The sequence below is a fragment of the Lissotriton vulgaris genome, chromosome 4_1, assembly GCF_964263255.1.
Source record: "Lissotriton vulgaris chromosome 4_1, aLisVul1.2, whole genome shotgun sequence".
NCBI classification, from domain to species: domain Eukaryota; kingdom Metazoa; phylum Chordata; class Amphibia; order Caudata; family Salamandridae; genus Lissotriton; species Lissotriton vulgaris.
In genome coordinates, this window is record NC_141691.1 from 1,350,993,436 (window position 1) to 1,351,137,614 (window position 144,179).

Below are 144,179 nucleotides of genomic sequence, written 5' to 3' on the forward strand. Positions count from 1 at the left end.
GCTGTGGCATTACATTGATACTTTCTGTCTCCCATTTCCCCACACCATAGTTGATAGTGCATATGCTGTGAGGTCATACATACTCACACCATATCTAACTCAAGCAACCCGCAAAGAACAGCAGTACAACGATGCCCACATAGCAACCCGCAATGTCATAGAGAGGACTTTTGGTGTCATGAAGTCTAGGTTACGCATACTGCATAAGACTGGTGGAGCATTGCAATATCGTCCTGATGTATGCTGTAAAATAGTAGCAACATGCACCATGCTGCACAAACTAGCCACTAGGAGAGGCCTAGAACTGGATTTGGAGGATGTACTACCAAACATTGACAACCAGCGTCAACAACCCCATGCAAGACTACATGGACCTGACGCAGCAGAAGGGAGGAGAAGAAGGGCAGAAATTACTCAACATTACTTTTAAAAGAGGTAAGAAGCATGTCAGTTTTGTTCAAATTCCACTCCTTTTTATTCTTTGTAAATTAAATAAGGATCATGGTACTCCGAACATATTCATGCATGTCAAGTTCAAACATAGAAATCATTTGTTTTGACTTTCTTCAGTCACAGCACAGTATTTTGAATTTTGAAATCCTTAAAAAGGCAGACAAGTATTTTTCTAAATCATTTTTTTCGTCCTCACACCCCTAAAGCTTTGCTTTTTAAATTACCCACACCCATGGATGTGCTGGTTTTATGTTCTTGATGTCTGGAGCTACGGCGTTCACCTACTTGATTAGGTTTGACTTGGCTACTGCTTTTTGCACAATCATCAGTAATCCCCCCTTGTACTGACTTTTCAATTGTTAAATCAGGTTGCAAGTCCTCCGCAGCACTTTTGAGTGACATCATTCCTTCAGAAAGCTCCACACAACATTGACTTAAGTCCTTCTGCATGCAAACAGTATGCTTCATTAGTTGAGCATTGCTGCTGGTCACACGATTTAATGCCCTGGTGTAAGCGTGCATGCTTGTCATTGATCTGATGGGCCTATTGCAATTGGCAATGTTCTGTGTCTGTATGGCTTCACACATTGTTTCCATGGCTGTTGCCATGCAGTCCAGTTTATCACATGAAGCCATATGTGCTCTTTCAATAACCTTTGTCAATTGACACAGACTGTTATTCATAGCACCGATGTCTTGACTGATATGATTCAGTTTGCCCTTCATTACCCTTATATCTTTCCCTTGCAGACGTTGTACTTTGAGCAGCTTCAATTCAACAACACTGGCATGGATGTTATCTTGTGAGGATGATCGTTGGTTTGAAGAACGTGCCCTTCGTCTATAAAATTGTTGGATTCTATTACAACGACTTTTCTGTGTATTTTGAGTGGCAGGGATTTTAGCACTCTGCTGCTCATGTACATGTACATTAGGCTCTTCCTCAGTATCTGAGTGTTCTAGTTGGCGCACTCTGTTCCTTGGTTTTCTTGTCTGCACAGTGGGTGAGGATGTCACTGAATTTTATTCTGCTGTGTTCTGCATTTCAATATTTAAATTATCTTCAAAATCAATTGTTTCAGTTTCCTTTTCTGCATCTATGAATAAAAGAGTGCATTCAGTGTTTAAATGTCTAATTTTGTAGCTTTTTGTGTTCTGAAAAAATTTACATTTGAATTATATTAAACATGCATCATGCATGGAATCCTACACTGACATTGGTGATGTGTTATTTTTTTTTTGTTAAAGATATTTTTATTGAGAAGATAGAGAGATAGAAAAAACAGAGGAGAGAAGGGATGAAAGCACATGAATTGCAAAACAAAGAAGTGCCCTCGCAGGGGCCAATGCAAAAGGCCGAGTAGCAATAACAGTAATGAAGGGCCGTACAGCTTCATCACTCAGGGCAGGAAAAAGAGTCAAAAAAATCCGCCTGGGACAATGTCAAGCCCCCCGAGAAGACCCGGAGGGGAACGCCCGCACAAGCATCAGGCAAAGCTATCCAAGTCAGAGCCTTTGTCGACCAAGTCCATGCATGCCTCCAAGTGGCCCGGCCATAAGGAAGACAACGCGGCAAAGACGCTCATAAAAAATCAAACGTCTTCATCCCCCTCCAGAAAAAAAAACAAAAAAAAACAAAACGCCCCCCCCCAGAGGCTCCAACCTCCCCGATGCTTCCCTCCCCCCGTTGGTGGCAGCCTGACAACAACCATTCACACAAGCACAGTTTACACCTGAAACAGATGTAGGGCGCGTATGGTGGGAGGGAAAACCGCTGACGGCAACCCTCGAGAGAGAAAGCGGACCAGTGGGCCCCATCTGAAAGTAAAGTTCTTAAAGTTATTTCTGAAAATGTCCGCCATACTCTCCACACTCAGCAACCTCCACAACCTAGCGAACCAGAGGGAAAGAGCTGGGGCCTCCCTCTTTTTCCATGCAGCAGCCAGAGTCAATTTGGCCGCACCCAAACAGAGCCAAAGGATGTGTTTGTCAGCCCTGGTTTGGTGCTCCAGAAGCGGGTCCCGAAGGCCAAGGAGCACGAAGCCAATGGAATCTGGAATCGGGTAGCCCAGGATCTCCCTAATATGAGACAGAATCTCCTCCCAATAGGGGCGTATGATGGGGCAATCCCACCAGATATGGCGAAAGTCCCCCAGGAGACCACAGCCCCGCCAACATCTATCAGACACGGAAGGAAAAATCTTTTTCAACCGGGTCGAATACAGATACCAATCCAGCATGGTCTTCATATGAGCTTCTCGCAGATCGATAGAGTGATTAAATTTGTGCAGATCCCGCCATAGATGAGACCACTCTTCGTCAGAGATATCCTGCCCCAGGTGCTCCTCCCACAGACCCATGTATCTAGGGCGAGGTGAAATTGCCGTGGTTAACAGTAAATCATAGAGGAATGAAATCACCCCCTTCATAGATGATGTGCGTGTGATGTAAGATTCGAAAGCCGTGGGAGGCCTCGTCGCGGCGTCCCGTACCCCAGGAGACAATGCCCAATGCAGCAGCTGGGCGTGCCGCTAGCGCTCAGTAGAAGGCACCCCATAGTCACGCATGCAATTTTGGAAGGTGAGCGGCTCATAGCCATGGAACAAATGTGTAAGTGCGTGGCAGCCCCCCGCCTTCCACCCATCAAAGGGCCCCTCAACAAGAGCCGGCGGAAACGCTGGGTTAAAGTGAATAGGTCATCACTAGAGACCGAATCCCAGACCTTCAGAGTGGTGCTCGTAGGGGTGCTAATATATGCGTTGCGGGGCCGATCCCCTTTCGCCTTCCAAACCAGGTCCCATATAGAGCGACCCGCCACGCTCCTATCCATATGCAGCCAGTGCTTCTCCGACTCCATTTGGGTCCATTCAGCCAGCACCCGGAGTTGTGCCGCTTTGTAGTAAAGAAGCATGTCTGGAAGGCCAGCCCCGCCCTTCCTCAACGGCCGGCGAAGTGTAAGAAAGGAGAGTCTAGCACGGCCCCCCTGCCAGATGTAACGCAAAATCATAGTCTTTAGGCGTCGAAAAAAAACCCCATCCAAGATAATGGGGAGGGCTTGGAACAAATAAAGCAGCTTGGAGAGCAGCGTCATCTTGACGGCATGGACGCGTCCCAGCCAGGAGATAAACACAGGCTTCCAGCGATTCAGTTCAGCCTGTATCTGAATCAGCAGGGGAGGGAAGTTAGCTGCATACAAGGTGGCGATAGAGGAGGTCAGCCGGACCCCGAGACATTGAATGGAGGAGCCAGACCAGGACAGAGACGTAAGCGGTCGAATGCGCTCCACCTCAGAGGGTGGCAGCGTGATGTTGAGAATGTATGATTTGCCGGGATTCACCCGAAACCCCGCCACCGCCTCGAACTGGGAGAGCACGTCCTGCACCCGCGGGAGGGAAATCCCGGGGTCAGCTAGCGACAATAGGACATCGTCAGCAAACAGAGATATTGTGTGCTGTTCCCCCGAAAAGGGGAGGCCCACAATATCCGGATCCTCTCGTACCCTAATGGCAAGAGGCTCAATGCTGAGCGCAAAAAGTAAGGGAGATAGGGGGCAGCCCTGCCTCGTGCCTCAGGAATGTGCAAAAAAGGGTGAGACATGACCATTCAGCATAACCCTCGAGCGCGGGCCATGATAATTGGCCCGAAGCATGTCTATAAATTTGGGAGAAAAGCCAAAAGCATGTAGAGTACCAAAGAGAAAGTCCCAGTCCACCCGATCAAACGCCTTCTCAGCGTCAAGGCCTAGCAGAACAGCTGGAATCTTAAAGCGCTCAGCTTTCTCGACCAGATGGATTAGCCGTCTAGTGTTATCATGGGTCTGGCGACCCTTTATAAAGCCCGATTGATCCGGATGGATGAGGGCAGGCATAAGGTCCTGGAGTCGGGAAGCTAAGATAGAGGAATACAGTTTGGCATCAACATTCAGTAAGGCTATGGGCCGGTACGATTCGCATTTAGAGGGGTCTTTCCCCGCCTTGGGAATGATCGAGATCATAGCCTCCGCCATAGTGCCCGAAGTATGTCCCGCCTCCCTCATGCTGTTGAAAAGAGTCACCAAGTGATCCCCCAACTCGGACGCGAACGTCTGATAGAAGGAAGCCGTATAGCCGTCCGGGCCCGGGGCCTTTTGCGGTTTAAGGGACAGAATGGCGGACAGCACCTCCTCCCTAGTAAAGGGGGCCTCCAAAAGCTCGTTCCATTCCCTGGAAAACTGTGGAAGCGACAGGGCCTCCAAGTATGCTCGCTGAGCGGCCGGCACCAGACGGTCTGCCGAGTATATTGCGGCATAGAAGTCGCCGAAGAGCTCTGCCTTAACCGCATCCCTGTGTTCCACGACCCCAGAGGGGATCCGAATGCCACCCACATATTCCCTCTCACGTTTATCACGGAGTTGTCGTGCTAGGTGCTTCCCCACTTTGTTGCCTTGAGCATAGGAGAGGCGCCGGAGGCGCAAGAGGGTATATTGAGCCCGGTTATTATAGTGCGCCCTAAGCTTCCCTCGCACCGCAGCAAGAGGGCGAAGGGTCTTTCTAGAAGGATTCTGCTTATGCGCAGTTTCCAACGTCGCCAGTTCCACCTCCAGCGCCTCCCTCTCCTCGCTCCGAAGTCTGTTCAGGGCGGAGTTCAATGCAATACACGTGCCCCGCGTCGTCGCCTTGAAGGCGTCCCATTGGGTGAAGACCGAGGTGTCACCAATCTTGTTATGCTCAAAGAACTCACCAATGGCCGCCCTAAGCTTCTTGCAGGTTTCCTCATCCCGCGTAAGGGATGCCGGGAAATACCATTTGCGGTGAGGGAACGACTCTGGGGCCCAGATCAAGCACGTCGCCAAAAGGCTATGATCAGAAACCGAAAGTGGAAAGATTTTGCTATCGCGCAAGTCGCCCCTGTAGGGATTGATGTACAAAAATGTGGTCAAGACGGGAATATGTGTGGTGAACATGTGAATAGAACGTGTAATCCCTAGTGCGGGGGTGGAGGGACCGCCAGCTATCAATAAGGCCCAGACTCAACAAAGTATCCTGCAGCTCCGGGGAAAAAAGACCCGTCTCCGTCCTCTGTTGATGTGAACAATCAAGACATTTATCCCAAACCAAATTGAAATCTCCCATAACAATCAATGCTCCCTCCCCGAAGTACCCCACCACTCTCAGAAACGCCTCAAGAAACCCATGTTGGCCCGTGTTCGGCGCATAAACAACCACCCACGTGCAAAGCTTACCCAGGAGCATCCCCTTCACCATCAACCACCTCCCCTCCTTGTCCCCCCGTATCCCCACAGGCTGAAATTGGAGTGAAGAGCAGAACAAAAGCGCAACCCCTCGGTGCTTAGTAGTGGCTGAGGATTTATAAATCAGGGGATACTGTCTGTGCTTAAGTCTAGATTCATCTTTACGGGCCAAATGAGTCTCCTGCAAACCCACCACATCCAGCTGATGATCAATAATATACTTCCACACTTTCTGGCGTTTTTGAGGAGAATTAAGGCCTTTAACGTTCCAGGAGCCTATTGTAACAGGCGACATCGTGTCCGGCACCCCCCTCCACTGCTCCAATCCATGCAGCCCACCTCCAGATACAAACCAGACACACCACAGCCATACCAGGTCCCCAGCCACCACCAGCGGGAGCCCTCCCCAGCAAACCTACCCAAATCCACAGGAGCCTCAAAAACAAAACTGAAAAAAGGAAAGGCGATAACAAGAAAGAGAACACTGAAAGTCGGACATGACCATAAGGGTCGGGGGTAGAAGACCCTGGTAATGCCCCCCCCGAATCCAGGGTCGGGGTAACCCTCCAGCGGAGAACTGTCCCACAGAGTACCTGAGATGGTAGAGCCCCCCCGGCCCCCACGGGCCGCTGTTGAGGGGGCCTAGGCCGCCCAGGAGCTGTCCACTCGGCTCGACTCAGTCACCTGGGCCACCGAGGCCAAAGCTTCTCCCCTTTCACTCTGGCTTGCCGATGGAGATGGCCCCTCTGCTACGCCATGTCGGCCCACTCTTTGCCAAGCTGGGGAGCGGGAACGGCAACGTCTTCTTGGAGAGGCGCTGGCGTCCGCCGACGCAGATGATTCCTCCATGCCGAGCAACTCCTTGGCCGCTGCTAGAGTTCACACTTGCACCAGTCTATTTTGCCACCTGAAGATAAGCCGAAAGGGGTGACCCCAGGAGTAGGACACCCCGTGCTCCCTCAGGAAGGCCATGATCGGGCGGAAGTCCCGTCGCCTCTGCAAGGTGGAAGCCGCCAGGTCCTGAAAAAGTTGAGGGCTGTGCCCACGAAAAAGCAGGTTGTTGGTATCCCTCGCCTTCCGCAAGATCATCTCCTTCAGCTGAAAGTCGTGGACACAAACCAAGATGTCGGGAGGCGGCGAGCGCGCGCCACGTGGCAGGCCCACCCGATGTACTCTGTCCATCTTGACTTCAGTGCGATCGTCCTCCGCCAAAATTTGCAAAAAGAGAGCCACCACATACTCCCGTAGGTTCCCACCGTCTCCATCCCATGGCACCGCTCGTATTCGGATATTATTACGGCGGGACCGGTTCTCCAAGTCCTCGCAATGGGTCTGGAGATCCAGATTTTGCTCGCGGAGCTGGAGCAAATCTTGCTGTAGCTGATGGATGTCCCCATTGAGGCCCAAGTCGTGGTCCTCTAAGGTCGCTACACGCTCGCCGATGCCGTCTACATCTCGGCGGACCTCACGGAGGTCGGAGGCTAGTTGTGCTTTCAGCTCCGTGATATCCTCCTTGATGGAGGAAAAAAGCTCTATCAGGAAGGCCTTTGTGACCGGGCCATCAGCGTCGTCTTTGGTCGGCGACTTGCTAGGGCCGGGGGGCGATCCAGATGCCCCCTTACCCGGTCCATCCTTCCCTGGTTTATTCAGGCGAGTCCTCGTCGACATGATGCGACACCTCGGCTCAAAGGGTGAGAGGCAAGATGGCACCACCTCCCCGACCAGTAGTCGTCTGCACTGTCCAGCAAGCCTCCAGACAGGCCGGCGCCTCTTCGTCGCCTCTGCTCGGCGACAACAGCCAGCTAGAACGCCGGGATCACAGGCAGGCTCGTCACAATCCCAGTGGGGGGGACTCGCAGAGCAAGCGCTTCACTCTGTAACTTGCTAGAGTCCCAAGTCCCCTCATGTGAAGAGTCGACGTCGCCCAGACAAAGCCCCGTAGGCTGCTCCGGTGCTCGTGCGTCACCAAACTAACACCTCGGCTAAGTCCGCCGTCCCAGGTCGTAGCTCGACGGGAGAAGGAGCAAACCAATGCAGGACACCTCAGCGAACCCAGGAGAGTCAAAGCCGAGGCCGAAATCGCCCCAATGCCGCTAGACAAAGCTATGAAGGGCTCGGGGTGCCGGAGGAGCTCGCAGGCACGTCTTACTCCGTCGCCATCTTGGCCACGCCCCCCCCGTGATGTGTTATTTTGATGTAAAAAATTATTTATCGCAGAAAGAAAATTTTCCAAATACATTAAACTACAACTCCCATGATGCATTGTTTCATTCACATAAACTGACTTTCTGACCACCCTCTTTCTATGTAGTAAATGTAAAATGTGGGGGATTGATCATGAGCATCTGTGATAAGAATAATGGGCTCCTACACTCTCAATTGTTTGTAAATAAAAAACATTAAAATGAAAACACTTACCTCGTGATGTGCCTGCATGCTCAGAGGTGTCTATTTGAATCACTCCAATGACTGCTTCTGTGACAAGGGTCCCCTCAACCATGTCCTCAAGGAGGGTATTTGGTCTATCCCTGGGGGGGCCACCACCAGTCCTTTTGGCAGTTTCAATCCTGTTAGCAATTCTTTCTTTGGCACGACTGCGTAGGTCATACCAGCGTTTCTGCAGATTGGTGATATCACGGTGGGCAACCCCCACAGCATTCACTTTGGCTTGTATTGCCAGCCAACGTTTTCTTTTCACTCCTTCAGGGACCTTAAGGGATTGCTTCCCAAAAAGCTGGTCCTGCCTCAAAGTGACCTCTTCAATCAAAATCTCCAGCTCCTGGTCACTGAACTTTATTTTCCTTTTCCTGGCGTGCAGGTCTTCAACAGCACTTTCAGAATCCATTTCTCCTTCAACAGCACACAAAAACACTCCTCCAGTTGCTGCAAGCAGAGCTCCAACTGCCAACTGCCACTCCTACTGTTTAAACTAGGCTACAGGTGTGTGTAATCAGTCTCCTGGCTTCCTGGGTGTGTCTTCATTGAAATGCATGAATATGCAAATTTGCAATTTGCAAATTCACAAAATGCGAATTCGCAAATAAGAATTCGCATAATTCTTGCGATTCGGTAAAAATTGCGATTTTTACCGAATCGCAAAATAAATGAGAAAAAAACGATGCATCTCATTTTGCGATTCTTTATTTGCGATTCCTTATTTTTCGCAAATAAAGAATCGCAAAATGTAACAATGATGCATGTGTCCGTAAGTCCATTTCTACATCAGCGTGGATGGCACTGTGCTAATCCTATACTTAAAGACTTTGATAGAAAAGCAGACATTTTAGGTAAGTAAATTTAGAGTGTCGCTGGTGTTGTGAGTGCTCAATACTGGAGCTGCATTCTACCTAAACTTGAAAACTACCCAGAGTTCTCTGCTTCTTTTTTGTATAATTTATGCATCACTCTATGCCTGAAAGGGTATTGTTTTGAATTATACTGGGTGCTCCCTTGTGTCTGGACAAAGCTATACCTCTCTGAAGAGCTCTAATGAGAGAGAAACATGAGTCAGGGGTTACATTTATTGGTTGCTGGTTGGTTTGGATGGTATTTTAGCAATCCAAAGCTGTAATACTGTGCCTGGAGTGGTAAAAGGCTTTGGTCATCTTACAGCTCGGCATGGATAGCACTGTTCTAATCCTATGCTTAAAGACTTAGTTGTAGACATGGCAAAAGACTTTGTCCCTTTCTATCTGGGCGTGGATGGCACTGTGCTAATCCTATACTTAAAGACATTGATAGAAAAGCAGACATTTCAGGTGAACAAATTTAGAGTGTCGCTGATGTTGACAGTGCTCTATACTAGAGCTGCTTTCCACCTAAACTTGAGAACTACCCAGAGTTCTCTACTTTTTTTTCGGCATTATTTATGTATCACTCTATGTCTGAAAGGGTATTGTTTTGACTTATACTGAGTGCTTTCTTGTGTCTGGACAAAGTTATACCTCTCTGAAAAGCTTTAATGAGAGCAAAACACCTATATGGGGTTGCTATTATTCATTTCAGATTGCTTGGATGGTATTTTACCAATCCAAAGCTGTAATACAGTGTCTGGAGTGGTATAAGGCTTTGGTCATTTTACACCTCAGCATGGGTAGCACTATACTAATCCAATGCATAAAGACTTTGCTGTAGGAATGACAAAAGACTTTGTCACACTCTAAATTGTGGATGGATGGCACAGTACTAATCCTATGCTTAGAGACTTTGATACAAAAGCAGACATTTGAGGTGGGCACATTGAGAGTATCACTGGTGTTGAGAGTGCTCTATACTAGAGCTGCTTTCCACCTAAACTTGAGAACTACCCAGAGTTCTCTACTTTTTTTTCGGCATTATTTATGTATCACTCTATGTCTGAAAGGGTATTGTTTTGACTTATACTGAGTGCTTTCTTGTGTCTGGACGAAGTTATACCTCTCTGAAAAGCTTTAATGAGAGCAAAACACCTATATGGGGTTGCTATTATTCATTTCAGATTGCTTGGATGGTATTTTACCAATCCAAAGCTGTAATACAGTGTCTGGAGTGGTATAAGGCTTTGGTCATTTTACACCTCAGCATGGGTAGCACTATACTAATCCAATGCATAAAGACTTTGCTGTAGGAATGACAAAAGACTTTGTCACACTCTAAATTGTGGATGGATGGCACAGTACTAATCCTATGCTTAGAGACTTTGATACAAAAGCAGACATTTGAGGTGGGCACATTGAGAGTATCACTGGTGTTGAGAGTGCTCTATACTGGAGCTGCTTTCCACCTAAACATGAGAACTACCCAGAGTTCTCTACTTCTTTTTTTTTTCACAACCGCTTTTATTGAAAGTTTAGGCAAAGCATAAGTACAGTTCTCCACAATCAGGAGGATACTGTCCACAGTAAACACATAGTAGAATGATTAGAAGGCCTAAACTTGGAATCACCCCCTCCCCCATCCCACGTCCCACCAACCCCCAAGAAACATACCCCAACTCCCTTCCCCGGCTACCCACCCCTTATCCCACCTTAACCCAGTGCACGTGTTCACAGTTCACCAAATACATGGGTAAGGCAAAGTAGGTGTCAGATATCGTCCTAGGTCCCAAGGTCCCCATCCGGAGGTGGCACATCATCTATATCAACGGGGGGTTCCAAAGTCAGCCCCCTGTAGTCCGCCCACCGCTTCCAGATCTTATAGTGTTTCCGGGGGCACCCCCTGGCCTCAAACACAGGTAATTCCAGCCCCATAAGAAAATCTAATCCCGCCTTCCAGGCACTAAGTGGGGGGGCACGGTCGCTCTTCCAGGCTCTCGCTAGATCCCGTTTAGCTACAACCAACCCCAGTAGCAGGAGGTGGCGTTTGTAGATGTTGCCACCCACATTCTCCAGGACATGGAGGAGGCCCAGTCTGGGCGTACGTGGGAGCTCCCACCCCAGCACCTCCGACAAACAGTTCCACACCCTATTCCAAAATTGGGTCAGACCCACACAAGACCACACCGTATGCAGTAGCGTTCCTCTTTCAGTTCCACAACGCAAACACTCCGGGGCGGCAATGAGGCCCGCCCTCCACAGTCTCTCCCTAGTGTAATATGCCCTATGTAGGTATTTAAACTGTATAAACCTGAGGTGTACAGCTATGGCAGCCCCGCGGGGGGACTCAAGGGCCTCCCTCCAGTCATCCTCATCCAACGGGCCAACATCCGTCTCCCAGGAGGCCTTCAGTGACAGGAGAGAAGAAGAGCAGTGCGTAACCAGCGTTCGATATATTTTGGAAACTTTCTTATCTCCCAGGTCCCCCATGAAGAGCTTGGCCTCCACTGGGCTGAATTCGGGAAGCTGGTCCATCCCCACCAGACTCGGCGCAAGTGCATGGCCGAACTGGAGGTATTTGAAAAATTGGGTCTTGGGCATATTGAATTAGGAGCTGAGGTCCTGAAAGGATTTGAGTGTAGTCTCCGTGAGGACATGGCTGAGTGAGGAAATCCCGATGGCGTCCCAGCCTCCAAAGCCCGATAGGGAGGCCAGCGCTGGAAGTTGTCCGTTATTCCACAGCGGAGTTTCGGCTGTCAGCCTGCCCCACCAACCCATATGGCGCAGTGCCTGTCTCCATATCGCGAAGACCACCTGGGTGACCCGCGGCAGCACCCTCCGCCGCCTGGCCGAGTACAGCAGCGTATGTAGCTTGGCATCCCCCATCAAAAAGTGTTCCAACGCATATGCCGGGTCGCTGTGGTCACCATACCACCACTCATTGAGCACCAGTAGATGAGAGGCCTGGTAGTAGGACAGGAGGTCAGAGGTAGCCAGACCTCCACAGTACGTGGATAGAAAGCAAGTCCGCAGTGCCACTCTAGAGGCACCCCCGGCCCACAGAAATCGGCCAAGTACTGAATTCACACGACGGAACCACTGCGGGTTGATCCTGTATGGGTGGTTCTGTAGTTGGTAGAGGAGCCGTGGCAGGGCGACCATCTTAAAGATGGCAGATCTGCCATAGATATTAAGGGGCATGCGTGACCAGGTCTTAACATCCGATTGGACTTTGTCCCATACCGGCAGCACGTTGCGTTCCCATGCCACAGCAGCAGAGTCCGACAGGAAGACACCCAGGTATTTTAGACCACCGACTGCTACCTGTAGAGCCGAGGCTCAGGGGTATGTCTCCGGCTCGTCGCCCAGCACCCACAGGGTCGATTTGCGCGGATTGAGGAAGAGCCCCGAAACCTCGCCAAACATTTGCATTATGTCTAGTATGCGAGGGCCAGAGCGGTGAAGGTCGGTCATAAAGAAAAGGACATCGTCCGCATACAATGCAATGCGGTCTGAGAGTTCCGCCCCCCACATAAAGCCCAGATAATGAGCACCTAGACGTACCCATACGGCCAATGGCTCCATGGCCAGTGCGAAGAGGTAGGGGGAAAGGGGGCATCCCTGGCGGGTACCCCTGGCAATTGGGAACTTCTCAGAGATCGCTCCAGAGATACGCACCGAGGCGGTGATGTCTGTGTACAGCAGCCTCACATAGGAGATGAACACCGGCCCCAGGTTGAGGAGCGGTAGGACGGCAAAGAGGTAGGTCCAACTGACCGAGTCAAACGCCCTGTCGATATCTGCGAGCAACAACGCTGCCCGATCCCCGGTCGCCCCCACGGCATCTACCGCCGCCTGTGCACGCCGAATGTTAAGTCTCGTCGCCCGGTGCGGCATAAAGCCTGCCTGATCCGGGTGGACCAGGTCTGTAATATGCGGGAGCAGGCGGTTCGCCAGTGCCTTGTCCAGGAGTTTGGCCTCGAAATTGATCAAGGATATGGGGCGATAAGACTCATGACGGTCGGGAGGCCTACCTGGTTTCTGGAATACCACAATTTCGGCTTGACGCCAGTCCGACGGCAGGCTACCGCGTTCCCGCGCCAATTCCAATGCCCGCCTATATTGCGGCCCAAGCTGCAAGTGGAATTTCTTGTAAAACTCACTGGGGAACCCACTCGGTTCCGGCGCTTTGCCCACATTGAGCTGGCCCAGTGCATCACCCAGCTCCTCCGCCGTCAAGGGGAGGTCTAAGGCCTCTGTGGTAAATATAATTTACCGTATACCTTTTTTTTACCGTATAATTACTGACAAGAAGAGAATAGCTCAATCAAATGAGAGGCAGAGTCCGGGGTGTCTGAGTCATAAGGGCTTTAATTCAGGATGGCTCGAGCCATGGAAATCAATTCCATCAATACAAGGGTTCGGGGGTATATGCAATGATGGCAAAAAGATGTCAACGATTTATTAACAGTACATGACATATATAGTATAACGGTGCAATAGCAATGAATACAGTAGGCGTGACAAGTGAATGTGCGTAGCAAAAAGGCGTGTACAAAGGCGTGCACAGGGGTGTGTGTTGGAAACGTCACAGAAAAGTGTCATAAGTGGGTGGATACATAGGAGATTCTGCAGAGTCAGCTAAGACCTATAACCTGGGTGCGCGCGCAGCTGGTATGACGTGTGATTGACGTGTGTCTGGAGAAAGAGACAGACGTCTGGCATGTCAGACCGACCTGTTCCTATAACATGTCGGATATCTGGTATTTGGGGTAGGTGTAATCTGAAGTAAAAGGTCTCTCGGGCAGAGGCTATTCTATACTGAATGCATATGTGTCTAAGTGCAATGCGTGGGCCATGGGCCTACCATGGTAACGGGAGCTATGAATTACATGAGGGAGACAGGGAGGCTTGGCCCTTTGCTCTGCAGCCGGGGTGCTGTTTACCTATTTCACTAGACAGGAATGTGTTTTCGAGGAGGCTGAGCCGGCTACACTGATAACTTGAAGGCAAAATACTGTTTGGCAGGCAGGCCAGGCCGAGCCAGGCACCGCTTCGCTTGGCAGGAAGTAAGGCAGAGGTCAGGGATGCATCTTCACGCTGCAGCTTTCGGAGACAGAGACAAAAAGTGGTTCGAGGGCAGGAATCAGGGCCTAGCTCTGCAGAGCCACGAAAAACGTGAAAGTGCACCATGTAAAGACGTTGGCAAGGCATAGTTAGGAACGGAATTATCAATCCATTCATGGTGGATCTGATAGAGGACATGCTAACGTTGGACGCAAATGTATTTGCGTCTTCAGATTCGGTTGCGGAGGGAAGTTACATGCACTTTAAACTCGTACATGGAGACGATGGGGTACACGTTAGGGGACATACTTGACCATAAAAATTTCAATTACCTCATTCCCTCCTTGTCCCCTACGGACCCATTAGGATATATCTATTTTCATGAGACCATCTATCTGTTCATATAACATCATCTGTTCTTCTTTCTTTAGTCGGGAATGGGAACGTGAACTAGAGCGGGGAATACAAGCTGTGGCACACAAGCCGCAAATCGCTGGCCCACATTGAAGACATAAACAACAACTGAATATTATGGCCAATATAATCCCTAGGAAGGACAATAGCTTCCATCCCCAGGCTGTTATTACACTCCAGAGCCAACCGGACCAAGTCCAGGAGCCTGGATTCTGATGAATCTGATGGGCAATTTCGTGAAGTCTGGTGATGGCCTTATAGACTGATGGCGCGTTATTAGGAATAAACACGCAACAACTGGATCCGATGACTCTACAGGCTCCGCCCCTATCGGCCAGGATGACGTCAAGGACAAGGCGGTTCTGAAGAACAACAAGTCTCATAGCAGACTGCTCCTCTGTTAAGTTGCCCAAAGCTGAAGTAGTCTCATTCACTACTGCTTCGAGAATTCTGGTCAATTTGCGTATCAGTTTACTATTGGAGACAGTGCCTAAATAAGGAAAGAATCCCTTATTGAAGTCTGTATATTGTTCCCATGCGGTTTCAGTCTGATCAACTATGGGGAGATCTCTCTTGTGTCTAACAAGATTGAGGCGGGAATTCCTGTGATAGTCAGATGGGGCTAGGAAAACTGGTGGCAATAGGAATGCAATGAAACAAGTACCATCCCAGTCTAGAGGTAAACGTACATAAGCTGTATGGCCACAAATGAAATCGGAATGTCGGGAAGCTTTGAATGTAGACTTGCCTTCATCACTGAATTCGACCACAGTAGTACAATCACTATGGCCTAGATGTACTGAACCATTCTTTCTGACGCATAATACACCTTTTGCTGGTAAAACTGATATAGACGGCAAGTCTGGACTAGTTTCTGACTGAACATTTAGTATCATGAGGTTAAGTGTAAAGTTGCCTAATCCATACACTTCATTTTCTAGATCGGTCCCTGTCATTTGTGGAAGACCTTCTTCATCTGGGAAACATGCTTTGTTCATGACTGTGTTCAGGTTCCCCCATATCCATTTGCCTTGGGAAACTCTGGATTCAGTGTCTAAAGAAGATATTAAACTAAACCATGCACCACAGGAACCATTATGTGTAAATGGGTAAGGAAAGAGGGGCAGAGCTCCCTTGTAGTTCTGATAGGGAGGGAGTCGGCCACATATCCAACAATTTGTAGCATTGTTGATCTGGTGAGAATGGTGTAACATATGAATGAATGTATTGTTGCGCAGCGCAAGTCGATAAGACAATTCGTGTGGGGGTAGTTCACTAAACGTGTGCTCTGCAGTGTCATTAGAAAAAGAATGTGCAATCGGAAAATACATGTATAACATCCAACTGATGCAAATTAACGTAAGACTCAGAAAAAACATAATAATCAGTGTGCAGATACATCGACTACGGAGATTTTTGCAATAATGATTTCTTTTCTGGATCTCCTGTCTATCTCTCTCTCTATTGGGGTCTAACTTGTACATGTCAAGAAACTGTCTAACCGCTTCACCCAGGAGGGGACTTAAACAATTAAACTGTCTGACTTACTAGACCTCAACTTCATACGGAACTCCTGCTGAGGAGTTTTCTCTACCAGGGGGAGTTTAGTATCAGTCTCTGGAATGTGGCAGGGCTGGGAATCAGTCTTTGGCGGAAGTCCATAAAATCGTTTCACATGACTCGAGTGGAGCCAAGTTTTTCTTCCTTCAAGTTTCACCGCAGTCCAGGTGGTTAACAAGACGATCTTCGGATCCTTCCAACGGGGCTCCAGAGGACTTGACCGGTCGAAGTTGCGCACGACGACTACATCGCCGGGGACCAGCTCATGCGGTTTCACCTCGGTGTTGTCTGGAAAAGCTGCTGCAACCTGTGAACGACATGATTGTAGTGCAGACATCAAGGAAGCAAGGTAATCTGTCAGCATAGTACTTTCAACATCAGTAATTTTTCTCGGCATAGGCGTCCCCCATATATTAGGAGGTCTACCGAAGACCACCTCATACGGGGATAGCCCTGTCCTAGAATGGGCTACCATTCTCATGTAAAAGAGGGCAACTGGCAAAGCTACTATCCAATCTACACCTGTCTCTTTACACACTTTGGCAAGACGAGTTTTCAGAGTCTGATTATGTCGCTCCACGAGACCTGCCGCCTCGGGATGTCGGACACAGTGGAATTTCCACTGATATCCCAAAAGAAGGGAAACCTGTTTCATAAGCTCGGACGAGAATGGCTGACCATTGTCCGAATATACGACACGGGGCAAACCGTACCGTGGGAAGAATTCACGAACCAACTGCTTGGCAGTGGTCGGAGCAGTGTAATCTGGGACAGGATATGCTTCTGTCCCTCGGGATAGGGCACATACAACCACAAGGACATATTTAAAACCTCTGCATCTGTCCATCTGGATATAATCCATCTGGAGGACTTCAAAAGGATGGTCGGGAGGATGAAATCCACCTTGCTCCACGGGAATACCTTTTCCTGGGTTGAACTGACAACAGATCATGCAGGTACGCACTTTCTGTTTTGCTGCTGCTCTTAAATGTTTGTTAAACCAGAGGTTCTGTAAACTGTCTAACATGGCTTTCTCACCTAAATGTGCTGGACTATGTGCAGTGTTGATAATTACTTGGACCATAGAGTCGGGGAGAAACCATGTGGTCTTTCCCCTCGTCATCCATCCCTGTTCAGTCTGGACCCCTCCTTGTTCAGCCCATTTCTTGATTTCATCTGGAGTAGCATGTGTCTGTATGTCAATGACATCTTGTGTGGGGTCCCTAACTGTCATGCAATGTGTCAGTGATGATACATCAGTCTTAGTCATATCAGTCGTATGAGTATGAGTCTGTGCTGTATGTTTCGCTGTTCGATCCGCAAAGTCATTACCCTGGGAAATTGTGTCCGTGACTTTTGTATGTGCCTTGCACTTCATGATGGCTATGGCTGTAGGCAGATGTATTACTTCTAACAGAGCTTGAATGAGGGGACCATGCTGGATTTTGGCTCCGTGAGAGGTCAGAAAACCTCTTTCTTGCCAGAGGACACCGAAGTCGTGTACGACTCCAAATGCATAACGTGAATCGGTGTATATGTTTACTTTAAGGTTCTTGGCTCGTTTACAGGCTTGGGTCAGAGCAATGAGCTCTGCTGCTTGGGCTGACAGGGTGTCAATGCGGTGTGTTTCTAAGACTTCAGTTTCAGTGGTCACTGCATATGCGGCCACTAGCTCTCCTGTACTTGTTCTCATACATGAACCATCCACATAAAGTGTCAGGTCTGGATCGGGTAATGCTACATCTGTCAAGTCTTGTCTGGGTTTCGTGATTGTATCAATGACCTCCACGCAGTCATGTGGAGCAGGATCTGTTGTGCTCGATGGTAAAAGTGTAGCAGGGTTCAGTGTATTGCAACGTCTGATTTCTATGTGTGGTTGGAATAATGTCAATTCATAACCTGTCAGTCGTGCTATGGTCAAGTGTTGAGTCTGTGTTCTGTTTAGGAGAACTTCCACAGAGTGTGGAACCTGTACTGTCAATTGGTGTCCTAATACAATGGAATCACTTTGTCTGATTGCTAGAGCTGTTGCTGCAACTGATTTTAAGCACGCAGGCAAGGCCTGGGCTACTGGATCTAATGTGCTCGAAAAATAAGCACACGGTCTGTATTTGTCTGCTTGAACCTGAGTGAGAACCGATAACGCTGTGCCATCGCGTTCTGTGACAAAAAGTGTAAAAGGTTTGCTGTAACATGGTGTCGCTAAAACAGGTGCTTGACATAAGGCTTTCATTAATTCGTCAAAAGCTTGTGTATGTTCCTGAGTCCATGGGAGGACAGCCGAAGACGCTGCCTCTTGTGTTGTCAACTGTATAAGTGGTTTAGCTAGAAATGCATATTGGGGAATCCATTGTCTGCAATAGGAAGTGAGACCAATAAAGGCTCGTACTTCCTTCTGTGTCTTGGGTTGTGGAAGATGTGCAATTAACTGGATACGATCTGGTGTCAGCTGTCTCCCCTCTTTGGACAGCAAGTGCCCAAGGTACACCACTTGCTGGGCGCAGAATTGCAGCTTCGAAGGAGACACCTTGTGTCCCTTGTCCGCCAGGAAAAACAAAACTGTCAGTGATGCTTGTTCACATTCTGGTTCACTTCGGGCGGTGATCAATAGATCATCGACAATATTGGAGTAGGGCAGTGTTAGGAGGCATGTGTATATTGTCAAGTTGTCGTTTCAATGCTTGGCTGTAGATGCTGGGGCTTTCTGTGAATCCTTGAGGGGCGCGTGCAAATTTGAAGCTACGGCCATTTAAACAGAATCCGAAAAGATACTGGCTTTCCGGATCAATGGGGACACTAAAGAAGGCGTTCTTGAGATCGATTACAGTAAAGAACGTCGCCTCTGAATCAATAGCTGTCAATAATGAAGAGATGTCTGGAACTACAGGATACTGTGGCACAATGCATTTATTCAATTCTCGTAAATCAATCACCAGTCGATAAACTGGAGGTGCATTTGGATCAGTGCGTTTAAGAATCGGAATGATAGGGGAATTACAAACATTGGAGTCGGTTTCTACAACCACTCCTTGGGCAATGAGCTCGTCAATGATTTTCAGTAAAGCCACTACAGCATCAGGTGGTAACTTGTATTGTCGGATTCGGGGCAGTACTACTCCTGGCTTGAGTGTGACATGGTATGGTGTAATGTGCATACAACCTACATCAGTGGGGCCTTGTGCCCATAAATGTGCAGGAACATTCTGTAACCTGGGATCAAAATCTCTCAACACATAATGGCCCTTGAAATCACGAAGAAACAGCCTTACTCCTTCCGGAGAGCAACAAATTACAGCTCCTAGAGCTTTCAGAGTCTTTATACCAAGCAAGTTTTCTGGACATGATTTCGTAAGCAATAAATCAGTAGTACGGGATAATGGACCAACTGCAAGGGGAACAGGTTTTGATACTTCGTTAACAATAGGCTTTCCTGAAAATCCAAGGGAAACATTCTGTGAGCCTGAGAGGGGTGCCCCTGGAACCTCGTCATGACTGATGGTAGTTCTGCTTGCCCCTGTGTCAATCAAAAACTTTCTATCCTTTCCTAACACCTGACTATGTACATAAGGACCCTCTTGATCTACAGGAACTTCAATAAGAGGCAAGCCAACCTCCCTCTCTAGGCTGTTTCATATGTACTGCTGATAATCGGGGTAATCAGATTGTGCATACTGGTACATCTGTTGTGTGACATGCTGTGTCGCGGCAATGGGTTGGGGCTGTGGTACCGCTAAGGTCTGTTGTGGAACATGCATAGGTTGTACATTCTGTGGAATGTGTTGTTGGACCTGGTCCTGTCTAGGCGGACGTGGTCTCTCTTTGGTTTTACCTGTGGCAATATTGTGCTTCAAAACTGCACACTCGTTTACATAATGGCCTGGCTGATTACAATTGTTGCATGTCCCTTTAACGGGAGCCGCCGAATTATTGGACTGTGTCGTACCCTTTTTCTGACCATCAGCTGGAACCGACTGAGCAACTAGCATTTTCATTTTCGTGTCTTTCATTCGTCTTTGTTCGTGATCATGTTCCTCCCTAATTCTGTTCTGGTGGTACTGTAACATTTGTAACATCTGGGATGGCGTATTTGCTTGCCATGTGCTCTCGACTTTCAATACACGGTTCTTAACCTGGGGCAATGAATTCTCAACCAATTTGGTTACAAATAGGTGCGGGTATGACTCGCTACTTGTTTTCAGGCCACTATTAATGATAAAACATTTCTCGAATCTAGAATAAAAATCACTAGTGTCTTCATCGTGTTTCTGTTTGCAGGCTGAGATTGCATCCCAGTCCTCCTTTTTAGTTGTCAATAATCTTGGTAAAACCTGTACTAGTAATCCTGGTAACGCTTTAGTCTTATCCCCAAGACCTAAACCTGGGGTCCGACCCTTGTCTTCGTCTTCCAATTCAGTCCAATTAATCTTTTTGTCTCCCACCTCCCATTCTTTTTCTTTGAGTTTCTCGTAAATACCGGCAGGCAATAACACTTTCAGTATTTTCATAATATCGGAATATGTGTAATCTCCCATGAGTAACATGTCTTTTATTTCACGGTGAAACCCAGCTGGATCTTTATCATGACTTGGCACTATTTTCTTCATTTCCAATAATTCCATTTTAGTTATGGGCGTATATACAAATACGCGTTCTAGTGTATCATCTGGTTTCCGGATGGGATGTACTTCTCGTAAAGGGTTCTGTCTGTCTAGGTGAAAAGGATTGCTTACTGGGGGTGGAACAGGCACAAAACGTGGGGTCAAGAACGTTCTGTATTTATGGCGTTGTTCGAGAATTACATTAATCAAATCAGTACCTAGGCCTCTCCATCTATTCAGGAGTAAGTCTTGTAATAGATTATACAACGGACCTGGATCAGATTGTTGATTCTCGTACTGTATAATAAGGTGTTGGGTCATGTATATACCAGCTAGTCGCTGTTCTTCTGGAGTAAGACTTAAAAACGTTTGCACTACTAAGTCATCTTTATATATACTGTCATCCCCGGCCCATTGGACTGCGGACCGGGCCAGTTCCTGATCACGCAAGGTAGTGAGTTCATGATAACCTACTCTCTCTTTCAGGATTCTATCAATAACTTGGAAAACATGTTCAAGGGAACATTGCTCTGGAATCGGGGAAAGGTAACGTTTCTTGTTTTCCAGGCGAATGGGTCTGTCAAAAGGCCTATCAAGAGAATACTGTTTAGGGAGTTTCGCCCTACCTACGTAAGCTATTGTGCCTGGAGGCACTTGGGTCGCTGCTGAATCTTCTGGTTCGTCCTCCTCTGAGGTGTCTTTATCGTCTGACTCGAGAGGCTTGTCAGTCTCTCGTCTGGCATGTATTGCTATTATTTCTTTATGGATCTTTCTAGTCATGGCCGCTATACATTTCTCTTTATCATGCTTACAATCTGCAATATTCTGACTCCACCTCGTCAATCCCTCCATCTCTTCTTGCGAAAAGCCTGGCTTGTCCAGTACCCTTATCAAACAATTAATCAGAAATCGCAATATCATACTTTGTATCTCAACTTTCTCGTGTGCCATGGCTTCGCGAACACATTTTGGCCTTTCTCCTGTTCTAACAAAATGATATATGTTATCTAGATGTTCTGGCATGTCTGGTAATAACAGCAGATAATCTGTAACACGGCGTAGACGTAGTGAGGCTAACATCATGGTTCCTGTCTTGCCAGGTACTGGATCGTATCTACAATCTGTCAGGTACTCTTTAAGTTTTTCGGCTGGGCTTGCTTTAGGTGTACGCGACATTGCTATTTCTCTCATTGTCACTCGGTGTAACGGTGGCGGAGTGTGATGGGAACTTCCTGAAGCACCTCCTGAGGCAGAACCGTGAGCATGACTCGATGTTAATGGGTGTGGGTGAGGTATATTTATCGGGGACGACTGCCTCTGCGTCGTATCTGTACCAAAAGGGTTATTAGGACCAAGAGTAAGGGGACCAGCAGGGGAAGTGACAACAGGTGCGGGAAGTTGATGACATGGAGGGGTCGTGCCTTGATCAGCAGGAAGATGCTGTGGCTGATCAGGTGGCTGATCATCATTAGCGGGTTGTCGAGGTACATTGGTATATGCGGGAGCTACATCGTCTAAATAGGAAGACAGGAAAATATCTGCTGCGGTCTGTTTATGACGTACTTTGGTCGGAACTAGTGGAGGGGGCAGATCATTGGGTATTTCCGGGGTTGCCTTGGGCCCTCGGCCCTCGGCCAGAACTGGATACAATCCTGTTATAAGGGCATTACTCTGTCTTTCATGTTGTTCGATTCTGACGCGCTGTCCTTCTTCTAGTAGTTCTTTTTCTTTAGCTTTTTCGGAATCCTCTCTACTCTTCTCTGCTTTTCTGAGTGCTTTCTCTGTCCGCCTATGCGATTCTTTGCGCCACAATTCAATGGCATCTTTCTGTGATTGTCTGGCTTTCTTTTTCCATAACGCCTCTTCTACTCTCATGATGCACTCGGCATCCCATGTCCCTGTAACGGGCCATCTCTGATTCTCTGCCAGGTCTTTTGTATAATCCACCCATAAGTCTAAGTACAATATGGCATCTAAGCCATGTTTATGGTACATAAAATGTCCTGGAGTGTCCCTAGGTGGGATGGGAACAGCTTCTTCGAGTATCCCTTTCCTAGTTCCTATCTGTCGTAATTTTGAGAACAAAGGCATCGCTACCTCTATTTGAACACGATGAACACAGGAAAAAAATGCAAACAATCACTCATACCACGACATTAAACACATTGAAACATTTCAAACAGATACTGACTATTAACGAATTCTAAAACGAAAACAAAACTGAACCGCTGAATAACTGAATTACTAGATGTACTGCTAAACAGCACAGATACACTGCTAAAACAGTGCAGACCGGATCTGTGTACCCAAACCCGTCTTGACCGGATACAAATCAATGCACCCGTCTTGATGCGTCCCCAGCAACGGTACTCGCCGGGAAGCACGGAACGGAAGGCCTCGGAAACTCGTCTGGACTGGACCGCTACGACGTCACTGCTGCTGTGCACTACGCATGCGCCTCGGACGCTTCGGACAGGTGGGCCTCTGGACACCTCGGACACTGTTCTCTCGGCTGGGCTCTGGTCGGGATCCTCCGCACTCCTCACCGCCTCGTCTGGATGTCGATCGCAGTCTCCGTCACCTCCGTAGGCCTGAGGGAGATACAGGAAAACCTGCAGATGCGCATAGAAGTCCGTCACGGCTGTGGCAGGGGGCAAGGCCTGCGACGCATCGCCGGCGCGTGGGGTGGGGGAGGGGTCCCTATTCGGACGCCAAATTATGTGGTAAATATAATTTACCATATACCTTTTTTTTACCGTATAATTACTGACAAGAACAGAATAGCTCAATCAAATGAGAGGCAGAGTCCGGGGTGTCTGAGTCATAAGGGCTTTAATTCAGGATGGCTCGAGCCATGGAAATCAATTCCATCAATACAAGGGTTCGGGGGTATATGCAATGATGGCAAAAAGATGTCAACGATTTATTAACAGGACATGACATATATAGTATAACGGTGCAATAGCAATGAATACAGTAGGCGTGACAAGTGAATGTGCGTAGCAAAAAGGCGTGTACAAAGGCGTGCACAGGGGTGTGTGTTGGAAACGTCACAGAAAAGTGTCATAAGTGGGTGGATACAAAGGAGATTCTGCAGAGTCAGCTAAGACCTATAACCTGGGTGCGCGCGCAGCTGGTATGACGTGTGATTGACGTGTGTCTGGAGAAAGAGACAGACGTCTGGCATGTCAGACCGACCTGTTCCTATAACATGTCTGATATCTGGTATTTGGGGTAGGTGTAATCTGAAGTAAAAGGTCTCTCGGGCAGAGGCTATTCTATACTGAATGCATATGTGTCTAAGTGCAATGCGCGGGGCCATGGGCCTACCATGGTAACGGGAGCTATGAATTACATGAGGGAGACAGGGAGGCTTGGCCCTTTGCTCTGCAGCCGGGGTGCTGTTTACCTATTTCACTAGACAGGAATGTGTTTTCGAGGAGGCTGAGCCGGCTACACTGATAACTTGAAGGCAAAATACTGTTTGGCAGGCAGGCCAGGCCGAGCCAGGCACCGCTTTGCTTGGCAGGAAGTAAGGCAGAGGTCAGGGATGCATCTTCACGCTGCAGCTTTCGGAGACAGAGACAAAAAGTGGTTCGAGGGCAGGAATCAGGGCCTAGCTCTGCAGAGCCAGGAAAAACGTGAAAGTGCACCATGTAAAGACGTTGGCAAGGCATAGTTAGGAACGGAATTATCAATCCATTCATGGTGGATCTGATAGAGGACATGTTAACGTTGGACGCAAATGTATTTGCGTCTTCAGATTCGGTTGCGGAGGGAAGTTACATGCACTTTAAACTCGTACATGGAGACGATGGGGTACACGTTAGGGGACATACTTGACCATAAAAATTTCAATTACCTCACCTCCCTCACCTCGTCCACGACTGCGCGAGGGGGAACATCTGTGAGGAACCTATCGATTGCTTCGGGTGGGAGGCATTCTCGAGAAGCGTACTGCTCCGCATAGTAGCGTGCAAAGCTCGCCGCAAGGATCGCAGGGTCTGTTACCGCGGTCCCCCTCCCCGTCAGTGAGGCCTGGTAGGGTGATCGGTTGTAGCGTTTGCTGACAGAGCCTATGAAGCGTGGTGCAGGACTTATCCCCCCATGGGTATACCCTGCTTCGTGTAGCCAGCCACGTTTGACGAGCCTCGTCCATCAACACCGAGGCGTAGGATTGCTGCGCCTGTAGAAGCAGTCGCAGCGCCATGTCATCACCCTCTCCCCGGCATCGTCTCTCCAGCACCTCCACCCGCTCCGCAGCTGTAACAATGGTCTCCCGCCGAGTACGACGGGCAGCAGCGCACCATGCAATGTCAATGCTTCTCACAGCGGGTTTCATGGCTTCCCACACCGTCACCGCGTCAACCCCTCCCGCCAGGTTCTCCTGCCAATAGTGGGCAATCGCACTGCACATATGCTGGGTGTAGGCCGCTTGCTGTAGATGCCATGAGGACATCCGCCACCAAAATGGTTGGCGTGTCTTGCGCAGGTCAGTCTGCACAGCTACAGGGGAGTGATCAGACAGCCCCCGTGGCCGAATTGCAGCCCATTTCACCCTGTCAAGGAAAGCCCCTGGCACAAATACACAATCCAATCATGAGAAGGAGCCGTGCACTGCTGACACATATGTATATTCACGCGCCTTGGCATGCAAGTGTCTCCAGGCATCCGCCCATCCCAGCCCATCAATCATCGCTTTCAGCCGCGTAGGAGAGGCCGCAGCCGCGACTCCCTGCAACCTCTGCCTGTCCAGACTCACATCCACTACATCGTTCCAGTCACCCCCAATCACTGCCAGGGAGTGGGGGATCTCGGCCCACAGGTCAAACAGTTTCTCCGCCAAGGACCATTGCAGCGGGGGGGGGGCATACACACTGCCAAACACTACTGGTTCTGCTCCAATCCTCCCCTTCACAAACACATACCGACCCTGAGGATCCAGCCAGTGACGGTCGTGGGTATATGACAGCCGTCTGTGGACAAGAATGGCCACCCCCCTCGAGCCCCTGGAAAACCCTGCATGAAATACCTGATGGAAGCCAAATCGCTGCAAGCTCAGTGCCTTAGTACCCAACATATGTGTTTCCTGGAGGAGCATCACATCAGCCGAATCCCTTTTACCCCAGCGCAACACGGCCCCGCGCTTGATCTTGTCCAACATCCCCCGGACATTCCAGCTCAAAATTCACATAGAGTCACTAGCAAGTTCCTGCCCTGAGGTGTCAACCATGGTCTCGATGAACAAGTCTCTGCGACCTCCAGGGCTCGACCCAGGTCTCCAACACCATACAAGCCAAAATAGCAGAAGTCACGTGCACCCCCTTCAGAACACCCACATCCCCCCTGCCCCCATCCACCAGCCCCGACCCCCCAACAGCCCAACTCCCAGTTCCCACCCCCCACCCCTATACCTCATGAAACATTGAAGTACCTGTCGCGGCATGGGGAGCTTCAGGCCCAAAACAGAGCGCCTAAAACCCACCATACCAATGGATCCCAACTACTCCCCCCAACTAACAGGGCTCACCCTTAGGACCACCCCCCATCCCTGGGAGGACCAGGCGGCCCACAAACAGTACCCCGAACCCCATTGTACCCAGTATCCGGTTCACAGGGAGGGCGTAGCAAACAGGTGCCAGCCCGCCGAAGGCCCCCAAGCCCCACCAAGGCCCAGGTCACACTGCACCAGTCGTCGTCCGCTCCACCACCAGAGCGAGGCCCTCCATAGAGTCCATCAATGGACCAGGGTTGATTGAAAAGGGCCAGAGTTATATGGTGATCAGTTGTCCCTGCCAGATTGATCAGGGTCAGGCTGCGTGTCCCCTGAAAGGCCGTCCAGGGACAGGGACCGCCGTCATGAACGGGACTTCTGAAGTCGTTTACCCTTGCTGGCGGGGTCACTCCTCTCCTGGGATGATCCACGCGAAGGCCCAGAGCCCAGTCCCGGTTGGGCGTTCGGTCGGATCCTGACCGTCTCATCTGTCCACCTGAAGACGTCTTCCGGGGAGTCAAAGAAGTGGGTTTTTGAGTTGAAAATAACCCGCAGACGGGCCGGATACAGCAGTGAATATTGGATTTTTAAGCCGCGCAATTTGGCCTTTGCCGCCAGGAAGGAATGTCGCTGCTGCTGGACCTGCTTGGTGTAGTCCGGGAAGATCATGATTCTGTGATTGTCGAATAGCAAAGGTCTCTTTGACCCTCGCTTCCCGGAGTAGGGTGTCTCTGTCGTGGAAGTTCAGGATTTTTGCGATGATCGGCCGAGGCCGTTCCCCCACCGGTGGTTTCTGCGTTAAGGCTCTATGTGCGCGCTCCACCACGAAGCAGCGTGACAAAGCGTCCAGGGGAAGCCAGCTCTCCAACCACCTTGTCAGGAAGGTATCCATGGGTCCCTTCTCGCAACCTTCCGAAAAGCCTACGAAGCGCAGGTTATTTCTTCGCGCTCGCCCTTCTGCATCTTCCACGCGAAGAGCCAGTCCCTTCTGGATCCTCTCCATCTCCGCAACTTTCTTTTTCAGAGCGCCAACGTCTCCCCCCACCGCCGCGACCCTGGTCTCGGTCTCCGAGATGCAGGCGACAGCGTTGCGGAGATCCTGGCGCAGCAGCATTACATCGGCACCCACAGTGCCAATTTTGGCATCCAACATGTCTCTCGACTGCGTGATGGCCGCCATCAGAGCCGCGTTGTCCGGTCCGGCGCCCCTGCTTGGTGGCGCCCGTGCCACCCCCGCCTCTGGTCATGGTCCAGGCAGTTGCGGCGGGCCGACCCGCGTCCGTGGCAGGCTTTCTTCACACTGTTCTCCAAGATTAGCTACCACTCTGGGTAAGACTGGGGTTTTAGAGTCCTGCAGGACACTTCGCCACACCTGCTCACCTCCACCGCGCCAGACACCAGCGATCAACAGCACCAGATGGTATACAGGGCCCCAGCAGCAAATGTCGCGGCTGGTTCTGCTCCCTTCCGTTACGGGGCCCTGCAGGTCCGCACTAGCCACCTCTGCTATTCTCAGTCTATAGGGCACTTCACTGCAGCGGGAAAGCAGGCACAACCGGGCCCCGAGGCCGCGGCAACCAGGCAACGCCGCTCCACCGGGTTGCACCAGCCACCAACTCTGGCCCCAGAGTCGGGGGGGCAAGAAAGGCGCCGATGCGCCGCAGTCCGCTCCGCTGGTTCGGCGGGAACAGGGGGCACAACCAGTTCACTGGACCAGCTCCCCTCGGGGCCACACCACAGGGCCCACAGCAGTCCGCAAAACGGGTGGGGCGCCCACCTCCTTTAGCCGGTAATCCAGCGCCGGCTCCACCACAGCGCCATCTCCAGCAGCCCCGGGGGACCCGACCGTCCCGGGGTCCAGGGAATCCTCCCACAGCGCCGCCCCCTCACGGCCCCCAGCAATGCACTCGGCCCCGCAAGCGGCAGGAGACTCCGCCGCCCCTCCTCCGGCAGCCAGGAACCAGCCGTCCAGGACCCAGGGGGCCCACCAGCAATCAGGCCGCCCGGCGCTCAGAGCCAGCAGGCGGGGTCAGGCAGAAATTGAGGCCCCGGCTCACCACGCGGCGAGCAGGCCCGGTGGGCGCCGCCACCAACAGCTTCTCCAACCTGCGATCGGGGGGCCCGGAAACAGCACCGGAGAGTGCCCTCTGTCCCCAGCAGTCTCCGCCGTCGCTGTAAGGATAATTACAGGTTCGGGGTAAGGATAATTCCACAGGATAAGTTGCGGGCCGGCGGGAGCTCTAAGGAGCCACGTCCGCCATCGTCGCCCTCGAAGCCACGCCCCCCCCTCTACTTCTTTTTTTGCATAATTTTTGTATCACTCTATGCCAGAAAGGGTATTGGTTTGAAGTATACTGGGTGCTTTCTTTTGTCTAAACAATACTATACCTCTCTGAAGAGCTTTAATGAGAGCAAAACATTTGTCAGGGGTTGCTTTTATATAGTTCAGGTTGGCTTGGATGGTATTTTACCAATTGAAAGCTGTAGTACAGTGCCTGGAGTGGTAAAAGGCTTCGGTCATTTTACAGCTCGGCATGACTAACACTGTTCTAATTTTATGCTCAAAGACTTTGCTGTAGGAATGGCAAAAGACTTTGTCCCTTTCTACATCAGCGTGGATGGCACTGTGCTAATCCTATGCTTAAAGACTTTGATAGAAAAGCAGACATTTTAAGTGTGCAAATTGAGAGTATCACTGGTGTTGAGAGTGCTCTATATTGGAGCTGCTTTCCACCTAAACTTGAGAACTACCCAGAGTTCTCTGCTTCTTTTTTGCATATTTTATGCATCACTCTATTCCTGAAAGGGTATTTTATTTTTACTTATCCTGGGTGCTCCCTCATGTCTGGACAAAGCTATACCTCTCTGAAGAGCTCTAATGGGAGTGAAACATGAATCAGGGGTTACTTTTATTGGTTGCTGGTTGGCGTGGATGGTATTTTAGCAATCCAAAGCTGTAATACTGTGCATGGAGTGGTAAAAGGCTTTAGTCGTCGTACAGCTTGGCATGGACAGCACTGGGCTAATCCTATGCTTAAAGACTTAGTTGTAGACATGGCAAAAGACTTTGTCCTTTTCTATCCGGGTGTGGATGGCACTATGCTAAGCCTATGCTTAAAGACATTGACAGAAAAGCAGACATTTTAGGTGAGCAAATTTAGTGTCACTGGTGTTGAGAGTGCTCTATACTGGAGTGGCTTTCCATCTAAACTTGAGAACTAGGGGGGCCTGGCCAAGATGGCGGCGGAGTAGGACGTGCTTTACAGTCCCTCCGGCGCCGCCAGATCTTTAGCCTTGTTCATCGCCCAGGTAAGTGCCCATCCGCGCCTGTAGCAGTGTGGCCCTATGACCAGGAGCTTACCTGATGCCAGTGGAGCCCTTATTGTTGGAGCCGAACAGGTGTGGAGCGGGGCAGTGTGGTGAGGCCCTGGCCGACATCGGGCCTGGCGTGCCTCGTGGCAGCAGAGAGCAGGGGCCTTGCCTGCGTTGGGACGGGGCCTACGGTGGGGTGCAGCATAGGGTCCCTAATGCAGGCGGGGATGTGAGCGGTTGAGAGCATTGCCCCAGCGGGACCTGCGAGCTGGTAGCTGGGGCCTTGCCGACTACAAGAAACCTACTGCCCAAGAAACATACTGCCCGGGAGGCGGGAGGTGAGCCCATGGTTCGGCACACGTCCCTCCCCCTCCTCATCAGACAGTTTGTACTGCATCGTTAACCGCCCGGCAGGGTGAAGATTAGCTCAGGGGGATTGGCCTACTGTCGGCCCGCGTATCAGCGAGGGAGCTTTGACTGCGGGCGGCTCTGGGGCACCCACCCAGCTGGTTGGGCCTAGCTGCACTGGGAGCCTCGTGGCCGGCCTGCCCCAGCGGCCCTGGTACTGTGGAGGTGGGCTGATGAGTGCAGGTGGTGGGCATTCACCCCGAGCGTGGTGGTGTGCCGGGGCCTATCCCTGATCGGGCCTTTCGTGCGCCAGAGAGACTGCGACCCAGAGTGGATTACATATATGCTTCTCGGCCGGGAGGCCTTATTGAGTGGTGGAATTGGGAGCGGCTGCTCTGCTGAGTGGGTCGGTGGGCTACTTGGAAGACCCGAGGTGCAACGGGGGACACAGGAGGACGCAAGGAGCACGCATTGGCCCTCTGGAGTGGCCGGCTGTGAGGCAGTGGGGCTGGGGTCTCTCTGAGGGCAGACCTCGGCGGGAGAGTGCCTTTCGCCCTATATCCGGTGGTTTCCAATTCAGTTCAGACAGCTGCAAATTTGGGTGCTGGGGCGCGGACCCCCTCAAGGTGCAAGATGGCGGTGGCCAGAACCCGAAAGGATAAGCCTTTGAAAGATGTGCCCCAGAAGGTGACGGGGCAGTCCATGTCGCCGACTGCAGTTAAATCTCCGCGAACTGAAGATAGCGAGGCACCGGCGACCAAGGCCTTCATGCTAGAGTTGTTCTCCGCCATCAAGGAGGACATTTTAGAGCTGCGCTCACAGCTTACATCCGACTTGAGGGAGATGAGGCGCGATGTGGATGCTGTGAGGGAGCGGGTGGCGACTCTTGAAGAACACGACCTGGGAACGGCGGAGGACATTCATCAGCTCCAACAGGATGTGATTCGCCTCACGGAACAGAACCTGGATCTTCAGGCGCATGCCGAGGACTTAGAGAATAGATCTCGGCGGAATAATATTTGGATTTGAGCAGTTCCGTGGAAGGGTGAGAGGACTGATCTGCGCGAGTATGTAGGAGCCCTTTTCCATCAGATCCTAGATGAGGATGACCTACAAGATATTCAACTGGACCGTGTCCACCGCATGGGTCTTCCGCTGGGAGCCAAGGCCCCTCCCCCTGACATTTTGGTGTGTGTGTACGATTTTCAGCTCAAGGAGAGGATCCTCCGGAAAGCATGTGATCTCAATACCCTCCAATTCCGCGACCACCACCCTGTGCTTTTTCAGGACTTGGCGGCCTCCACGCTTGTCAAGTGCAGGGAATTCAAGCCCATCACAACTCACCTGAGGGAGCAGGGCAATCCCTAGTCGTGGGTTCATCCGTTCTGGCTCATTTTTAAGTTCAAAGGCAAGCTGGTTCAGGTCCGCTCCCTGGAGTCGGCCTTCGAAATTTTGGGATTGGAGCAGGCCGCTCCTGCGCCTAGAAAGGACAGGGCGCCTAACAGGCAGCGAAAGCGCTCTGCGGAGTGGCAATAAGTTGGAAAGCGTGCTTCCACTACAAGACCTGACTTGTGAGCGAGCCTGCTGGAGAGGGGGGCGGCGGTTGCTTCTGTGGCCCTGGTCACCGACACGTCTGGGGTCTCTTGGGGCCTGACGGCTTGGCACTAGCTGGGCCAGTAGGTGGCGCTGGAGGCGGACGTTTCTCTGATGAACTTTCCTGGCATCCTTAAATCCTTGGTCGGTGGTGAGTCCTGTATCAGGAATTGGGAGGGTGAGATGTTGGTGCCATGTTCCCCTGCTATCGGGGCCTGTTTAACGGACTGTTGTTTTCTCTTCTCTTTTGTGAATGTTGAATCATGTGTTCTAGGAGTGGTTTTCTCACGGGCGAGGGGTGGGGGCTTGGGTTTGGGGGGTTTTGGGTTGTTTTGGGGGCTACGCATCAGCTTTCGGGGAAAATGGGCAAGGGTCCAAGGGGCAGTTGGGGCAATGTGGTATGATGGGGGCTTTGGAGTAGGGCTGTGCATTGGCTGTCTGTTCCTTTCATTGACACGATGGGCAGGGATCTGAAGGTAGGGAGCCTCAATGTTAGGGGCCTTAATAGCCCAGTGAAACGAGTTGCTATTCTTTCCCTCCTGGAGAACGCGGAAGGGGGTGTGTGCCTGCTACAGGAGACCCATCTCCTCTCTAAAGATGTCCGGCGCATGGCAGATAAGCGCTTCCCGCTCCAGCTGTGGTCTTCAGGATCGAATAAAAAGAACGGGGTGGCTATTCTTTTTAGTGCGCTTGCGCATTGTAAAATGATCTCCCAGGTGGTGGACATTAAAGGCAGATTCCTGGCTGTTCGTGTGCAATGGGGAGAGATGCATCTCACAATAGGGTCCATTTATGCTCCAAACGTACAACAGGAGTCCTTTTTGCAAGCAGCGCTCTCACAGGTGTTGGCGTGGCCGGACGCCGTGATTCTGGTGGGTGGTGATCTGAACATTGTTATGGAGGCGGGGGTTGACAGATCTGAGCAGCGGTCCCATCAGACAGGGGCGATGTCACAGGGAGGGAAGCGGTGGCTCTTAGACCTATGCACGCTTAGATCATTTCCTGGCCACGTCCCCTCTCTTGCCTCAGTTTTCAGCAGCAGTTATCGTGCTGCGTTCCTAGTCGGACCATGCGCTTATATCAGTTGTCCTTACTTCTAGCGGCGCTAGGCCCCGCCGGCTGGCTGGTGCCTTCGTGATTCATTGCTCCACTCAGACTCAGTGGTTGCGAAGATTTGTGACACCATCACTCATTATCTTGCCGAAAATGAGGTAAGGGACCCAGCCCTTGCGTCGGTTTGGGAGGTCCTGAAATTGGTGGTATGGGGCGAATTTATAGCGATTGCTGCAACATATTCCCGCCTGCGCAAAGAGAAGCGCGCTGAGTTGGAGAAGGAAGTTAGTGGTTTAGAGGCGATTCACAAGAGGACTGGGGCTCCGAGGGTCTGGAGGGAGTTAGAGACGAAGCAACGCATGCTGAAGCACCTTGGCCTCGATAGGGCTCCGCATACCTTATTACGTTTACGAACTATCTCTGTGGGGACAAGGGGGGATGGATGCTTCCGCATAGGTTGCGGGCACGCACTCAACTGACCACTATCCAGACCATTAGAGACCCTCAGGCGACAGAGCACACCACTGATGCTGCCATTGTGGACACTTTTCGCCAATTCTATCAGACTTTATACAAGAGAGAGGGGGCGACTTCTCAAGGAGTGGCAGACTATCTCGCGTCGTGCGGTGTTACGCCCCTAAATTGGGAGTCGGCGAAGGCTTTGGACTCAGCGATCCACATTGAGGAGGTCATCTCGGCTATTGCAAAACTGAAGGTAGCTAAATCCCCTGGGCCAGATGGCTTTTCCGCTATCCTTTATAAAACTTACTGATTGGAGCTGGCCCCTCTCTTGACGCGCCTTTTTAATTCCTTTCTTGATACGGGAGCGGTGGCTCCGTCCATGGCAGAGGCGGCGATTACGATCATTCTTAAACCTGGGAAGGACCCTAAAGAGTGTGGTTCGTATAGACCGATCTCGCTGCTCAACATCGATGTTATGTTGTTTGCAGGTGTGCTGGCTGCGAGGCTTAGCCCCTTGATGGACGGAATCATTGAGCCAGATTTATCCCAACTCGGCAAGGGGGGGACAATACTAAGCGGTTGTTTCACCTCATGGATTTGGTCCATCGTTCGCGGACGCAGGCTTTCTTGCTTTCAATCGACGCGAAGAAGGCCTTCGACCGCGTCGTATGGGACTACCTGTTCGCTGTGTTGAACACTTTCGGAGTGGGGCATAATTTCCTGCGGTGGGTTCAGTGCCTCTATGACGATCCTAAAGCGGTTGTCCGCGTAAATGGCTGCAGATCTGCCCTTTTCCCCATTACTAGGGGAACGCGACAGGGGTGTCCCCTCTCCCCGTTTCTTTTTGCGCTCTATATGAAGCCCTTGGCTCAGCGTGTCCGGTCTAACGTAGAAATTGCCGGGATCAAATTTGGGGCTGATACCCACAAGATCAGTCTGTATGCAGACGATTTCATCTTGTCATTAATCCAGCCTCATTCCTCTTTGCGGCGTCTCTCGACGGAACTCTTAGATTCCAGAAGGTAGCGGGTTTTAAAGTTAACTTTTCCAAATCACAAATTCTTAATCTCTCCATCCCTGAAGCAGACGTACTGGATCTGAGGCAAGACTTTGCCTTCCAATGGGTTCACACCAACATTCCATACTTGGGTATCCGATTGGCCCCATCCATTGCTAAAACAGTGTCCTTGAACTATAGAACGCTGGTTGATCATGTTACAAAATCCCTATCGGATTGGTCTTGTCTTAATTTGGCCTGGTATGGGAAGTTGGCTGCGCTAAAAATGACTGTACTTCCCCGTATATTATACCTCTTTCAACTGCTCCCTTTGAGTCCCCCGCAGGGCACCCTGCGGAAGCTGCAGGGGCTCCTCAATAGGTTCTTATGGAACAATAAAAGACTGCGGCATGCGTTGTCCGTAGCAACTACCCCGAAGGCAGCAGGGGGCTGGGCTTTCCCCTGCTGATAGCGTACCACCCCCTTTTCTGAATCGATAGAGTACTTTCAAGCATCTTGCCTTAGGTACATAGTCGAATGGAACAGGCCCATATCTAATAAGCATTGGAACTTTATGGACCAGACGGTGGCAGGTTGTAATATATGGCGGGTGTTGTGGTTACCGCGCAAGCACAGAGCTTGTGGTCTTTATTCCTCCCCAGTGACTTCCCTGACCCTAAAGGCATGAGATCAACTGGTGCAACGCAAGGGGTGGACTACGTTCCCCTCCCCAATGACCCCTATTGTTGATAACCCGGACTTTCCACCGGGCCAAGCGTCCTCAGTCTTCCATCGCTGGCGAGAGGAAGGCTGCAAGAGGGTGGGTTCCCTTTTTGACTTGGAGGGCCTGATTCCGTTCTACCGGCTACGTACAGAGTTCTTCCAGCTGCCGATGGCTGATGCTTTCTACTACTCGCAAGTGGCACATTGGGTGACCCACCCAACCAATGTTGCCTCCATGTCCTGGCCCTTGACGGCGTTTGAAAAATGGTTGGTCTGCAAAAAAGATGACCGGAAACTCATCTCGGAGTTGTACGCGATGCTCTTACATCAGCCTCGGTGGCAGAGTACGCCTGCACAAGTCCTCTGGGAAACCGAGTTGGGAGGTCCGTTGACGAGAAAGGAGTGGGAGCATACCTTCTATCGCGCACAGCACACGGCCTCTAACACTGCGGGCACTGAGTCGGCCTACAAGGTAGCGGTATATTGGTATTACACGCCAGCACTTTAGGGCGTGGGATGTCACCAAGTCGAGCCTCTGCTGGCGGTGGTGTGGCCTCTCAGGGACACTGGTGCACTTGCTATGGCACTGCCCGAAACTGGGGCGGTATTGGACCATGATTTTGGATGAGCTAGATGCTGCGTTTCAGATTACATTCCCCCGGATGCCGGAGCATACGCTGTTGGGACTTCCCCACTCTAAGTTCTTTCCCCTGCGTTCGCTGAAAGGTAGGCAGATTGCACTGGCTTAGGTTCTTCTGGCGCACTGGGGCTCCCCGACTGTGCCTGACCCCCGAGACTGGTTTCAAAGACTCTGGCACATTCTAGCTATGGAACGACTCTCACTGGGAATGGATGGGAAAGGCTCTGAATATGCTAAGCTCTGGGGCCCGTTCTTACAGCTACTATCCAAAGACCTAAGGGAAGTGACTTGTTCGAAGTACCTGCAGATCCTGCACCTCATTCCTTTGGAGCCAGGGGGGGTTAAGCCTGTGGATTGAGTTCTGCCTAGTAGAATGAGTGGATCCTGGAGAGTGAACAGTACAGATAGAAGCTGAGGCCGAGTTAGGTGGGAAGGGGAGGGGGGTTGTTTTGGTGGGAGGGGGGTTGGGGGGGTTTTGTATTGTCTTGTTCATTACCTGATAAAAGCGGAGGTCATTGCTCAGGCGGGGATGCTCCTCCAGTTTACTTTTACCTACGCGGGGTTGTCCTCCGGGATGTAGGCCCAGACGCTGTGTCATCACTATGAGATTGCGCCCTGCCGGCAAGTTGATGTAGGCAGCTGGGCTGTGTACCATGATGTGTTAACGCACAATAAAAATGGTTGACTCTAAACTTGAGAACTACCCAGAGTTCTCTACTTCTTTTTTTGCATAATGTTTGCATCACTCTATGCCTAAAAGGGAATCGTTTTGACGTATACTGGGTGCTTTTTGTGTCTGGACAATACTATACCTCTCTGAAGAGCTTTAATGAGAGCAAAATACATGTTAGGGGTTGCTTTTATTCAGTTCAGGTTGGCTTGGATGGTATTTTACCAATTGAAGCTGTAATACAGTGCCTGGAGTGGTAGAAGGGTTTGGTCATTTTACAGCTCGGCGTGGCTAACACTGTTCTAATCTTATGCTCAAAGACTTTGCTGTAGGAATGGCAAAAGACTTTGTCCCTTTCTTCATCAGCATTGATGGCACTGTGTAAATCCTATGCTTAAAGACTTTGATAGAAGAGCAGACATTTCAGGTAAGTAAATTTAGAGTGTCGCTGGTGTTGTGAGTGCTCTATAATGGAGCTGCATTCTACCTAAACTTGAAAACTACCCAGAGTTCTCTACTTCTTTTTTGCATAATTTATGCATCACTCTATGCCTGAAAGGGTATTGTTTTGAATTATACTGGGTGCCCCCTTGTGTCTGGGCAAAGCTATACCTTTCTGAAGAGCACCAATACGAGCAAAACAATTGACAGGAGTTGCTTTTAATCATTTTAGGTTGGCTTGGATGGTTTTTTATCAATTCACAGCTGTAATACCATGCCTGGAGTGGTAAAATGCTTTGGATATTTTACAGCTCAGCATGGATAGCACTCTACTAATTCTATGTTTAAAGACTTTGCTGTAGAAATAGCAAAAGACATTATCTCTTTCCAAATCAGCGTGGATTGCATTGTGCTAATCCTATGCTTAAAGACTTTGATCGAAAAGCAGACATTTGAGGTGTGCAAATTGAGAGTGTCACTGGTGCTGAGAGTGCTCTCTACTGGAGCCGCTTTCCACCTAAACTTGAGTACAACCCAGTGCTCTCTGCTTCTTTTTTGCATAATTTATGCATCACTCTATTCCTGAAAGGGTATTTTATTTTTACTTATATTGGGTGCTCCCTCGTGTCTGGACAAAGCTATACCTCTCTAAAGAGCTCTAATGAGAGAGAAACACGAGTCAGGGGTTTCTTTTACTGGTTTCTGGTTGGCTTGGATGGTATTTTAGCAATCCAAAGCTCTAATACTGTGCCTGGAGTGGTAAAAGGCTTTGGTCATCTTACAGCTCGGCATGGATAGCACTGTGCTAATCCTATGCTTAAAGACTTAGTTGTAGACATGGCAAAATACGTTGTCCCTTTCTATCTGGCCGTGGATGGCACTGTGCTAATCCTATACTTAAAGACATTGATAGAAAAGCAGACATTTGAGGTGCACAAATTGATGTTGACAGTGCTCTATACCAGAGCTGCTTTCCACCTAAACTACCCAGAGTTCTCTACTTTTTTCTGCATTATTTATGCATCACGCTATGCCTGAAAGGGTATTGTTTTGACTTATACTGAGTGCTTTCTTGTGTCTGGACAAAGCTATACCTCTCTGAAAATCTTTAATGAGAGCAAAAGACGTGGTGGCCAGCCAAGTAACATGGCGGACGTAATTCACTAGAGCTCCGTCATCGAGGCCCCAATTTATCCTACATTTCCCCGGACAGTGCGAATTAGGCTTACACATACCGGACGGAGCAGCTGCTGGATCTCCCGAGGACCCTGCCGTTGTGCCAAGAGCTGAGAAACGAGGTTGGGCGCTGAGAGCAAGCAGCTGAGCGGGAGGAACTGGCAGAAGCGGTAAAGGCGCAAAGACGGGCCGGGATTCGGAGTGGAGGAGAGCCCTGAACTCGATATCTTGTGAGCTGCAGGGAAAGCCTGTTTGCGGCTGTGGGCTACAGGGCGCGCCGGAGGGGAGCAGAGGAGACCTAAGAGAGAGCGAACGGATACTGGCACCACTGCCGCCGGCAGGTTGAAAGGAGGAACGTTGCGGCGCCCGCTCCTGGAGCCGGGAAAGGAGCCGTCATTTGGCAGCATAGCGGCCAGCCAGGGTGAGAGGCGAGAGCGAGGGCTCGGCCACTAGGCCCTCCAGCTATGGACACCGCCGGCTCCAGTAACGGCGCAACCACTGCACAGCTGGAAGCGGAGGAACCCGCCTGAACTGCTGACGCAGAGGTGCCTTTGGAGGGACGTTGCTGGTTGCGACCCTGCACTCGCACAAACAGGGATGGGCACTGGGAGCCCGGAGCCAGCCGATGCACAGCTCATGATTGCCCCATCACAGTTGTGTATCAGTGGAGGCCGCCCGCGGCCCGCATACATTTGCCAACACACGGCCCTGCATGCTAAGATGCGGACCGCACACCTGTACGGTTGTTACTAAGACAGAGTCAGTCTGAGGAATAATTGAGAGCAAGCTGCAGTCCGCAATTGCCTACCCCAACTGATTGGGCGAGTCTGACCACCCCTGGAGCCATAGTCGATGACCGAACAGGCAGAGAGATGCACTGGGGGAAGGTTTGCTGTTTTCACGGACGGACCCTGACGGGAGGGAGCCCATACGGGAGTCCGGGAGCAAGGTCGTAAGGCGGACTGCCCTAGGACACCTGGGAGGCGGCACCTGGGAGCACATCTTGGCGTGAAGGGCGCACTTCCGACTTACCCACGGTGCTGATAGATTGGCCGGTAGTAACAAGTGCCCCCCTGCTTGGACCGCCGCTTGATGGCCCGCGGCTGGACGAGTTGATGCCCACGGCGCAGCAGCTGGTAATGGGCCGGCTCAGGGACAAGGCGCAGTTGAGGCAGCAGGAGGCGAGTGGACCGACACATCGCAGGCACAGAGGCGGATAGACATGGACCCCACGGCTGCTCTAGCGGCCAAAATGGACACTGTACTAGCGGCGGTGGAGCGTATCGGGTTGACCCTAGAGCAAACCAAGGCATCTCTAGAGGGACGGATTGATAAGGTCACCTCTGACTTCACATTACTACATGCAGACCACCGCAAACTGGCAGGGTCCTTCACGGAGCAGCGCCAAGTGGTCCAGGAACTGCAACCGGTGGTGCATAGCCATGCCTCAGCCCTACAAGACCTGATCGATAGAGTCCACGCACTAGAAGCCCGCGCTGAGGACGCGGAAGGACGCTCTCGGTGCATCAATGTCCGAGTACTAGGCCTGCCAGAGGGAGAAGAAGGGACAGAGCCAGAACGATACACTGAGATATGGCTGAGGACGATCCTGCCAGATGGAGTACTATCCCCGCAGTTTGTGGTGGAAAGAGCGGACAGGGTGCCGGCGCAAGCCCAGAGACCGGGAAGCAGACCCCAACCGTTTCTCTTCAGGCTCCTCAACTACAGAGACCGGGATACGGTGCTCAGGGAAACCCAGAAGATGAGTGATTTGCAGGTGGGCAACGGTCGTGTGATGCTTTTCCCGGATTATACAGCAGCAGTACAAAAGAGGCGTGGCTCCTATATGGCAGTGAAGAAACAACTGCGAGACCTAGAACTGCCCTACTCGTTGCTGTTCCCCTCACGCCTGCCCGTGGTCTCCAAGGAGGGCACACGTTTCTTCGAGACCCCATCGGTAGTCTGGGATTGGCTGGAAGAGACCGTGCAGTGAACGGGGACGCGACCGACAGGCTGGGAAGATGGCAGATGCCAAGAGCAACGCTCCAGGAAGAGGAGGAGGAAAAAAGGGGCCAGACGAGGGGCGGGCCTGGGGCAGGCGGCGCCCAGCCCAGAGAGGATGCGACAGGAGCGGCAGGAGGCGCTGGAGGCGGTCGCGACACTGGGAGTGGTGATGGAGCAAGGAGGCTCGGAACATCGACTGCAGCATGGCACCAGAACTAGCATATCGTCATCGCCATCCAGTGTAATGTCGGAGGACGCTATACTGCCAGTAGTAACACCCCAGACAGCGGATTACATCATGTGACTGATGGCGGACCTAAGCTGAACTACTGCATGGCTGGTGTCTTGAGCGAGATACACTGTATCCTTTGTATGACTGTTGTAACACACTGGTAGGCCGCACTGTCGGCCCTGGAGTCACACCACTGCGCAAGTATAATTCTAAGAAGTTGCTAGGGCAGCGCAGGTGCACAGCCGCGCCTTCCTCTAGGGTGCAAGTTTGCATACCAAAATGGCGGGGAGATGCTCATGGGGGGCCCGCACTGGCCCGATGCGTTCCGCTGTCAGCGACAAACCAAACGCACCTCAGCAGAGCCAAGGGCCTTCAATGAGGGAGGAATCTGACACCACCACTGACTGCGTGTTCCCCCACACGCCAACACATTGCGGTCACGTTACCTTAAGCAGTAGCTTAGTTGCCTAGTCTGGACGTATTCTCCGTTGGGAGTGCGCCCAAAAAGTTCTAAAGTTAGTTCTGGTTCACATGTTTCAGATGCGGCGCTTAGTGATCCCCACCCAAGAGCCTGCCCCTCAGCCCTGCATGATGCACTCCCCGACCCCCCAGGCGGTTCCACCACAGCATTACTTATGGTATGCACTAATATCATGACCTGGAACATTCGCAGCATACACACCCCGTCGCGCCGGTACTCTGTTTTCGCATACATGCAGCGCCACCAAGTGGGGATCGCGCTCCTTCAAGAGACGCACATGTCCCTAGTGGAATTGGAAAGACTCCGCAGGCGCTGGAGGGGGCAGCTTCATGTCACGACCTATTCAGCACACGCGCGAGGCACACTGATATGGGTGAGGGCAGGTGTCCCCTTCGCATGCACTGATACGCAGGTAGACCCGGAGAGGCGGTACACTTTTGTGAGGGGGAGACTTAATGGGCAGGAGATAGTAATGGGTTCTATTTATGCCCCAATACGGAGCAGCCTGCCTTCCTGGTGTCCCTAAATCACGTCCTTCAGAAATATGCAGGCCTTCCCTGGCTGATAGGCGGCGACTACAACATGGTGCTGGACACACAGTTAGACCGGTCTTACCCGCCTCTACGTGCAGTGGCAGCGACCTAGGCGGCGCAGGCCCTCCGGGACTGGTTAACACACTGGGGCATTCATGACCTCTGGCGTGCACAGCACCCCACAGATAAAACGTACTCATACTATTCATCGGTGTATGGCCTCCATGTTCGCCTGGACAGAATAGTAGGCTCCCAGTCCCTGCTCCCACTCCTGACCAAGTCAGAATACCTAGGTAAGACACACTCAGACCACAACCCCCTGTGGTTCCAGATCAGCTGGGTGGCGGATAGACCTCCGGTGCCCACTTGGCACCTTCAGCCAGCTGCGCGGGAGGACGCCGAGTTCTGGTCATCGCTGGGCACTGCCACCCTATCCTACTTTGAGAAGAATGAGGGCACAGCAAGCAGCCATATGATGGAATGGGACGCCCATAAGGCAACCATCCGGGGGCACTGCATAGGGGCCAAGTGGAACATCCGTGCGCAGATCTCTGTGTCCCTGGCCCACTTAGAATCCGAGCTACTACAGTATGAGCAAGAGGGCGAGGGTGAGGGTATGCATACGCTCAAGCTGGGGGAGCTATGAGGTGAGCACGCGGTCCTACTCGAGAGACTACGGTGCCACAACTATGCAGCGCACACGGCCAAGATGCACGCAAAAGCGAATAGAGCTGGCCGCTTACTAGCCTGGCTGATACAGGCCACAGAACGTAATGTCCCGATTGGTGCCATCCGCTTAGGGGACGGGACTGTGGTGTATACGCATCGCAAAATCCATCAGGTGCTCACCGAGCATTATTGAGACCTGTATAGAGCTCGAGACACTGGCCAGGATTATGCGATGACTGACTTTCTGGAAGCGGTTGTGTTGCCCTCTGTCACTGACGCTCAGAAAGCAGAGTTGGACGCCCCGCTCACGCTAGAAGATGTGGGCGATTTGATTCAGGCGCTGGCGACCGGGAAAACGCCAGGGCCTGACGGCCTGCCAGCTAAATACTACAAAGCGAATAGGGAAGTCCTAGCGCCACGGCTACTCCAGGTGTATTGGGCATCGATAGATGAGGGCCGTCTTCCGTCCTCGCTACGGGATGCGTTCTTGGTGTCCCTATCTAAACCTGACAGAGACCCAATGTCCCTGAGCTCGTATCGCCCGTTGGCGATGCTCAATACAGACTAAGATACTGGCCAAGATGCTCGGGGAGCGTCTGGCGCCAATAGTCTCGCATTTAGTCCACTCGGACTAGAATGGATTTGTGCCGGCCAGGTCCACATCTCTGAACCTCAGACGGTATTTCCGAGTAGTTACGGAAGCGGCGGTGGTCTGGCCCAGAGCGGGGTGCCTGATGCTGGATCTAGAAAGGGCTTTCGATAGCCTTGAGTGGGGCTATCTCCTGGAGGTATTGGAGGCGTACGGGCTAGGAGGGGAATTCACGCAGATGGTGAGGCTTCTGTATAGGAATCCCGTGGTCCGCGTCCGGCTGGGCCCGTATGTCTCGGAGGGAGTGGCGGTAGGCAGGGGCACGCGGCAGGGGTGCCCCCTGTTGCCGCTGCTCTTCGCGCTAGCCATTGAGCCCTTGGCGACGGCCATGAGACAACTCCTGGCTGACGGAATTCCACTAGGGGACGGTGTTCATCAAGTGTCCTTATACGCTGATGATCTATTAGTCTTTGTCAGGGATGTAGACGGCATGCCGGAACAGCTTGCCCCATTGCTGAGTCGCTTTGCTGATCTCTCGGGGCGTCCGAGTCAATGCGGGCAAGTCATGCCTATATGCCTTTAACAGCGAGGTTGCCGATCCGGAGTATAGTCTACAGGGCACGATGGTGCAGTGGCGGGCGGACACGTTTAAATACCTGGGGATCCAGATTTACTGACAGCCAGCAGACCTGATGGATGGAAACCTAGGTAGAGCGGTGGCGGCGCTCAAGGCACAGATACATTTCTGGTCCACGCTTCCTCTGACGCCCACGGGTAGAGTGGCCCTGGCCAAAATGGTGATGCTTCCTCGGCTTCTATACTATTTCGCGAATCTGCCTCAGTTCGTGCCTGCATCTTTCTTCTCCAAACTCAATGGGACCCTGCGTGACTTTATCTGGGGCACATCCCAGCACCGCCTGGCGCTAGGGAAACTGTTCCTACCCACGGCCAAAAGTGGCCTAGCTGCCCCCTGCTTTGAGCATTACTATCTGGCAGCACAGCTCCAATGGATTGCCTGTTGGTTAGCAGACAGGGGGAGAGAAGACACCGCCACGAGAGTGCCGCCCTACACAATGGAAAGGATCACGCGCTGTTTCATCCGTTGGCGGCCAGGACCAGACCTGCCCCGCTTCTGTTAGGGGTGACGTACAAATGCTACCGCAGAGAACTATACCTCACAAGGAAGGTGCTCCCATACGCGCCTGCGGTGCCACTAGAGGGCTCGCCAGGGGGTCGGGTGTTCTCACACGCCAAATGCTAGAGCAGTGGCAGGAGGCGGATGCTCAGACGCTAGGTGATTTATATCAAGACGGAGTCTTGATCCCCTTTGAGACGCTGGTAGCAGAGGTTGGGCTCCCACCCGGGGATTCCTCATGCATAGGTCCCTCACGGCCCGGATGGCGATAGGATGGGGCGACATTGCGGAAGAGCCGGCACAGCACTTGACGATGCAATACCTGCATGTCATGGGCAGGGGCAGACATCTCATTAAATGGTTTACAGCGTCCCTGCGGATGCATACGGAGCTGGACCTGACCCCTCTCCGCGGAAAAAGGGAGTGCGATATGGGGCGTCCGTTGGCTGACAAAGAATGGGAGAGGATACTTAAAAGCCCGGTGCGCATCCCCAGAAATATGCCCTTTCACCAGATCCAAGTATATATTGTCCACAGGGCCTATCTCACCCCCACCTCCATCAACAAATACTTCCATAGGGCGGATGCATCTTGCCCTTGGTGTGGCGAGCTGGATGCATACCTCCTTCACCTTCTGTGGCACTGCCCAGGGCTTGGTACCTACTGGAGGGACATCGGAGCCCGGATCGCGCAATGTACTGGCCGCACAATTCCTTGTAACTGGCCTGAATTCCTTCTACACTACTTCAAGCGGTCACCTAGGGATAAGGCGTTGTCCCGCTTTCTAGACCTGGGGATGGTCATAGCGGTGCAGCGCCTCACAAAACGATGGAAGGCAAGTGACTCGCCCAGTGTGCAGGCGTGGACCTTGTCTCTCCTGTCGTGGGCCCGAGCGGAGTGGACCGCCATTAGGAGAGAGGAAACAGTGGGGCTCCGCAGAGAACCCATGGCGGAACGTTGGGAGGGCATGATTAACGCACTGCAGGCGATAGGGACTGACACAGCTGAGGGGGTGGAGGGGGACACAGCAGACAGAATAGATGGCGGCGGGGAGGGGTGCATGGCAAATGCTGCCATTAGCACATAAAATGGGGCCTGTTGTGGGATAGCTGGGAGGGTGCAATAGACTTAGTGATGCATGCACATGATGGGGGGGACGGGAGAGTCGATAAGACAGAACGAGGGGACAAGCACACATTTACCTGTTTCTCTTTCCTTTTCCTTTTCAGAACGGAGAGGGGGAGGCGGGCCTCAGGGAAGGGAATGAGGGGACGATTTGTATTGAACCCTAGTGACAATGCTGTATCTTGTTGTTATTGTTTTTTTGCAAATGTTAAGATTGCAACTGAGTTACGCATGCATGACTTGTCTCTCTAAGTACAACAGGAACGCAAAGACTCTTGCAAGCTGCGGACATGTCTGGGCGCCTGAGACTTAGTCACCCGACAGATGGGTGGCATTGTATTAGCGCCTTAGCAGCACACTGCACTGTCAGCGCACTGAAAACTGAACACTGTTGACAAAGTATCTTGATGTACATGGTGCACGTAATGAGCTGTTGCATATGACATAGAAATGCCAATAAAAAGAGTTGACAAAAAAAATGAGAGCAAAACACGTATATGGGGTTGCTTTTATTCATTTCAGATTGACTTGGATGGTATTTTACCAATCCAAAGCTGTAATACAGTGTCTGGAGTGGTAAAAGGCTTTTGTCATTTTACACCTCAGCATGGGTTGCACTATACTAATCCAATGCGTAAAGACTTTGCTGTAGGAATGACAAAAGACTTTGTCACATTCTATATCGGGATGGATGGCCAGTATTAATCCTATGCTTAGAGACTTTGATAGAAAAAGAGACATTTGAGGTGAGCAAATTTAGAGTGTCGCTGGTGTTGAGAGTGCTCTGTACTGGAGGTGCTTTCCACCTAAACTTGAGAACTACCCTGAGTTCTCTGCTTCTTTTTTTCATAATTTAAGTGTCACTCTATGCCTGAAAGGGTACGGGTTTGACTTATACTGGGAGCACCTGTGTGTCTGGTCAAACCTATACCTCTCTGAAAAGTTTTAATGAGAGCGAAACACGTGTCAGGGGTTGCTTATATTGATTTCAGTTTGGCTTGGATGGTATTTTACCAATCCAAAGCTGTAATACTGTACCAGGAGTGGTAAAAGGCTTTTGTAATTTTACAGCTTGCCATTGATAGTGTTAGAAAGGGGATCTCTGGCTGGCCAAGGCTTGCACCAAGGTCAGTCAGAGACCCCCACTCTAAGTCAGGGCAAGGGAGTTACACGCCAAGATAACCCCTGCTCACCCCCTTGGTAACGTGACACGAGCAGTAAGGCTAAACTCGGAGGCTATGTAGGTTAAGTGTTTGTGCGCGCACCCAGCAACAACACCCAAGGCCCACCACAAAGGAAACTCCACACAAGGTTATATATAAAAATAGCCTTTGTATTATAACCAAAACACATTAGATACAAACACACACTTTACAATGTGCCAACAGGCACGGGCAGAATTTACAGGGGATATGTACAAGACAGGGCCACCTGGACCACTGTCAGGAATAGGCACTTTTAGAACTTAGCACTTAGAACATAGAATATAAAATCACTGTAGCACAATTAGAAAATGTAACACACAACCAGTAATCACTGGTAACAGGTAAGTACCACCTACGCAACCCTAACCACCTTAGCTGAATATTACGCAGGAAAGCAGGACTTCACTAGCAACACCTGTACTAGCAAGAACAACCTCCTAAGTATCACCATACATTTAGGGGTATAAGCAAGAACACATTACACATGATGCATCACAAGATTCAGAGGTGTAGGGAAAAACACATGATGCATAAACATACATTCACAGGTGTAAGAACCATTGCTCAGAAATCACATTTAGGCATAAATACATAACCTGTCCCCAGGTCACCTGACCTCTCTGGGGCTTAGAACACCCTGTGTCCCAAATATCAGGGCTGGCTGCAGGCAGCCAAAGAACAAGCCTAAACGTGGCAGCTGCCCACTAAGTGCTGGGCAGCTGAGGAGACAATGGGGCCAACGCTGGAGCCTCGTGGCCCTAAACAAATACAATGTCCCCTTGAGCCTCTCAGGCTCTGAATAGAAATATGCCCCGAAGTGATGGAGCCTTGTGAGCTCTAAACCACTGAATGTCCCCTTGGGAACCTCGATGGACTATAAAACTTTGAAGTGCCCCCTAGAGCCTCCGTGGCTCTGAACAACAATGTGGGGCAAGGTGGGAGCGGCCCGCTGCCTTCTGGGGCCACTCTACCGCAAGAAAAAAATGCCCCCTGAGCCCCACTGGGCTCTGCAGAAAGGATGCCCCTAGAGCCTCTCTGGGCTCCAAACAACTGTGGCGCCTTGAGCCTCTCTGGGTTAACACCGCGGAAGGGGGGTGGGCACCGGCAATGCGCCCCAACGCCCCCCTCTCTCTGACGCACCCGGCAACCACTCACCGGATCTCTTCGGCGCTCTGCTTCTGCGAGGGCGGCGGCCTCCTCTTCACCCGGTCCTGCTTCTGGGGGCTGGGTGCTGATAGTGGTGGCGGGCGGGGCTCTCTTCCTCGGGAGAGCCCCGCAGGGGAACCAGCACGCTCCCGCTATGCTCCGGGCTTCCTCTCTCCGTGGAACCCGGAGCATGACCAGGGTCCGCCCATGTCTTCCTGGAGTTTGCCTGGCTTCCTGCCTCGGAGGGCCGCCAATTGCAGCACGGCCCTGAGCAGGGAGGCGGGCACAGCGTATCCTCGGCAATCCCCGGGCTGGCGTCAGGGATTTCTGCACACGAGGGGTCAGCTCCCTCGCAAAATAGACGAACAACGCGGGGTGGGCACCCGCTAGAACAATGGTGCAAAGGATACATGGGCACCGGTACTTAGTCAAAAATAAAGCGCTCCCTGCGCTAGAGGAAAAGGGCCCCCAGGCGCTATGAGGACAAATAAAGCGCTCCCAGCGCTAGGCAAAATAAAGCGCTCACAAGCGCTCGGCAAAAATCAAGCACTTCCAGGCGCTAGGGTCCCAAAAGTCCAGGGACCAGCACAAAGTCCTTCAGGAGGTGTGGGGGGGGCAAGGCTGGGCCCAGAGCCAGCTCACAGGGTCCTCCTAGGCAGGGAGGCAATCCCCAGTGGTGGTCCTCCTGGCGCCCAGCAGAAGCCCCTCTCAGGAAAAGGATCCAGGAAGAGAACAGATTGTAAGGGGACACAGCCCCTTTTTATACACAGTATTCCTTTGTCTGGCTTCAGGGTGAGGTTATAAACCAGTCGCAGCTGGTTTGTGAGCACTCTTGATGTGCTCAGCCCCTCACTCTATTCACTGGCAGGGCTAGGGACATTAGACGCACCACAGGGGGCGGAGCCAGCATTGTGTGGGGGAAACCGAGCCCTATTCAGGACCCAGGTGCACCCCTCCCTCACATCAGCATTCTAATCTCTCCATTCACCAAAGGGGCAGACCCATCCAGACTCTTGGAGCCAGGCTCACCAGCCAGCTCCAGCACACTCACTGCACACGCACACCCATGTCTAGAAGTGGCACTTCCACACTAGACACATTCACGCCGCACACATCATTGTGCAGCATTCAATCACACAAGTCCGTACATACCAAACTCGAGCCTGCACACCTCACCCATCAGGAACTACCAGGGACACAGACATTCCCCATGCATTCCTATGGGAGGGCAGGCCAACCGTACTCCACGCACTCAGAGTGCGCACGCACTTTCCATTGGGACACAGTGAAAGTGCGCAGAAGCCAAAAATCACTATCACCAGGTCATATACCAAAAGTAAAAAGTTCAGGGGTGAACCTGCCAGAAGGGCCAAGTCCAACACATAGCACTATGCTTAAAGACTTTGCTGTAGAAATGCCAAAAGACTTTGTCCCTTTCTATCTCGGCATGGATGCCACTTGAGCTAATCATATGCTTAAAGACTGATAGAAAAGTAGACATTTGAGGTGAACAAATTTTGAGTGTCGCTGGTGGTGAGAGTACTCTATACTGGAGCTGCTTTCCACCTAAACCTGAGAACTATTCAGAGTTCTCTGCTTCTTGTTTTGCATAATTTATGCAGCACTATATGCCTGAAAGGGGTTTCATTTTACTTATACTGGATGCTCTCTTATGTCTAGACAAAGCTATACCTCTCTGAAGAGCTCTAATGAGAGGGTAACACAGTCAGGGGTTCCATTTATTAGTTTCTTGTTAGCTTGCATGGTATTTTAGCAATCCAAAGCTGCAATACTGTGCCTGGAATGGTAAAAGGCTTTGGTCTTTTCATAGCTCGACATTGATAGCACTGTGTTAATCCTATGCTTAAAGACTTTGTTGTAGATATGGCAAAGTACTTTGTCCCTTTCTATCTGGGTGTGGATGGCACTGTGCTAATCCTATACCTAAAGACATTGAGAGAAATGCAGACATTCGAGGTGAACAAATTTAGAGTGTCGCTGATGTTGACAGTGCTCTATACTAGAGCTGCTTTCCACCTAAACTTGAGAACTACCCAGAGTTTTCTACTTTTTTCGGCATTATTTATGCATCACTCTATGCCTGAAAGGGTATTGTTTTGACTTATACTGAGTGCTTTCTTGTGTCTGGACAAAGCTATACCACTCTGAAAAGCTTTAGTGAGATCAAAACACCTATATGGGGTTGCTTTTATTCATTTCCGATTGACTTGGATGGTATTTTACCAATCCAGAACTGTAATACAGTGTCTGGAGTGGTAAAAGGCTTTGGCCATTTTACAACTCGGCATGGGTAGCACTGTACTAATCCAATGCGTAAAGCTTTGCTGTAGGAATGACAAAAGACTTTGTCACATTCTATATTGTGGATGGATGGCACAGTACTAATCCTATACTTAGAGACTTTGATAGAAAAACAGACATTTGAGGTGAGCAAATTTAGAGTGTCGCTGGTGTTGAGAGTGCTCTATACTGGAGGTGCTTTCCACCTAAACTTGAGAAATACCCAGAGTTCTCTGCTTCTATTTTTCATAATTTAAGTGTCACTCTATGCCTTAAAGGGTATTGTTTTCACTTATACTGGGTGCTCCTGTGTGTCTGGACAAACCTATACCTCTCTGAAAAGTTTTATTGAGAGCCAAACACATGTCAGGGGTTGCTATTATTGATTTCAGGTTGGCTTGGATGGTATTTTACCAATCCAAAGCTGTAATACTGTACCTGGAGTGGCAAAAGTCTTTTGTCATTTTACAGCTTGGCATGGATGGCACTATGCTTAAAGACCTTGCTGTAGAAATGCCAAAAGACTTTGTCCCTTTCTATCTCGGCATGGATGCCACTTGAGCTAATCCTATGCTTAAAGACTGATAGAAAAGTAGACATTTGAGGTGAACAAATTTAGAGTGTCGCTGGTGGTGAGAGTGCTCTATACTGGAGCTGCTTCCACCTAAACTTGAGAACTATTCAGAGTTCTCTGCTTCTTGTTTTGCATAATTTATGCAGCACTATATGCCTGAAAGTGGTTTCTTTTTACTTATACTGGGTGCTCCTTTGTCTGGACAAAGCTATACCTCTCTGAAGAGCTCTAATGAGTGGGTAACCCAGTCAGGTGTTCCATTTATTAGGTTCTAGTTAGCTTGCATGGTATTTTAGCAATCCAAAGCTGCAATACTGTGCCTGGAATTTTAAAAGGCGTTGTTCTTTTTACAGCTCGACATTGATAGCACTGTGTTAATCCTATGTGTAAAGACTTTGTTGTAGATATGGCAAAAGACGTTGTCACTTTCTATCTGGGTGTGGATGGCACTGTGCTAACCCTATGCTTAAAGACATTGACAGAAAAGCAGACATTTGAGGTGAGCAAATTTAGTGTCGCTGGTGTTGAGAGTGCTCTATACTGGAGCGGCTTTCCATCTAAACTTGAGAACTACCCAGAGTTCTCTACTTCTTTTTTTGCATAATGTTTGCATCACTCTATCCCTGAAAGAGAATTGTTTTGATGTATACTGGGTACTTTTATGTGTCTGGACAATACTATACCTCTCTGAAGAGCTTTAATGAGAACAAAACACATATATGGGGTTGCTTTTATTCTGTTCAGGTTGGCTTGGATGGTATTTTACCAATTGAAAGCTGTAATACAGTGCTTGAAGTGGTAAAAGGCTTTGGTCATTTTACAGCTCGGCATGGCTAACACTGTTCTAATCTTATGCTCAAAGACTTTGCTGTAGGAATGGCAAAAGACTTTTGCCCAGATGTAGGTAAAATAGATTTACCGATTTTTAATTACCGAATTCCACCGATTCGGTAATTAAAAATCGGTAAATCTAAGGGGTGGATATGTAGGAACATCCAGAAGTTCCTTTTACTGAATCGGTAAATATCTGTATTTACCGATTCGGTAAATACCGACCGGTAATGCCCCATTCATTCCTATGGGCTTTGAAGCCCATAGGAATGAATGGGGCATTACCGGTCGGTATTTACCGAATCGGTAAATACCGATTTTGACAAGGGTGCAGGGGGTGTCACTTTGACACCCTCTAGCACCCCCAAAAAAGATTCGGGGGCCATGTGGCAGGCATACCTGCCCTAAGGGCAGGTCTGCCTGTCATATGGTACAGGTGTGCATGCACACATGTGCATGCACACCAGAATCGGTATTTTACCATGAAGTTGGATTTCATGGTAAAATACCGATTCTGTAAGGCTTGTGGGACTCAGAAGAGTCCCACCTACATCTCATTGTTACCGAATCGGTAAAAATACCGATTCGGTATTTTACAGATTCGGTAAATTTACTGATCTGTAAATGTACCGAATCTGTAAAATATGTGGCCCTACATACCACTTTGTGAATCTCGGTCGTAACGGCCGAAAATACCGATTTTCGGCCGTTACCGACCGACCTACATCCGGCCCTTTGTCCCTTTCTACATCATTGTTGATGGCACTGAATAAATCCTATACATTTCAGGTAAGTACATTTAGATTGTCGCTGGTGTTGTGAGTGCTCTATAATGGAGCTGCATTCTACCTAAACTTGAAAACTACCCAATGTTCTCAGCTTCTTTTTTGCATAATTTATGCATCACTCTATGCCTGAAATGGTATTGTTTTGAATTATACTGGGTGCTCCCTTGTGTTTGGGCAAAGATATACCTCTCTGAAGAGCCCCAATACGAGCAAAACAATTGTCAGGAATTGTTTTTAATCATTTCAGGGCGGCTTGGATTGTATTTTTTTTTCAAAACTGTTTTTATTAAGATCGCTGAGATAAACATACACAGTGCTCCGAACCCCGGAGGTGCTGTGACAACAATCATGCTTCATATTGTGCGATGCAATTTAATTGGCATACCCTCCACCCTCGGCCCCCCCCCCAACTACCGAACCCTCCCCCCCCCCTCCTGCAACACTCTGTCTCTTCAACACTGTTTAGGGTAAGCATACAATTGTCCGTATAAATAACCTTGTCTCAACATGCCCATTACAACTGCCCATCCTAGCCCCTTGGCGGTGGTGGAGGCTCCAGCCACAATCCCCTGTAGTCTGCCCATCTTTTCCATATTTTATAGTGTTTTGTGGGGCAGCCTCTGGCCTCAAACACCGGCCGTTCCAGTCCCATGCAAAAGTCCAGTCCTTTCTTCCACCCGACCACCTTGGGAGCCCCGGGATTCTTCCAGGCCTGCACCACATCTCGTTTGGCCAGTGTTAGTCCTAGCAGCAGCAGGTGCCGCTTGTAAACGTTACCGCCCACCCCTTCTAGCACATGGAGCAAGCCCAATTTCGCCGTACGGGGGAGCTCCCATCCCAGCACCTCCGACAGACAGTCCCACACACCCGTCCAAAATCTCGCCAGGCCACTACATTCCCACACGGTATGTAAAAGGGTGCCCAATTCATAACCACATCGCAAACACGCCGGGGACTCAATCAGACCAGCCCTCCATAATCTCTCTCTGGTATAATAAGCACGGTGTAGGTATTTGAATTGTATTAGGCGTAAGCGGACAGCTATTGCTGCCCCCCTGGGGGACTCGAGAGCCTCCCGCCAGTCTTCCTCCTCCAATTCTCCCACATCCCGCACCCAGCGGTCTCTCAGGGGCTGTAGATCCGAGGAACAGTGTGTCACTAATGTTTGGTATATTTTGGATATCTTTTGGTCTTCTAGATCCCCCATAAATACCTTCGCCTCTAACGGACTGAAGTCAGGTAGCGTATCCAAGCCCACAAGCGCACGTGCCAGAGCGTGCCTAAGTTGTAAGTATCTAAAGAACTGCATGCGGGGCATGTCAAATTCTGCGCTAAGGTCTTGAAAGGATTTAAGTCTGGTGCCCTTTAGAACCTGGCCCAATGTTGAGATTCCTATCAAATCCCAGCCTCTAAATCCCGGAAGGGACATCAGGGCCGGTAGTTGCCCGTTATGCCAAAGTGGGGTCTCCCCAGTCAGCTTTCCCCACCATCCCATACGACGCAGTGATTGTCGCCATACCTGAAATACCACTTGCGTTGCCCTAGGCAATCTCTTCCGCAGCTGCGCCGAGTATAATACCGTGTGTAGGGAGTCTGGTTCCATTAGGTACCTTTCTAGGGCATATGCCGGGTCCTCTCTGCCACACTACCACCAATCATTCAGGACTACCAGGTGTGATGCTTGGTAATATGACAGAAGATCCGAGGTCGCTAGTCCCCCACAGTACGTGGACAGAAAGCAGGTCCGCAGAGCTACCCGCGCCGCGCCACCGGCCCACAAAAATCGACCAAGTGCCGAGTTGACCAGTCGGAACCATTGCGGCAGAATGGGGAATGGGTGATTATGTAGTTGGTACAGCAAACGGGGAAGGGCAACCATCTTAAAAATGGCAGATCTACCATATATATTGAGGGGCATGCGGGACCAGCACTTCATGTCCTGCTGCACTTTGTCCCATACGGGAACTACGTTGCGCTCCCAGGCGATTGTCGGCGTGGTCGGCAGGAACACTCCCAGATATTTAAGACCCCCGACCGCTCTCTGTAGTGGCGAGGCCCACGGCCCGACCTCAAAGTGGTCTCCCAAAGTCCAGAGGGTGGACTTCTGCGGTTTCAGGCAAAGTCCAGAGACTTCGCCGAAGATTTTCATGATGTCTAGGACCGGCGGCCCGGACCGATTTACATCCGTAAGGAAGAATAGGACGTCGTCCGCATATGGTGCGATTCTCTCCGATGGTCCCGCCTGCCACTCAAAGCCCCTCAGCTGTGCATCTATCCGGACCCATGCAGCCAGCGGCTCCATAGCTAGAGCGAATAGGTAAGGCGAGAGGGGGCACCCAAGCCGAGTGCCTCGTCCTATCGGGAAGGCCGCCGATACCTCCCCGGCCACCCTCACCGAGGCCGTCAGACCGGTATATAGAAGTCGGATATAGGACATAAAGTGGGGCCCAAGATTGAGGCGCGGAAGGAGGGCAAATAAGTAGGTCCAACTCAAAGAATCAAAGGCCCTGTCAATATCTGCCAGTAACAGTGCCGCTCGATCGCCGGTTTTAACCAACGCCTCTACCGCCACGTGGGCGCTTCGAATATTATGCCGCGTCGCCCGGCGGGGCATGAATCCGGCTTGATCCGGGTGGACCAAATCTGATATGTATGGGAGAAGGCAATTCGCAAGCGCCTTAGCAAGTATTTTGGCCTCGGTGTTTGGAAGAGAGATTGGCCTATAGGACTCGTGGCGGTCCAGTGGTCGACCGGGTTTACAAAACACTACTATTTCTGCATGTCTCCAGTCTGCCGGCAGAAGGCCCTCCTCCCTCGCTGCCTCCAGGGGTCCTTGTAATGCGGCCCCTATTGGAGGTGGTAGCGCTTGAAAAATTCACTAGGGAAGCCGTTGGGCCCAGGGGCCTTACCAGTATTGAGCTCCCCCAGTGCTGTGCCCAGTTCCTCGGCCGATAGTGGGGCCTCTAGGCGCTCACGCACATCATCTGGAAGCGGGCGGGGCGGAAGATCAGTTATAAATTTGTCAATGTCAAGTGTCGAGAGGGAGTCCCACGGGCGCACTGTACTGTATAGTAGCCGGCGAAGCTGTTCGCCAGCTCCCTTGGAGCTGAAATGGAGGCCCCAGTATCATCTCTGAGGCCCGGCAGTTCCTGTGTCTGGAACACCTTTTGGCAGAGTCTATGGAGCATCGTACTGGATTTGTCGACCCATTGGTAAATTCTACTTCTGGTCGCCAGCCAGATCTGTCGGGCTTCGTCCAACTGGAGGGAGGCGTACGTCTGCTGCGCCAGTAAAAGCTGCCCCACATCCTCGAGGCGACCCGCCACCCCACATTGAGTCTCCAGCTGTTCCACCTCCGCCGCCGCCCGCACCAGCTCTTCCCGTCGCCTGCGACGCACTGCCGCGCACCATGCTATATCTACCCCGCGCAACGTGGGTTTCAGAGCCTCCCAAGCTGTCCGTATGTCGGACACCAGCCTAGATTTTCATCCCAGTACTGGGTCGATGGCCACCTCCATGTGTTGCTGATACGCTTCCTGCTGCAGGTGCCAGGTGGAGAGGCGCCACCTAAATGGCCGTCTCTCTCTTTTTAGGGCAACCTCCACCACTACGGGGGAGTGGTCCGAAAGTCCTCGCGGCAGGATAGTCGCCGAGACTACTCCGGCAATGACTGCACTGGGAACAAAAATGTAGTCTAGTCTCGAGAACGATCGGTGGACCGCCGAGACGTATGTGTACTCCCGCTCATGTGTGTGCAAGTATCGCCATGTGTCCACCCAATTCAGGCCACTCACCATACCATTCAATTTAGTGGGGGTATCTACAATGGGGTCACCCCTGAATCTGAGGCGGTCGATCCGACACTGCATGACGTCATTCCAGTCCCCCCCTATTACCGCTAGGCCCTCTGGGATCTCAGCCCACACCGTGAAGAGTTTTTCAATCAGAGCCCATTGCAATGGGGGCGGAGCATATACGCTCCCAAGAATTACCGACTCTGAGCCAACCGTCCCTTGCACAAAGACATAACGGCCTTGGAGGTCTATCCAATGTTTAGTGTGTGTGTAAGCCAGTCTGCGGTGTAACAGTAGTGCCACCCCCCGAGATCCCCTCCCAAAGCCCGGGTGGTAGACCTGGTCGTAGCCATATCTCTGTAAGCTCAGGGCTTTGTTACCCATTAGGTGTGTTTCTTGTAGCATCAAGACATCCACTTTCTCCCTCTTCCCCTGTCTCAGCACTGCACCTCTTTTGATCTTGTCGAGCATACCCCGCATATTCCAACTCATCACCTTCATCAGGGCGCCAACATGCGCCCGCCCAGGGTTTTCAGCCCCCATCTAAGCGTAGGTGGATTCGTACAGCAAGTAGCGGGCACAACAGGCGTGGAAACCACAACAGCATCCTTCGAGACAATCGTAGGACAACCCCCCCCTCAGGCCCCAACCACCCCTCCTTGCGATCCCCCCTCAAGCCAACAGCAATCAACTTCCCAAAACTCACCCCCCCACCCCACCCCATACCTCAATGAACAATTAAGTATCTGTTGCGGTGTAGCGTGACTTCCTTCTGCCCCCAACATGAGACAGACCGTCCACCCCACCAATGGACCCCCATAGCTACCTTAAACCCACTAACAAACTAGACCTAACAGAGGGGCCGAGTCCGCCCTCCCTATGCCGTCCCCCCACCCAGATCCCAAAACCACAAAGTTACTTGTATAGATGAAGTCTTATGTTGCAGTCCGCCAAGGCTGTCCATATCTGGGAGGAGCGAATCATCCTCCCTTTATCCTAAGTGATCAACCATCTTTCGCTGCAATACCTAAGATGCCGGATCTTGAGAATCTGGGGCCCCAGTAGCTCCCGCTGCCTCATTCTCCGTGGAAAAGTTCTTCTTAGAACGGGACCTCCAATTGCTTCTGCTGCGTGACCGCCGTGGGGTCCGAGGGGGCCCAGTAGTGGAGGAGTCCGAATCTCGACCCGGGGGAGTGTGCACCCTAATACGGACCGTCTCGTCCGTCCAGGCAAAGACTTCCTCTGGGGTGTTAAAGAATAAGGTCTTGGACTGGAACACCACCCGCAGGCGGGCCGGGTAGAGCAGTGCATACTGAATTTTCAAGCCCCGCAATCTCGCCTTGGCCTCAGTGAAGGATTGGCGCTGCTTCTGCACCAACTTAGTGCAGTCCGGAAAAATCAGGATTTTATGATTGTCAAACAGCAGAGGTTCCTTCATACGGGCCTGCCGCAGGATCGTGTTGTGGTCGTGATAGTTGAGCAGTTTGGCACAGGTCTAGGGCGTTCCCCAACCGGCGGCTTCTGGGTCAGTGCTCGGTGTGCCCCTTCGATTATAAAGCATCGCAATAGTGACTCCTGGGGAATCCAACTTTCCAGCCAAGTGGTCAGGAAGGCCTGCATGTCACCCTTCTCACAATCCTCCGGAAATCCCACAAATCGTAGATTGTTCCTCCGGGCCCGCCCTTCTGCATCTTCTGCCCTCAGGGCAAGGCCCCTCTGGATGCCCTCCATATTGGCCACCTTCTTCTTAAGAGTCGCGACGTCATCCTCCACTCCAGTAATCCTTGTTTCGGCTTCCGTTATGCGAGCCACAGCGTTGCGTAGGTCCTGGCGCAGTAATGTAACATCTGCCCCGACCGCCCCAATTTTCGCGTCCAACATGTCCCGGGACTGTGTTATTGCCGCCATGAGGGCGGCATTATCAGGGACGGATGCAGGTGGTCCCCCGGCCGCACCGGCACCCCCTGGCGGCCCCGTAAATTTATCAATTGTGCCCTGCTTTGAGGTGTGTCCGCTGTTGCCGCCTCTCATCATAGCTGCCAGTATATATAGAAACCAGGTCCAGGTCACCACCAGAACAATTATCGGGGTGCAGGTGACCTTCCCCCAGGTCAATACGCACCTCCGCCTAAGGCGCCGCACCCCTGCGCTCCAGCTGTACCTCCACGGGGTCGCTCCTCACTCCGGAGACCAGTAGATGGGCCACTGCCAGGGCCAGGGCCACGTGAATCACTCCGCAGGGCGCACTCCAAGGGGCCCACCACTACCGACCCACGAGCCGTCACCGCTGGGCCAGGTCACAGGCTACAGACCCCCACGGGATCAATTCACGGCAATTGTTGTGGGGCCGGCCGCTGCTACCTGTGGCCACTTCTGCTCATGTGGGCCTGCCCTGTGGCTCACCAGTGTCCACAAGCCAGACGAGGAGAAGTCCCAGTGCACAGTGGGAGGGGCGTCAGATGTTTTGCCCCCAGTCCAAATATCTCGCCCCCCCCCCTCAGGCAGCACTAGGAACCACTGCCCAGGTGTAGCAGAAGGCGGGGGGGAAATGATATCGCCAGGAGGGGGGGGGGTCACTGCCGCTGCACAGATCGGCCACTGCCGCCAGTCCGCCTTGACCTCTCAGCCGCCCGCCCAGCTGCCGATCCAGCCCCTCACTCAGCCGGCGCCGCGGAGCGGGGTCCCCCGTAGCCGACCCGCCGGCCTCCTCACCAGTCTCCCTCAGGGCACCTCTGCTCCACGGCCTCCGGAGTCCCGATAGTCAGGGACCGGCCTCTGCTCCAGCGTCACGCCGGCTACACCTCACTTCCGGTCCGCTGCTGCAAATCGGGGGCCCCGGCTTCACTCGTGGCAGCAGGCCGCACAGCTCCGGGGCCCGAGTCGCCGCCCGGCAGTCCGCCACAACCCCCAGACGATCGCCGAGGCACCGCAGCGAGGTCCGACAGCCAGATTTGTCGGTTTTGGGCTTCTAGGGGTGAGGGAGACGAGGGATAAATTCAGGATAATGGATTGGCGGGACGGAGCTCACCTAAGCTGCGTCCGCCATGATCGCCGCCTTGGCCACCTTCCGGCTTGGATTGTATTTTACCAATCCAAAGCTGTAATACTGTGCCTGGAGTGGTAAAAGGCTTTGGATATTTTACAGCTCAGCATGGATAGCACTCTACTTATTCTATGTTTAAAGACTTTGCTGTAGGAATAGCAAAAGAATTTGTCTCTTTCTATATCAGCGTGGATTGCATTGTGCTAATCCTATGCTTAAAGACTTTGATAGAAAAGCAGACATTTGAGGTGTGCAAATTGAGAGTATCACTGATGCTGAGAGTGCTCAATACTGGTGCTGCTTTCCACCTAAACTTGAGAACTACCCAGTGGGACCAACTGTGATAAAAAATGCAGCGATAAGCAGCGCCAGGTCTACAAGTCCCACAAGTCAGGCGGGAAAAATCACTATAAAAGCAGCAACAAAAAACACAAACAAAATACATACAAATGCGCAGCACCATGGAGGTAGCCGAAGTAAGTACAGAGGACAACCAGAACCCCACATCCCCCACTGAGGACCAGCCTGGGCCATCATTGAGGAGACAGTGGCAGGAGTTGAGGGACCTAACACTGCACAACATGTGCTGAGCCAACAGCAACAGGGTGAGTAATGGCCAGGGACTTGGGGGACAGGGGAGATGGGCACAATGGCACACATGCACAATTAAGTATAGAACATCTGCTGACAAACCATGCCCAAGAGTCACAACACCGACCAAGAGCCCAATTTACGCAAGTCTGCAACATCTCAGCTCTGTATGAGCACAGAAGTGAAAGGCACACCACCTGAAAGGGATAAGGGCCTGCCAAATCAGAGCCGAAGGGACAACTCACCCACAATGCAGCACACACACCTAAGATGCAGAGCACCCCACCATTGACAACAATGTGGTACAAACTGCAACACTTACACAACAGAACAGAGGACACAACTGCTGCCGCTTGTGTTTAGAACAGGGCCATTCGGGTGCCCGCGCAAACACTCCAAAATATGGCTGCGATGGGCGGAGTATCGGGGCCTTTGGCTAGAACCCCGGCGACGGAGGAGTCTTCGCTACCAGAATGAGGCTCTTGGGCAGTGAGGGAGGGAGCAGGGTGGTTGTGGGAGCTTGGATTAGGACATTTGGATCTCTTCTTTAAGTGGCAGATGAGGCAGTGTGTGTTAGTGCTATCTTTAGGGGGGGAAGTGGGAGGGTGGGAGTTGGGGTACAGGTGCAATGTTGCTCAATGAGCATATGTATTGTATTAATGTTCCGGCAAAAGTTGTTTTCTGTCATGGTTCTATTTGGTTTGCTTTGGCAGAAGACTCAGGTGTGCAAAGCTCTGTGCAATATATGCGAATTGACAAATAAAAAATATGTTTTAAAAATTATTAGAACAGAGCCACTTTCGTTTGGCATAGCAGGAAACTGTGAGATGACAATGTACAACTCCAACCTCACATCCCTGATGGCGTAGAAATGCCAAGTGTCCCGCTTCAAATAGGCTTCTCCTCATAAACAATCACAATGTACATTGCCAAGCAGTCAGACAGTAAACTTGTACAATGCGTGAACATACATGTGAACATAATTTCAATCTGCATTTCCCCTTCACATTGCAGAGGGAGAATCAATACCTCCTGCAGTGCACACCCAACAACTCAGCACTGATGATGAAGAGGACCTCCCAAACATCTACTATGACGCACTCCAACAGCTCAGGGACAGCTCTGGCACCCCACCTGCAGGAGCAGGGCAGCCCAGCTGCATCCATGAGACCCCACCCCCTGCACAGACCACACAGCAGGAAGCACCCACCACCAGGGCTGTCTCCCAGGACCCCCACGACCAACACATGGCCTTCCAACACCGTGTGTTAGGGTGCCAGAAGGAGATGTCGGACCAGCTGCGGGTTGGGTACAACCGCATGTCAGCCAAACTAGATGCCATACGTGGGGACTAAGTCCCATGAGGGACCACTCACAGTCCCTAACGGACACCCACTGTCCGGTCCTTGCTCTACAACATGCCACGGCTGATATCGCTGGAGTCATCATTCTGTGTCTAGTCAGAATGGCCCCAGCAATGTCAGGAAGGGGTTGCGTCACATGCAAATGATCATGGAGAACATGGAGCCGATGCAAGCCTCACAAATGGCTGTCACGGCTGCACACCAGCGAGATGTAGCTGTGATCTTCCATGCCCTGCAGATCCTTGTCATGGCATTGCCACCACAAGGCCTGGCGTGAATGGATGCTGGTGCTACCACTACATCCACATCTCGTCCCCCTGAATTGTCAGTGCCACACAGTGCGGCAGACATTTCACCTCTGACCCCTGATGTGTCACTGCCACACAGTGATGCAGACAAAACACCACCACCCGCATGTAAGGCACCTGACACAGCAGAGGACGAAGATGATGTTGAATGTGGCTTTGTGGTAAGAAGGAAGTGGTAGCATTACTCTCCGCCATATGGCCGGGTACAGCTTGGTTCTGCCCTCTGCATCATGCCGTGGAATAACACCTCCAACTGTCCCCCTATTTACTGAGTGACACTCACCTTGGACCTCGACATGGACTACCATATTTGGTTTGGTTACCAATGACACAGCAATCACACTGCAGACTGTAGTTTTTCATTCCCTATGAACTTGTCAATCCCGAAAGGTTACCACGGGCCAACAATGTAAAGTGGGGATTGTATGGCCCTGTACTGGTCCAGCTTCAACACTCCACTGAATGTAAATAAAATATTCCAATTCACACAGATGTGTCCTGGTCATGATCAATCAAGAATGAAAGTATGGATGAATGTAGGAACAGTGATTCCACAAAAAGGTACTCCCTGGGTAATGCTATCAATGCGCAGGTATGGCAGTGACCAGAAAGTCATTGAGACACACATTGTCATTCAAATCAACACTCATCACAGTTGAATATAACTGAAGGTGCGTAGACTTTATTAGCATATGCATGTCAGTATGAGCAAGATAAGTGCCACAACATGCAGACCAATGCAGCAGTATGTCAGAATGAGGAACGTTGCCAAGCGCCGCTGTCCACCCCGGGGGAGTGCTTCACCTTTCACAGGTGTGTGTCAAGCTGCGTTGTTGTCCACTCATGTATTCGGAGTCCAGGCGAATGCAGCCATGTCCACTGTTGTCTTGGGATATGTGACCAGATCTCCAAGTTGCAACAAGGGGTTGGGACATGTACAATGTGTTCCAATCTGTTGTGGCTGCAGGTATGTAGTTACTCATCCATGAAAGTGATTGCAGCTTCATAGGCTAATATTTGCAACTTGAGGTTCTTGTCGACTTCATCAAACAGGACGGCGAGTCCATCCATTAGCAGGTCTGGAAAGATGTTCTGCGTCCACCCCCTTTCACCAACTTGCACTACAGCTCAATAGGGGAGCGGTTCTTTGTGGTCACTGCACACAAGGATTTGTGCAATCTCCCAGGTCCAGCTGCCAGCATGTATGCCAAGTATCAAGGCATCCCATAAACGGGTATCTTGGTGACACTCTTGTTTGCGTGCCAACAGGGGGCGCACACACATGTCAATATCCAGTTCATCTACCGTCCTGTTTGATAGGCAGACATCCATGCACCACACGAATATGCACGGTTGACAATGCAACACAGGCTGAACGCAGGTGACGTTGGCAAAGAGGAAGCTTAGCCGGTAACTGATTTGCATCACTGCCAATGGCAGTGCCCCCAGTAAATGCAGCATACATGCACGGTACAGTTCCATGTGACAGGGTTTGTGCATGTGTCTGGGATGCTCTGCCATTGCGTCAGTGGCTCTAGTTGAAGCGGCACTGTTCTGACCTAAGCCAGTTCTGTGGATGAAATGCCCCAGCTCGGATCAATGAGTTGTTTTAGTGTGCAACGGTTGTACGCCTGGGATGGTGTAGTAGTAAGTGTGAAGGCCATTCCATGCAAGATAACTTCGAGCAAGGACTGCTGTCTGTGGGGTGTGTTTATGTTATTCCTTCGTCGGGCTGTGCATAGTGTGGGAGTCGTCATCAGCTGCTATGATATCAGTCAGGGGGTGCCAGGGACTGAGGTCAGAGGTGCAGATGTGCTCCCGTCTGATAGTTCAAACAAAGCAGCTTACATCCCTAATGTTAGTTTGTCATCTGCTTGCATTCAGGAAATGTATAATGTGGCTTTTGGGGGTGGGGTTTGGGATGTGTGCGACTTTTGGATTCATGTTTGACATGTCTTGCATGTGGTATATGAGCGGCATCACTGTGTGTTAAGATGCCTCCCCCTGAACCCATTTACTTATGTAGCTGCGCGATTGCATCACAGCACAGTATTGTCATGCCTGTATGTGCATGTCCACAAGCTTGACAACAACACTGTAATATTGGCCGTTGAAGGTGGTGGGCCATGTGAGTGTAGGCCTATGGTAAGGATAGGGCAGACACAGATGTAGAGTACATGCCTGGCTGAACTGGCGCTGCTAATGTGGCTAGGCATTTGGCTCATGCTGAGGCAATACAGATACACACAACACTTGGCATGTATGATCCTGGACCCCGAGCGGTCTTGCGCTCCTTCATTACTCCGTTCGTGTGAGCATGCCCTCCGGGTGCATGCTACATTGCAACATTGTCGCTTACAGGGGGGGACGACTTAGCTACATGTCCAAGCTCTTACCCACTGCCTGAGGTGACATGGTTGTGTCCGCTGTCGACAGCACAATACAATGTGGTAAGGCCGGGGCCATCATTCATACATAATAACCACACAGACACACCTGGATAGGTAGTGGCACTGGCTACGGGCATGTGCGCCTGGCTCTTTTTTATTACCAGGATCACATATCCAGTGATGCCTGTGCTGGATGGGTGTGGGGTGAGTGTGAGAAAGCCCTCAGGGAGTGGTTGGTGCTGGCAACAACTTGAATAGCGATCACTATTAAAGCGGAAACAGAAAACTACAACATAACACAAACAACTGCTTAGCATCATAGAGATATTAGGAGCAAGTACAGAGGTCATCCAATATTCAATCAGAAGGGACCATGACTTGTGGTACACTGAGGGAGGGGTACCAGAGCTCAGCATGCTCATGTGAAGAAATTGTCAATGATTGTTTCCCTTCGGGATATACCTGCTTCAGCAGCAGTGGGGTGTGTTACACCTGCCTCTTCATCATCATCGTCCCAGGTCTTCCACACTGCCTGAGGTGACATTGTTGCATGCGCAGTAAGTAACTCAATCATAAATGGTCCATGGGTTGTGGTGCACAGAGTTAGTGGCACCTGTGGCGCTCAGCGGGTGCCCAGCCTGCGATGATGTGTTGTCCGTGAAGGTCAGGAATGGATTAGATGTGTGTGAGCCCTGCTGACCCCAGAGTTGCCCGAAGGCAGATTTCAGCAGGGGCCCACAGCCATGTGACGTTACCTTGTGGTGCACAGAGTTAGTGGCACCTGTGGAGCTCAGGGGGTGTGCAGCCAGCGATGATGCATCTTCCGTGAGGGTCAGGAATGGATTGGATGTGTGTGAGCCCTCCTGACCACAGTGTAGGCTGGAGGCAGAGGTCAGCAGAAGCCCACAGCCAGGTGGCATTGACTTGTGGTGGACAGAGTTAGTGGTACCTGTGGCGCTCAGGGGGTGCGCAGCCAGCGATGATGCAATATCTGGGTGGGCCGCACTGGGAGCAATGTCTTTTGCCTAATGAATTCTGCCTCAATGAGGCCACGTGGTGTTGACTTGTGGTGCACAGAGTTAGTGGCACCTGAAGTGCCTCGAGAAAGCGCAGTCTGCAATGATGTGTGGTCCGGGCAGGCCGCACAGGTAGCAATGTCTGTTGCCTACAGGACTGCGTCATCTGCAATCGTGACTCGATCTGAATTGTGAGCCCTGCTGACCGCAGTGTAGGTGGAAGGCAGTAGTCAGCACAGACATAACTCTGCGGTGCTGTGCCGCTGGGTTAACTTGGGGCCTGTGTCAAGGAGGCGGCAGGTCATGGCAACGGCCTCGTGGCAGGGTGAGGGCCGCTGCCCTGGTAGACAGGTTGGCGTTCCCGGAAGTGATCCACTCCCAGAGCCCCGGCCTATTTATTCACACTCCTACGCTGGACTGGCGTACGCCGGACCAGCACACTCCACTTACGCTTACAGGAGGGGACGACACAGCTACATGATCAAGGTCTTCCCCACTGCCTGAGGTAACATGGTTGCGTCCACTGTCCACAACACTACGAGCACCAGCAATATATGTCCACATGGACAGGTCTGTGCTCTGTATACTGAGGTCTGTCCAGCACGCCACCGCCAAACTTGGCATTGTGTGCATTATTATTCATGGGTGACTTGCCTCCTTCACACATACTTGGTTCCCACCTAGCCCCACATTCTGCTATTGTGTGGCTGAGGGGCCATTCGGTTTTTGGAACGTCCGCTGTCCTGTTCTTTGCTGCCTCAGTGGTAGTCGGGAGGAGGAGGTGTGGTCCGGGCGGGGCATGGGGGTGTGGCAGTGGGTGTTGTGGCCCTCTTGGGTCTCTGAGCTGCATGATCAGAGTCTCCATGACATGTGTTGGTCTTCAGATGTGGCTCTGGGCTGGGCTCCCTTTCATACTGCAGGTAGTCGTCCTGCTTAACACCATTCTTTAGCCCACTCTGCCACCCCAGTTCAGACATGGCTATATGCAAATCAGTCTGACTCTGTGCCTCATGGGAACAGTGCAGCCCGAACTGCCAAGCCATGTCTTCCCTGGACCGGAAACAAGCTTCCGAGAACCGGTTTCTGGCATTCCAGCCTTCTTCAGCCCAGCTTGCTTGAATCCAGTGGCAAAGTGACTGTGATGGATCAAGCCCTGATCTGTTGACTGGGTACGAGTGTTCTGCTTAATTTAGATACTCTGTCCATCACCACCCCCTTTTCTGAATCATTTTGTCCACCATAAGCGTGGAAGGGTATGCTCAGACATGAGTCCCTTGCTCACTGCACCATCAGGATTCAGCAAGCCGGGCCAAAGACGGCTGTAATGCCAGAAACCGGTCCCCGGAAGCTTGTTTCCTTTCCAGTAAAAGAATTGGCTTGGTAGTTTGGTCTGCCCTGTTCCCATGATGCACTGGGCCAGGGACAGACTAATTTGCATGTAGCCAGGTTCTGAGCTGGGATGGTGCAGTGAACTAAAAAACGGTGATGGATCAAGCCCTGATCTGTTGACTGGGTACGAGTGTTCCGTTTAATTCAGATACTCTGTCCATCACCACCCCCTTTTCTGAATCGTAACACCAGTAAAAGGCAGGTGTTAAATCCCTGCTGCTAACGCGCCTTTTCGTCTGTTTTTGGATCGCATCGCAGATCTGGCTTGTCCGTTGAGAATATCGCAAAGTGGTGTTTTAGTGGTTTTTTTGGAAGGGAACGTCTACTCTGCATATCATTAGTGTTAGTTGTCGCTCTCATCCGTGGCGATGTTTTTTACAGAAGCTATCGCTAGTTAACTGGCGATATCGGCAGTTTGCACCAGCTTGAGAATGGGGTGATAATTCTTTTACCACTTTTGCTGCTCTAAAGTGCCGATAACTTGGCGATAAGTCCTTAAGAATATGCCCCTTAAAGTGTTGCTGGTGTTGAGAGTGCTCTATAATGGAGCTGCTTTCCACCTAAACTTGAGAACTACCCAGAGTTCTCTGCTTCTTTTTTTGCATAATTTATGCATCACTTTATGCCTGAAAGGGTATTGTTTTTACTTATACTTGGTGCTCCCTTGTGTCTGGACAAATCTCTACTTCTCTGAAGTGCTCTAATGAGAGCAACACATGTGGCAGGTGTTGCTTTTATTCATTTCAGGTTGGATTGGATGGCAGTTTAGCAATCCAAAGCTGTAGTACTGTGTCTGGAGTGGTAATGGCTTTGGTCATTTTACAACTCAGCATGGACAGCACTGTGCCAATCCTATACTTAAAGACTTTGATAGAAAAGCAGACATTTGAGGTAAGCAAATTTAGAGTGTCACTGGTGTTGAGAGTGCTCTATACTGGAGCTGCTTTCCACCTAAATTTAAGAACTACCCAGAGTTCTCTGTTTCTTTTTTTACATAATTTATGCATCACTCTATGCCTGGAAGGGTATTGGTTTTTATTTATACAGGGTGCTCTCTTGTGTCTAGACAAAGCTATACCTCCCTGAAGAGCTCTAATGAGAGCAAAACTTGTGTCAGGGGTTGTTTTTCTTTATTTCAGGTTGACTTGGATGGTATTTTACAGCTCTGCATGGCTAGTACTGTGCTAATCTTATGCTTAAAGACTTTGCTGTAGAAATGGTAAAAGACTTTGGGGCATATGTACGAGGAAGTGGTGGAATGAGGCGTTAGCCGTCATGGCTTAACGCCTCACTCCGCCGATTTACAAGAGTATGGTGCAACCTTGCGTTTTCCCCTGCGCCAACGCCGGCACCCTTGCACCATAGAGCAAGTGTGTCTGCGTGCAGGGTAGGATTGTTTATGTGTAGGAAGGTGTCCCTTCCTGCACATAAACAATCCTAAAATGCCATTTTGTCACTTTTATGTGTGCTGCTTCATGGATAACCAGATAGGAGGTCCACACAGTTGCACACCTCCTACACCTTCCCCATTTCCGATACCCTTCCTCCAATGATTACTATATAGTTATTATGGGAGGAGTTGGTTGCACCATTACAAATGCTGTAGGATAACTTGTGCCAATGTTACCTGTAAAACTATTAGAATGTACAAGTACAATGCCGATGATGATAATGTATATGATGTATGTCATACCCTCCCCTTTTTTCACTCCTCCCTTTCCCCATTTCCCATTGCAGTATATCTGTACCCACTTTGTCACAACCTATGTGGATGTATGCTATATGATGTGTAATGCTCCCCATTATTATTTGAACAAAACAAGGGAACCCAGGGCGCAATATGCTAACGACCTTGGGTAGGTACTTATTTTCACAAACAGTGGTCCTTAGACAAGAGAGAGAATGTTAAGTGAATAAATATAGACTAGATAGAACTATATTTTTTTAAGGAATGTCCAGCCGGACAGTTTAATATCTTGATAAAAATGATCACAGAGAAATAAGACACAGAATGTGATGGACGTGGGACACCTGCCGATGTCCGACTAACACACTAGATGGACACAAACAGAACGGAAAAGTAGTAGGCAAAATCGGGTCATCTGAATATCATAAATCATAAACAGATAATCCACAGTATACACATGTGCATGAACAATTTATGTCAGCTATGCATTTAGTGCATTAAGGTTGACGACGTTTCGAACCATACATAATATCGGTTCATCCTCAGGACAGAAAATGATTGCATAGCTGACATAAATTGTTCATCCACTCTTCTAAGATTCCAGTGTTCCCCATTCTCCAAAACCACATACCTTTCATGAACCGATTTAACTTTGTACGGCCCTCTAAACTTAGTCAAACTACCCGAAATCCGCCCAGGTTTCACTTTGACCAAGTCATTCACCCTGATTTTTTGGGGAAAATCCAGCCCTGATTTTACAGCCTTCTTCAACCCACTCGGATACCCCAAACTCACACACTCCTTCATCCACGCAGGAATCAACTTAGTGCCAGCCGTTCGACCCCTCATCACATTGAATGGAACCATGCCTGAAGAATAGTTCTCGGTCATGCGGTAAGCCCAAATTAACTCCTGCACCATACATTTCACTGAACCACCAGTAGCCATAGCCATTTGGATGGCACCTTTGACCATGCGGTTAGCCCTCTCAACCATTCCATTACCCTGTGGGATGTAAAATGATGTTCTACAATGGACAATACCACAGGCACACAGAAACTTCCTCATTTCCTCAGAGGTTAACTGAGTTCCATTATCTGTAATGAGCTTCAAAGGAAACCCTTCTTCCCTAAAAATCTCAGTTAACAGTTGAATAGTCACCCTAGTGGTTATTTCCTTGCAAAACTTCACAACTAACCACCTAGAGTAAACATCAATCAGCACAAGGGCAAATCTCAAATCAGCATTAAGGGCATTGAAAGGACCTACAAAATCCATGCAGACAGAATGCCATGGAGCAAGCGGATCCTCAATAGATCCACAAGGTACCTGACTGCCCAATTTAAGCCTTTTCTCACTCTCTAAACAGTCGGAACACCTCTCTACCCAATCAGAAACATGTTGATCCATTGACGGCCACCAAAAATATTCCCTCAACCTTTTTTTGGTAAGTGACTGTCCCAAATGGCCCTCGTGCGCCAACTTGAACAGGGTAAACCTCAAAACTTGTGGGGGAATAAACTTGTCACCTTTCATTACCATACATTGCTCATCGTCCAAAATGGACAGGCCATCCAACACCTTCAAATACGGCCTGACAGCACACTCAAGGGTGCTCGCACGCCTGGTTCCCTTGACAATCAACTCCTTCACCTTACTCAACACTCCATCACCAGCCATGCACTCATCCCATTTCTCCTTTCCTATCGCGCCAGAACAGAACTCCACTACATCTACAACTGGCTCACACAAAGACGACTCAACACCCTCCCGATCAACATCCTGCCAGGGAAGTGGAAGTCTCGACAAACCATCTGCCAAGTTATTTCTCCAACCGGGTATATACTCCACCTTGTACAAATATTCTTGGAGTCTTGCAGCCAACCCTGCCAGCCTCGCCGAGCCTTTCCCAGCTCCTATCGGCGACAATATTCTCACTAAGGGCTTATGATCAGTCTGTAACCTGAAAAGAGATCCCCACAGATACATCCTGAAATAAGCACACCCCCATGCTGCAGCAAGTGCCTCTCTCTCTATTATAGAGTAGTTCCTCTCTGAAACAGTAAGGGACCTGGATGCAAAGGCTACTGTCTTTAAATCAGAAGAATGAACCTGGGCAAGCACAGCCCCCAAGCCAACAGCGCTTGCCTCAACAGTCAAGACAGACTCCAAGTTAGTATCAAAAGGTGTCAAAATGCCAGCCTCACATATCTCTTTCTTAATACCAACAAACGCACCTTCCTGTTCTTGTCCCCAACTAAACTTACAACCCTTCCTGAGCAATAGTCTAATTTTCTCCGTCTTATCCGCAAAATTCCGAACAAATTTCGCGTAATACTCTATGAGACCGAGAAACGACCTCAACTGGTCCCTATCGACGGGTGCAGGTGCCTTCCTTATGGATTCCAATAAATCACGCTTTGGCCTCACCCCATCCGCCGACAAGGTATAACCCAGGTACTCCACCTCTTCCACCTCAAACTTACACTTATCTTTCCTCAAAGTTAACCCTGCCAACTCCATCTTATTCAACACCGCCTTCAAGATTACATCATGCTCCTGTTTTGTTCTACCAAACAACAACACGTCATCTTGAAAATAAACAACATTTTCCACACCACTCAGCACCGAACCCATCATCCGCTGAAACACTCCTGCCGCCGACGCTAACCCAAACGGCATCCGGGTAAATTGGAAAATGCCTTCAGATGTAATAAAGGCCGTCAGGTGTTTCGACTCTTCATGGAGTCTGATCTGATGGTAGGCACTCCGCAAGTCTAACTTACTGAAGAACCTGCCACCTTTCAACAACAGCACCAACTCATTTATATTAGGCAGGGGAAACCCATCCACAATGATATTACGGTTAAGTGTGCGTAAATTAACACAGAATCTGTATTTTCCGTCAGATTTGGTCGTGATCACGACTGGCGAAATCCAACTTGAGGTTTCTATCTGCTCAATAACTCCTTGTTCCAACATTTCACTCAACATCCTTTTGACCTCATCCCTAGCTACAATGGGTACCTTCCTGATCTTATGTTGCAAAGGAACAGCATCTGGTTTTAACATGATCCTATGCACATAGCCTTTCAACACACCAATCTCTTCCTTGAACAACTCAGGCATCCCATCAACCATCGATAAGGTGGGTACCTCATCCACCACCATCACTTGAGCATCAGCCCTCGGGTTCAACACAATGTGAAGATCGTACTGATGTCCCCAACCCAATATGGCTGGGCCAGACTGTGCAACGTACACTTTACCTCTCACGGTTCTTCCTTTGAAAGAAATATTAGCAGACATAAACCCCACTATCACTATCCTTTCACTTTGGAACCCACCCGGATTAATGTCTTTCGGTTCCAACTCAACCATCGGCCAATTCACTCTAAATAAGCACACGGGGATAATAGTCCAGAATGATCCTGAATCCACCATCAACTCAACTAGCACACCATCAATCTCAAACATTGCTTTAGGTCTCACTCGCCTCCTGGGATTCACATCGGACTCTTCATCACTCACGCACAGAATTTTATTCGCACCCTCAACGCTATCAACCGTAGCGACATCAGCTTGTTCAGGTTGAACAACCGCAATCTTTCTTCTGGGCACAACCTTGCACATTCTTGAAAAGTGACCCCGCTTCCTGCATTTCAAACAATCTTTGTCTAAGGCAAAACATTTTTTATAGTCAGCTGTGTGGTACGTGCTGCCACACCTCGAACACATTCTATCTCTACTCTTATAACTATCACCATTACCATAAGTACTGTTCATCTTTTTCCCAACATACTTTTCACTCTTCTCATAAGATTTCTTGCCACCCACAGCTGCCACTTCCTCAACAACATCCACACACGACACATTCTCCTTTGAACTGTCTTTGCGTTCCATCTCCTTCATGCATGCACCAGATTCTTCAACAATCTTAGGAATGTCGATTGCATTCTGCAACGAGGGATTCTTCGCCGCCCACAACTTCTCTTGCATCTTCTTGTTCCCACACTGAACGATGAGTTGATCCCTAATCATTTCATCTCTGATGTTCCCAAAGTTGCATTTCAACGATAACTCCCGTAGACGAGTAACAAATTGGTCCACACTCTCCCCTTGACGCTGAGGCTGCGTGTTAAACTTGTGCCTTGCCATAACTATGTTAACTTCTTTAGAGTACCTTTTCTTCAGACGCGCTTTGGCCTCCAAGTACACATTTGTAATTGTTCTTCCCTCTGCGTTAGTTCCTGGGGACAGAAACTTAAATGCATGTTGTCCTTCTTTCCCCAAGGTGCTCAATAGTAGCGCCTTTTTTCTCGTTGCACTGAAGTCCTTGCCATCAATTGCCTCAATGTAGTTCTCGAATACCTCTATCTATTCCTCCCATTCTATTGGAGGGTCACCGCTCTGCTGTAAAAATAATGGTGGCATAACTACACTATTGCTTTCCATTCTCATGCTTGTACTGTGCTTCAACTGTTCCTCTTCGCTTGTACTGTGCTACAACTGTTCCCCTTGATAAACGAATATTGTCGTGACAGAGACTTATTTCTTTTTTTCTTTTGGAATAAAAAAAATTGAACTGCTGCTCCTCGAGTTACGCTGCCCCCTCTGAGCTACTGGAGTCGATAAGTACACAACATTACTCACGAGACTGTCTTCTCATCGATACTTCCCGGAGCTGTGTCTCCCTTCGTGCTCGTACCGCGTTACCTAGAAACCCTCCTTGCTGAAGGAAGCGGGAAATGGCTGCCGTCACGTAAAGAATACGTCAGGGCATAATGTGCAGCGTGATGAGTCAGAAGGATACGCAACTCGATCTGGTCAGAGGAGCAACAATGTCCGCGTTGTCAGCGTTCTTCACAGAAGCGTTCTCACAAAGAACTCCGACTCGTGCCGAGCGTTTGAGTCTTTTAAAAGTCGCACAATGGGGGTAAGCGTTATAGCTTTGGTCCAATCTCGTACCTTGCCCAGCAGTTTTCCTCCAAAGTATTTCACAAACAACAATGCTGTTCTTGTTGCACACTGTTTCTCCTTGATGCACGGATCAGTGAGAAAAATTTAAATAAACAGTACTCCTTTGCTTCTCATCAGTTCGCTCTGGCCACTCAAATAATCGATCTCGATCTCCATTAAGCGTAGACTCAGTACAATACAGTCTTGTCGTGCAGCGCCTTATTTCGCCTTATTTCGCTATTTTTGACAAATTCCTCCTTGCCAATAGCCTTCGTTTCCGGATACACGCGTGGTTCTCTCCACCAGCTGGTCAATCAGTAGCTTCTTCTCTTTGTTTTCTTCATGTTGTATGGAAGAAGTCACAACGATCATACAGGAGTATAATAAAAAGAAGGTATTTATTGTGAGCTACAAGTATCAGCTGGTGTCCCTCTCCAGGCTAGCAAGCAACTGTCATATCAGGCAAGAAGAGAGAACACCGAAGTCAGGAAGGATCCAAAAAGAATTAACAAATTAAAGGGGCAGTGAACAAGAATCAATAACCAGTGAAAACAAGATACAACAACTTTCCTTGTCTTGAAGTTGGGAGATTGGTTGCTATGTAGACCTTGGGGGACAGCTTCTGAGCGATTTGGTGTGGAACTTTCGAGTTAAAACTAAAAGAACTTGTAATGAAGAAGAAACACATTAAAGAAACAAACACAACTGGCATCATAGAAATGTTGTGACAACTAATGGATTGTGCTATGTTAACTGCCTTAACCAAAGAGCACCAATCATAATGCACTAAAGACCCCAACTGTCATAACAGGAGCTCAGACATCTGAGATTAGAGAAGACAAAGTTAAAGGAAAGGAAATATAAAATTATAATAACTTTTAGTTATTATAATTTTATGTTTCCTTCCTTTACGGGCAGGCGGTGGGCTGGGCTGCTCTGCTCACGGAGCAGGGCAGGAGAGGAGTGGTTTGCCCACGCCTACGTGTGCAATGAGTATTTGGTTGTCCCTCTTGGGCCGCCCAAACCAGTCATGTGCACTTTCCCGTTCTCCATGCAGGCGGTATTACAACCTGAATGGAGAACAAGCCCAGGCCACATTACCTGGTTGAGTGTTAAACCAGGATGCTCAATACCAATCACAAAGCTGCATTGCAGCTGTTTGATTGGTCAGAAGAGCCTGGTTGCTTACCAATCACGAACCTGCATTGCAGGGTTGTGATTGGTCAGGGGACCCTGGCTTCCTGTCCCACGAGGAGAGCAGAAGCAAGGAGCAGAGATGCAACGGTGTTGTAATTCTTTTTTTTTTATTGTTTTCCATTGAGTTACCTTGTACCTGGACCTGCCCCTACGCCCGGCCTACTATCCGCAAGTCATGCAAGCCGCCACTAATACCTATACTACAAAAATGTAATACAATACCCAAAGGCATTTCAAAGCAAGGGGCCTTATTTACAAGAAAGACAAGCAGGGCTGTGCCACAAGCCATTTGGCTGTGCCATGGTGTGTTACTTTCAAAGCACAGGGATGCGTCATATTTACAACAATATGATGGACCCCTGTGCTCTTCCCAGCGCTGGTGCACAATTGGCTGCCATGTGTCAATGCAGCGGGGATGATTGTTTTTGTCCAGGAGAGGTCTCATCCCGACTGTCACACAGTTCACTTTACCACATCCTTTAACTTCAGTCATTGAACAAAAGCAAATGTAGAAAGACAAACTGACTTTTGACCCCTGTCTCTGAAAGCAGAGACATGTGACAAGATAACAAGACTTAAGGCATCTTAAATTGCTCATTCACTTTGTGAGCAAGTAGAACTCCTGTTGGCAGCCCATCAAAAGGGGCAAGTAAGCCAAAAAAATAGCTGGTTAGGATTAAATCTGGCTCGCTATTGTGAGTGGGGGAGTGAATTATTTGAGCCCTGGGATGGTAATCTTATATTCTACACATGGTTTCTCCAGTAAGTTCAAATAGGAAAGTTATTTAGATCAGTTAATGTCTCCGCATATACAGAGTGTGTGTCTTCTTGTATATAACCAGTTGTAGTGAGCTGTATGCTTGTGTGGTGAGCTTGAGTGGTATAGCAGGTGTTGCTATATACAAAAAGAGTATGTGATGCCAGGGAAAAAATGCCCTGAGGGCACATATCATGTGGTTCATAGAACCAGTTGGTGTTTGTATAGAGATTATTTTTTATCACTACACATACATCGGCTCTCGTCCATAATAGTCACTCTAGAAACACGTAGCCCCACTGTGTTTAACTATATGGGGTGGTTTTTGAGGATGGCACAGGGGTCAAGGGATGGCATCCATGGCTCTAGCGTAGATTCAGTTGGTGCCATGGTATCTCATCGTTCAGACCTCTTATGCTTGTCTGTAGTCTATAGACCCACCTTTGCTCCTTTTCCAAGAGCTTGTTTGGTGATGTAATTACGTGGGGTCAATGTATCTTCGATTGACTATCTCAGGTCTCAGGTCTTTGTCTGTATGATTCTTCTATATGAAGTGTGTTATTAGCTTTGTCAACGACCTTCTGCAGCGAACAGTACTTCTATGCTTGCTTATTCAAATTTTTACTTTTCTAGTCGTCATTCTGATATAGCAGAGCAGAGTCCACATGGGCATGTGATTATATAGATCATGTGGGTCCTCTGCTTCAATGTAGTCAGGACTCAGGAGACCTAGTTCTAGTGCTCGTGAGTGTTCTATCAGGGGAAATAAGGAGCAATTCCCACATGGATGGTGGCCTGGTACTGGGGGAAGGTCCCATAGTGTGGATTGGTAGCATGGTATTTCTGGTCAGGTGTTGCTACGCACTAGTCTGTCTCTAATGCTCCTATTTCCTTTGAAGAAGAACATTGGTTTTGAGAAGTTTAATTGCCTGGATGTAAGAATGCGCCAATTTTTATTAACAATTTTCTTGATGTTATCTGACAGGGAAAGATAGGTGCTCACACAAATCAGGTTGCCAGTTTCCTGTTTCACGTTTGTTTCAAGGAGGCTTGCCTTGGGATATTTTGTGCTCATTTTTGGGCCTTTGTAATGTTTTTTTTAGGGGGTAGGCCTTCTCTCTTAGTTTCTTAGTAAGGGACTCAGCCTCTCACTTGAAATCCTGTAACTCTGCAGACGTACAGGTAAAGATCACTGGTAGTCAAAGAAGACAGTCAGTTCTATGGCCCAGAAGAACTGGAGTAAGTGTTAAACAACGCTGTTTGATTGGGGAACGGCAAGGTGTGTAATCTCACAATGTGTGGCAGTGTGACTGAAGGAAATGTGGAACGATTTTCGTAAATATCTCAATGACTGTCATTTTGGTTGGTTGGATGAGCAGAATGTGAGAACAGAACTGTGTGCAGAGGGGGAAACAGGTGGAAATATTACAGAACCTGTCACAGAACCACTTCATTCCTCTGTTGGTCTGAATGAGGGAGTGGATTTGGAAACTGATGTTTCTGGTGTTGTGTCTGATGAAGTTTCGAATGGAGGTGTGTTAACATCAGGTGCCAATGTGTTGAATAGCGAGATTGTGGATGGAGAACTGGTTAGGGGTCAACGAATGAGGAAACCTATTGCATATTCATAGTAAGTAAGATTATAAGAACTTTCATACTAGAGCATTATTTGGATGTAGACTGTTTCATTGACAGATGGTGCGAGTAAGTCAGACAAACAAGTGGACAAGAAACTGATGACAAAAAATTAAAGGTCAAAAAGAAAATATGGTTGACTCAAATGAAGAGAAAAAGTTACTTTGATCATGTTCACAAAACAAAAGATAAAGGGCCTCACTTACAGGAAAGTGCTGGAGTGCGGCACTGCAAGCCCTTTGGCTGCCCCACGCTGCAGCACTTTCAAAGCACAGGGTTTGGTTCATATCTACAAAGCTGTGACGGATCCCTTTCCTCTCTCCTGCGCTCGCTCACAATTTGCTGTAATGAGCCGACGTAGGCACCCTTGCACCATGGTGCAAGGATACCTGCATCACAGGGATGATTATTTATGTGCAGGAAGGTGTCCCTCCCTTCACATAAACAATTTGAAATGGCGTTTTTCAACTTCTATATGTGCTGCATTAGCACACATAGAACTTGCAAAACGTAATTTTTTTAAGGATTGTTTATGTGCAGGAAGGGGCACCTTCATGCGAATAAATATTCACCAGGGATGATTTCCTCGTTCTATGTGTGCTCCTCTGGGGAGGCGAAGCATTCAGACGCATGTCCAGGTTTATGATTTCTCGTAAATCTGGAAATGTGTCAGGTTCCATGGGTGCTGCGTGGAAACACCCACAGCAACACCTATGGAACACCCCTTACACGCAAAGTGCTGTTTGTAAAGAAGCCATATTTACAAGGACAGGAAAAGCCACTCAGGGTGGCTTTTCCTGTCCTTGTAAATATGGGGCAGCAAAATGCACCACAGTGCGTCAAAAAAAGTGACGCACCAATGGGGCAAGGCGCTCCTAAATAAGCCCCAAACTATTTTATTTAAGGACAGTCTAATTTGACTTCACCTGTTCCAGTTGTGAGAGTTGCTAAAAGTTCATTACTATTGAAAGATAAAGGGTGGTGGAACAACTGTGCAGTAATTTTACTAAAGCCAGGACAAGAAGTATGATTTGATAATTAAAAGGATCCTTACATGCTGAATATGATTTTTATGATTTTCCAGGAAATTAATACCACATTGCAGACACGCAAGAAGTTGATGAATGAAAATGTTGATTTATCTAATAATACAAGTGAACATGGTAGCACAGAGTCTCAAGCATGTAATGCTAATCTAAGTGAAATTTTTGAATGTACATATTTCACAAGTACAAACGCTAATAGTTCAAATTCAATGAGTAGAAGAAGACAAGTGGTGTGCCAAGGAAATATTCTGATATTATTCAGTATTAATAATCATATTTTTGTATTGGCAAAAGAAAGATGTTACATATTCATAGTAGGTAAGATTTTAAGAATTTTCACTATGTAATATAATCTAGAATGTTTGCAGGTTATAAGGCACGTAAAGCAGAATGTTGGAGGGTCTTTGGGATCAGGTTAACTTCCCGAGAGAGGTTTTCTCCCATCTTACCTGTGAGCGTTATTAACCCCTTGTGTGCAGCGGACGACATGGAGCCATCTTCCAACACGTTGGCGTGTCTGAAAGATGGCTCCATGCCGTCGAAGCACCCACCCATGGAGGAAGCCCTGGCGCTCCTCCCATGGGTACCAAGGATGGCAGTGGAAGTACTTTTGCAGCCACCCCTGACCCCTCACACTGTGATCTAAAGATGTCAGTACGGGGAAGTGTTTTGGCTGTTTTCTATCCCTACCCCTTGGGGCAGATCCGCCATTTTTTAGTCCGATCTGACCCCAAGGGGGGCAGAAAACTACTAAACACCAGGGAATACTTTTCTGTGTTTGTGTGAACTGGATTTTGACTGATGGTCTGCGTGTACTGGTGTTTGGCAGGCTATGTGTCTACTGGCATTTGACTGGCGATGTGTGTGGACTGGCGTTTGGCTGGCTATGTGTGTGGATGGCGTTTGAATGGTGGTGTCCGTTAACTGGTGTTTGTCTGAGGTAGGGTCACTCCCTTATAGGATGTCAATTTATTGCCTTTGGTTTGTGCCCCCCCTTGAGGGCAGATCAGACATTTGTGATGCAGATCTGCCCCAAGGGCAGAGTTCATGTTGTTTTATGATGTTAACTGTCTTATTTCTTGTCATCTTAATGTTTTATTCCTCCTTTTTATTCAAGTGCAAAGCTTTTGATTTCCTTGATGGTGACTCCTGGTTGCGGTTTCAGCACAGGTAAATCTGCTGTTTGTGTAGCTGCATGTGGTTGGTAAGAAAAAGTTTTTTGTACTGCTTACTTCAAATAAGTATCATTGCCCTGCATGAATGTGTTTTTAAAAAGTGTAATAATTGCAGCATATTAAGCTTCTGTTCTGTTGTGTATCATATTCTCTTTGGATTTCTGCAAGATGTGTATTGTTTTGTCTTGTGTGTTATTTTCTTTTGTTTATTCATTCTTGAGAGATATCGTCGGTGGTTGCTGTGTCTGTGCAGAGTAGGTGCATGTGATCCTCAGTCTAGTTGTCTCTGGCAAGTGAGTGGTATTGTTTTCAAGTATATAGGTCTTTGTGTGCTTTGTATTGATTGACTTTTCCTTCCAATTTACTATATGCCAGTAGTTTTACTTTGTTTGATAGAACCACAGCTTTTTTACTACTTATTTTACAGTGTTGGTTATTGTTGACTTATTTTTTGTGTCACTTTTATTAGCAAGGATCGCGGCTAACTGCAGGTTGAGCACTCGTTGGTTTGCTTTTCGAATCTTCCGCTGACCATGGGCCTGAGATTGACCCTGCATTTGAAGCATATAACAAAGTCCAAGATTTTGCAGTGAATCATCTGTCCAAAAGGAATCTCCTGATGATGAAGCCACTATCAGTGTTAGGAAGTACCTCTTTTAGATGAGAACACTGATATGCTGTAAAACGAATCTGGATTGCAGCCTGGGGTTGGAACGCTTCCAATTGGAAGCGCTGAACTGTGGATTGCCCCAAACATGGTGCAGCCTGTGTTGCCTGACTTTAGTGGTGTTGCAGGGTGTAGAGTAAATACTGAAAACTTTTTGCCTATAAAATATTTTCAGTTAATTGTGGAGAATGTCTTTTTGGATGAGATTGTTGACCAGATTTACTTGTATGCTGAATAGTATTTGAGTGGCAACAGTGCCGACTTAAGCCCCACTCTAGCGCTGTATGGTGACTAACACATCTGGATGTGGTTAAGAAGTTCTGGGGTTTACCTTTGTTGATGGGATTGATAAGGAAGCCGTCCCTGTCTTCATATTGGTCTACTAGTCCCTTGATGGCAACAGTTTATTTCCAGCAAGCATGAGTTGTGATCGGTATTTGCTTTGAATGCTGCATTTTGTTGATAATACTTCTGCATTGCCACGGGATCACCATGACCCTACCCTCAAGATTTGGCTTGCCTTTGATCATTTTGTGGATTGCTTTTCAGAGATCTATGTTCCAGGGAAGGAAATAGTTATGTATGTGGCCCTGTTTAAGTGCCATTTGTTTTTTAGGCAGTACATTCCTAGCTGAGGGCACATTATGGAATTAAGATGTATATGCTGTCTGAGAGCAGTACTGGATATGTCAATAATTTCATGGTGTACACTTTTGGAGTCAGTGAACAAATTGTGTGGGAACTTGCCAGAGGACTTTATAACAAAGTTCACCATTTAGACTAGGTAACTTCTACACTGGTGTGCAATTGCTCAGGGAAATTGTTCAAAGTGGACCTGTTACATGTGGCATAATCTGCTCTAACGGTAAAGAGTTTGTATGTAAGAAACACTTCAGAGGGGACAGTGCAGTGCATTGTGTAGTGATGAACCTATAGCTGTTAAACTTTTAGACAGGAGAGATGTCCACATGCTGACAATCATTCATGATAAAAGTACTTCAACTGCGACTGTTTAGGGTCACATTGTTGAAGAGAGCAAACCTGTGTGTATTTTAGACTACAATAAGCATGTGGGTGGTGTAGATGGAGTAGATCAGAAGTTGGAGCTTTATAGTGCTGTTCTTAAGTCAAACATTTGGTATAAGAGGTTGGCTATCCATTTCTTTCATTTGGTAACCTTCAATGCTTTTGCTGTATCCAAGAATTCTTCTCCAGATTCAAAGATGAATTTTGTTCAGTTACAGCAGTCTATAAGAGGCAGCCTTTTGTATTGGAGCAGGCAAGTGTTCCTAGAGTTGGAGTGGGGAAGGGCATGGTTAGATTGAAAATCACCACTTTCCTAATTACATTCCACCCAAAATCAACTTTCCCTGTAGGAGATGTAGAGTCTATGTCTAAAGAGGCGTGCAAAAGGCAAGTTGTATGTACTGCCCAGATTGTCCTTCTAATCCTGGCCTATGTTTTACATGATATCACACGCAAGTATTGGGAGCAACCGTGAGAGTAAAAGTGAACTGATCGGTCTGTATTGTTCAATTTCACGGGTGGCATTTATTTGATGTATTTAGTTAGGGGTCCTGCAGATGGCAGTTTACTTTTGCCCACACGCCACATTGCTGTCCCTGGGGGTGGGACTTTGTCCTCCAGGCTGCACCAGATGAGGGAGGGCCCACAATCTCTGAAGCACTCATTAGCGCCAGAATCATTTTGCAGAGCGTATCCTGCAGATGGTGGTTTTCTTTTGCCTGTCTGCCTGCCTTTTGCTTTTGCCTGAAGCTGGGATGGGACTTTATTCACCAGCCTGCACAGAGGAGAAGAGGGGCCACAAGCCCTGATACACTGTTAAGCATTAGAGTCATCCTGCAGGGGGGCTTGGCTACGGCGCCACGCAAGATGGCCGCCAGAGGGTGTTTCTCCGCCGCACCGGACCTGCCTTCGGAACCTTTGCTGCGGTCCAAAGGCATCTTCCTTGGTATGCCTGCTACCTGAGTTTATCGGAATGTGAGCTGCGTCTGACGCGCTCCTTTTGAGCATCCGCTGTCCAACATTGGGATTGCTATCAGCGCTGTCGCATCTCGGAGCTTACAGCGCCCGCCATTTTGAATGCTCGAATTCTCCTCACGGAGCTGCACATCTCAGAACAATTCGCTTTTACAGGTTGGCTCCCCCTGTGACTTATGTTGACTCTCTCTTGTTTTTGCACCTCCTGCCACGTAATTGGAGCATGTAATTATTAACTTTGCATCAAACTTCACTATTTTGAGGCTCTATTGTACCTGTTTTTCATAATGCATCACAGGAGACCAGCTGGTAACGTTATTTGTGGCTTATTGTGGCAATGAGGAATGTTTATCATCCGTGTCACCTTTTGACTTTAAGGTCACGATGCTTAATCTCCTCCATATGGATACATGCCTTTCTATTTAACTATTTGTACTGCTGCATACTGCGTTTTTCAACAGGAATCTTCTGGAATACATTTTTCTTTTTTTGTGTGTGTTCAAATCGTTTTTATTAAGCAAGGAAAGTAAAAAAGGAAAAATAAAATAAGGTACAAACACTAAAACATACATACATGAGTCATTCCATATTCAGGTAAGTAAAATAAAGTAATGTGGCACAATACGAAATACAAAATGCATATGTAAGACACAAAGGATCAAGTTCGAGTCCACATAGCGCGTATAAGACAGATGGCATAACTATGATTAAAGTACATATATGATCTAGCATTAAAAGCACAATGAAGTATACAATGTAGAGCGTCTGTAATCAGAGTGGCAGTTTCTAGTATAAGGATTATATCTGTTAAGCCACCTCATGGGAGTCGTTAGAGCGAGCATATGCGGGCTAAAGAAAAAGAAAATGATAACAGTAGCATAACATAACATACACTGTGTTTCATCAGGTGTAGTCTTAGTGAGTAACATATGGTAATGCAATACATACGGTGTTGCAAGGTGCCTCTACTCCAGGTGTTGATGCCATAGGTGACAGTCCGGTTTACTGTATAGAGTTACAATAGGAAGTTACAGTAGTGCCCTTGTTACGTAGATCAGTGTTGAGGAGATTGTCAGGCATACAGACAGAATAGTAAGCTATTACGGTGGTTCAAACGAGAAGGAAGAAGCGTCAAGTGCATTCCACAATTTTTTGTTGGATACACGCCATGTGGAAGAGTGTAAAGCAGGGTTATCAGACCCTCTGATGCATGACACCCATTCTTCCCACTGTTTGAATGAGACCTCTGAGGTACTTTTCCAATTGCATAGGACAACTTTGCACGCTAGTGTGAGTAGCAGGTCAAGAAGTTGGCGGTCATGGTCCCTTGCAAGTGTTGGCTCAATGGCACCTAGTAGAACATAAATAAATTCCCTCGTTAGTTTAATCTTAAATATGTGTTCAATACAGTCAAAGACGTTGGACCAATATTTTTGTAGTAAGGGGCAATGGAAGAGCATGTGTGGTAGATCCCCGTCAGCTAGGGAACAATTCCAGCATGTAGGGGTGTCTCTCAATTTCAATTTGAATAATTTTGGGAGGTCCAGAAAACTCTGTTGACCAGCATGTACTTGGTTTGTGAGAGAATCGGAGAGACTTTATGTGTAAGAGCTGAAGCATGAATTTTATCCCAGTCAAGGTCTATTCCCGTATTATTAGGTTCCTCTTCCCATTTAACTTCGTTTTTTCTATGGGCTTTGCCTAGCGTTGGTAAAAGCATTTTATAAGCTTTCGAGACAAAGTGACCTGTGTATTGTAGGCGTGGGAGTATTGATTTCAGCTAAGGGTCTGAGGGTGCAAACGAGCGGGTGGACAAGGCCGATTTTAATTTCAGAAAAGCGTAAAAGTCTATTGGTTGAAGGCTATATTTAGCTTGGATCATAGAGTACGGTAGTGGTAGTTGGCCTTCGTACAAGTCTGAGACCATGTTGATGCCGTTAGCTGACCAGTGATCCCAGAAGGGTGATTCCCCATTGATCCGGATGTTTGGGTTATACCATAGGGATGATGAGGTCGTCTTTTTTATCTACAGGCCAGTTTTATGTGTTTGGTCTAATCTAAGGAGTGCTCTCCTAGTGTTAAGCATAATGTACTTGGAATGTGTGAGGTGTGATAGGTCCATGGTGAGTATCGTCGGGAGAGGGGCATTGCCTATGATGGATTTCTCTATTTCAATCCATAGTGGTGTGTAACTTGAGTTTTCAATAAACCAGTATACCCCCTGTTTGCACAAAAAGGCAGTTTGATAGTTCTTAAAATTGGGCAGGCCTAGGCCACCTTGTAACTTAAGATAATCAAAGGGGAATGGATCACTTGTCCTGCTCAACCATTGGGTATACAGGAAACGAGGATGTCCCAGTTGAAAAAAGGCCCTCATGTACGTGATGGGTATGGTGGTGTCTGAAGCGGTATATGTTGGTTCTCCGCTTATAAATCACGTCACTGCATAATCATTGGGTCTGATTTCGTTTTATGCAGCCTCCACCAGGAGGTTATTACCCAAGGTTGACACAGTAGTGAGCCAGTGATAAAAAAAGGGGATTCGTTAAGAAGATCTCAACCTGAGTATTGTGAACTTTATTAGGACTCGGTTGTAGGTCTGGAACTCTTTAAGAGTGCTTCAACATGGACTGAGTTACGGGTACAGGATGCACTCAGAGTAGTTATAATTTTTTAAAAAGTAGGGGGGAGAGAGGGGAATCTACAAAAAGGTCGACATGTTTCTGCCTTTGTCTGCCTTGGTATAGGACTTACGGGCATTCATCAGGACCAGTGCTTGGGGAACGTGAGGGTTTAAACAAAAATTGGTGCTCAAATGTGAAACGGAAAAAGGTATTAACCTGTTTCTTCAGAATGGAGGTCTTATGGTACCTGTAAAGAGTAAGCACACGGTTTCGGCATACATACAGGGTTCGGGGGAGAGGGACATTCATACCGAGCAGAACGTTGCTGCTGATTTCTTACTTCACACACAATAATGCAAACAACTAAAAAATGGCAATTCTTTAAAACCGGTTAACACAACATGGCAATGTCAACTCTCTCTTTTTCTCTCCATGCTCATGCAGCGGATTCTTAGCGTGCTTAATCGACAGTGATTGCACGGTGTTGGTGTCAAACAAAAATACTATTCATTGACTACGGTGGTAGGTGTGGTGAGTCAAAGAGTGGTCAGTTATGCGGTACAATGTGAAATGCTCGGCAATTGTTACCTCGCGCATTTAATTAACACGCTCCTGTCGGATCGTAGAGCTCTTGGAAGGGGCTAAAGGGTAAAGAATGGAGGGTTAGCATGGGTGGGGCGATACTTGCGATTATGTGGAGGCACCTTCCCCGGTCTTGCTACCTGTTGCACCCGATCCTCGACTTGCTTCGTCAATGCGCTGTTTCGCCCTAGTTGATCCGGAAACGTAAGATACTGTTTCCGGGTCATTTTTATACTGAGTGTAGGCCCTGTCTTTCGGAACCCTATTGGTTGTTCACTGTTTCTATGGAAACCTTTGGAAGCAGTGTAGGATTCTATTTGTTCGCCAGCGCCAACCAGGGTATATTATCATTAAGGCCATCGCTGTCAGTCCTGAGTCTGTGTACCCATCGTTGCTCTTTTTCGAACAAGATTTTTTCGGCATTGTGATCTTTGTTTGGCAAGGTCTCAAGGATAACCCACTGTAAATCTTGGATGGTATGTCCTTGCTCTAGATAGTGACTTGCCATCTTCGTAGTACTCTTTTTACATTTCACATTGCTTCTGTGTTCGCACAGTCTTTGTTTTGCTTTTCTACAGGTCATGCCTATGTATTTCAGGTTGCATGGACATGTGATCATATAAATCACATGTGTGGTGTTACAATTTGTATGGCTGTTGAGAGTCCATCTGAAATTGGGTAATAATTGGAGCTCTTTTGTGGGTTTTGTCAGTCCGCAGACAGAGCACGATCCACAAGGGTAATGTCCTTGTACTTGTGGATTACCCCATAAATTGGTATGTTGTCTGGGTGGTTTTGGTGGTGGTCTCGTATGGACCAGTATGTCTTTGCGGTTGCGGCTCCTTTTATTAGCAAACCTGGGTTTCTCCCATTGGAGGTTACCCGATGTCAGTATGCGCCAGTTCTTATTCACTAATTTTTTGATGTTGTTTGTCATGGCACTGTATGTCGTGACGCATGTGAGGACATCTTGCGGTTGGTCTCTGGGAGTGTGGTCGAGAAGTGCCTCTCTGTTTTGATTTTGAGCACGTTTTTTGCATTTTGCGATTATTTTCTTCGGGTAATCGCGAGCCTCCAGTTTTGTACACAGATCATTAGCTTGTGTTCTGTACTCTTTTGTGTCGCTACAGTTACGTCGTAGCCTGAGGAACTGGCTGTAGGGTAAGTTCTCTCGTAGCGGTCGGGGGTGAAAGCTGTTGAATGATAACAAGCTGTTTTTGGCTGTGGTTTTAAAAAAGGTTCGAGTTTTTAAAGTGTTGGCTTCAGCATAAATCGTGACGTCAAGGAAGTCGATGCTCCTGTTGTTTGCACAGTAGGTGAATTTTAGACACTCATCTTTCTGGTTGAGCCAGTTGTGGAATTCTGTCAGTTGTGCTTGATCTCCCTTCCAGATGATGAAAATGTCATCAATGTATCGCTTCCAGAAGAGGATACATTGATGATAGGGGTTATTTGCTGCATCCAAGATGTGTTTGTCCTCAAAAGTACTGACATACAGTCCGGCCACGCTCGGGGCAAAGGTGCTGCCCATCGAGGTGCCATGACATTGGAGATACAGTTTGTCTTTATACTGGAAGAAGTTTTCCATCAGGGCCATCCGGCAACACTCCAGGACGAAATGTCTGGGTGTTCTGTATGTCCAGGTGGTGCTGAACAGGATGCTTTCCAAGGTTTCCATGGTCTTCTCCTGTGGAAGGCTTGTATAAAGACTTTCGACATCGAGCCCCACTAGGATCATTGTGTTGGGTGAGTACTCGATGTCTTTAATGTGGTTGAGGAGGTCTCTTGTGTCTTTTAGGTATGATGGAGTTTTTTGAACCAATGGTCTTAAGTATTGGTCTGCAAATTGGGAAAGGGGTTCAAGGATTGAACCTATTCCGGACACAATAGGTCTCCCGGGTGGTGGGAGTCGTCCTTTATGTGTCTTTGGCAAAGAGTAAAAATAGGGGGTTCGTGGTGGGTTTGTCCTCAGGTACTCCCCTTCCTTTTTGGATATCCAATTGTTGGTTTCTCCTTCCTCAATCATCATTGCGACTGTTCTTTGCAGCCTCGGTGTAGGGTCTTCTGTAAGTTTACGGTAGAATTTTTCATCAGCCAATAGGTCCATGCATTGTTGGTCATATCCTGATTTTGTTAGGAGGACCACTCCTCCGCCTTTGTCGGCCGGTTTTATGACTAGGTCACTGTCGTTTTTCAAAGCGTCCAGCGCCAGTTGTTCAGATCTGGTAATGTTTTGAAAAGGTTTCTGGGTGTCACGAGCGAGGTCATCAATGCCTTTGAATAGTGCCTGCTCGAAGGTCTGTATCTCAATAGGGACTTGGTGGTTGAATGGGCAGAAGGTAGATTTTTTCTTCAGTGTGGTGTCTCCCTCATTTGCTTGTTGTTGTTCACATTGAAAGAAAGCTTTCAGTTTTAATTTCCTACAAAACTCTGCCATCTCGCATTTTATTTTGAAAACATCCAATTTCGGTGTGGGTACATATCCCAGACCTTTGTTCAGTACATTCTCTTCATCTTGCGTGAGAATTCTATTTGTTAAGTTGACGACATTGTACAGCATAACTGACCACTCTTTGACTCACCACACCTACCACCGTAGTCAATGAATAGTATTTTTGTTTGACACCAACACCGTGCAATCACTGTCGATTAAGCACGCTAAGAATCCGCTGCATGAGCATGGAGAGAAAAAGAGAGAGTTGACATTGCCATGTTGTGTTAACCGGTTTTAAAGTATTGCCATTTTTTAGTTGTTTGCATTATTGTGTGTGAAGTAAGAAATCAGCAGCAACGTTCTGCTCGGTATGAATGTCCCTCTCCCCCGAACCCTGTATGTATGCCTAAACCTTGTGCTTACTCTTTACAGACCTCCATTCTGAAGAAACAGGTTAATACCTTTTTCCGTTTCACATTTGAGCACCAATTTTTGTTTAAACCCTCACGTTCCCCAAGCACTGGTCCTGATGAATGCCCGTAAGTCCTATACCAAGGCAGACAAAGGCAGAAACATGTCGACCTTTTTGTAGATTCCCCTCTCTCCCCCCTACTTTAAAAAAAATTATAACTACTCTGAGTGCATCCTGTACCCGTAACTCAGTCCATGTTGAAGCACTCTTAAAGAGTTCCAGACCTACAACCGAGTCCTAATAAAGTTCACAATACTCAGGTTGAGATCTTCTTAACGAATCCCCTTTTTTTATCACTGGCTCACTACTGTGTCAACCTTGGGTAATAACCTCCTGGTGGAGGCTGCATAAAACGAAATCAGACCCAATGATTATGCAGTGACGTGATTTATAAGCGGAGAACCAACATATACCGCTTCAGACACCACCATACCCATCACGTACATGAGGGCCTTTTTTCAACTGGGACATCCTCGTTTCCTGTATACCCAATGGTTGAGCAGGACAAGTGATCCATTCCCCTTTGATTATCTCATGCTATTTGGAAAGTGAATGGATCCAGAATCCACCTCCCTCACCTTTGATTAGAAGACACCTTGTAACTTAGCCAATTGTAGTTTTTTCATAGCCACCCTGGGTTTCTTCCCTTGCCATAAGAACGTACTAAATAATTTGTTTATCTTTTGTAGGAAGACTTCTGAAAAAGTCATTGGGAGCATACTTGCTAAGTAATTAATTAGGGGAGTAATCATCATTTTTAGTGTTTCCGCCCTTCCCCACCACAATAGATATTTTGGAGACCATCCATCGAGCAGTTTGTTTATTTTCTTAAGAAGTTGATCTTCATTAATTTTTAGGGTCGTGATTAGGTCTTTTTCGAAGTCTAAACCCAAGTACTTGAAACTCTTAGGTTACCAGGTTAGCCTGGAATCGCCTAGTATGTCTTTACTACCCATATTATTCAACAGCTTGACCCCAGTCTTGTCTTTATTCAAGGAGTAGCCAGACACATCGGAAAATTCCTGTATGGCGGATAGCAGGGCAGGTATCGTTTTTCAGCTCGTTCAGTGAGCACTAAGACATCATCTGCATAAGCTTTGAGTTTTATAATGCAGTCGTTAAAGGGAATCCCTGGAATGTTATCATTGTTGCGGATTTGATCAAGAAAAGGCTCAATCGCCAATAGGAACAGAGAAGGGGACAAGGGGCAACCTTGCCTAGTCCCTTGTTGTAGTTTAAATGGTGACGAAAAAAAACCCTCCCGCTCTTACCTTTCCCGTAGGGCATGTTATATATAAGGTGGTCCCAGTTAAAGCAGTATTCAAAAATGCACAATAACAATTCTCATGCGGTCAGCATATTTTGAAAAAAGACTTTTAGGACAAATTATTCTCGAGTGATGTTATTTAATATACATCCTCAAATGCAGATCAGTTGTCAGAACAATCAACAAAAACAATAATAGACATTAAATCTTATTGCCCAAAGGAGGGGCGTGGGAAAGGAGGACAGGTGAGTGGAAGGGACTGTGATCAGGATAGTGAGAGAGTCAAATAAGTAGTGAAGTAAATAAACCGTGGTCTTATATACATTTGAAAATCAGTACCACATTGACATATATACATTATCATATAAACTAAATATATACATTCGATATTCCTATCCCAGAGTAGCACAGTCACTTAATGTTCTGTTGTCAATGCGTAGGGACAAAAAAGGTGTGTCGACGTTTCGACCCCAAAAGGTGTAGGCTGAATCCTGCCCTACTGCGGGGTCTTCTTCAGGACATGTGGGGGGTGGGGGTACCGGGGTGGTGAAGGAGGGCACCTAAGGATTTAAAACAAACTGTTCAGTGGTGGAAAATCTAAGGATATTCCTAGTATGTGCAAATACCAGTCACACCATATTCCCTAAACAAACCACATCTTTTTCATGTGGCACCGTCTGTAGCACATGTTGGGCTGGAAGGCTCCTATGAAGAGGGAGAGCGCATAAACCTAAAGAAAATAGGCCGTAGGGCAGGCATATAGTGACATTACCATTTTGATGAAAAAGGGACCTAAACCAAACTTGTGCAGGACAGCCTCTAGATATGACCAGTCTACTTTATCAAATGCTTTCTCTGCATCAAGTGTTACCGCTGTAGTGGGTGTTGATAGAAATGTTGCCTTTTCAATGACATGTGCTAGTATTCTAGTATTGTCACTTGATAGCCTGTTTTTAAGGAAGCCGGCTTGTGAGGGGTGTTTTAGGGTAGGAAGGACTTTCTGTATTCGTTGAGCCAAGATTGAGGCCAGAAGCTTGCAGTCTAGGTTAATTAGCGAGATGGGTCTATAATTCTTTGGGAGCTTAGGATCTTACCCTTCTTTAGGGATAACGGCTATGACTGCTTCAGCTAGTGTTCCTGTCACCTCCCCTGTCTCGCCTATTTCATCGAACATGTTTAATATTGGTGACGTGAGTGAGTCAGAGAAACATTTATAAAACCTTGCTGTAAACCCGTCAGGTCCTGGAGCCTTCCCACATTTAAGCGATTTGATCGCACTTGGGACCTCCGACTCAGAAATCAGCTTATTTAGGGTCTCCCGCTCCACCGTGGAAAGTGCTGGTAGATCACACTTAGTGAGGTAGTGTCCCACCCTCTCCTTTTCTACATTGTTATTCTTGGCATAAAGTTTCTCATAGAATTATTTAAACAATTCCGCAATTTTGAGGGGGTCTGAATTGGGTACTCCTTTGTCGTCCATCAGGAAGTTGATTATGTTCTTTTGTATTTTAATTTTACGGTATGCTGCTAAACCCTTCCCTGCCTTGTTAGACTTGCAGATTTTAAGCCTCTTTCTTCTGTCCAACCAGACTCCTGCTCTTTCACTTATCAGTTTATTGTAAGTATACTTCTGGTTTGTTAATTTATTAAGTGTTACAGCAGATCTATCTTTTAGATACTCAGTTTGGAGTTGTGAGATGTCTTCTTCCAGTTTTAGTAGAGCAGCATTGTGATTCCTATTTGCAGCAGACGTTATTTTTATTATGAGGCCCCTAATGGTACTCTTTAGAGCCTCCCATCTAATGGAATCAGTGGTGTCACCCTTTTTATTGACTGTCAAATATTCTTTAATGGCCGTTTCTATGGAGTCCCTGTTTTTCCCATTATTAAGGATGGCGTCATTAAATTGCCACATTGATTGACGTAACATTGGTTTTACATTTGTTATAGTGAGCGAGACACATGAGTGGTCTGAGACCACCCTTGGCTCAATACTTGTGTCCTCAATCCTGGCTATAGCGTTTTTGGTAATGAATAAGTAATCGATTCTAGAGAAAGAATCATGTGGTGGGGAGTAAAAAGAATAGTCCCTACCAGCGGGGTTTTGTAGTCTCCATGTATCTATCATGTTAAATCTGGTGCAGAGTCTGGTAAAGTCTTTATGGGCTTTGCTGGGTCGGAAATTACACTTAGAATCCCTGTCTAGGGTGGGGTCTAGCGGGAGGTTGAAATCACCTGCAAGGATATGGATTGGTTTCCAGTTGCTTTGTTAATCCTGACCAGAAGGAAGATTCGTATGAGTTAGGGGCATATACGTTTGTGATGTGAAACTCTGTGTCATCTTTAATTAACTTCGCTGTAACCCATCTACCTTTTGAATCTACTGAGGAAGAAACTATATCTATGTTGGCCTTTTTTTTTTTTCACAACCAAGTTTATTTGAGCATAAGAATGACATGTATGTGGCACCTTCCCACACCAAGATCACCACATCAAGATCAATGTATTGATAACATACACAAGAGATATTAATCAAGCATTAAGGGAGCTCAGCTTTAAAGGAAAAAACCCCCCCCACCACCCAACCCAACCCCAACTATACCCCCACCCACACCCACTATCCCACCCCCCCTCCACACATGTACAGAGGCAACATATATATGGTTTGCATAAGAGAAGCAGGTACGATGCAACCCGGGTTGCGCCAGTAGGGCCAGAAACAGTGCTGCGATCACATGTCCTCCTCCGGTTCCGCCGGGGGCTCCAAGGATAAACCACGGTATTCGGCCCACCGCTTCCAGATCTTGAAGTGCTTGCGCGGGCAGCCCCGCGCCTCAAAAATCGGTTTCTCAAGACCCATAAAGTAGTCCAGCCCCGCCTTCCATGCCGACAGGGGGGGGGCCCTCACGGATTTCCAGGCCCGAGCCAAGTCTCGCTTAGCAACCACCAGGCCCAGCAGCAGCAGATGACGCTTATAAATGTTGCCCCCAACCCCTTCCATGATGTGTAGTAGGCCTAGCCGGTGGGTACGGGGGAGGTCCCAGCCCAGGACTTCAGCCAGACAATTCCAAACACCCCTCCAGAAGCCAGCCACACGTCCACATGACCATACTGTATGCAACAAGGTGCCAGGCACTTCTCCACACCGCAGGCACTCCGACGACGCCTTCCACAGTCGTTCACGCGTGTAATAGGCCCGGTGCAGATACTTGAATTGTATGAGGCGGAGCCGAATCGCGATTGCGGCGCCACGCGGGGACTCCAGAGCCTCTCTCCAGTCGTCCTCATCCAAGGTGCCCACGTCCACCTCCCAAGTTTCCCGGAGGGAGCTGAGAGTAGACGAGCAGTGAATAACAAGGGTCTGATAGATCCTAGAGACCTTTTTGTCTCCCAAGTCACCCATAAAGACCTTCGCCTCGATCGGACTAAACTCCGGGAGGGAGTCGAGGCCGGCTATGCTAGGGGCGAGGGCATGACGCAGCTGTAAGTAGCGGAAGAACTGGGTCGGATGCAACTGAAAGTCCACTTGGAGGTCTGCAAAGGATTTGAGAGTCGCGCCGGACATGACGTGGCCCAGCTGCGTTATTCCGATAGTCTCCCAACCCTCAAACCCAGCCAGGGCCGCCAGTTCCGGGAGCAGACCGTTATGCCACAACGGCGTTTCCGCCGTTAATTTGCCCCACCATCCCATGCGGCGCAAAGACTGCCGCCACACTGCAAAGACCACCCTCGTTACCGAGGGCAACCCACGGCGTATACGCGCCGAGTAGAGAATGGTGTGGAGCGTACGATCACCCATAAGATGCCTTTCCAGAGCATATGCCGGATCGTTCCTGTCCCCGTACCACCAGTCGTTAAGGACAAGTAGATGCGAAGCTTGGTAGTAGGAGAGGAGATCGGACGTGGCCAAGCCACCGCAATAGGTGGATAAGAAACATGTCTTCAGGGCCACCCTGGCTGCTCCACCCTCCCACAGGAAGCGGCCCAGCACGGAGTTCACCTGACGGAACCATTCCATGCCAATAGGGTGCGGGAAATGCTGGAGTTGGTACAACAGCCTCGGCAATGCCACCATCTTAAAGATGGCCGACCTCCCAAAAATCGTAAGCGGCATCCTGGACCACGTTTTAACATCCGTCTGGACCCGTTCCCACACCGGCAGGACACTACGAGACCAGGCCGCGGCCCGCGAAGTCGAGAGGAAAACACCCAAGTACTTCAGGCCGTCCGTCGCTACACACAGGTCAGCCGCCCAACCATCGGCAACCACCCCACCACGTAAAACCCATAGGGTCGACTTAGAAGGGTTAAGGGTAAGCCCGGAGACTTCACCAAACCCCCTCATGATCTCCAGGATTCGAGGGCCAGAGCGCCGCAGGTCCGTAAGGAACAGGAGGACATCGTCTGCGTAGAGTGCAATTTTATCCGTAAGGGTATCACTCCATACAAATCCTCGCACCTGGGCGTCTAGTCGCACCCGCGACGCGAGGGGCTCCATGGCTAGGGCAAATAGGTACGGGGACAACGGGCAACCCTGGCGGGTACCGCGGCCGATTGGGAAGCGACCTGAGACCGCGCCTGCCACTCGGACCGACGCCGTAACATTGGTATAGAGGAGACGGACATAGGACAGAAAGACTGGTCCGAGGTTTAGGCGGGCCAACAAGGCGAAGAGATACGCCCAGCTCACCGAGTCAAAGGCTCGGTCCATGTCCGCCAGGAGAAGTGCGGCCTGTTCATCTCCAGCGCTCATGGCGTCGACCGCTGCCTGCGCCCGCCGGATATTGTGCCGGGTGGCTCTGTGTGGCATGAACCCGGCCTGGTCGGGGTGGACCAGGTCGGCTATGTGGGGCAGAAGGCGGTTCGCCAGAGCTTTCGCCAAGACCTTGGCCTCGATGTTGAGGAGGGAGATAGGTCTGTACGAGGCATGACGGTCAGGCGCCCTACCAGGCTTCAAAAGGACCACGATCTCAGCGTGACGCCAGTCAGGAGGTAGTTCGCCACCAGACCGCGCTGCCTCTAGCGCATTGCGGAAGTGGGGCCCCAGCTGGACGTGGAACTTTTTGTAAAATTCGGCAGGATAGCCACTTGGGCCGGGTGCTTTCCCCGTATTCAGCTGGCCCAGGGCTTCCCCCAGCTCCTCAGACGTAAGCGGGACCTCTAAGGCCGTTCTAGTCTCCTCCGGGACTGCCTGTGGGAGTAAGTCATCTAGGTACGAGGCAATCTCGCTCTCTCCCAGTGGGTCTCGGGGAGCGTATTGTGACTCGTAGTAGCGGGCAAAGCTGGCCGCCAATTGGTCCGGATCAGTCATGACGGAGCCATCCTCTGCCGTGAGGCCGGGCAGCTCCAGGGGCTGGAAAGTCGCCTGGCATAGTCTATGTAGCATGGTGCAGGACTTATCGCCCCACTGGTACACCCTACTACGCGTGGCGAGCCACGCTAGTCGGGCCTCCTCATAAAGGACAGAGGAGTAAGTCTGCTGGGCCTGCAGAAGCCGGCGCACCACGCCCTCCTCACCCCCAAGTCTACTACGCTGCTCCAACTCCTCCACACGGGCCGCGGCTGCCACGATGGCCTCCCGGTGCTCCCGCCGAGCGGCCGCACACCAAGCTATGTCAATGCCTCGGATCGTGGGCTTCAGTGCCTCCCACACCACCACAGCGTCGGCGCCCCCCACCAGGTTCTCGCGCCAGAAATGGTCAATTGCCTCCCGAAGGTGCGCCACGTAGTCCGGCCGCTGCAGCTGCCAGGCTGACATACGCCAGCGAAAAGGTTGTCGTTTAACTGGGAGGGTCAGAGTGGCCAGGACGGGGGAGTGATCTGAGAGGCCCCTGGGGAGTATCGTGGCGTCCCGAACACGACTCAGGCAGGCCCCTGGTACAAACAAGTAGTCGAGCCTCGAGAAAGACCCATGCACCGCCGATACATATGTGAAGGCCCGTACCGCAGGATGAAAATGCCGCCACACATCTATCCAGCCCAGACTATGCACCGTCGCACTCAACCGGGTGGGGGCAGCCGCGGGGGGGGGGTCAGACACCACATGCGCTCGCCGCTGGCGGTCCAGGCCCACATCCATGACCTCATTCCAATCACCCCCCACCACAGTCAGGACCTCAGGGATCTCGTCCCACAATGCAAACAGCCGCTCAGACAGTGCCCATTGCAGGGGGGGAGGGGCGTAAACACTTCCAAAAACCACCGGCTCGGAACCCAGTAGGCCTTTTACGAAGACAAATCTGCCCTGGGGGTCAATCCATTGCTTCTCGTGGACATAGGCCACCCTACGATGAATCAGTATGGCCACTCCCCGTGAGCCCCTCGTAAAGCCAGCATGATAGACCTGGTGATAGCCGAATCTCTGGAGGCTAAGGGCCTTGGAGCCCAACATGTGTGTTTCCTGAAGCAGAAGGACATCCACCATCTCCCGTTTCCCCCACCGCAACACAGCCCCACGCTTAATCTTATCCAGGACACCCCGCACATTCCATGTCACCACCCGCAGGGTCTTCGAAGGAGGCACGTTTGCGGCATCAGCCATTATCGACATACAGTCCAAAGTCCGGCCCACCCACCCACCCAGGTGCTACCCGCAGATAGACAGAAAACCCAGCCCCCGACATGTGTGGATCCACCCCCCCAGCCCGCCAATGCAACACCCCCGTTCCAACCCAGAGCCCCCCCAATAACAAGCGCAACAGCAAAACATCCCCCCACACCCCACACCCACCACCCCAATACCTCAGAAAACAGTGAAGTACCTGTCGCGGCATGGAGAGACCCGAGCCCAGAACAAAGGACTCAAGGCCCGCCACACCAATGGATCCCCAAAACCCCCCCAAAACACACACTCACCACCCCCCAACCAACACTCACATCCGTGAGGGTCTGAGGCCCATATACAGTACCCTCCGAGCCACACAGAGTCCCATGTCTATAGTTGGAGTCCCCACAGGGGAGCCGGCCGGCGCCTCAAGAGCAAAAGAAAACAGTCTCACCGGCCAAAGCAGAGCAAGTCCATTCGCAGCATATGGAATATGCGTAGGCCCAACAGTGTTCAGCTGCCCGCTTCGGAGTGTTCAGAGTCCCTAGTGCCACCCGATTGCGACGCACAGGCGGACGCCGACCTTTTCTTGGAGCGAGACCGCCGATGTCGGCCCTTCCTGGGCTGGCGATGTGTCCGCTCCGGCGACGATCCCGGAGACCTGCCCGGATCCAGTCCCGGCTGTGCGTGGGGCCGGAGTCGCACCGCCTCATCCGTCCAGCGAAATACCTCCTCGGGCGAGTCGAAGAAGTGGGTACGGGACTGATGGATCACCCGCAGACGAGCTGGATACAGGAGCGAGTACTGGAGCCTGAGGCCCCGGAGCTTAGCCTTAGCGTCCATAAAGGATTGCCGTTGCTGTTGCACCATTTTCGTGTAGTCCGGGAAAATCATGATGGTATGATTTTCGAAGGCGAGGGAGCCCTTGTTCCTCGCCTCCCGCAGGATAACATCCCGGTCATGATAGTTCAGCAGGCGGGCTATAACCGGCCGTGGGCGCTCACCCTCCGGCGGCCGCTGGGCCAGAGCCCTATGGGCCCTCTCAATCACAAAGCATTTAGAAAGCGCCCCTTCAGGGAGCCAGCCCTCCAGCCACTCGGTCAGGAACCTCTCCATGCTGTCTTTTTCGCACCGCTCCGGAAAACCGATGAAGCGGAGGTTGTTGCGCCGTGCGCGCCCTTCTGCATCCTCCACACGGGCCGCCAGTGTCCTCTGGACGCTTTCCACCTCCGCTAGGCGCTTCTTTAGGCCACAAACGTCCGCCTCAGTCTCCGTGATGCGGGTCTCGGCCCCGGCGATCCGCTCCACTGCGTTGCGAAGATCCTGGCGTAGGAGTGTGACATCCGCCCCAACCGCTCCTATCTTGGCATCAAGCATGTCCCGAGACTGGGTGATGGCCGCCAGGATAGCTGTATTGTCTGGTCCGGGGCCGCCGCCGCCACCGGTCGCCCCAGCGCCACCACTCGGCCCCGTGAATTTATCGATGGGTCCATGCTTGGGCGGGCCTCCGCCCCTGTCCCTGGTCATGGCGATCGCCGGGCAGGGCCACCCCCACTCTCGGGCACCGCTCCAGTAGTTGGATCGGAGCGGCCCAGATGAGGTCCCAGAGAGGGACGCCGCAATCGGATGTCGCGGAAATCGAGGCCCCGGCTTCGCCCCAGCAGGTCAGGCCGCACCCACACTCGACCCCACAAGCAGCCGTCCAGGGTATCAGGATGAAGCAGTAGATCCGCGGTCCATGGGTCGCCGTAACCTGCGGGCCAGGCCAGGGAAAGTGGAGCAGCCGGCCCAGCCGACCACCAGTTCAGCCCCGATCTCTCCCGGGTACAAGAAGTCCGGCCGCGCGACCGTCGCCGGGTCCCGCCTCACTGCCACCACTCGCCGGTCGTTGCAGAGGATGAGCCGACGGGTAGGAGTCGCTGACTTCGTCCCAGACTCCAGGCGATCACAGCCGATGAGATGAGCCAAGGACGGCGTGGCGGATGCCACCCGCACCCGCCAGGTCACAGTGCCACCAGGCGTCGCGAAACTCGAGGACCCCGGTCTCCGGCCAGCCACCAGGCCGCACTCCGCCGCCGTCTCCCCTCGATCACAGGAAGGGAGGAATCGCAGGATCGACACACCAACGCAGACTGGAGACCCCACTGGATCGAATTCAGTCACTGGGCACCTACAGTTGGCTCGGGGGTCAGGATAAATGATCGGATTCAGTCCGGGCCGGCGGGAGCTCTACAAGGCTGCGACCGCCATCTTCGCCCGCCAAGCCACGCCCCCCATGTTGGCCTTTTTTGCTATTAGTATTATGACCCCATTTTTCTTAGCAATGACCTCAGATCCCACAAATTCTGTATAGAATTTGTTACGTAGTGTACGGAAGTGTTTAGCCTCTAGCTTTGTTTCCTTTAGTAAGGCTATGTCTCCTTTCTGTCTGCGTAGGTAGTCTAATATTTTCTGTCTTTTAATCGGTTGATTTAAGCCTTTCACATTTAATGAGAGAATTTTAAGATTTCCTACTCTCGTTGACCCTATAGGTGTGTCAATGGAGGCCGCCATCATGTAGCACAGGCAGATCCTGTAGGAGAAGAGATTGAACCCAGCAGCCTACGATACATTGCAACTAAGGAGCCCCACACTAGGAGTAGGGTATCGATCTTGATTTCCGTTGACAAGACCACAACCACAATATCTACGTGAGGTAGTCCGAACTGTATTAACAGGTGAATTGTTTGTGTGCAGAGCACCTGTATTAATGCGTAGATACTGGCATTAGAGTATGCAAGAGCACTAGTAGATTTGTGAAACACAGTAAAAAGTATCGCAAAAAATAAAGAGAGTGTAAAAGAAAGCAACACACAACATTCCCATCCCATCCCCTGTCCCTGGGCCCTCCCCCCAACCCCCACCCTCTCCCTCAACCCTCCCTTCCCACCCCAAATGTAGAAAACGAACATGGCGACTCGGGAACGACCACGAGACCGCCTCCAAGCAACTCACTGTACCAAATTACTTTTAGGAACTGCACTTACATTACTGAACATGAGAGAAGCAAAAGGGACCCTTGAAGAGCCTCATCAAGGAGCCAATATTTGAAACTTGTCAAAAGACTTCTTAGACAAACCACTTATATGTGTCAGGTATATCTGTACTAACTTGCAGGCAAACCATACTTTAACTCAATAAGATTTGCAATGTTCATACAAACTTTAGAGCATTACGCAACGAAAGGAGAACCGAGCATACTGTTTAGCAATGGAAAATCACAATGTGAACACAGTAGCTTCGGCATAGCAGATAGTGATCAGAGTTAAAGGACCAGAACACAGGACAAAGACAACTGTGTGTAGCATGTATGCAACTGATTTCGGGCAACTGGAGACCAGAGCGCATGAGGATAGTGTAGAGTCAGTGTTACTACGAGTTCTAAGATTCCAGTGACAGGTGATCACTTGTAGTCAGGAGCAGTCGCCCCCACCAGCTCCAGTGAGGTAACTTCCATGCTTCCGTCGTCTTGGTTATATATTAGGCGTCTGAGCTTTTGTGGGTCAGAGAAAACATGGGTTGCACCGTTAATTGTCACTTTAAATTTCGCAGGGCCAATGAATCCATATTGGTGACCCAATGACTTCAGTTGCGGTCTCAGCGCAAGGAAGGCTTTCCTGATGTCCATAGACTCTTTACTATAGTCCTGCGATATGTATATTTTGTGCCCTTTCCATAGAACATGGTTATGTTTACGGACAAATGTAAGGATTTGTTTGACGTGTTGGAACCTCAGGGGTTTACATATAATCGCTCTTGGGCCTTTTTGGTCTTTTGTTAGTCTCCCAGGAACTCTGTGCGCCCTGTCGAACTCCAGTGGCTGGGCAAAAGTGAGGTTCGTGGCCTGTGTAAACCGTTGCTCGAGAAAGGCTACGCATGTGCCATGGGAGTCTTCCGAATTCTCTGGAATACCAAAAATTCTCAGGTTCCCCCTCCTGTTTCTATCTTCCAATTCCACCAGCTTTCTGGAGAGGTGGTCAGAGCACAGGGTGAGATTTTTAATAGCTCCGCAGGTTTTGTTTTCAGTATCCTCCAACTTACTTATTCTACTCTCAGTTTCTGCCAGCCTAGAGTTGATATCTCTAATATCTTGTCTGACCGCAACTACTTCCTCTTTAGTGGATTTGGCCAGATCATTAACTTCCTCTAGCCTGCTTAGAATGAGTTCCATAGCCTCGCCAAATTATTTCTTCCCCTTGAAAGGTGAAAGCGGCAATGGTGGTTCTGCTTTCAACCGCTTAGAAGTCTTCCCGTTTTCTTTGTCCCTCATTTTAAGGACAAGGCGATAGGAAGATGTTTGGTTCTATATCACTCTTGTATGTTATCAGGCCCCAATTCACTAGTGTTTCTTAGCGTTACAACATCCAACAGTGTCCTTACGAGTCGTATTAGCACATGTAGGACCCTGCAGTACTCGTTTTATGCTCCAGATGGGGAGGGGAGGTCAGGAGACGTGTGACTAGTACTGCGCAGTTAGTCAGCTCTCGTGTTTAGCCTTAAGGGTGTTACAACATTAGCCGCCATTTTGTAAGAGCCTCGTGTCAGGCGACTCCACCACCGGGGCCTTGTTTGGCAGAGGTAGCTTCGAGCAGCCTTCGGGAGTCAATTCAGATTCTCGTGCAGGTTCTAGCGCAAGGAACACACAGCGTTGTCTTCATTATTTACTAGCTCTCTTGTTGACAGAGTCTGGAAGATGTATTACGGTTCATTGAGCAGAGATCATGCAAGCATGGAGTCTTCATTGAATATTGTCTCCATTACCTCAATTTCTAGCCTGCTCTCGTTGCCTTGAATGCTTTGAATATGAGGCATGACTTCGGTGCAGTGTTTGAGCTCCCAGCTGCAAGTTACAAGTGACCCGCTAATGACTCCATGGGTTAATAGTATTGGCAATCTTTTGACCATTGTTTAGCCTCCCAAACCCATCAGTTGCCGGATACAGTGATCGGGCGCTTGCACAACTACTTTCGTGACTTTCCGCAGCTATATGTATACAGTGTCTCCTGGATGTTGTTAGCAAAAATTCAATTCCCCAACACTCGCATTTCACCTTACTGGCACTGACCTTCGGCAGATATATGGTCAAAAATTTGGTCAAAAATCACCCCCAAGCCTGGGTTTCATGAGCGAGGGCGCTGGTTGCAAATGGGACATACGACGTACGATGAGGAGAGCGTTCATGCCGCCATTTTAAAGACAGGATTTTATTCTGTTTAACAGTTCAAACGCCGCATAACAACAATTTTTGTTTCTCGCTGGCCAGGATTGTATACTTGCTGTTGCGTTGTGGTTCAGGGTCCCATATCCAACAGGTGGAGTGAGGAGGTCAGCTGTGATCGGTGCTCGTAGTGTTCCGCTGCTCCGGGAGTCACGTCGCTCTAGCCACCGCCGAGCTCCATCTCTCCCGTGTTCGCCAGCGGTCAAGACAAAAGGGTCGCTTCCTTCTCCCTCTGAATTCGAAATCGGTTCAAACTTGCTCCGTAGCTGGGGGGAACACTCCGACTCTTGATTCTCTCCTTTAAGTCGGGGAATACATCCAAAATACAGCTCCCAGCATTCATAAACCGTTCCTGCTTGGAGGAGCAATCGGGTAACGCAGCCATTCCTACATGTTTCCATTTATAATGCAGTACTTTTCTGAACAATTGTTTCCATTAATGTTTCCTGAGCCATATATATTATTTTTCAAGTTTGATCTCAGCTTCAAAGAATTTTTACCATTACTGCTACTACTATTGGGGGACTGTATTTCAACACAGTTTCTGCTCACTCACTTGAGGTGTAACACATTTTTTCTCTTTATGCACCTATTTGTTCTTTTGCAGCATTGCCCTTCTTTTTGATGTTAAGGTCTCCTATTTTACCTCACAACTAGCGGTAATTTTCTTTATATGGTCAAACTGCGTAAACCAAAGTTCATTTTTGTATCTTCTAAGACTCTTTAAGAGATGCCCACTTCAGCCTCCAGTGTCTCTACAGCTGTGGATCAAATGGCTGGACTAGCTCCTAATCGTTCTTCTTCAACACAATCAACATCAAGTAAGTCCTCTCCTCCTAATGCTTCATCTAAAAGTTTGAAACATGACCCTACATCTCCAGATAAGCCACCCTCTCCTATTTCTATGGTGTTGCTTTTAGAGGAGATACGCGCTTTGTGCCCCTTTGTTGAGGAAACTAACAAGGACATGCAACTTTTGAAAGACAAATGATCAACTATGGATAATAGGATTACATCTGTTGAACAACAAGTTTCAGAGATACAAACGAATTCTCAACGCATCTCTTCTCTGGAAAAGTCGGTCCTTGCCCTCCAGCAACATACTGAAGATTTAGAAAATAGGAATAGAAGGAATAATCTTCGTATTTACGCCCTACCAGAATCTTTTGAAGGTGATGATCCTATGAAATTTTTCACCTTTTTCATTCTGAACATGCCTCCTACTACTTCTCTTAGTATCCAAAGAGCCCATAGACTTGGCCCACGTTCATCTGATTCACCGAAACCACGAGGAGTTATCATTCTTTTTTTGAAATTTACGGATCTCCTTTCAGTCCTTTCTGCAGCTAGAGCTAAACGTCAGGTTTCCTGGCTGGGCCAGAGAGTGTTCCTCTCTCAAGATGTTTCCAACACCACCGCATCCAGAAGAAAGGAGTTTCTGAAACTTTGCGCACCTTCGCGATCTCTTGGAGCTAGATATGGCTTGTTTCATCCATGTATTTTCAAGGTCACTCACCAAAATAGAACATGGACTTTTCAAGATCCTGGAGAACTTAAGAACTTTATTCATCTTCAATCCAATGGTGTCATGGATACTTCCACTTCTCCCAGTGGCTGATTGAGTCATTATTTGTATCTGCTTGTGTTTTTTCTTCTTATAGCATTCCTGATGGTGTTCTGCATTCTGGTTTACCTTTAGATATTTCGTATACATTATTATGGTTCTCCACATTGTTATTTCTTCTCTTATCACTTAATTTCTTTGCTCAATTGTCATGTTTGTTTGTTGAGTATATTGCCATGTACGTCCCTATTGTTATTTCCCTATTGTTACTTGCCTTTTTTTTTACCCTTACATAGGTTCACAAGGATTTTTTCCCATAATCCATATGGCTCGTCTTCTTTGATTTTTGTCCTGGTGCCGTTTAGATTCCCACCCCTTGACTGGTTTGTCTTTTTGAGTGTCGCCATTGCCCCACTTCCCTCTTGTATGTTTCCTTTAGGTACGTTATCCTCAGTCATCCTTTTGGATATATACTGTCTCTTCTTCTGTTTTCTTCCTTTTTTCCTCTCTTTTCCCTTCCTTCCCCTTCTTCCTATTCATTGGCTCCCACCCTTTATTTTCTGGTTCTGTGTGTTCATTCTCCATCTTTACTCTTTCTCTATCTATTCCTGACTTCATTCAATTTTCTTTCTCCTTCCTTTACTTCATCATATTCCTCTCTTTGATACTCATACTTATATTCATTTTCTTTTGCTCTTTCTTCTATTTTTCGGCTGTTTGTTACGTATACATTTTCTTGCTTTTTTTGTTTTTGTAATTTTGTACTTTATATTAATTCAGAGTTGTTTCTTGGAATGTGAAAGGTTTTATTAATCCCATTAAACGGCAGAGAGTCCTTTCCCATTTAGCATCTTATAACCCTGATTTAGTCCTTTTACAGGAAACTAACCTTACTGATATTGAATCCCTTAAATGAAAAAGACATTGGGTTGGAACAGTCTTATTTTCCTCCTCCCAACAACAAAAAGAATGGAGTTGCCATTTTATGTCACAATAAATTAAAATGTAAAGTTCTGTCACAAGAAAATGACAATGATGGTAGATGGATACTAATTAAGTTGCTCATTAATTCTATACCTTTAACTGTTTTTAATGTCTATGGTCCTACTCAGCCTGACTGTTCTTTCTGGCCTCTAATTACAAATAACTGTATTCAACATGAAGATGAACTATTTATTTTAGGTGGAGATTGTAACCAGATTGTTGACCCATTCCTTGATCACAAATCCTCAGTTCGTTTCATTCCTCATAAAACACATAAGCAATTTCTTGACACCATTCTGCAATCACATTTTATTGACTCTTGGAGACTCTCTCACCCTGACACTTTGGACTAGTCCTTCTTTTCTCCCCCTCATGCATCTTTTTTGCGACTGGATTATATTTTTCTCTCTCAAACCCTATCTCAAAACGTACTTTCTCCCTCTATCTAACTCATAGGTATTTCGGACCATGCTCCCATTGTCACGGGTCTTGATTTACTTCCGACACGTCCCAAGCCATCTCGTTGGCACTTTAATAGCACACTTCTTACTGATTCTCGTTTTTCTTCCTCCTTCCGTTCCTTCACTAAGGACTTCTTATTACTTAATTCTGATCCTAATACTCCTCCTCATATCCTCTGGGACTCCTTTAAAGCCACTGCAAGGGGATTCATTATTGATTTTGTTTCCAGGAAAAAGAAGTAATTTCTTCAGAAACGTAAATCTTCTCTAGCACACATAAAATCTTTGGAACATAAACTTTATACTTCCTCTGATAAATGTATGTCACCAGCTCTTTTACAAGTAAAATTAGAATTCAACAAATTTACTACTGACAATGCATCTTCAATTCTACTTTGTAGTAGTGCTCGCTATTATGGTGGTCGTAATAAATCTGGGAAACTCTTAGCTAATTACCTCAAATCTCGGAAAGAGCTTACCCTTATAGAATCTATTTATTCTCTTGATAATACCCTCCTGCATAAAGATAAGGAAATACTGGACCAATTCCAACAGTTTTATCAACGGCTCTATACTCCCGAATCTCCTCCTACTACTTCTCTTATTCAGAAGTACTTTGAGAATCTTCCTAAATCTTTTAACTCTTCTAATCCTCATCTCAATTTTCCAGCTCTTGAACTTGATATTTCATTACATGAGCTTTCTGTAGCCTTGTCATCCCTTACTAAAGGTAAAACACCTGGTCCTGATGGTTTTCCTGTTGAATTTTATTTACAATTCACGGTGCCTGCCGCTTTGTGCATGCAAATGCACAGCATGCATATTTAACTTTGCACCGGGTGCTGCTTAAAGCAGCACCCGCCGCAATGTTAAATATGCGGGATGTGACCGCCAGGGTGGCAGTCACTTCCTAATTCCACCGGAGGGACCGCCGCTGCCCCTGCGGATGGTCCCTCCACCTCGAGGGTGGCGGACGGACGCAGGTCCGTCCGCCATCCTAAAAGGCGCCATATTTCTTCCAATTGGAAATCCCTTACTAATATTTCCATACAAGGTTGGTGGACCACTTTATGTCACTTTCACATGCTGGATGTCGCCTTTGCATCTTCTTGCAAACCAATACGTAACACTGATCTTTACTGGTTACCTCTCACCATATACCTGGATCGATTGGCTTTGAAAAAATCTACTCAGGTCAACTCAGAAAATTTTAAACCTCCTTGAAGGACCTTTACTCTCTCCCTCTTGCTATTTTATCATTTACAGGATTCACATGCTTTGTCACCCTTTTATGCTGTTTATTTTGCATTGCAAAATATGCTATTTGCTTATCTGCCATTATTATCTTTAATATTATATTGTACAATGATATTATCCTCCCTTTTTCCCTTTCCCCTTTCTCTTTAAAATCCCCATAAGAAAAAAAAATGTAAAATGCTGTTGCCGCCCAATCATTGGAATTAGCACCTACTGTTCCTTTTTTTTTTTTTTGTAAAACAATTTTTATTGCAGAGTTTGATGTAAATATTACAACATATTTGCAGTATTGCGTTGCGGGGCCTTAGACCCTTAGGCACCATCCGACCATCATGTACACAGCCGTACAACCCACATCCCGGAGGTCGGGCGGCGTTTCACGTATTAGTAGTACCTCGCCAGTCCCAATGGGTCGCGCAGTCAACTCTGTTGGCCTCCCGCTCTCTGCTTTTAGTTTTTCACCCCACTCCCCCCCAAGAACCATGAGTTCCTTAACATGTCTTTCATGGCTACTGACAATCCTCTCCCCCCCCCCCCCTGGTGTCTGTACCCGTGTCTGGTGTCAGAAGGTCTCGTAGTGATGGAAGTGCTAGGAGTCTTGAGTCGAAAGGAAAAAAGTGGTCGTGTGTCTGGTGCAGGTGTTGGGCCCAGGATCACCTCCCCTACGGTCCCTGATTCTACGCCTCCTCCTCCTCTTCGCTCTCCACTGCGCTATCTCTGAGAGCCTGAACCAGGATTTCCCACGCCATGGCTGCGTCTTGGGCTTTCTCATCTGCGCTACGACGGGCCAGTTGGTACCTAATCGTGCTCTCCGCCGCTGCCCATTTCAGGAACTCGTTCAGCCACCGTTTGTGTGTCGGCGCTGCCCTTGCTTTCCACCCCCTGGTCAGCTCTCTCTTCGCAATAAGTAATCCCATGTCTATGAATTTGCTTGACAGTTTATTCTTGCGTGTGTGCGGAAACCAGTGTAGAATCGCCACTGCACCGTCATACTGTAGTTCTCTGTCCGCTACCTCGTTCAGGGTGTCACCCACCTCCCTCCAGTAGGTTTGCAAGTGAGGACAGTCTCTCAGCATATGGAGGAGACCCGCGCGTAGTTGCGCACATCTAGGCCACGCTGCGTCCTCTGCGCCAAAATACGTTGCTATTTTGAGCGGGGTGAGGTAGGCCCTATGGATAATATAAAGATGTATTAATTGGAAGCGGGCGTTTCTGGTGCTGTTCTTGGCTCTCCGAACCAGCTGGGACCACGTTGTGTCTGGGATTTCTTTCTGCATTTCTGCTTCCCAATGAGTTTTAAGGCGCGTGAAGGGTTGTATATTTTCCGTGTGCATTCTGGAGTAAAGGCACGTAACCGCCTTGAATGTCCCCGCCACCATCATCGCATATTGACATGCTAAGGTGGTCTTGGGTTCTATCAGTCCCTCCCCCCAGTGCACCTGGATAGCTCTCACTACGGCTGCATGCAATAAATAGTCTCCTCTGTGGAGGTCGTACAGCTCCTGCAAGGTCTGGTAGGGTGTTAGTACCCCGTCGTCAAAGAGGTCTCCCACCATTTGTAGGCCAGCCTCCTCCCAAAGTTGGAGTCTCGACCAGTCTCCACCATGCGGCAGTGCTGTTATCATGCCTATCGGGATTTCGGGCGCATAGGGATGCTCCGGGCCGGTTCGCTTTTGCATGCGGTTCCAGCATAATCTCAGCGTCCGTTCCTCTTGGGATAGTCCTCCAAGCACTAACCTTTGTTGTAGGGTTATATATGCTAGTACATGGCGGGGGGTGCCAATGTCTCTCTCCTGTTCCGGGCCCGGTACACCCTCGCTACTTCCTGCGTGAAGAACTGCAGTTGTGCTGCCAGGTAATATAGCTCGAAGTCTGGGACTGCTAGTCCACCCTCGGTCTTTGGGCGGGTCAAAGTCGCCAACGCTATCCTTCGCCTGCTTGTTCCCCATAGGAAAGACACCAGTTGGGATTTCAGGCGTTTAAAGATCGCTCCTGGTATCCATATGGGAAGGGTCCTAAAGAAGTACAACAATCGTGGTAGGGCTATCATTTTGAGCAGTGACACCCGGCCTGTCATGGACAGGGGGAGGGTGGACCAGAAAGACATGTTGCCTTGCAGCGCTCGGACGCAGCGGCCTATATTACCGTCCAATTGGTCTGCGGGCTCGTGGTAGATGTATACCCCGAGGTAGTGTAGGCAGTCGGGTTCCCAGCGTAGTCTGGGATGGGCCAGGGAGCATTCTTCCGATTTTCGGCTGGGGAAGAGGCAAGATTTTGTCCAGTTCACTTTTAAACCAGAGACCTCTCTGAATCGTGCTAGGAGCCCTTCAGCACCCTCTACGCCTCCTCAGCGTTGTCCAAAAACAACAGGAGGTCATCTGCGTATAATGATATATGGTGGCAGGTCCCTCCAACCTCCAAACCGCGATAGTATTCGCCGCTTCTAGCCAGCGCAGCTAAAGGCTCTACCGCTAGAGCGAACAGTAGGGGAGAAAGTGCACACCCCTGCCTAGTTCCCCTGTGAACTTCGTAGCGCTCCGATATCAAAGCTCTCACCCTCACTCTGGCTCCCGCCGACGCATAAAGTACTCTCGTCCACCGTATGTAACCTTCGCCCAGGCCAAATCTATGCATCGCTTTGTATAAGTAACTCCACTCCAGGCTGTCGAAGGCCTTCTCTATATCAATCGCCAATACCATGGGGGCTCTCGCGTTCGGTGGAGGATCTGCTAACAACCGAAGTAATCTACGGATATTGTGCGACGTGTTCCTGGTTGGAATGAACCCCGACTGGTCCCTGTGGATTAGGCCCTGCATGTGGGATACCAGCCTAGTGGCCAGTATTGTACTTAAGATTTTATAATCCGCCGTCAACATTGATAACGGTTGGTACGAGGCTGGGTCAGTGCTCTCTCTACGCGGTTTTAAAAGGGGAATCATTATCGCCTCGCGCATCGACTGCGGTAACGTGCCCTTCACTTTGGCTTCGGTATAGATTATTTGGAGTCTTGGGGCTAGTAGATCTATATATTTCCCATAGAACTCAATGGGCAATCCGTCCATACCCGGTGTTTTATTGCGCGCCATTCCTTGTATTGCACCCCTGATTTCTGTCAAGGTGATCGGACCTCCAATGGCGTCAGCTTGGTCTTGGTCTAGGTGGGGCAGCTGTACCTCGGTCAACAAGGCATCTATCGCCTCGGACCGGTTCTCCAGCTCCCGTCTGTACAGCCGCTCATAAAATGCCCTAAAGCAATTCAATATGTTCGGTTGAGTGTTGTAGTTCACGCCATCCGACCCTTTCAGGGATAGAATCGGGGAATTGCCTCTGCTAGGGTTGGCCAGCCAGGCTAGGAGCGTTCCCGCTTTGTCCCCCTCGGCTAGAGTCTTAGTCAGGTATGTCTTGTAATCGAAGCTGCGGAGGCGCTCTACCTCCACCGCCACCGCCTCTCGCGCTGTGCATACCCTTTCTTGGAGTTCGGGGCGGTTAGGCCGTTCCTTTTCCGCCGTTCTCAGTGTCCTCTCAGCCTTATCTAAGTCGTCCATTAAAGTCCTCCTCGCGCCCGCAAACTTCCCTATACAATGTCCTCTTACCACAACCTTGAGCGCGTCCCATTCTATGGCTCTGGAGGAAGCAGTGCCTTCGTTCTCCGCAAAGTATTGGGAGATCCTGTCCTCTAACGCGGCTCGGAATGGTGGGTCATCCAACGTATCAGGCCGGAGCCGCCATGTCGGGATCTGCGCAATCTCGGTCATCCAATCAAGCGTTAAGAGCAGGGGATTGTGATCTGGTATTGTGCGTGTTAAATATTCAGTCCGGGCTACCACTGGTAGTACCGGTGGAGAGCACAGGAAGGCATCCAGGCGGACATGGAGGTCGTGTAAGCTGGAATAGAAGGAATAATCCCTCTCTGTTGGATGTTGTATGCGCCATGCATCTGTCAGGCCCCACTGCGCTTGCCAGTTCGTTCTGTGTTTCGCCAGTCGGTGTATCGGGGATGTCTGCAGTGGCGGGTGCGACCTATCTAATGTGGTGTTCTCTATAGATTTGAAGTCTCCTCCCATCAGCACCGGCCCGGTGAAGTAGGTAGCCAATACCCCAGAGAGTCTAGTGAAATATGATGCCTGCTCTACGTTTGGTGCGTAAATGCTGCAGAGTGCTATATGGCGGCCTCTAAGTAAGCCCTCGACTGCTACGAATCTCCCATCTGGATCTACAGTGTGCCTAGTGACCTGGAAGGGAACCCCCGCTCGAATCCAAATTAGGGCTTCCCTAGCAAACCCTGAGTATGATGTGTAGAACAGGTGACCCCTCCATCTCCTTTGCAGTGCTATACCTTCCTTTTTAGTTAGATGGGTTTCTTGTAGGAAGGCTATGTGGACCCCTCTGCGGACTAAGTAGGAGTGTATTTTGCATCTCCTTGCCATTGAGTTCAGACCCCGCACATTCCAGGATATACATTTCAATGACCCCACATTATCCATTGTCCGGTTGCATTCGGTCCAAGTCCATTCCCTTTCGTGACCAGATTACGGGTTCGACACCAATCCCGCCCGCCCCCAACAAAACTTCAGAACCTTCAGAACACCTTCTCTGAGCTCTGTCCCCCTTCAGCTCAGTCCCCCCCTCCCCCCAAACTATGCCCTGAGTCACCCCAACCTCTCCGGGCTCCCCCCCCCCCAGAACAGCACCTAACTGCAAAAGAGCTATCCCCATCCAAACTAGAGAGCAACGCGCTCTCAAATCTTCCTACTCCGTAGTCTGTACTACGGCGGCCTTATGGGCCTCTGGGTACGTGTGCTAGCTTCTGTTACGTTCAGTTGCCCTCTCCGTATCCCCCGCCCTGTAATGTGCATCAAAACTCACGTAGTTCAGTCTCACAACTGCCTGCTCAAGTGTTCATGCTCGCCGTACCAGCCATTTCCGTCCTTGCCAGATCTATATGTTCCATAGTCAGCTTCCGAAGATTTCTTCCGACGTTTGCGGCGTGACCTTCGGGTCCTTCGTGCTTTCCCCCTCCGACAGTTCAGTCTCCGATCCTGTTCGCAGCTCCTCCGAGTTCGATTCCCTCTCCAGTGGTGCTGACGCTGCGCCAGAGACCTCTTTCACTGCTTGTAGTGCTGCTTTTCGCTCCTCTCCCGTCTGGGATTCCGTCGGCTTTTTCGATTCTTGTCTGTGCTTCCGGAGCCGCTTGGATTGTCTCGCCGGGCGCTGCTGGAGCCGTTGGAGCTCGCTTTCGGCTCTGTAGCGGGCCCCGTCCGTTCCAGCCTTGTAAGTGTCCCACCAGGCCCACGCCTCCGCTGATGTCGTGAAGAATAAAGCCTTCTCATCCACTATTATTCGGAGCTTGGCCGGGAACAAGAGCGAGTATTGTAGTCCCTCCGTGCGCAATTCCTTCTTAAGGGACAGCAATGAAGCACGTAGTTTTTGGGTTTCAAAGGTGAAGTCCTGGAATAATGTGACGTTCTTATTATCGACTTGGTAGCGACCCACTTCCCTCGCCCGCTGCAGTAACCAGTCCCTGTCCCTGTAGTGGAGTAGTTTGATCACCACCGGCCGAGGGGGTAGTCCCGGTTTCGGGGGCCTGGCCGGAACTCGGTGTGCTCGTTCAATGGTGAAGAAGGGGGACAGGCCCTCCGGGGCCGCCACTGTTCTCAGCCAGTCGTCCAAGTATCCCACCATGTCCGCCCCTTCTTTTTTCTCTGGAAGGCCTACTAAGCGCACATTGCTCCGCCGACTGCGATTTTCGGCGTCCTCCGCCCGTCGTTCCAGCGCTTGTATGCGATCTAGTGCTTCGGCAAGCTTCCCTTTCGTGGCTTTGTGTTCCGGCACGATGTCCCTCAGGGTGGTTTCAGCCTCCTTGACCCTGTCGGCTAATTTCCCATGGTCAGCTCTCAGGAGTCCCAGCCCTGTCGACACTTGGGCAATATCCCGGTGTAGGGCGTCTTTTGTGGCTGCGATAGCGTTGAGGATCTTGTCCTGCATCAGTTGCAGCTCCGATGGGGGTTGTTGAGTGTTCTCCGGGGTTTCTGTGGTCGGGCCCCCGTCCCCCTTTGGTCCCAGTGGTTTACCAATCTCGTCCCTATAGGGTTAGTTGGCTCCGCCAAGGCAGCCGTTGGCAGGTGGCTCTCCCAGCAGTCGGCCGATGTGCAAGGTGGTGGCGGTTCTTGAGCCACGGGTGCTAGCGCCTTCCCCTCAGCTGTGTCCGTCGGGTTCCAGGGAACTTGTTGCTATGGTGGTACATTTGCTACTCAGGGGAGCAGCAGAGGCATCAGCGGTCGTCCCTCCCCGTGCTGGGGCCCAGCTGCGCTCGGATCCCTCTCCCTGGTCGGGGACCTCGGCAACTTCCTTTGGACTCCTCGCCTCTAGGCTGCTTCTTCGTCGCAGTTGTGTGTTGTAGTGGCCGCTGCCCCGGGCCCCCCGGTCGTATTCCCGTCGGAGGGGGGGGGGAGAATAGGGCCCAATGCCGGGATGTCGAGTTCTTATCCCCCGGGTGGGCGGCCCCTCTCTGCTGTCGTTGATCCTCCGGGTCTCAAACTGGGGAGTGCGGGGCCTCCACACCGGTGTTGTCACAGGCAGCTCGGAACCCCCGTGCAGTCCCCTGCAACCCAATCCCGCTGCTCCGCCGGGCACGTAGTTTGAGGCCTCGTTTTCGCCGGCTGGGGGTTTCGAAGCCAAGGATCGGGCATGATTTTCGTGGGGGGGGGCGGGGGGCCCGCCCGGCAGTGCTCTCCGCGCCCGGCGCGCCGCCTTCAGGGTGTTGCACCAGTGAGGCTAGGGGGCCAATGCCGGGGCCCACAGCACAGGTCCCAGTCGAGCAGCACCCCTCCGATGACTTCCAGGCACCCCACCGGTTGCTCCCAAGCGGGCCGGGCGGCCTGCCCAACACCCCCCGCACGTTGTTCCCGCTGCTGCCTCACCTCGTATGCACAGGGCCTCCGGGCCGGAGCCCCCGGCAGCTGCTGGTCGTCGCAGTGTTTCAGCCCAGTTGCTGATTGTTGCAGGTGCCGCGGGATCCGCCGCCTGAACCTCCTGCGCTCGCGGCTCCGTTCTCGCCGCTTACTCAAACTCGGGCGTCCACTTCCAGGGCTGCAGGCCCGTGAGCCGGGGTGTAGAGTTTGTCGTCCCCAGGCTGGGACGTCACCAGGCCTCCCGAGCTCCGCTCCGCTGCTCTCGAGGGCCGGACACACTGGGGCGCCAAGTCGGGTTAAAATTGCCCCTCGCTCGGCTGTAGGTCTGCAATCTTCGCTCCGCTGGGCACTAGGAGAGACCTGTCGTTTGCCAGCAGCCGCCGGCGATTTCTCACGCCGCCATTTTGCCCTTCTCCGATTCGGGCACTCCGCAGTCCGCTCCTCCCTCTGCAGTCGTCCAGCCGGCTCGCTACTCGACCAGAGCAGGCACAGATGTTAATCGTGGGATCGGCCCGAGTTTCACGGGGATCCCACGTCTGGATACGGATGAAAGCAGGATGATCGGGCTGAGGGTCGGGAGCCTCTCTAGGCTGTGTCCGTCCTCATCGGCTGCTAGCCACGCCGCCTAGCACCTACTGTTCCTTGCCATGTTTGGTACAATTTTTACTACCTCTGCTGATGTATTTGTTTGATTACAATCTTCTTTAATAAAGCTTTACAAACATTAAAAAGAGTCATCCTGCAGTGCGAGTGCTGCAGATGGCAGTTTCCTTTTGCCCACACACAACATTGTTCTCCCAGGAGCTGGGGTGGCACTTCATCTCCCAGCCTGCACAAGGGAGAGAAGAGGCCACAAGCTGTGATGCACTCTTAAGCATCAGAATCATCCTGCAGTACGAGTCCTGCAGATGGCAGTTTCCTTTTGCCCACATGCTGCACTGCTTTCCATGGAGCTGGGGTGGCACTTCATCTCCCAGCCTGCACAGGGGAGAGGAAGAGCCACGAGCCCTAACGCGCTCTTAAGCACCAGAGTTATCTCTCAGCGCGGGTCCTGCAGGCAGTGGTTTCCTTTTGCTCGCATGCCACACTGCTGTCCCTGGAGTTGGGGTGACACTTTGTCCACCAGCCTGCACAAGGGATAGGAGGAGCCACAAGCCCTGATGCGCTGTTAAGCACCAGAGTCATCCTGCAGCACGGGTCCTGCCGACGTTGGTTTCCTTTAGCCTGCACGTTACATTGCTGTCTCTGGAGTAAGGATGGGACTTTGTCTCCCAGCCTGCACAAGGGAGTGGGGGGCTACAATCCCTGATGCACTCTTAAGCGTCAAAGTCATCCAGCAGACTGCAGTTTCCTTTTGCCCACACGCCACATTGCTCTGCCTGGAGCTGGGGTGGGACTTCATCTGCTGGCCTGCACAGCGGAGAGGAGGGGCCCAAGCCCTGATATGCTTTTAATTGCCGGAGTCATCCTATAGGATGGGGTGCGCCCGGGCAAAGACTGGGCCAAGACGGGCCCATCTTAGATAGGAAGAGGCAGGGCAGGGTGACCCTTGACCCTGCTCGCAGGTCAGGTCGCTCCCCACGCTGCACGGCTCCCCCTGTGCGCCTGTGACTCCTGCCCCCTGCTGCCGCTGCCGAGAGTTCGCCGCTGGTGTGCTCCCGTGGTTGTGGTCTGGTGACTGCTTTGTGCCTTTTTTCCTGTCATTTTATTTTATTTTTATTTTCATTTGTATTGTAGTCAGTTGTACTGTAGGCGTCCTTAGCGCCCTTGCCCTCTATACCCCCCACTCCCCGCTTCCCGCCGCTGCACCCCTGCGGCCCCGCCCCCTTTGCCATCTGTGTCCCGTCCCGTCCCCATCCCCGTACACCCATTGGCCGCCCCGCTCATGCCCCCCAGCTGCTCCTCCCTCCCACTTGGCCTTTTATGGAGGAAGCCGCGTGGAAGCGCAGCGGACATGCGCCGCTGAAGGCACGCCAAAGGCAAGCCCTTCTCCACCCATCCACGCCTGGACCGCGCCCAGCGCCAGAACCCCTGGACCCCCTGCAACGCCAGACTCCGATACAACGCCAACGCCCTCCTCGCTCTCAACACCGGCCGGGTCCGCCGCTGCTTCCAGGCCACCCCAAAACGCACCCACGGACCCTTCTCCTGCCACACCTGCAACTTCTCCTGTGACAGAACCACCAAGCCTCCAAGGACCGGACCCAACCACCTCCGCTGCATACTCCTTAACACCCGCTCCGCACGCAAACACGTCGTCGAGCTTTGGGACCTATTCGACACAGACGTAGCATTCCTGACGGAGACCTGCTGGAAGGAATCCTCGGCACCGGACATCACCATAGCCATCCCGGATGGCTACAAGATCACCCACAGGGATCGCGCAATCGGAATCAGAGGAGGAATAGCCATCGTCCACAAGGGCACACTCCAGGTCCACACCCTCGCAGACGACTCTCCCAACTACGCCGAACACCTCCACCCCTGGATCCACACCGACCCCAACACCGCACTCAGAGGAACACTCATCTACAGATCTCCCGGACCCCGGGCCCTGCTCAGCGACTCCATCGCCGGCCTCGCCAGCACCCATGCACTCGCCTCCACGGACTACATCCTCCTCAGGGAACTGAACTACCACCTCAAAAACAACAACGACACCAACTCCACCACCCTGATCGACAACCTCGCCAACCTCGGCCTCCGACAACTCGTCACCGAGCCCACCCACACCGCCAGCCACACGCTCGACCCCATCTTCTCCACAAGCACCCACGTCGCCTTCAACAACACCACCGAACTCCACTGGACCGACCACCCCTGCATCCACTTCACATTCAAGAAGGCACCCACGCACCACTACACTCAACAGCTACCTCGCCGCTGCTGGGGCAAAATCACAGAGAACCAACTGACCTCCGCCCTCACCCAGGACCCCTCAACCGACCCCACTGACCCTGACACCACCGCCCGAAACCTCAGACAGTGGATCGAAGACTGCGCCAACACCCTAGCCCCACTAAAGAAGCCCTCCATCAACCACTCCAGCAAGAAAGCCACCTGGTTCACCGAAGAACTCCAGACCTCCAAACACACATGCCGGATGCTAGAGAAAAAATGGCTCCAAGACCGCACGTCAGACAACCACGCTGCCCACAAGGACGCCATTCGCAGACACCACCAACTCATCAGAACAACCAAGAGATCCTCCTTCAAAGCCCGCCTGGACAACAACGCACACGATTGCAAAGAGCTCTTCAGCATCGTCGAGGAACTCCCCAACCCCAGCGCCAACACCAATGACATCCCGCCCTCGCAAGAACTGTGCGACTCACTGGCCACCTTCTTCCACCGCAAGATCATAGACATCCACGACAGCTTCAACACACCGCCAGCCCCGACTACGACTGACCCCACCCCGAACACCACCTGCACCAACCAGCTGACATCCTGGGCCCACGTCAACGACGACGAGACACGAAAGATCATGAACTCCATCCACTCGGGATCACCAGCAGACCCCTGCCCACACCACGTGTTCAACAAAGCACACGCCACCATCGCACCCCAACTACGAAAGGTCATCAACATCTCCTTCGACTCAGCGACATTCCTGGAAAGCTGGAAGCAAGGCTGAAATCAACGCCCTCCTCAAGAAGCCCAAGGCGGACCCCAAGGACCTCAAGAACTTCCGCCCCATCTCCCTGCTCCCCTTCCCGGCGAAGGTCATTGAGAAAATCGCCAACATACAGCTGACCCGCCACCTCGAGGACAACAACATCCTAGACCCGTCGCAATCCGGATTCAGACAGAACCACAGCACCGAGACAGCCCTCATTGCCGCCACAGATGACATCCGACGCCAACTAGACAACGGCGAAATCTCAGCCCTCATTCTCCTGGACCATACGACGGTGTACTGCAGAGAGACGTGCTGCCGCGCCGGAAATTGTACCGGGATTCTTTGCTGTTTCTGCAGCCCCCGTACCTTATATTAAGGACCCTTCCTGTCCCGACCGTTCGGGACTAATTGGATGTTTTGGAGGGCTCCTGTACCCTGCTTGGACTGATTTCAATCTATTCCTAGAGCACATCTCTTGTTCTTAGTTCCCCCCGATTACCTAGAGAGCAGAGAATTTTAGAGACTTGGCGTCCCCGGTGTGCTTTTGAGATCGCCCGTGAAGGCACTGTCTTTGGGATCCTTGACAGCGATCAGCTAATTTGAATAAGTGGTGTGTCCTACTTACAATTTCGGATAGTATTTAATATTCGCTATCATCAGTCTCAAGATATAGCCCTTGTTACATTGTATCTTGGTCTTAAAGGATTGAGTTATTGAAATTTCAAGAAATCCATGACTTGGAAGAAATGATTTTGTTTGTCCTTGCGCTCTGACGAAGGAACTGTGGATATTTGTCCTTTCCGAAACGCGCGTCGGCGCCCCTTTTTTTGCTTGTATCATTCTTGTTTCTGTTTTTTCCTGTAATTTTTGGTTTTTTCATCATTGTATTGTTCTTGTGTTGTGGTGTATGACGATGTGGTTGACTGAGAGGATGTTTGGATGTATGATTATGGTTGGGGGCTATATGATGCATTTATGTGATTGAATTGTTGTGTATATATATATATATAGAACGTTTTTTATGAAACAATTACCACTGATGGACTTCGAATAATAAAACTATATGTTTATAACCTTTTCTGTGTGGGACAATGATGGTATATAAAAATTAATGGATATATTACCTATAGTTTTATAAATGTTCTAGGAGAGGTTTTTGTGTTTTTTGAATTCCTGTCAGCTGCCTTCGACGCGGTCTGCCATCACACACTAAGAACACGCCTCCAAGAAGCCGGAATTCGGGAAAAAGCCCTGTACTGGACCACCTCCTTCCTCTCCGACAGAACCCAGAGTGTCCGCCTCCCACCCCACCGTTCCAAAGCTACCAACCTCATCTGTGGCGTACCCCAGGGCTCATCCCTCAGCCCGACGCTGTTCAACATCTACATGGCCCCCCTCGCTCAAGTGGCCCGCCAACACGACCGGAACATCATCTCCTACGCCGACGAAACCCAGCTCATCCTCTTCCTTACCAAGAACCCACAGACCGCCAAAACCAACCTCCACGAGGGTATGAAGGCCGTCGCCGAGTGGATGAGGAGCAGCCGCCTGAAGCTGAACTCGGACAAGACGGAAGTCCTCATCTTCTGCCCCACTAGGCTGCCTGAGACGACTCCTGGTGGCCGACAACACTAGGAACAGCACCGACGCCCATAGACCACGCACGCAACTTGGGAGTCATACTCGACTCCTCCCTCTCCATGTCCAAGCAGGTCAGCGCCGTCTCCACCTCCTGCTACAACACCCTCCGCATGCTTTGCAGGATCTACAAGTGGATCCCGATCGAAACCAGAAGAACGGTGACCCAAGCCCTCGTCAGCAGCCGGCTGGACTACGGCAACGCACTCTATGCAGGAATCCCGACCAAACACCTACAGCGACTACAACGCATCCAGAACGCCTCGGCCCGCCTGATCCTCAACCTCCCCCGATGCAGCCATGTCACCCCCACCTCAGAGACCTTCACTGGCTCCCCATCAACAAGAGGATCACCTTCAAGCTCCTTACCAATGCCCACAAAGCACTCCACAACTCCTGACCAGCCTACCTGAACCACAGACTCAACTTCTACACCCCGATCGCCAGCTCCGCTCCGCCAGCCTCGCCCTCGCCGACGTCCCACGAATCCAGCGTACCACCTCCGGAGGCAGATCCTTCTCCTTCCTTGCTGCCAAGACCTGGAAAACCCTCCCAACCCACCTGCGGAAGACCCAGGACCTGCTCACCTTTAGGAAGCTCCTCAAGACCTGGCTCTTCGAGCAGTAGCAGCAGCCCCCCCCTCCCCCACCACAGTGCCTTGAGACCCTCACAGGTAAGTAGTGTGCTTTACAAGTTCTGTGATTGATTGATACCTCTGACATTTACTGCTCTGTACTCCCTGGCTGAACGGTAAGTTGGCTTGAACTATCGCGGTACAAGAGCTGCCTTGTTAACACTCCCTGTTACAATGGGAAAAAAGAAGGCAAGAACGGGTCCTCAGGAGTGGTTAAGACTGCCAAAAAAGCAGCCCCAATTGCAGCGAAAAATTGGGCGATCGATGATACTGACAATTTTATAGATGTGATGGAAACACTTTTGAATAAAGGGAATGTGTCTAACTTTTCTGAGTTGGGCCCAAAAGTACCAGGTATTTATTTTGAAAAATAACATTTCTGCATTATCCAATATAAGGAAAGTATTGCCAGCACCAACTGTTTCGCAGTCCTGTGTGGTTGTGGACTCTACACAAAAAGAGGATGCCGGCGTCATGTCCTGCTTACTTGACCCAGTTTTGCAAAACAATGTTCCAGCAAGGGATGTAGGTGGGATGAATCGGGAGTGGTAATTGTCCCAGAGATTGAATAGTCAAATCAATATAGTCTGTTACTATCAATAAGGAACGAGAATGGTAATGTGTGTAGCTGTGTTCAACAAAGGGATCGGATATGGGGTCAATGGTTATAAAGTATGTACTGGCTGTATTTGCCAGAACAAACTTGAATGTTTATAGTAAAAGTTGAAATATTGCAATCATTAGCAAAATGGGGTGAGGCAGCTAGTTGTCAGAGATCAGAGAGGGGACAAGCTGTAAATAAGATTGACAATGCTGGAATAAATATAGATGGGAACACCAAGGTACAACAGGGTGACCAAGGGCTCTAAATGCAAGATTGTCAGGATCAGATGTTATTACCACCAGGAAAATTATTCATGAATAAGGAATAGGGAGCTCAACTCAAGCATTCCCACACAGGTCAATGCAGACTTTTAGATGTTAACCCACCTATATTTCCTGATTTGAGGATCAACCATGGGAATGAAATGTCAACATCACATATAATCGATGGGTCACTGAAACAATATTGACAGACCTAATATTGACTGACCAAAATATAGAAGTAAAAATATTGAATACAAAAATATCGTCTACCAATACTTAAACAAGTAAGTACACAAATATCGACTTCACAATATCGCAACAAAAAAATACTGATACCAACATTATCGAAAGTAAAAAATATCGAAAACATTAAATATCGACTTTCAACAAATATAAAGACATAAGCTAAAAAATCGAAAACAAAATATAGACCACAAAAATATAGAAAAACATTTTATCGACTTCTCTATACATCATAAAAAACAATAAATAACGAAAAAAACACTGCAAATGTTAATATAACTCAATATAATTATATAAAAGTAAACATACTATAATCACTAAGTAAATAAACTTCAAAAAAAATAAATAAAGTTAAGTTTCTAAAATACAATACATTCACATCATGTTAACATATAAAACATTATATATCTCACACTATAAAAGATTTATAAAAAAAGGCTCCATGAAAAAAAAGATAATTGGCATCTTCCATATAAACAACATTAATACTAAAAAAAATTCAAAAACTCTCAAGCAACCAAAAAAAACCAAAAAACAAATAATTAGGCCAACCAATGAAAACAACCGACACATTATAGAAACACTATAAAAAGAAAGCAAATAAACAAAAAGATAATACTTTACGCCACAAAACGTGAAGAAGGGGAAACTCTGCCAGATTTGCACCAGAAGAGAAACCTGCTACCTTCAAAAAAAGACTACACAAAAGAAAAGTAAGTACCACCACCTAATAATAGCTACTAAACTTAGCACTCAAAACTAAAAATAAACATTTAAGCAATAACTTATATATTTTCTTTCCATCTTACCATGTCTTGCAAATATATCAAAATTACCGAAAAAAAGCCCAACTTTTACAACTATATCAACTATAAAACAAAAGTAAGTATATAAACTAAAATAAAAGAGACAACTTTTAAAGGAAAAACTAGCAAGAAAACTTCCTTATGGGGAAAAATCCACTAATACAAAACTAAACAGATACAATAAATCTCATTTTCTTTTCCCAACAGAACCATCGTCAAAATAAAGAGAAGTAAAGCATCCAGACACACAGCACAGCCCTCCAAACAACAAAGAAACAGGTAAATATACAATGAAAATGTTATAAACGCAAATATTTAACTTAGAAACAATACTAAATATCTTTATATAACATTTATTTACTGTAGAAAAAAAAAAAAATGACTGAAGGAGCCAAATGTATTACTTCACAGAAAGGCAAAATGCTTTTATATTATATGGGCTATACATATACACAGGAAAAACAGCATGAACTGAAAGTGTTTTGGAAATGCAGCAAATATTACAGTAACAAATGTTATGGCTGCACTATAACACAGGAAACAACTGTAACAAACACAACAGAACATAACCACACTCCCAACGTGACAGAAATAAAATTAGACAAATGTTTGACTCACTAAAAGAAGCTAGTACTAGCACAGACCTCCCTACTACAACTATCCGTAAAGAACACTTAAAAGTACTCCCCCAACATTCTTCAAGCCAACTACCTTCCATCGAATCTCTAAAAAGGACAATAGCTAGGCAAAAAAGATTAACTACAGCTACTCTACCTGCCCCAAAAACCTTTGAGGAAGTACAAATTCCCCCTGAACTAAAAATAACTCATAATGATGAACCTTTCATCCTATACGACAATGCATCTAAAGAAAAAAGAATTATAATGTTTGCTACAGCAGACAATATATTGAAATTACACCAATGTGAAACATGGATGATGGATGGTACATTTTCAGTATGTTCAAAACCTTTCTATCAATTATACACCATCCATGGACACTATCAGAACTGCAATATTCCCTTCATATATACCCTACTACCCAACAAACAGCAAACAACATATATTGAGTTACTAAATAAAATAAAAGAACAAACAAATAATTACTTCCCCCCAAAAAAATTATAATTGACTTTGAGAAAGCAATGATAAACTCAATCCTAAAAACATACCCTCACATAGCAATCCAAGGTTGCTACTACCATTTTAACCAATGTATATGGCAACATATACAAAAATCTGCCTTAACCCCTTCAGTGCTGATGACGAGCCCAGGCTCGTCATGCAGCACGGTGCTCGTGTGCTCATGACGAGCCTGGGCTCGTCATGAGCCGTGGAACGCTCACACGCGGGGCTAATTCCCCCGCTGTGCTGAGCATTCCATTGCGGGTGGGTTCATGACGAGCCCAGGCTCGTCATGAGCACACGAGCACCGTGCTGCATGACGAGCCTGGGCTCGTCATCAGCACCGCGGCGCCGTGCGTGGCCCCCCTCCCCCCCGCACCGCAGGGGAATATGCCCCGCGGCGAAGGGGTTAAGCTCGGAATACTGCAATGACAGCACTTTTGCCTACCAGGTGAAAAAATTAATTGCAATAACCTACGTTCCTGTTACAGACATAGCAGAACATTACAACCTACTAATAGACAGCCCTGTTATAAAAAACACGAAACAAAATTAAGTCCTCTATTAAATTACTATGAAGACACATGGGTAGGAAGGCTACACAGATCAGGACACAGAAGGCAACCCAAATTCCAAATTCCCTGGTGGAACGTCTACCTAAGTACACTAAATAAACAGGCTAAAAGTAACAACGCAGTCGAAGGATGGCACAATGCTTTCCTAATAAGTACAGGCAGAGGTACCCCGACACTCCATAAACTACTCCAATCATTACAAAAGGAGCAAAGTTACCAAGATTTCAGAATGGAGCAATCTGTTATAATGATTGATCTTAGCTAACTAAAGCTTTCTGCACCGCCCGCCGCAATAGTAAAAATACAGGATGCGCCCGCCAGTGTGGCGGGCGCATCCTAATGCCCAAGGCGGGACTGCCGCTCCTATGGCAGGCGGTCCCGTCTTGCATGAGGATGGCGGGCGGGCAAAGTCCTCCCGCCATCCTAATGGGGGCCTTAATATTAATTTAACAAACATTTACTGTAATAAAAAATACTTACATGATTGTATGAATATGAAACAGTATAATACATGTTACTATTATTTACTCATTATTTGTACAAATAATGTACCTAAAAACATTACCTGTGTAATAAAACTTTACCTCTGTAAAAAGAAATTATTATTAATATTTTATATATTAATAATATTATTTTCTTTCAAAAAATACAATTGCAAATTATATATCAATGTGAACAATACCTACTTCTTTTTGGTGATATATATAAAAATGTTTGCTTAAAAAAATGTTTGAATATACAAACACTATTAAAAAATAATAAAATAATTTGTTCTATATGATTTATAAAATAAATCTTTATTTTTGCAAAACAAATTGTGAAATAAACAAACAAATGTACACTGAATAAATATTACTTTTCTTCAAAATGATTGCATTAAAAATGTGTTTACAAAACAATAATTTTTTCACCAATATACAATTGTGACTATAATGTAAATATGTTATTAAACTATATATCATCAAAATAAAAATGTGTACTTAACATTAAAAAATATCAATACATTTATTGTCTCATTTTATTATCCTCTTTTGAACATAATAAAATATTTAAAAAATGTTTGAGTCTACTTAATTTAATTTCACTTACTATCAATTATAATAATTCATTTTATATTTTTATACATTTTACTGTAAAATATATTTAAATACTGTTAATATCATTGTATATACTCTGAAAAAATACTGGACAGTCAACCCATATAATTTACTATTCCCACTCCACCAAGTATAACGTCAGAGAAGGTGCTGGACACTAAACCCATATAATTTACTGTTCCCACTCCTCCAAGTATAAAGTCAGGGAAGGTGCTGGACAGTAATCCCATATAACTTACTATTCCCACTCCACCAAGTATAAAGTCAGGGAAAGTGCTGGACAATAAACCCATATAATTTACTATTCCCACTCCACCAAGTATAAAGTCAGGGAAGGTGCTGGACAGTCAACCTATAGTAAATTATATGGGTTTAGTGTCTAGCACTTTCCCTGACTTTATACTTGGTGGAGTGGGAATAGTAAATTATATGGGTTTATTGTCCCGAACACCCCTCAATAAAGCATATGCGAACACCCCCCCAAACGGCCCGTATCAGCAAGCCGCACCAACAAATACGAACCGCACACCACTCAATGAAGCTTACCCGAACCCCCACCCCGAAAACGGCCCGTATCAGCCAGCCGCACCAACAAATACGAACCACACACCACTCAATAAAGCGTATGCGAACCCCAACCACTAAAACGGCCCGTATCAGTTAGCCGCACCAACAAATACGAACTGCACACCACTCAATAAAGCGTACGCGAACCCCCACCCCCAAAACGGCTCGTATCAGCCAGCGGCACCAACAAATACGAACTGCACACGTAAGTAAATTATATGGGTTTAGTGTCTAGCACTTTCCCTGACTTTATACTTGGTGGAGTGGGAATAGTAAATTATATGGGTTTATTGTCCCGAACACCCCTCAATAAAGCATATGCGAACACCCCCCCAAACGGCCCGTATCAGCAAGCCGCACCAACAAATTTGAACCGCACACCACTCAATAAAGCTTACGCGAACCCCCACCCCGAAAACAGCCCGTATCAGCCAGCCGCACCAACAAATACGAACCGCACACCACTCAATAAAGAGTACGCGAACCCACACCCAGAAAACGGCCCGTATCAGTTAGCCGCACCAACAAATATGAACTGCACACCACTCAATAAAGCGTACGCGAACCCCCACCCCCAAAACGGCTCGTATCAGCCAGCGGCACCAACAAATACGAACTGCACACCACTCAATAAAGCGTACGCGAAAACCCCAAAAACGTCCCATATGAGCCAGCCGCACCAACAAATATGAACCGCACACCACTCAATAAAGCGCACGGGAACACCCCAAAAACGTCCCGTATGAGCCAGCCGCACCAACAAATATGAATCGCACACCACTCAATAAAGCGTACGCGAACACCCCAAAAACATCCCGTATGAGTCAGCAGCACCAACAAATACGAACTGCACACCCCCCACTAATAAAGCGCACACGAACCCCGAAACCAGCACAAGGAGGGTGCAAACGAGTCGCACAACACCACAAAACATGTCTCCTGTGTACACACCATTGGAAAACAATGTCCTGGCCACAGCCAAACAGAGGGCCCAAGTCACACCCACCCCTTATAACACACCCACCAAAAATTCAAAATAAGCCACACCCACAAATGGACCAATAAAAGGGCCCACACATACAACCCATCATCCTTTGCAACATACCTATTTGCGCAAAGGCACTGACAGGACACCAACAACTGCACCTATACACCTTCACACATACACCCTATCTCATTCACACCCACACCACCCCCTTCACAATCAGACCCACACACCCTCATCCATACACACCATCACCCCCCCAATCAAATACACCCCACACCATGACCACACCAAAGAATCCAAAGTTCACTAACCCGGAGATGGAGATCCTTACAGATGAAGTCATCAGAGTTGAGCCACAGCTGTTTGGTGCATTGGTCAGACAGACCAGCATTGCAGAGAAAACTCGCCTGTGGGAGAGGATCGTCGATAAGGTCAATGCTGTTGCACCCATCAGGCGCACCAGGAGGGATTGCCAGGCCAGGTGGTACGATCTGCGGAGGATGGTAAAGAGGAAGATGGATGATGACTACGCCCATGCACACCATACTGGAGGTGGTGGTCCCCGCAGACCTGCACAATACCATCCCTGGGAGGAGAAAGTCATGGCCCTGCTACCACCAATGGGAGTTCACGGAATCAAAGGAGCTGTGGAGTCTGGTGAGTATACAAACAACTCATGTAACATGAGGGGACTACCACCAGTGCCTAACAGTATGGGGGTGGGTGGCTATGACTCCCAGGAGTGCCTAACAGTATGGGGTTGGGTGACCATCACTCCCAGCCGTGCCTAACACTATGGGGGTGGTATGTGGGTGGGTGGCTATGACTCCCAGCAGTGCCTAACAGTATGGGGGTGGTATGTGGGTGGGTGCAGAGTACTCCCAGCAGTGCCAAACAGTATGGGAGTGGTATGTGGGTGGGTGGCTATGACTACCAGCAGTGCCTAACAGTATGGGGGTTGTATGGGGGTGGGTGCAGAGGACTCCCAGCAGTGCCTAACAGTATGGGGGTGGTATGTGAGTGGGTGGCTATGACCACCAGCAGTGCCTAACAGTATGGGGGTGTTATGGAGATGGGTGGCTATGATTCCCAGCAGTGCCTAACAGTATGGGGGTGGTATGTGGGTGGTGCAGAGGACTACCAGCAGTGCCTAACAGTTTTGGGGTGGTATGTGGGTGGGTGCAGAGGACTCCCAGTAGTGCCTAACAGTATGGGGATGGTATGTGGGGATCACTGACAAAATGTCGATCACCAAAATATCGACCTACAGAAATATTGAGTCCAAAATATCGAGGGCAAGAATATCGACATCCCATCTACAACATGGTCAGTACAAAAATATCGAAAAAATAATATAGATGTTAAATATATCGATGTTAAAAATATCCTTTTTTTTTCTTTCAAAATATAATTGTAAAATAAATTAAATAACACTAATAAATATAATATACATAGTTATAAGTATCTAATAATGTTTAAACTTAATAAATAATACACATATAATAATAATATATTAATTAAATATATACTGTAAATATATAATATATATGTTCTGAACAATATGTCGTAATAATTATTTTACTAACTTATAAATTATTACAATATATTATAATTTACTAATACATTTACAAACATAAAACAATAACATAAATAAAATGTACAAAACATAAAAAATTAAATATACTTTTAATATTTTTCCAAATAATTATATAACATGTTGGATAGCGTAGAGGTAAAAATTACTATTCCCACTCAAGAGAGTGCAACAATAGGGAAAGCTTTGGATAGCGTAGAGGTAAAAATGACTATTCCCACTCCAGATAATGCAACAGTAGGGAAAGTGTTGGATAGCGTAGGAATATAAATTACTATTCCCACTCCAGAGAGTGCAACAGTAGGGAAAGCGTTGGATAGCGTAGGAGTAAAAATTACTATTCCCACTCCAGAGAGTGCAAAAGTAGGGAAAGCATTGGATAGCGTAGGGGTAAAAATTACTATTCCCACTCCAGAGAGTGCAACAGTAGGGAAAGTGTTGGATAGCGTAGGAGTAAAAACTACTATTCCCACTCCAGAGAGTGCATCAGTAGGGAAAGCGTTGGATAGCGTAGGAGTAAAAATTGCTATTCCCACTCCAGAGAGTGCAACAGTAGGGAAAGCGTTGGATAGCGTAGGGGTAAAAATTACTATTCCCACTCCAGAGAGTACAACAGTAGGGAAAGCGTTGGATAGCGTAGGGGTAACAATTACTATTCCAACTCCAGAGAGTGCAACAGTAGAGAAAGCGTTGGATAGCGTAGGAGTATAAATTACTATTCCCACTCCAGAGAGTGCAACAGTAGGGAAAGCGTTGGATAGCGTAGGGGTAAAAATTACTATTCCCACTCCAGAGAGTGCAACAGTAGGGATAGCATTGGATAGCGTAGGGGTAAAAATTACTATTCCAACTCCAGAGAGTCCAACAGTAGGGAAAGCATTGGATAGCGTAGGAGTAAAAATTATTATTCCCACTCCAGAGAGTGCAACAGTAGGGAAAGCGTTGGATAGGGTAGAGGTTAAAATTACTATTCCCACTCCAGAGAGTGCAACAGTAGGGAAAGCGTTGGATAGCGTAGGAGTAAAAATTACTATTCCCACTCCAGAGAGTGCATCAGTAGGGAAAGCGTTGGATAGCGTAGGAGTAAAAATTACTATTCCCACTCCAGAGAGTGCAACAGTAGGGAAAGCGTTGGATAGCGTAGGGGTAAAAATTACTATTCCCACTCCAGAGAGTGCAACAGTAGGGAAAGCGTTGGATAGCGTAGGGGTAACAATTACTATTTCAACTCCAGAGAGTGCAACAGTAGGGAAAGCGTTGGATAGCGTAGGAGTATAAATTACTATTCCCACTCCAGAGAGTGCAACAGTAGGGAAAGCGTTGGATAGCGTAGGGGTAAAAATTACTATTCCCACTCCAGAGAGTGCAACAGTAGGGAAAGCATTGGATAGCGTAAGGGTGAAAATAACTATTCCCACTCCAGAGAGTGCAACAGTAAAGAAAGCGTTGGATAGGGTAGAGGTAAAAATTACTATTCCCACTCCAGAGAGTGCAACAGTAGGGAAAGCGTTGGATAGCGTAGGAGTAAAAATTACTATTCCCACTCCAGAGAGTGCATCAGTAGAGAAAGCGTAGGATAGCGTAGGAGTAAAAATTACTATTCCCACTCCAGAGAGTGCAACAGTAGGGAAAGCGTTGGATAGCGTAGGGGTAACAATTACTATTTCAACTCCAGAGAGTGCAACAGTAGGGAAAGCGTTGGATAGCGTAGGAGTATAAATTACTATTCCCACTCCAGAGAGTGCAACAGTAGGGAAAGCGTTGGATAGCGTAGGGGTAAAAATTACTATTCCCACTCCAGAGAGTGCAACAGTAGGGAAAGCATTGGATAGCGTAAGGGTAAAAATAACTATTCCCACTCCAGAGAGTGCAACAGTAAAGAAAGCGTTGGATAGGGTAGAGGTAAAAATTACTATTCCCACTCCAGAGAGTGCAACAGTAGGGAAAGCGTTGGATAGCGTAGGAGTAAAAATTACTATTCCCACTCCAGAGAGTGCAACAGTAGGGAAAGCGTTGGATAGCGTAGGGGTTAAAAAAACATACTTATAATTACTATCTTTTTATTTAAATAATTATATAAAGTATTTAAAAAATGTAAACCATATACAATACATATACATAATTATAACAAACATGATTACCTAAATATATTTAAGCAAAAATAAATATTAAAAAATACCATTTTATAATATTTAATTACCAATTACTAATTATTTAACTATTATATTATTGACAAAACAATCATTTAAAAAAAATTATTACTTCATTACATTTACATTACTTCCACCATATTCCCCTATAAACCCACTACCCACAACAAAACACATTTATCTATTTATGATTTAGTTAAAATTATTTACCAATCAATTAAAATTAATTACCAATTAATTAAAAATAATTACCAATTATTTAAATATAATTTATAATTCCTACTAATGATTAATGAATTATACATAATTAAATAACTTGCCACCCTATTCCCCTATAAACCCACAACCCGCTATAAAACATATTTATCAATTAATCAATTAATTAAAATGATTAACCAATTAATTAAATTTAATTACCAATTATTTATAATTAAATAATATTAACTACTAATTATTAATCTATTTAACATAGTTAAATTACTTCCCACCCTATTCCCCTATAAACCCACAACCCGCTATAAAACATATTTATCAATTAATTAATTACTTAACATGATTAACCAATTAATTAAATTTAATTACCAATTATTTATAATTATTAATATTAACTACTAATTATTAATTAATTTAACATAATTAAATTACTTCCCACCCTATTCCCCTATAAACCCACAACTAAAACATATAATTAACTTATAAATAAATGTATTAATATATATATGTAATACACATATATTAGTACTTATTTTAATTACTTAACTAAAACATATAACACATACATAATAAAAAACAACAGAAATAATACAAATATCGATATTAGTGTAATCGAAATTAGTAACATCGATATATATGCTATCGATATTACTAACTTCGATATTACTTACATCGATATTAAGTATTTCGATAATACTTACCTTAGGGTCGATATTCTGTCCAACGATATTCTTGTCTTCGATATTCTGCACCTTCGATATTATAGACACGATATTTTGGTACATCGATATATCTAACTCGATATTTTGACTGTGTACCGGTATGTGGGTGGGTGCAGAGGACTCCCCGCAGTGCCTAACAGTATGGGGGTGGTATGGGGTGGGTGCAGAGGACTCCCAGCAGTGCCTAACAGTATGGGGTGGTGTGGGGGTGGGTGGCTATGACTCCCAGCAGTGCCTAACAGTATGGAGGTGGTATGTGGGTGGGTGCAGAGGACTACCAGCAGTGCCTAAAATTATGGGGGTGGTATGTGGGTGGGTGCAGAGGACTCCCAGCAGTGCCTAACATTATGGGGGTGGGTGCAAGGGGTGTGCCAAGAGGCTGAAAAGGGGAGGGTGAGAGGGTGCAAGGTAGGAGGCTGCACTCATCCCATATGGCCCGAGTACACACCCATGCACCATGCCAATGCACAGGGAGTGTGAAAGTACTGACAAGATAGCTGACACTGGGCCCTGGTGTAGGCAGCACAAGGCCCTCCTTTGACCAGTGCAAACACTAACACCAGGACAAGGTCAGATATCCTGCACAGGAACTCACACCCACCGTCATGGCAGCATGCTTCATGGGGGGACAGACACACCACGAGGGACGTCGACTTGCAAATCACACTCAAACTACTAGCATGGGCTGTCACACACACCCCTTACAGAAACAGAGCCTCTGGGGACAGGCAATGGAGTGCACCACTGTCACAATCGTCATGTAACACAACAAAACAAATACTGATCTGATGACGCATCCAAGCAAAAAATGCACAGTGCTGAATCACAAGTCCATTGAGCCTCTCACACAATGCTGTAGCCACAGCTTTTGGACGCTGTGGATGCACTTAAGTAGCACCATGGACCTGGGCATTGACAAGGTGATGCATCTTGGAGAAGTGCCACGTTCTAAATCCCTGTGCCAGAAGTAGGTGTACTGGTCCAGGGGGGTTGGCAGTGGGTGGCAGTCACGGCACAGCAACACCTCACAAAAGTTGCTGACTGAAAACATTAAAATTCCACTCAGTCTCTATCATAAACATGCTACATTTAAACCCTGTGCATGCTTGAACCAGGCATACGGATTGATTCTGCATTGTGCAGATTGGGGCACACAGAGCACAGCTGGATCTGTGTTGTGCTGGCGACACAAGCCACAGAAATGGCTGTGCGGATCCTCGTAAACAGTACCGAGCATGTCAATGACCCCTGAGCACATGTGAATCTGATCCCACAACATACCCATACACAAGTGAACAATGACAACAATCCAAAGCAGGTGGAACAGTGCTAACGACAATGGATATCAAAATTGGATGTTGCATGATAGTGCATTAACAGTGTCTGTCTCTCACACCCACAGGGCAACGTGTGAAAACTACCCCAAACCAGGTGGGAGATGGATCCCTGTCCCAGGCTCAGCAGGACCCTGACCCCACCGACAGCAACGCCTCTCAACACACCGTGGATGACCCCAACCAACCTGGCCCCTCTGGATCCCAAACCCATGCAGCAGCTGGATCAGATACATCTGTGCCAACCACCACACCCATACAGCTCGGAGCCCTGCCCATAATCCACAGCAGAGCCAGTCTGACAATGAGGGAGAAGGTTCGGCTGGTGTCGTTGACGGCGACCAGGCTGAACACCACCTCGTAAACAGACATCGCCATAGCCATCCCAGAAGGCTATAAGATCTCCTGCAGACACCGCACCAACAGAGTGGGAGGAGTAATTGCCATCATCCACATGAACACTCCCAGAGTCACTACGAACACCAACGACACCCTCCCCACCGCCTAGCACATGCATTTACAGATCCACACTGACGCCAACAACACCCTCAGAGGAACACCCATCGACAGACCACCTGGACCCCGACCACACTCCATCAACTCCCTCGCTGACCTCATCAGCACGCACGCCCTCGGCTACACGGATTACATCCTCCTTGGGGACATGAACTTCCAGCTTGAGAACTCCACTGCCCTGATCCACAACCTTGTCAACCTCGGATTTAAACTACTCGTGACAACACCCACCCACACCGCTGGACACACACAGGACCCCATCTTCTCCGCAACTCCACACGTCTCCTTCAACCACACCACCGAACATAACTGGACAGACCACAGATGCCTCCACTTCATCTTCAGTAATCCAGCCACACCACCCCGCACACAGCACATGCCACGCTGCTGCTGGTGCAAGGCCACCATGGACTAACTGACCGCCACCCTCGCCCTGGGACCACCCGCTGACCACACCTACCCCGACTCCGCTGCTATCAACTTCAAACAGTGGATCAACGGCTGCGCCGACACCCTCGCCACACTCAAGACCTTTGCCACCTATCACAACAACAATATAGCCGCATGGTTCACCGAAGACCTCAGGACCTCCAAGTGCACCTGTCGGAAGCTGTAGATGAGCTGGCTCTGCAACCAAACACCAGAGGGCTACACCGCACACAAAAGCGCTACCCACAGACCCCACCAGCTCATCAGGACCACCAACAGGACAGCCTAGACAGCAACGCACACAACAGCAAACAGCACATCAACATTGTGATTGAACTCACAACTCCCACCTACAACACCAATGACATACCACAGTCACAAGACCTGTGTGACTCACTGTCCACCTTCTTACACCGTAAGATCATCCACATCCATAACAGCTTCCACTCCGCTACCCCCACACACACAAATGAGTCCACCCCCCCTTATACCAACACCCACAAAAATAACCTGACCGCCTGGTACAACGTCAGCGACACATGGCTTCTCAACATTTTCAACAAATCCAGCTAAGCCAGCGCACCCCTTCTTCAAAAAACAATCAACATCTCCTTGGAGACAGCTACCTTCAGTGGGAGCTGGGTGAATGCTGAGATCAACGCCTTAGTGAATAAACAAAAGGCGGACCCCAAATACCTCAGGAACTTCTGGGCCATCTCCCCTTCACAGAAAAGGTCACGTAGAAGATCGTCAACAGACTGCTGGCCCGCTACCTCGAAGATAACAAAATCATGGGACCATCCCAGTCTGGATTTCGCAGCAACCACAGCACGGACACCGGCCTCATCACCGCCAACGACGACATCAGCATCCTCATGGACAAAGGAGAAACAGCCGCCCTCATCCTTCTGGACCTATCACCAGCCTTCCACACGGTCTGCCAAGACACCCTAACAGCACACATCCATGACGCCGGAATCCAAGAGATTGCCCTGGCCTGGGCCACATCCTTCCTCTCTGGCAGAGCCCAGAGCATCTGCCTCCCACACTTTCATTCCAAGACCACTGAGACCATCCGCAGCGTCCCACAGGGATCATCCCTCAGCCCGACATTGATCAATATCCACATGGTACCACTCACCCATGTTGCACTACAACATAGCCTCAACTTCATCTCCTAGGCCAATTACACCCAGCTGATCATATCCCTCACCAAAGAACCACACACTGCCAAAGGAAACCTCCACAGAGGAATGAAGGCCGTTGCCAAATGGATTAAGTAGAGCAGGCTGAGGCACAATTCTGACTAAACGGAGGTCCTCATCCCCGGCCCCACCACCTCAGCCTGTGACGACTCCTGGTGGCCAACATCGCTAGGAACAGCCCCAGAACCCACCAACCATGCACGCAACCTGTGGGTCATCCTCAAATCCTCCCTCTCCATGACCAGCCAGGACTACGCCATCTCAGCTTCCTGCTTCAACACCCTCTGAATGCCCCGCAGGATCTTCAAATGGATCACCTCAAACACGTGAGAAACAGTCATCTTGGCCCTCTCCACGAGCTCACTGGATTACGGGAACGCCCCCTATGCAGCTACAACAACCAAACTCCTGAGACAGCTGCAACACATCCAGAACGCCTCGCATCATATGATCGTCGATTTCTCCAACACAGCCACATCACACCACACCTGAGAGGCCTGCACTGGCTCCCTGTCAACAACAGGATAACCTTCAAACTCCTCATCCACGCACACAAAGCTCCTAACCACGCCGGACCAGCATACCACAACGACCGACTCAGCTTCTACACACCCACCCGCAGCTTCCGCTATACAAACCTCGCACTTGCCACAGTCCCTCACATCCAGAAAACCACCGTCAGTGACAGATCTTTCTCCTACCTTGCCTCAAAGACCTGGTACACCCTCCCTACAAGGCTACAACAGACCCAGGACCTGCTGGCCTTCAGAAGGCTTCTCAAGACCTGGATTTTCGATCTGTAGCAGCCCCCCCCCGCTCTCCAGCGCATTGAGACCCTCACGGGTAGGTAGGGTGCTCAACAAATTAATTGATTGATTGATTGATAGATGGATTAGCCAAATTGTGTGTGTAGGATTGGAGAGCTGTAGATGATAGTTACAATGAGGGCGGTCAGGCTGTTGGTGTGATACCGGATGTGCTGATGTTTGACAATGCGGAATGAGTCCTTGGTGTTGTATGTGACTCTGAGGGTGTACCTCGTTAAGTTAGACCAATCATAATCCTGGTTTTGGTGTGTGGTCCCTGTGGGTTTTGGACTATCCGTCTGTGATGGCTATCTAGAAGTGGTGTGCTGATGTTGCGTACTACCACGTTACAGTAATGAAGGCGATGTATGGTGCTGTTGTGTTGATGAGGTAACACAGTACAATGTGGTGCTGCTGGAAGTTGTGTGTGTGCTGTACGAGGCACATGACCTGGTTGTACGTAGACGCACTGTTATGTGGGGCTGCATCATGTTGCCATTATGAGGTGCACACACAGGCTGAGAAGCTGTCATGGGTGTGTTTGTGGTAGCGTGATTCCAGGTGGATGATTATCTGGTGTTCACTGTGTGGAGGGTGGCTGAAGCATGAGTCTGTTGTGTCACATGAGTCATGAAATGAGCTGAGTTTCTTGCAGTGTGCTTGTTACAGGTGCTGACGGACCTGCCTATGTCATGGAGGTTGTGCAACAGTGGCACAGACAAGCTGCGGCATGCTTTAATAATAGATGGATGGAGGAGTATCTTGTAGGCGTGTGTGGTGCAGGATCTGGCCACTCGGTTCTGCGTTGTGGCTGGGGATGCAGCAGCAGGAATGAGTGAACACATGACGGCAGAAGGGGTGAGACTACATGCTAAACAAGCCCACAAACCCAAGGATTCTTGCAGGGCACAAAGTGACATGTGTATGTGAAGGCAGGAGTGTCTGGTTGCCCATGAGCCACCGCGAGCAAAATGGGTGAACAGTCGCCAAAGATCATGGGCACAGGATTGGGCACCCTAAGGCCAAGCGGGGCACAGGACACACACCGTCAGCAGGTGTAGCCTGCACGTCGTGTGTAGCAAGCTAAACAACACATACACAACCATGTACATCAGGCACAATATGGTACATTTGCCATTACCAACAGCATTCATGTTGTCACTGTACACGTAAACACACATGAACAATCATCGTAAACAATGCCATATTGAACGCATGCAGACTGGCAAGAGATGTGCGTTGACAGCAATGAGGCACAATGTACTGTGGGAAACACACTTCCTACACAATAGGATAAAGTTGTTTGTGAGGACATGCTGCATTAGCCAATGTACATGCCCAGGGTCATTGCTCTGAAGACAATAACAGTCATGCAATGATGTTAACTGTAATGCTGGTGAAAGATTCTCCACACGACTGCCAGGGACTGTCCATACCTTTGATCATCAGAGTGGTGCGATGCTGAAAGGGTTCCATCTCCAAATAGCCTCTTGGTCTGAGTACAAAAGGGAGATCAGGCGAGGGAAGGAGAGGATGGGAACTACAGGGAGGGAGATCTGAAACAAAGGAAACAAGCATAAGGATTCCATACTTTTGTCACAGAATCACAGAATACCTCCGGACCTACACTGTACCAGTCACACCTGTGAAGTGTAACCACTGCCACTGTACCCTATGTGTGAGCACAGATTTTGCAATGAGACAAGATCAGATGCTTGAATACGGACACATAAAAGGTAGCACAGTTTGTCACCTAAACGAAGCATGTGTAACGCTCACAAGGCTGCTACTATGCAATTAGATCCATGCGGCCATCAACTAAGTCACAGTGTATGATTGAGGGTCCTAATCTCAGAAAATTTAATGTATAGCAGTGCTTCTGACACAAAGCCAACAATCCGTATTTAGCCCTGTGAATCTGTAAGGGCCATGACGGGAAAGTAGACATCACCCGCAAGAGCCTTTAGCAGCTCCTCCAATGAGGAAGGGAATGACATAAACAGAAGGAAGCCCCGCAGGAGCCAGTCATTGGCTCTTGCAACTGTGCCCCACTGTGCTAAACATGACAAGCAGATGGAACCAAACTCAACAGCGAGTAATGAGGAACAAAGCCACAAAAATAACCCTACCGTGACCATGAGATGCTGCACGGCACAAGATAATCCTGTGAATAACCTCACTCGACTGGTGCAACTGAGATTTAACATTTGCTACAGCCCAATGTTGTGATGACATCAGCGCAACATACCTGACATCATGGGAATGGAAAGTTAACATCAACTCACAGAGAAGGCTAGCGAAGCAGGGTTCTCCACCGGCACTGAGGTAACGACATGACAGTGACATGACACACTGGCACAAGGGGCAATGCATCCATGCAAACAGACCCACAGGACAGTTGAATGAACATGTGGGATATACACTGGCCCACACCTACACAACATGGTTTTTGGGAAATCAAACTGTACTGGCCCACACGGTTGAGGGTATGATCCAGACACATCCTGCTACACACAGTGAGGCTGCAATTCCCCACAGAGGCTGTGGTTGTGATGTCCCACACAATGTCAAACCGTGGTATCTGCAATGTGTCAGGGTCAAGGTTTACACACATTGCTGCATTCACCAGAGTCAAAACTCAACTACAGATGACTGTCAAGAAGGGTGACTGTCCTGTCATGGGAGTGGGGCAACATGAAATTTGAGACATGGTAATGTGACATGTATGTATGGTCCGACAACATGCACATGAACATTTACCACACAATTGAAACCATACCAACACAAAACAGCCTGTTTGGAATCCTTACCAAACTGACATTTCAACATGTCAGTGCATGTACCGCTGATTCGGCTGACGTTGCTATCTTCATGAGGAATAGCAGGAGGACTAAGATGACACCAACGGACAACAGGCAGGGCGACCTGGGAATGACAGGCACACAAGGGGTCACGGTCAGAATAATTTCATTCAGACATGGTCATGTATAACACACTGAAAATGTAGTACACTTGTACATTCCATGTTCACACATTGCACATATGTGTGTGGCATAACATCAGCACTTGTGTGACACTGCACAACAAACATCAAAGTGACATTGCATACAGTCAAGCTGGACACACAATATGCTACACATGCCATTCTATGTTACAAGCTTGCACAAAATTTTCCTAGGACTCACCATTATGAGAAGAAGTTGCGTATGAGCTGACTCCAGATATCATCCTCCTCCTCCTCATCGCTTGCATCCTGGCCAAGGCCTTCATCCTCAACGGGTGGATGTTCCAGCTCATCAGGATCCAGGATGAGTGGCACGGCCTTCTCAACTGCCATGTTGTGCAGCATGCAGCACACAATGAAGATGTTACACACCTTGAGCGGGGCGTATGGGAGGGATCCGCCAGTCTTGTCGCGGCACCTGAACCGGCTCTTCAGGAGTCCAAACGTTCTCTCTATCACTCGCCTGATCTGCCCGTGTGCATTGTTGTACTGCTGATCTGCAGCTGTTCTGGGGTTGCGGAGTGGAGTCATGAGCCACGGCATGTTGGGATATCCTGCGTCTCCTACAAATTGACATCATGGCAATGAGTGTGTAATGTGATACCATCAGAGAAATACATAAAATTGAGACATACATGAGAAACAGAGTTTACCCACCAACAAGACATGCCCGATAGTTGCGCAGCTGCAGCATCATCTGTGGTACCCTGCTACGCCTCATGATGAATGCTTTATGGCACGATCCTGGAAAACATGCACAAACATGTGAAATCAGCATGTTAGCAAGACACACCACCAGGGCATTTATAGAGTGGTAATGTTTTCTGTTGCGATAGGCCTGCTCCTGAGCTTGTGGTGGCACCAAAGAAACATGTGTTCCATCAATGGACCCAATTACATGTGGCATCCCACCCAGGGCATAGAAATCACCCTTGACACCTGTCAACTCGTCTGGAGTAGGGAATTTGATAAATTCATCAATGTGACTCAACATAGCAGCTAACACATCACGTAGGACACGGCTGAACATGGTCTGTGGCATCCCCCCCACATCAGCTATGGTAAATTGGAACGTACCTGTGGCAAAGAAATGTAGGGCTGCCATTACCTTTACCTTGGGTGTCATCGCAGTTGGATACCTGTGTCATGGTAGGAGATGTGGTTCCAGCCTGTCCGTCAAGTCCTGAATCAACTGTTGAGTGAATCTGTAACGGCGAATGCAATCACGTGCCCTCATTGCATCCAAGTCTGGCAACGGCCTTGGCAGAGGGGGTGCCCTGCATAACATATTTGGGGAAAAAGGTGTACAACTGTCAGCCAACGACTATTAAAATGTACATAGCACAAGAAACAATGCTTCAACACATCAAATCACCATTGAGTCTGGCAAGGGCTGTACATCAAGGACACATATGCCAGCTAGCTGGCACTCCTCCATTAGAACTGATACACCTGTTGTCTGTAAAATGGACATGACATGCACACAAATGATCTGCTGGGCTGGTCTGAGTGAGCAGAACAATGTATCACGTCAGTGACACACGTCACGTGACCTGCATGAGAAGGTTGTCAACACATCCAGACAGCTGACTGCAAGGCATACACCCACGTCACATGTGCTATCGAATGTAGACCTGTATGTTTGGGGACAAAAGATCTATGATGCCATCACACACATGAGCAGTTGAAATGCCCCTGTGACATGGTGTGCGTACATGGGAAACCCTTGCAATCACGGCACAGACCCATCGTAGATGCACCTACAGCAGATTAAGTTTATGGGATACAAACAGCATGCCTAATCTTTCACATGGCACACACATGACATTGTCACACAGGGTCATGCTGGGTGTTAATTTGACAAGTGTGACAGATGCCCGTACTGAATAGTGTGCTATCCCAGTGTTGATGTGGATCACAACATGTTTATGAGGTTACTTATGTGACAAGTGTAAAGGTTATGTGAACCGCATAGTGCCCCATCACAAATGACATGTCTCAACAGCTCATCACACATCAATGTGCCACATGATCACATGCCCTGTGCTATATCACTGTCTGCCACACCTAGGGCCTGCTGATGTAAGGATGCCATGTCAATATATACATCATTATGGCATGGCATCCGATTGTTGTTAGTCTTTCTATCCTGTTTATGTTCACATGATCGGCACCACAACCAATCACCTTACGGCTACCTGTAAACAGGAAGCAGTGATACAATCTGAAGCTAGCGCCCTACATTACACGAACGAAGGGGAAGGAAGACGCTACGCGCTTGACACATGTAAGTCGCTACAAGCTGTTATAGGAATTTTGGTAATTGGTTCACGATCAAGATATTTATAATTCGGATGATCATTTATGATCTTGTATTTTCCACCTTCAGTGTTCCGCGAACTTTGTTAAACATAGCGAGAGTACGCTCAACAGCTGACATGTAAGTTTTATGTTCGTTACTCACATATGATCACATAGAGCACCCTGGGCACAATACACGTTGAGCACCACAAGCAGGTTTTTCGCATGGAGTGAATTCATAGAGTATTAAGTTGACAATATATACCAGTACTACATGAGTGAATGTATATATTTTTTGTTTACTTATTTAGCACATGCTCCCTGACGAAGTGCATGCAATGCCTGAAATGCATTGGTAAAAGCTATGATGTCTGATGAACAAAATGTTTCTGAAAGTAAAGATATGAAATGAAAAGAATTTCAGAATAATCAACAATGAAAAACATGAAATAAAAAAGATACACTGAATTTATCGACGGAATTGAGTAATTACTTTATGAAAAGGAATCCTTGACTAATCATCCTGGAGATATAGGTGTGCACCAGGGGATGCGACTAATGGCAAATTAGAAGCACATTTTGGCAATGATTAGAAATGTCCCCAAATGATTTGTTGATCATATGTCTGATGTGTACAGGTGACTGATGTATATTTTTTCTTTCTCCTTGCCAACAGCATCATCACCCAAAAGTGGAGGAGACACAAGCACGGACCAGGCAGAGGGACCCAGCCACAGTGCCACCAGCTTTGAGGTGTCGGAGGGAGGCAGTGGCACAGAGGGTGATGGGAGTCAGGCGGCCGGACCTCATGAGCAGGACACATCATACCAAGCGGACAACTCGGCTTCAAACCCCCAGGAGGAGGGGGAATACGCAGCAACGGCATCTGCACCCACTATGTCTGTCCCCTCCTCCTCCAGACCCATCTTCACCCTCCCAGTTGCTAGGGCCCCTTTGGTCCGGGCTACCCTCGTGTCTCCTTCGTCCCCGGCACCGCAGCCCCTGCCCCTGTCTCCCCTGTCTCCCCTGCTGCCCTCAGTGCTGAGTCTGTGGACCTACTCCGGCAGATTCAAGTTGGTCAGGTGTCAGTGCTGACTGTCCTCCATGGCCAAACAAAAATCATGACACAGTTGTTGTCATTCATGGAGGGCATGTCATCTGACATGTCTGATCACTGTCGGAGTTTGTCGTCCAAAGACTCAACACTGATGGCAGCACTTGCCTTCTTGCAGCGTCAACCCCACCCACGCCTTCCGACCCATCCACATCCTGCTCTCCCATACCTGTCCACCATACACGCAGACGCACCAGATCACACACCCCAACAGAGACACCCAGCACACCCACACGTAAGTCAAAGCGCAGACCTCCATGCACCCAATCTCAGGGGGATGTACACACACCCACAGGGACAGGGGACAGACATCACACGCCCACCCACAGACACACTACACCTGATTCACAGCCCTCTACCTCCACTCCCATTGTGTTCCCGGGTTCAGGTGGTAGCCTATCAGAACTGGCAGCAGTGTGCAGCGCTGAATATGTTTCATCCTTTTGCGCTGCACCTGCCACTGTGGAGGAATCCTCCCCACCTGCACCCACTACACATACCCTTCCCTCTCCTGTCCCTGCAGTGCCGGACATTGACTCTGATGATGCCCCCCATGTGTCCACAGACCTCTAACTCCACCATGTGCAGGCAAGTTTGGGGGTGACAACCTCCACAAAGTCACCACTGTTGTGGACATTATTTTGGACGGCCATTGGCCTTCTGTGAGCCTGGACTCATTTATTTATTCATTTATATTATGGCGCTGAATAAAGCATTTTATTTTTCATTCTGAACTATTGCATTTCAGGGAATTGCTTTAGGTGCTGTGTGCCTACGAGGTGGTGTAATGTTAATGTTGTGGTATTGTGAAAGATGTCTATTTTTCTGATGGGAATGAGGTGGACCATGGTATCTTTGTGCTATCCCAATGTTGCAGCAAATTATCCAGATTGGTGTGTGTGCAGTTTGCATACAGACATTATCCAAAAGAGTGTCCCTTCCTCAGTGTCACATGAGATCTTCACTACAGACAGTTGCACAATTGTTGTGGTGACTTTTGTATGGATTTCCCATAGGTTTGTACATTCCCTTCGGCAATGGCCATGCGTGCTCAGAAATGAAATCAGATAATTAGTCAGTGCCATCCATGCTACTCACTGTGCTTGGGTTTGTAATGTGTAGTACTGCCTTCAGGGGGTCCATCATCATTTTTCACACTATGCATGACAATTTTATCCGCCTTGACCTCATGATTCAGATTGTAAACTTAGAAATTTGTGCACACAAAACACATTTGGGTGCTTTGTATCTAGGGGTTTTCTAGCCTGTTCCTTCCATGAGGGAGTACATGTTTCACCACATGGACATTCACATCATGTCCGGGATGTACATGACACTTTATTAGTCCATTTGTGCTTCATTTGTTTAGAGGTTTGTTACATGACTACACACTATTGAGTCATGATGGAGGAGGGGGTGTGCCAGCAAACTACATGGGTGGATATGCATGTGGGATCTGACAAAAAAAACACATGTGGTGTGTCACCCAGTGTCTGTGACAGGATACCATTCTACGTGGAGTAGGTCGCTGCTGTGAGTGATGTGTTGATATGCAACTATCATGAGTGTTACAGGTTAGGGATGTACACATACAGGCATGTAGTTGTTGTATGATGTTGGAAATGCACACCCCTATGTCCGAGCACAGCTGGGAGTCCTGTGCACCCATCCCATACTGTCTGGGCACTGGTGGGAGTCCTGTGCACCCACCCCTCCTATGTCTGGGCACTGCTGGGTGTCATACGCACACCCTCCTCCTATGTCTGAGCACTGCTGGGAGTCCTATCAAGCCACCCCTCCATTGCCTGGGCACTGCTGGGAGTCATACGCACACCCTCCTCCTATGTATGGGCACTGCTGGGAGTCCTATCTACACCCTCCTCCTATGTCTGGACACTGCTGGGAGTCATACGCACACCCTCCTCCTATGTCTGGGCACTGTTGGGAGTCCTATCCAGCCAGCCATCCTATGTCTGGGCACTGCTGGGAGTCATTTGCACACCCTCCTCCTATGTCTGGGCACTGCTAGGAGTCCTATCTACACCCCCTCCTATGTCTGGGCACTGCTGGGAGTCCTATCCAGCCACCCCTCCTATGTCTAGGAAATGCTGGAAGTCATATCTACACCCCCTCCTTCTGGGCACGGCTGGGAGTCCTATCCAGCCACCCCTCCTATGTCTGGGCACTGCTGGGAGTCATATCTACACCCCCCTCCTATGTCTGGGCACTGCTGGGAGTCCTATCTACACCCCCTCCTATATCTGGGCACTGCTGGGAGTCCTATCCAGCCCTCCTCCTATGTCTGGGCACTGCTGGGAGTCCTATACAGCCACCTCTCCCATGTCTGGGCACTGCTGGGAGTCCTATCTACATCTTCCTCCTATGTCTGGGCACTGCTGGGAGTCATATCTACACCCCCCTCCTATGTCTGGGCACTGCTGGGAGTATGTCGGTATACAGTCAAAATATTGAGTTTTTAATATCGATTTCCATTAATATTGAATTAAAAATATAGAATGGACACAATATCAAATGGACAGAATATAGACTACAAAAATTCGAATAGAATAGCATTAATATCGAATAAAAAATATAGAATGGACAGAATATCGAATGGACAGAATATAGACTACAAAAATATAGAATGGACAGAATATAGAAAACAAAAATATAGAATGGAAAGAATATAGACAAAAAAAATATAGAATGGACAGAATATAGACAACTAAAATATCGAATTTGAGGTAAGTAAGTTAATATTAATGTTTTAATAATATCTATTTTTTAAAGTATTTTTTATGTTAGTGTATGTGTGAAAAGTGTATATTTATTTTCTAATTTATTTTAATTATTAATTTTATGGTTTTTTTTGCGTAATATAATTCTGTAGCGGGTTGTGGGTTTATAGAGGAATAGGGTGGGAAATAATTTAATTATAATTAATCAAATATGTTAATTTAATTATTGGTATTTATTTTGAATTAATTATTAGTTCAAGTTCAAGTTCAGTATTTGTATAGCGCCCTAAATACCCATAGGGTCTCAAGGCACTTGAGGGAGGGGGGTACTTTACTTATCGAATATCCAAGTTTTCAGTTGTTTTCTGAAGGGGAGGTGGTTCTGTGTAAGGCGGAGGTGGGTGGGGAGAGAATTACAGGTTTTGGCTGCTAAATAGGAGAAGGATCTTCCTCCCATGGTGGATTTGTGGATGCGTGGGATTGCGGCGAGGGCTTGGGTGGATGATCGCAGTTGGCGGGTGGGGGTGTAAAAGGACAGGCGCGTGTTGAGGCATTCGGGTCCTAGGTCGTAGAGGGCTTTGTGTGCGTGGGTGAGGAGGCGGAATGTTATTCTCTTGTTGAGCCAGTGGAGGTCTTTCAGGTGGCCGGAGATGTGATCTTGGCGGGGGATGTCAAGTATGAGTCTGGCTGAGGCGTTTTGGATGCGTTGGAGTTTTTTCTGTAGTTTGGCTGTGGTACCGGTGTAAAGGATGTTTCCGTAGTGTAGTCGGCTGATGACCAGTGCGTGGGTGACCGTTTTTCTTGTTTCAGTGGGGATCCAACAGAAGATTTTTTTGAGCATGCGTAGGATGTTGAAGCATGATGATGAGACGGCGTTTACTTGTCTGGTCATCGAGAGGGAGGAGTCCAGAATGAAGCCCAGGTTACATGCGTGGTCCGTAGGTATGGGTGCGCTTCCCAGGGCCGGTGGCCACCATGAGTTGTCCCAGGCGGAGGGGGAGGCTCCTAAGATGAGGACTTCTGTTTTGTCCGAGTTCAGTTTTAGACGGCTGTTCTTCATCCACTCGGCTACTTTTTTCATCCCTTCGTGTAGGTTGGTTTTGGCGGTGTTTGGGTCTTTGGTGAGGGAGAGGATCAGCTGGGTGTCATCTGCGTAGGAGATGATGTTGATGTTGTGTTGGCGTGCGATGGATGCGAGGGGGCTCATGTATACGTTGAAGAGGGTGGGACTGAGTGAAGATCCTTGTGGTACGCCGCAGATGACTTCGGTAGCTTCTGATCTAAAAGGGGGGAGGCGGACTCTCTGGGTTCTTCCGGCGAGGAACGAGATGATCCAGTCCAATGCTTTTCCTTGTATTCTGATGTTGCTTAGGCGTTTAATAAGGGTGTTATGACAAACTGTGTCGAAGGCAGCGGAGAGGTCAAGTAGGATGAGGGCGACAGTTTCTCCGTTGTCCAGTAGTGTTTGAATGTCGTCTGTTGCTGCGATGAGGGTGGTCTCAGTGCTGTGTTTGGCTCGGAAGCTGGATTGTGAAGGGTCGAGGGATTTGTTGGATTCGAGGAAGGTGGCGAGTTGACTGTTGACGGCTTTTTCAATGACTTTGGCAGGGAATGGGAGGAGCGAGATGGGGCGGTAGTTCTTAAGTTCAGTGGGGTCTGCTGTGGGTTTCTTCAGGAGGGCGCTGAGTTCGGCATGTTTCCAGCTTTCCGGGAAGGTGGCAGAGTTGAGGGAGCAGTTGATGACATCTCAGAGATGGGGTGCGATAATGGAGTCTGCTTTGTTGAAGATGTGGTGGGGACATGGATCGGTTGGGGATCCTGAGTGGATGGAGTTCATCAGGCGTGTGGTCTCTTCAGAGGTGATTGGGTTCCAGGCGCAAAGGTTGTTAGAGGGGTGTTTTGGTTCGGAGGTGGGTGGGGAGGACTGGACTCCGGCCTGGTTATCAAAGCTGTTATGTATGTCAGTGATCTTGTTGTGAAAGAATGAGGCTAGGGAGTCGCAGAGGTCTTGGGAGGGAGTGATGTCGTTCGTGCCGGCGGTGGGGTTGGTGAATTCTTTGACAATGTTGAATAGTTCCTTGCTGTTGTGGGCGTTGTTGTCGAGTCGGTCTTTGAATGCTGATTTCTTGGTGGAACGAATCAGTTGGTGGTGTTTGCTGATGGCGTTCTTGAAGGTGGCCAGGTTGTCAGTGGTTCGGTTTTTCCGCCAGGCTTTCTCGAGGGTGCAACAGATCTTCTTGGATTTCTTGAGGTCCTCATTGAACCAGGGGGCTTTTTTGTTATCTTGTTTGATTTGATGTTTTTTCAAGGGTGCTAGTTCGTCAGCGCTGTGGGTGATCCATTGTGTGAGGTTGGTGGCTGCAAGGTTTGGGTCCGATGATTTTGCAGGGGGGTTATGGTGCAGTGATGTGAAGAGTTGGTCGGTTGTAATTTTGTTCCAGTTTCTGCGGGGAATTGGTTGTGAGAGGTTGTGGGTCGTAGTCTTGTTATAGCTGAAGTGAACTCAGCTGTGGTCTGTCCACTGGAGAGCTGTGGTGTGATTGAAGGAGATGTGCTTGCTGAAGGTGAAGATTGGGTCGAGCGTGTGTCCCGCATAGTGGGTGGGGGTGTTAACAAGCTGTTTGAGTCCGAGATTGGCGAGGTTGTCCAGAAGGGTGATGGTGTTGCTGTCGTTGTTCTTTTCCAGGTGGAAGTTGAGGTCTCCCAGTAGGATGTAGTCTTCGGAGGGGAGGGCGTGAGGACTGATGAAGTCAGTGAGGTCTTCGCTAAATTGTGCGCGAGGTCCTGGTGGTCTGTAGATGAGGGTGCCTCTGAGTGTGGTCTTGGGATCGGTGTGGATCCGGAAGTGAAGGTGTTCGGCGGCTGCGAGGTTATTGTCGGAACTGGTCGTGATGCGGATGGTGTTCTTATGGACGATGGCCATGCCTCCTCCTGTTTGCTTGGTGCGGTCTTTACGGATGATCTTGAAGCCGTCCGGAATGGCTATGGCGATGTCGGGTGCTGAAGAGGTGTTCATCCAGGTTTCTGTGAGAAAGGCGACGTCCGGCGATGTGGTGTCGAGTAGGTTCCATAGTTCGATGGCGTGACTGTGGACCGAGCGGGTGTTGAGCAGGATGCACTTCAGGTGGTTAGGGTCGGAGCTCTGTTTGGAGTTTAAGGATATGGTGGGGGTTTTGATGCAGTCGAACTTGCAGGAGTGGCAGGTGAAGGGTCCATGGGTGTGTCCTGGGGCGGCTTGATGGCAGTTAGGAGAGCGGCCGGGGTTAAGCGCTGAGAGGGTTGCTGCGTCGTACGCGATGCGGGAGGTGATGGGTTTGCGGGGACCAGGGGCTCTGGCGCTGGGCGTGGTCCAGGCGCGGACGGGCGTAGACGGGCTTA